We start from the raw sequence: 144,179 nt of genomic DNA, 5'->3' as shown, positions 1-144,179 counted from the left end.
AGTGTTTTTTGTAGATTTTTTGATGATGGCCATTCTGACTGGTGTGAGGTGATACCTCATTGTAGTTTTGGTTTGCATTTCTCTAATGATTAATGATGTTGAGCATCCTTTCATGTGTTTGTTGACAATCTGTATATCTTCTTTGGAGAAATGTCTATTTAGGTCTTCTACCCATTTCTGGACTGGGTTGTTTGTTTTTTGATATTGAGCTGCATGAGCTGCTTGTATATTTTGGACATTAATCCTTTGTCAGTTGCTTCATTTGCAAATATTTTCTCCCATTCTGAGGGTTGTCTTTTCATCTTGTTTATGGTTTCCTTTGTTATGCAAAAGCTTTTAAGTTTCATTAAGTCCCATTTGCTTATTTTTGCTTTTATTTCCATTTCTCTAGGAGGTGGTTGACACATACTTTTTTTTTTTTAACATCTTTATTGGGGTATAATTGCTTTACAATGGTGTGTTAGTTTCTGCTTTATAACAAAGTGAATCAGTTATACATATACATATGTTCCCATATCTCTTCCCTCTTGTGTCTCTCTCCCTCCCACCCTCCCTATCCCACCCCTCCAGGCGGTCACAAAGCACCGAGCCGATATCCCTGTGCCATGTGGCTGCTTCCCACTAGCTATCTACCTTACGTTTGTTAGTGTGTATATGTCCATGACTCTCTCTCGCCCTGTCACAGCTCACCCTTCCCCCTCTCCATATTCTCAAGTCCGTTCTCCAGTAGGTCTGCATCTTTATTCCTGTCTTACCCCTAGGTTCTTCATGACATTTTTTTTCTTCTTAAATTCCATATATATGTGTTAGCATACAGTATTTGTCTTTTTCTTTCTGACTTACTTCACTCTGTATGACAGACTCTAGGTCTATCTACCTCATTACAAATAGCTCAATTTCGTTTCTTTTTATGGCTGAGTAATATTCCATTGTATATATGTGCCACATCTTCTTTATCCATTCATCCGATGATGGACACTTAGCTTGTTTCCATCTCTGGGCTATTGTAAATAGAGCTGCAATGAACATTTTGGTACATGACTCTTTTTGAATTTTGGTTTTCTCAGGGTATATGCCCAGTAGTGGGATTGCTGGGTCATATGGTAGTTCTGTTTGTAGTTTTTTAAGGAACCTCCATACTGTTCTCCATAGTGGCTGAACCAATTCACATTCCCACCAGCAGTGCAAGAGTGTTCCCTTTTCTCCACACCCTCTCCAGCATTTATTGTTTCTAGATTTTTTGATGATGGCCATTCTGACTGGTGTGAGAGGATATCTCATTGTAGTTTTGATTTGCATTTCTCTAATGATTAATGATGTTGAGCATTCTTTCATGTGTTTGTTGGCAGTCTGTATATCTTCTTTGGAGAAATGTCTATTTAGGTCTTCTGCCCATTTTTGGATTGGGTTGTTTGTTTTTTTTGTTATTGAGCTGCATGAGCTGTTTGTAAATTTTGGAGATTAATCCTTTGTCAGTTGCTTCATTTGCAAATATATTATCCCATTCTGAGGGTTGTCTTTTGGTCTTCTTTATGCTTTCCTTTGCTGTGCAAAAGTTTTGAAGTTTCATTAGGTTCCATTTGTTTATTTTTGTTTTTATTTCCATTACTCTAGGAGGTGGGTCAGAAAGGATCTTGCTGTGATTTATGTCATAGAGTGTTCTGCCTATGTTTTCCTCTAAGAGTTTGATAGTTTCTGGCCTTACATTTAGGTCTTTAATCCATTTTGAGCTTATTTTTGTGTATGGTGTTAGGGAGTGATCTAATCTCATACTTTTACATGTATCTGTCCAGTTTTCCCAGCACCACTTATTGAAGAGGCTGTCCTTTCTCCACTGTACATTCCTGCCACCTGTATCAAAGATAAGGTGTCCATATGTGTGTGGGTTTATCTTTGGGCTTTCTATCCTGTTCCATTGATCTATCTTTCTGATTTTGTGCCAGTACCATACTGTCTTGATTACTGTAGCTTTGTAGTATAGTCTGGAGTCAGGAAGCCTGATTCCTCCAGCTCCGTTTTTCGTTCTCAAGATTGCTTTGGCTCTTTGGGATCTTTTGTGTTTCCATACAAATTGCGAAATTTTTTGTTCTAGTTCTATGAAAAATGCCAGTGGTAGTTTGATAGGGATTGCATTGAATCTATAGATTGCTTTGGGTAGTAGAGTCATTTACACAATGTTGATTCTTCCAACCCAAGAACATGGTATATCTCTCCATCTATTTGTATCATCTTTAATTTCTTTCATCAGTGTCTTATAATTTTCTGCATACAGGTCTTTTTTCTCCTTAGGTAGGTTTATTCCTAGATATTTTATTCTTTTTGTTGCAATGGTAAATGGGAGTGTTTTCTTCATTTCAATTTCAGATTTTTCATCATTAGTATATAGGAATGCCAGAGATTTCTGTGCATTAATTTTGTATCCTGCTACATTACCAAATTAATTGATTAGCTCTAGTAGTTTTCTGGTAGCATCTTTAGGATTCTCTATGTATAGTATCATGTCATCTGCAAACAGTGACAGCTTTACTTCTTCTTTTCCGATTTGGATTCCTTTTATTTCCTGATTTCCTTTTCTTCTCTGACTGCTGTGGCTAAAACTTCCAAAACTATGTTGAATAACAGTGGTGAGAGTGGGCAACCTTGTCTTGTTCCTGATCTTAGTGGAAATGCTTTCAGTTTTTCACCATTGAGGATGATGTTGGTTGTGGGCTTGTCATATATGGCCTTTATTATGTTGAGGAAAGTTCCCTCTATGCCTACTTTCTGCAGGGTTTTTATCATAAATGGATGTTGAATTTTGTCAAAAGCTTTCTCTGCATCTATTGAGATGGTCATATGGTTTTTCTCCTTCAATTTGTTAATATGGTTTACCACATTGATAGATTTGCATATACTGAAGAATCCTTGCATTCCTGGAATAAACCCCACTTGATCATGGTGTATGATCCTTTTAATGTGCTGTTGGATTCTGTTTGCTAGTATTTTGTTGAGGATTTTTGCATCTATGTTCATCAATGATATTGGCCTGTAGTTTTCTTTCTTTGTGACATCCTTGTCTGGTTTTGGTATCAAGGTGATGGTGGCCTCATAGAAGGAATTTGGGAGTGTTCCTCCCTCTGCTATATTTTGGAAGAGTTTGAGAAGGATAGGTGTTAGCTCTTCTCTAAATGTTTGATAGAATTCACCTGTGAAGCCATCTGGTCCTGGGCTTTTGTTTGCTGGAAGATTTTTAATCACAGTTTCAATCTCTTGTGATTGGTCTGTTCATATTTTCTATTTCTTCCTGATTCAGTCTTGGCAGGTTGTGCATTTCTAAGAATTTGTCCATTTCTTCCAGATTGTCCATTTTATTGGCATAGAGTTGCTTGTAGCAATCTCTCATGATCTTTTTTATTTCTGCAGTGTCAGTTGTTACTTCTCCTTTTTCATTTCTAATTCTATTGATTTGAGTCTTCTCCCTTTTTTTCTTGATGAGTCTGGCTAGTGGTTTATCTATTTTGTTTATCTTCTCAAAGAACCAGCTTTTAGTTTTATTGATCTTTGCTATTGTTTCCTTCATTTCTTTTTCATTTATTTCTGATCTGATTTTTATGATTTCTTTCCTTCTGCTAGCTTTGGGGTATTTTTGTTCTTCTTTCTCTAATTGCTTGAGGTGCAAGGTTAGCTTGTTTATTCGAGATGTTTCCTGCTTCTTAAGGTGGGCTTGTATTGCTATAAACTTCCCCCTTAGAACTGCTTTTGCTGCATCCCATAGGTTTTGGGTCGTTGTGTCTCCATTGTTATTTGTTTCTAGGTATTTTTTTATTTCCTCTTTGATTTCTTCAGTGATCACTTCATTATTAAGTAGTGTATTGTTTAGCCTCCATGTGTTTGTATTTTTTACAGATCTTTTCCTGTAATGATATCTAGTCTCATGGCGTTGTGGTCAGAAAAGATACTTGATACAATTTCAGTTTTCTTAAATTTACCAAGGCTTGATTTGTGATCCAAGATATGATCTATCCTGGAGAATGTTTCATGAGCACTTGAGAAAAATGTGTATTCTGTTGTTTTTGGATGGAGTGTCCTATAAATATCAATTAAGTCCATCTTGTTTAATGTATCATTTAAAGCTTGTGTTTCCTTATTTATTTTCATTTTGGATAATCTGTCCATGGGTGAAAGTGGGGTGTTAAAGTCCCCTACTATGAATGTGTTACTGTCGATTTCCCCTTTTATGGCTGTTAGTATCTGCCTTATGTATTGAGGTGCTCCTATGTTGGGTGCATAAATATTTACAATTGTTATATCTTCTTCTTGGATCAATCTCTTGATCATTATGTAGTGTCCTTCTTTGTCTCTTCTAATAGTCCTTATTTTAAAGTCTATTTTGTCTGATATGAGAATTGCTACTCCAGCTTTCTTTTGGTTTCCATTTGCATGGAATATCTTTTTCCATCCCCTTACTTTCAGTCTGTATGTGTCTCTAGGTCTGAAGTGGGTCTCTTGTAGACAGCATATATAAGGGTCTTGTTTTTGTATCCATTCAGCCAATCTGTGTCTTTTGGTGGGAGCATTTAGTCCATTTACATTTAAGGTAATTATCGATATGTATGTTCCTATTCCCGTTTTCTAAATTGTTTTGGGTTCGTTATTATAGGTCTTTTCCTTCTCTTGTGTTTCTTGTCTAGAGAAGTTCCTTTAGCATTTGTTGTAAAGCTGGTTTGGTGGTGCTGAACTCTCTCAGCTTTTGCTTGTCTGTAAAGTTTTTAATTTCTCCATCAAATCTGAATGAGATCCTTGCTGGGTAGAGTAGTCTTGGTTGCAGGTTTTTCTCCTTCATCACTTTCAGTATGTCCTGCCACTCCCTTCTGGTTTGTAGGGTTTCTGCTGAGAGATCAGCTGTTAACCTTATGGGGATTCCCTTGTGTGTTATTTGTTGTTTTTCCCTTGCTGCTTTTAATATGCTTTCTTTGTATTTAATTTTTGACAGTTTGATTAATATGTGTCTTGGCGTATTTCTCCTTGGATTTATCCTGTATGGGACTCTCTGTGCTTCCTGGACTTGATTAACTATTTCCTTTCCCATATTAGGGAAGTTTTCAACTATAATCTCTTCAAATATTTTCTCAGTCCCTTTCTTTTTCTCTTCTTCTTCTGGGACCCCTATAATTCGAATGTTGGTGCATTTAATGTTGTCCCAGAGGTCTCTGAGACTGTCCTCTGTTCTTTTCATTCTTTTTTCTTTATTCTGCTCTGCAGTAGTTATTTCCACTATTTTATCTTCCAGGTCACTTATCCGTTCTTCTGCCTCAGTTATTCTACTATTGATCCCATCTAGAGTATTTTTAATTTCATTTATTGTGTTGTTCATTGTTGCTTGTTTCATCTTTATTTCTTCTAGGTCCTTGTTAACTGTTTCTTGCATTTTGTCCATTCTATTTCCAAGATTTCAGATCATCCTTACTATCATTATTCTGAATTCTTTTCCAGGTAGACTGCCTATTTCCTCTTTATTTGTTAGGTCTGGTGCATTTTTATCTTGCTCCTTTATCTGCTGTGTGTTTTTCTGTCTTCTCATTTTGCTTATCTTACTGTGTTTGGGGTCTCCTTTTTGCAGGCTGCAGGTTCGTAGTTCCCACTGTTTTTGATGTCTGTCTCCAGTGGCTAAGGTTGGTTCAGTGGGTTGTGTAGGCTTCCTGGTGGAGGGGACTAGTGCCTGTGTTGTGGTGGATGAATCTGGATCTTGTCTCTCTAGTGGGCAGGTTCACATCTGGTGGTGTGTTTTGGGGTGTCTGTGGCCTTATTATGATTTTAGGCAGCCTCTCTGCTAATGGGTGGGGTTGTGTTCCTGTTTTGCTAGTTGTTTGGCATAGGTTGTCCAGCACTGTAGCTTGCTGGTCGTTGAGTGAAGCTGGGTGCTGGTGTTAAGATGGAGGTCTCTGGGAGATTTTTGCCGTTTGATATTATGTGGAGCTGGGAGGTCTCTTGTTGACCAGTGTCCTGAAGTTGGCTCTCCTACCTCAGAGGCAGAGCCCTGTCTCCTGGCTGGAGCACCAAGAGCTTTTCATCCACACGGCTCAGAATAAAAGGGAGAAAAAGTAGAGAGAATTAGTAGAAGTATGAAGAAAGAAAGAAGGAAAGGAGGGAGGGAAGGAAGGAAGGAAGGAAGAAAGAAAGAAAGAAGCAAAGAAGGAAAGAAGGCAAGAAGGAAAGAAAGGAGGGAGGGAGGGAGGAATGAAGGAAGGAGGGAAAGAAGGAAAAAAGACAGAAAGAAAGAAGATACAGTAAAATAAAATAAAGTATAATAAAGTTATTAAATTAAAAAATATTTAGAAAAAAAAGGGGGGGACGGATAGAACCTTAGGACAAATGTTGGAAGCAAAGCTATACAGACAAAATCTTACACAGAAGCATACACATACACCCTCACAAAAAGAGGTAAAGGGGAAAAAATCATAAATCTTGCTCTCAGAGACCACCTCCCCAATTTGGGATGATTCATTGTCTAAAGGAGGGAAGGAAAGAAAGAAAGAAAGAAAGAAAGAAAGAAAGAAAGAAAGAAAGAAAGAAAGAAAGAAAGAAAGAAAGAAAGAAAGAAAAGTATAATAAAGTTATTAAAATTAATTATTAAGAAAAAAATTTGAAAGAAAACATGGACGGATAGAACCCTAGGACAAATGGTGGAAGCAAAACTATACAGACAAGATCTCACACAGAGGCATACACATACACATTCACAAAAAGAGGAAAAGGGAAAAAAATCATAGATCTTGCTCTCGAAGCCCACCTCCTCAATTTGGGATGACTCGTTGTCTATTCATGTATTCCACAGATGCAGGGTACATCAAGTTGATTGTGGAGCTTTAATCCGCTGCTTCTGAGGCTGCTGGGAGAGATTTCCCTTTCTCTTCTTTGTTCTCACAGCTCCCAGGGCTCAGCTTTGGATTTGGCCCTGCCTCTGCGTGTAGGTCGCTGGAGAGCATCTGTTTTTTGCTCAGACAGGAAGGGGTTAAACAAGCCGCTGATTCGCGGGCTCTGGCGCACTCAGGCCGGGGTGGGGGAGGGAGGGGCACTGCGTGCGGGGCGGGCCTGCGGCGGTAGAGGCCGGCGTGACGTTGCACCAGCCTGAGGCCCGCCGTGCGTTCTCCCGGAGAAGTTGTCTCTGGATCCCGGGAACCTGGCAGTGGCGGGCTGCACAGGCTCCGCGGAAGAGGGGTGTGGAGAGTGACCTGTGCCCCTTGGTGCCAGCAGCAGCAGCCTTAGCGTCTCCCGCCCGTCCCTGGGGTCCGTGCTTTTAGCCGCGGCTCGCGCCCGTCTCTGGAGTTCCTTTAAGCAGCGCTCTTAAACCCCTCTCCTCGCCCACCAGGTAACAAAGAGGGAAGAAAAAGTCTCTTGCCTCTTCAGCAGGTGCAGACTTTTCCCCGGACTCCCTCCCGGCTAGCCGTGGTGCACTAACCCCTTCAGGATATGTTCAAGCCGCCAACCCAGTCCTCTCCCTGCGATCCGACCGGAACCGAAAGCCGAGCCCAGCTCGCAGCCCCACCCGCCCCGGCGGGTGAGCAGACAAGCCTCTCGGGCTGGTGAGTGCCGGTTGGCACCGATCCTCTGTGCGGGAATCTTCCCGCTTTGCCCTCCGCACCCCTGTTGCTGTGCTCTCCTCCGCGGCGCCGAAGCTTCCCCCTCCGCCTCCCGCAGTCTCCGCCCGCGAAGGGGCTTCCTAGTGTGTGGAAACTTTTCCTCCTTCACAGCTCCCTCCCACTGGTGCAGGTGCCGTCCCTATTCTTTTGTCTCTGTTTTTTCTTTTTTTCTTTTGCCCTACCCAGGTGCGTGGGGAGTTTCTTGCCTTTTGGGAGGTCTGAGGTCTTCTGCCAGCCTTCAGTAGGTGTTCTGTAGGAGTTGTTCCACGTGTAGATGTATTTCTGGTGTATCTGTGGGGAGGAAGGTGATCTCCGCGTCTTACTCTTCCGCCATCTTCAAGGTCCCCCCTCGACACATACTTTTAATGCATGCTTTAGATTTATTCATTTTTCCAGATGTTTAATATTTTACTTCTAGAATCAAATCTATATAGCCACATCTATCTGAGCTTTCCACGTAATTTGTTGGCAGTTACATTAAATATTTGCACTTGGATATTTGAAAATAAACAGTAAAGATTTCTTTACAAGGAGTGAATATCATATACGAGTTTTTAAATAAGTAGTGTGAGCCTGAAGTGGTAAGGGTAGTCAATTAAATCTAGTCCCTATCTTTAAAAAATTTTTTTCAGTTTCTTAGGAAGACCAACATGGCCATTGAGTATAATAGTATATACACTGACTGCCTTTGTTTTGGACTATCTCTTTTGAGCATGTTGGTATGGAGAACAGCCTTAAAAGAGAGTCTCCCTATGGGGCAGAAGCCTGGCTAGTTTACTGTCCAGTGTAATAAAGATAATGTCTCCCTCCACGGTGAAGTTCTGTCAGGTTTGATTTCATTTAATTATAAAAGATTCAGGTCCCCTGAACTCAGGGTTGTTCATGTGTGGGACATAATCCCACTGAGTACACAGCATCTACCTGGGTCTTTCACAGCACAAGGCGAACCAAGGCAAACATAAATCTCATGTTAATTTCTGTACTGTGAATAACAAAGTCCTTTGTCTCTGACCCAGGAGTCTTGCCTCTCTGTTTTGTCTCTCTATCTAGGAAACTGTAGCAGACTAACTTCCAAGTAGAGTTCTTGACAATCAACAGTTTGTTGCTTAAACAAATATTATACAATCAAAGGTAAGCTCCTGCTTCATTAAATTTTTCACTATTCTGTGGATCTCACCAATCTTTTAACTACTAGAAGCTTCTGTACATGCATCTCCTTCCCCTAGAATGCCCTGCTCCATGTAGTTGGTCAGGAATATTTATTGAGAGATTGCCATGGGCCAGTTGGTGTGCTAAAAGTTGACAAGACCTTATGGTTTTTACCCTCATGAAGAATGTAATCTGGAGGATCCACTGGTTTAGTAAACTCTGCTTTGCCCTTAAAGATGGAGCTCAAATCTTATGTCTTCAGAGGAACCCTTTCACTCATTTCTGCTCAGCTGTTCTCTCCTCTGTGCTTCCACGTTGTATTTGATCCACATCATGGCTTAACTCTCAGTCTCAAGGTAGTGACCATGTCTCATTTATTTTTTATCCTCATTACCTACCTCCATGCCTGAAACCTACTTGGCCCTACATAAGTGTTTAAGAAAGAAAGAAAGGGATGAACAATAAAGAAGCATACAGACTCTATACACTGCTTAGTCTGTTCTCATGCTAAGGACAAGATTAGGTTGAGGCTTTGACTCATTATTTTATTTCATTTGTTTGTACCCCGTGTCCTAAATGACTTAGGCACGATTCAAAGCCTAGAGGCAAGGTGCCATCTTGGCACAAGTCCTTACTTTTTACCCAGAGAGTTACAGATGACCTTTGATTAGGAGATACAAGCCTGGTATAATGGAAGGGGCATGTGCATTAACAGAAGCGGATTAAAGGCTGGGCCCTGGGACTCCAGAATAAGGGACACTAAGACATCAACGAAAGTGTAAGTGATGGAGAAAATTGTTTTCTCCCAGGATTTCTCTCTGGAAAAATACTCTAAAGTGTTGGGGAAGATTTTTTAATACATTGAGGGGACGGGGGAGTAACAAAGTAGCTGATAACAATTACTAGCTTTCTCAGAAAATGGAACATATGAAGTGCAGAGCTCTGGTTTCCATGAGGGGTATTAGGTTTGAAGCCAAAAGGAGAAAAGCTACTGCTATTACTAGTCTTTCTTCTCCACACCACTTCCTCCAATCCCTCAGCGTCTCTTCTAAATAAATGTTGAATAAACAGTTTAAATTTGTCAGCTGGTGGTGTAGTCGAAGAGGAATGAAGTGGGGATTTTACTCTGGTCTTACTATTTGGAGAGACACAGATGTGGCTTCAGATCTGAAGTTTGGGGAAAGAGCTTAACCTCTCCAGGCAGAACCAGCTACATGATTTATGGAGGCCAATGCAAGATTAAAATGTGGAGCCCCTTGTTCAAAATTATTAAGATTTTCAAAATGACAAGAGTAAAGCATTAAACCAAGCATAGGGCTCTTCTGCGCAGGAGAATCTGTCAACTGCAGAGTTCACATGCCCTGTCTCTGGGCTCCAGATACCTTGTGTGAAAAGTATTGATGAAAATGACTCCCTCACAGGGTTCTTGTAAGGATTACATGAGTTACCAGGTGAAAGTGCCTAGTCTATTGTAAACATTCAGTAATTATTTGTTCCCTTCTTTCCCCTCCCCTTTCCTCTCCTTCTCTCTCTTTTCCCCACACCCTTCATTATAACAAGGGTAATATATTAAATACACCTATGCTATTGGTTAAATTAACTGTCAAAGAAACAAATATAAGGTACTTGTAGATAATGTTAGGGATAATTTTCTATAATAACAAAGATAGTACAGGAAGATTGAAATCCATGAATTAAATCACTTCGTAAGTCATAACATAAAATTTCTCCCCATCAATTACTTTTAATGAGAATTAATAGGAATCAATTTTTCTAGTGCCATATTTTGCAATTATACAATACAGTGCTGGAATTAGACTAAAGATCTTTTCTTAGTTCAATTCCATATAGATTAGAGCACTCTGCTTTAATTATCTTAGAATTCACTGCACATTCACAAAAGAATGGTATCTCCTGTGTGTATATTTTTAACAAAGTATAAATCAAAAGAATTGGTTTTATTTTGTTTATTTTTGTATAGTCAGTCTGGACAGTAGCAGAGATATCCTGCATACCAAGTGTCCTGAATATGAAACTTAAGTATTTTATATGAAATTCCCTCATGAAAATATTGAAAAATGCCAAAGCATCTGTTATGTAAATTAAATATCAGCCTTGGGCAGCTATGAATTATGGGTCATTCACATTATACAGTAAAATGTTTTACTTTCTCTTAACTAGCACAAATTCCCTCTAGACCTAAGAGTCACTCACAATCACATATTTAAGTACAGAAAATGCAAATGGCAATGCTTCTGAAACCCAGTCATAATACCAAAGAATACATATTTTATAATCATTGAAAATTATATTTTCAAATAAATTTTCTAATGTTTTTGTTTTAATAATTGTCAAAAAATTTGATGCTTTCTTTTAAAATGCTCTGCCTGAAAAATATAAAGGATATAAAATTGAATTAAAGTTTAACAGAATAAGAAAATATCCAATGTATCTTATAAACATGACCATTATTTCAGTTTATAACATGGTTCATGGGGGAAGTATGAACTGGGAGTTTGGGGTTAGTAGATGCAAACTATTACAGATAGAATTGATGGACAACGAGATCCTACTGTATAGCACAGAGAACTATATTCAGTGTCCTGGGATAAACCATAATGGAAAAGAATATAAAAACAGAATGTATATATATATATGTGTGTAACTGAGTCACTTTGCTGTACAGCAGAAATTAACACAACACTGTAAATCAACTATACTTCAATAAAATAAAAATAACATGGTTCCTGTACAAAAAGATTCACTGTATCTTCATAAAACTTAAAAAATAATTGTATATATATTATAGAGAGGCATATTATGTATATACATATATATTTTTAAATAATGTGTGTGTATCCAAGAAGAAGAAAACATCCTTGATCTTTTCCTATCTATTGTTTATTGGAATTAAATAGCCCCAAAAGATAGGTAATCTTTTGTTCTCCTCTGGTGTTATATAATAAAGCCTTCTTTGCTAACTTCATCACAAGCAATAGCTGAGCGGCATAAAAGCTTCCCAAACCCTATAAATATAAGTGCAATCACATAAGTCTGTATAATTCATAATGAGTATAGTAGTTCCTATTCTGCCTACTTCTGAGGGTTGTGATGAGGATCAATGGAGATAAAATGTAAGAAAGCTTTCTGGAAGTTCTAAAGCTTTTTATAAATATGTGGGAATACAGTAAAAGGTTGACATTGTCATGTCTAAGTATTGTCAAACACCACGTATTAAATGGATGGTTTCTTGTAACACTGTGTTATGTATAAAGTGCTAAACTATTTAAAACACTGGCTCCAACACTGTGTTTTCAAGTTATGATGATATAGTTTATGTCAGAAACTGTGAACTCTCCATGGAATATGATCCTTTTCCTAAGTACCCAAAAGAATATTTGTTACTAATATTAATGGCTGAAAAAAATTTTGTTTTACTTGTAATGTGGCACTAGTAATGTAGCTTTCACCATGGACTAGTTAATTTAATATTTTTTTAATTCCAAAAAACTCACTGTTATGTAACAAATATCATAGACATTTTTCCCAAATGTTTCTAAATGTGTATGCTGTTCTTTTACAAAAATAATATACAAGTATATTTCATATCGTTTGTCTTTTGTTTTAAACTCTTTAATTAGATACATTAGAAATTTAAGAATTCTTAACTACATCCAAGGCGTGTACCAAAGTTTTTTTTGTTTGGTTTTTGTTTTTGTTTTTTGCGGTATGCGGGCCTCCCACTGCCGCGGCCCCTCCCGCCGCGGAACACAGGCTCTGGACGCGCAGGCCCAGCGGCCATGGCTCACGGGCCCAGCCGCTCTGCGGCACGCGGGATCCTCCTGGACCGGGGCACGAACCCGCATCCCCCACATCGGCAGGCGGACTCCCAACCACTGCGCCACCAGGGAAGCCCTGTACCAAAGTTTTAAGCCATATATCTTCAATGTTATATGTTGTAATACAGATTGCCAACAAACACGTGAAAGAAAGCTCAACGTCATTAATCATTAGAGAAATGCAAATCAAAACTACAGTGAGGTATCACCTCACACCAGTCAGAATGGCCATCATCAAAAAATCTACAAACAATAAGTGCTGGAGAGGGTGTGGAGGAAAGGGAACCCTCTTGCACTGTTGGTGGGAATGTAAATTGATACAGCCACTATGGAGAACAGTATGGAGGTTCCTTAAAAAACTAAAAATAGAACTACCATACGACCCAGAAGTCCCACTACTGGGCATATACCCTGAGAAAATCATAATTCAAAAGGAGTCATGTACCACAATGTTCACTGCAGCTCTATTTACAATAGCCAGGACATGGAAGGAGCTTAAGTGTCCATCGACAGACGAATGGATAAAGAAGATGTGGCACATATATACAATGGAATATTACTCAGCCATAAAAAGAAACGAAATTGAGTTATTTGTAGTGAGGTGGATGGACCTAGAGACTGTCATACAGAATGACGTAAGTCAGAAAGAGAAAAACAAATACCGTATGCTAACACATATATATGGAATTTAAAACAAAAAATGGTTCTGAAGAACCTAGGGGCAGGACAGGAATAAAGACATAGACATAGAGAATGGACTTGAGGACACAGGGAGGGGGAAGGGTAAGCTGGGACGAAGTGAGAGAGTGGCATGGACTTATATATACTACCAAACGTAAAATAGATAGCTAGTGGGAAGCAGCCGCATAGCACAGGGAGATCAGGTCGGTGCTTTGTGACCACCTAGAGAGGTGGGATAGGAAGGGTGGGAGGGAGACAGAAGAGGGAGGAGATATGGGGATATATGTATATGTATAGCTGATTCACTTTGTTATAAAGTGGAAACTAACACACCATTGTAAAGCAATTATACTCCAATAAATATGTTAAAAAAATTTTAATAAAAACTGTATTGTAATAAAAGTGCTTTAATATATATTATTATCTTGCTACTTAATTGTTTTCCAACTAATTTGTTTTATTACTTAAAATAGTAAAAACATTACATCTTAGAATATTTTCAGTTTTCTTCTCTTTTCTTGGCATGTCTGTGACCAAGGTCCAAATTTAAAGGAACACTACAGCCATTTTCTTGCTACTTCTGATTTTTATATTTTGCTTAGCATTTTTTCCATATAAATTTATATTTATCAGAAAGCATATTCTCAAAAATGTTCACCGTTAAATAGGGATCTAACTGCAATGACTAATTAGAAGGTATAGATGATTTATAGTGATATTCACTGTGTTATAATCATATACATAAATAATTATTTCTGAGTTTGGTAACAGATAAATATGGATATTCACGAAAATAAAAGTACATTCTGAAGTTAATATATCTGAAACAGCAAAAAAAGACACAAAATTACGAACTTTGTCTCCTCCTGAGTGCCACTCTCTCCTCTAGTATGAGTGGATTTCTGAAGGACATTCCAGTCTTGACATTCCCTAATGAGATGACTCTGCTTGGGCTTTGCCAGTGGATTTTGACAATTCAAACAGAAAATGCTGCTTTAAAAAATCACATCTCGGGGGCTTCCCTGGTGGCGCAGTGGTTGGGAGTCCGCCTGCCGGTGCGGGGGACACGGGTTCATGCCCCGGACCGGGAGGATCCCACATGCCGCGGAGCGGCTGGTCCCGTGAGCCATGGGCGCTGAGCCTGCGCGTCCGGAGCCTCTGCTCCGCGGTGGGAGACGCCACGACAGTGAGAGGCCCGCGTACCAAAAAAAAAAAAAAAATCATATCTGGACTTTCTGCTTTAAAACCTCAAGTTGGTCATCTGCTGACCACCATACTAATCACCATGAAACACTAACTTCTGAATAACAAGAAAGTGATATAGCAGGAGAAATAAAAGAGGACTTAATGTGTATGGAGTGTCCACTAGATATTCAGTATCATAGTAAATGACTTATATTGAGTATTTTATTTAAAGAGAATGAGATATCTCTTTAAATAAAATATCTGAGAGCTAGAACACACACTACTAATGACTTACTTCCTAGATAAAGATGAATACAGAAATATATGACAGTGCCGTCTAGTGATTTTTTATTTAAGAAATTACAAATAATAAAGAATTATGATGATAGTCAGCAAGACTGTGTAGTATTGAAGGTAGGATAAACATATAGATCAATGGAACAGAATAGAGAAACCAGTAGATCCATATATGTGTGTTCAGCTGATTTTTGACAAAGGTGCAGAAGCAATTCAATGGAAAAGGTAGTCTTTTCAGTAAATAGTGTTGGAACAATTGGGCAAAATAAGGGGGAAAAAAAGAAACTTGACCTAAACTTTACCTTTTATAAAACTATTAACTCAAAATGGATCATAGATTTAAATGTAAAATGAAAAACTATAAAACTTTTAGAAGAAAACATAGAAGAAAATATTTATGACCTGGGGTTAGACCACGAGTTCTGAGCTATGGTACCAAAAGCAAGGGGGAAAAAGTCAATAACCTAGACTTCATAAAAATTTAAAATTTGCTCTGTGAAAGGCCCTAAGAAGATGAAAGACAAATCACTGACTGGGTAAAAAATATTTGCAAATCACATCTCCAGCAAAGGACTTGTAAGCCAGATATATAAAGAACTCTCTAAACTCAACAGTAGGAAAACAAGCAATGCAATTAGGAAATGAACAAAAGACTTGAACAGACAACTCACCAGAGAGGATATGCAAATGGGAAATAAGAAGATGAAATGACATTTAATATCACTGGCCATTAGGGAAACGCAAATTAAAGCCACGATGAGCTACCATTACACACCTATCAGAATGACTCAAATGAAAAGTACTAACAATATCAAGTGCTAACAAGGATGTGGAGCTACTAGATCTCTCATACACTGCTAGGGGAAATGTAAAATGGTAGAATTACCCTGGAAAACAGCTGAGCAGTTTCTTATAAAGTTAAACAGTCACTTACCCATACAACTCAGCAATTGCATGTTTGGGTATTTAGCATAGAGAAATGAAAACTTATGTTCACACAAGAACCTGTATGTAAATATTCATAGCAGCTTTATTTATAATAGCCAAAAACTGGAAACAACCCAAATGTCCTTCTAGGAATAGACAAACTGTCTGTGCTGCGGAGTGAAAAGTAACAAACTATTGATAGATGCAACGACATAGGTAGAACTCAAAGGCATTATGCTAAGTGAAAAAAGCCAGATGCAAAATGTTACATACTGTAGAATTCCATTCCTGTAACACTCAGTGACAAAATGAGAGTGATGAAGGACAGATGAATGTTGGCCACCTTTTAGGACTGTGAAAAGGGTGTGAAAATAAAGGGTTAGTGTGAGGGACTTTGTGGCAACAGAACAGTATCCTTATTGTAAAAGTTGTTATACAAATCTGTACATGTAATAAAATTTCAAACACACAAAGAAAGAGTGCATGTAAAAGCTAGTGAAATCTGAACAAGTTCTGTACTTTATTTAATGGTATTACACCAATGACAATTACCTGGTTTGACGATTTAGTATGGTTACTTGAGATGTTATTAGAGAAAGCCGGATGAAGGATGCACAGGAAATTATCATACTATTTTTGCAACCTCTTGTGAGTCTTAAATTATTTCAAAATAAAAAGTTTTTAAAAAAGTAATGTATGATGTGATCAGAATATAAATTTACTTCCACCTGCAACTTCAAGTCTATATGAATATCTATACTGGTTTAAAAAAAATCTTGACATATCTAAGATGTTCAAATCCATACTACAACAGATACAGAAAGAACGAGATTTCAGAGTGATTTCTCTAGTAATCAAGACTTTTAAAAATAATGTTTACAAAAACAGGAAAAAAAAACAATTCATTGGCCTGGCAAGAGCTTTGGAAGAGAAGGAAGGAGAGAGTGAGGAGATTTGAACCTAGTACCAGAGGTTACCAGTGGAGATAAATTTAGGGAAAATAGACCCAAGATAATTACAGTTATCAGGTGAAGTGCAGTGATGAGCTAGATTAAGAAATGAGTTTCATTTAGTGAGATTAAAGCCAAAGATTACAATTTAAACTTCAAGTTGCTGTTTCTGTTATTTGCTGTCTTTTTAAGTTAATGATTGAACTACTTTGGAATTTAAAGTTCTGGTCTTTTTCTTTTTTAAAAACATGGAAAGTCTTATTTCAGGTGACAAGATTTATGATATACCATCATTCTTCTCTAAAAATTTCTCTCAAAATTCAAGGAGTCCCTTTGCAATTGGAAGTATCCTGTGATCATTATAGTGTTCATTCATGTAAAGTGGTTTACAAATTGTTTTAGCATCTTGGAAATATAATTGGCCTGGGCTCATGATTTCCAATGATTCTCCTATCTATAGAGAGTAAACGTCTCCAAAGTTACAATAGGGAAGAAACTTACAATCTCCCTAGATAACTTTTTTCTGAAGAGGATTTGCTAACATTCTATGTCCTTCCCCTAAATTAAAGATTGTAAGGCAATGACATCAGAAAATTGGGTATTTGTGATATGGAAGACAAGGATCAGTTCTTGGATGGATATTCAATGCACAGATTATAGACAGTGATGCAGCCACCGTTGCAGCAAATGGACTGCAACTACATATTTTGAATTATTGAAGCAGTGGCTTGAAACTATTCAGTAGATCAGATGTATTGCCTTCCTTCATGAGATTGATGAGAATTCAGCTCTGCTCACCACACTCCAGCGCAGAGGACTGGAGGGCATTTAGCATGCTGAGAAAGGTCAAAGTAAGCCTGTATCAGTTTCTGAAACTAAAAATTCCAAACTCCTTGCTACCCATTAAAATGAATGAAGAAAACTATGTTGTGATGTGTAGCATCCTGAAGACTTGCTAGAAGCATAAAAGGAAGGAAACTTCTGTGGCTCAGACCAGGAAATGCTTATTTGTCTCCTTCCAGAGCATATAAAGGATCACAGTGCTATGCACTGTCTCACTCCTGAAACATTATCAGATCAAAAGTTATATGCAGCTTAAATAATGGAAATTCCAACATAGAAAATCCATTACTATATTTGGCTCTTCTTTTTGGCAGATAGTACAGAAACAAAACAGTAAAGTAATTTTGCTATTCAAATTGATTGTGAAATGGATTTTTCATACAAAAGGCTGGAGTCAGATCTCACTGTAGGCAAAAGTATAAAAATTTAGGAAAAACACTAATTCTTCAGAATATTAGGTTTCTGAGAAAACATTTGCCACTAGTGATGAAATATATTTAACTCTCAAGTTGAGCTTTACTCTGGTCAAACCACCACAGTTCCAGATTGTACGACACAGTTTAGCATGCGTGGAATACCCTTTGTCACATGAAAATGGCTGTTCTTCAAGCTGAAATAGTGGGAATTTGCTAAGATGGAGATTTTTTTCTTTGCTTATGTGCTTCTTATTAGCATGTCAGGTTGATCAGGACTAGAATTCTACCACTCTCTTTCCTGCATTTTTTTTCTCCTTCTTCTGACTTCCTCTAGCATTAGAGATCACAAAGGGCTTGGCATAATTATTAAATAATTGGGCTTCTGGAAGAAGGAAATGTGACAAGTAATGTGCTATACACACACACACACGAACAATTTCTTTCCTTTTGTTTTCAATTTCTTTCCTTTGAGTTTATATCTGAAATTCTGTTTATTATCCTCAATCAAATTAAATAATAAGGATCAAAATAAAAATTTTCTTTGAGACCCCATAATTGTTCATCTCCCGGAGAAAGGAAGAACAGTATTTATTTATTTATTTATTTTTAATTTTTTTTATTTTTTTGCGGCACACGGGCCTCTCACTCTTGTGGTCTCTCCCATTGCGGAGCACAGGATCCGGACGCACAGGCTCAGCGGCCATGGCTCACGGGACCAGCCACTCCTGGGCATGTGGGACCTTCCCAGACCAGGGCATGAACCCATGTCCCCTGCATCAGCAGGCGGACTCTCAACCACTGCGCCACCAGGGAAGCCCCGAGTATCTATTATCAATAATTTAGAATGACCATGGTAATAAAAAGGGCTAAATTAGTCAATTAGGTTGTGTTGCATCCTTTTTTATTGATTAATATTTAATACATGTGAAGAATATATGTAACAAATTATTTATGAGACACAATGAATTGAACAGCTACTAACCTAGTCCCAACTTAAGAACACTGTGAATAATGTTACATCTACCTGTGTGTCCCTTCTGTGTACCATTTCTTTGCCTCTCTATTACCCAAAAGGTACCAGTATTCTGAAACTTGTGTTTATCCTTCCCTTGCCCCCCCCCCCACCCAGTAGTTTTATCACAAATGTATTTAGATCTAAACAATATACTGTTTGATTTCTTAGTTTGGAGATTGTAAAAATGGTAATCTAAAGTACACATTTTATGATTTCCTTTATTTAAGTAACATTTTGTTTCAATAATCCATTGATGTTGTTGCATATAATTGTAGATCATTCATTTTCATTGCTGCATGAAATCACATTGTATAAATTTACAATTTAATGATCCATGATCCTGTCAGACATTTGGGACATTCTGTCACCCAGTTAACCAGACCCTTATCATCACCCATTTAAGTTTGGGTAATCCTGACTACCAATTGGCTAAAAATTTTTTTCAGTTAGAACAGGATTAGCACCATGATAAATTACAGCCCTTTGTAACCCAAGAAAGCGCCTAAGATCCTTCTGGTCATGGGATGCTTAGCCTTTTAGTAAGCCATACTGGTTCTAATATTTATTCCTCTTCTTTTGTGTACAGAGGTTTTGTAACACTATATTGTGCTTCACATTTACTTTGAATGAACATGGTCTGAGTTTTGAAAGCTTGAATGGAGAAATAATTTCCATAATGGAAAGAACTTGTGCTTGGATCAGTCCCATCTGGATTTAAACTCTGGTTCTGCCACTTTCTAGCTATCAGATCTTGGATAATTTATTTAACTTCCCCAAATCTCACTTTCTTTCTCAATAAAATGGAACAATCATGCATATTCATAAGATTGATTTTTTTTAAATTTTCTTTGTTTTTGGCTGCATTGGGTCTTGCTTGCTGCACGAGGGCTTTCTCTAGTTGCGGTGAGTGGGGACTACTCTTCCTTGTGGTGCGCAGTCTTATTGCAGTGGCTTCTCTTGTTGCAGAGCACAGGCTCTAGTCACGCAGGCTTCACTAATTGTTGCATGCGGGCTCAGTAGTTGTGGCTCGTGGGCTCTAGAGCACAGGCTCAGCAGTCATGGCACACAGGCTTAGTTGCTCCATGGCATGTGGGATCTTCCCGGACCAGGGATCAAACCCGTGTCCCCTACATTGGCAGGCGGATTCTTAACCACTGCGCCATCAGGGAAGTCCCATAGATTGAAATATTTTTAAAAACATAATATGTTAATGCCTAGCCTAATGTCTGGCACACAGAAGGCATTTAATAAATGTTTAAGGAATAAAGGTTTGAAGAATGAATCGGCAAAGTGGTGAACAAGGAGGCAACATAAATGCCTATGGAGCAAAGAAGGTAACCTAAACGTGTGAATCAAGTGAAAGAAAATACTTAGTTGTGGGTCCTGTTAGAATAAGGGAACAAATGCCCAGTATTCACAGGGCTGCCACATTTACACACAAGGTTGTTCTCTGGAGGTGCACTATAAGACAGCCTGGTTTTCTTATATAACCATAAATTTAGAAGCAGGAAGTCTGCTACAGCTATTCTACAGTGCTGTCAAAAACTAATGTTCATTTAAGCTATCTTTCTTCTGTGTACTAAGCATGTAGTTTTTGTCCTCATAATTACAGAATGGCTACTGCACCTCCATATATCTGTGTTCCAAGAAGGAAGAAAGCAAAGGGTCATATGTTGTCATCACACAGTTCCTCCTCTGGGCTTCCCTTCCCAAAAAGGTCCTGTTTATATTATCTTTGACCAAAACTGTACCTTGTGGCCAATCCAGCCTACAACCATGACTAAAAAAATCAAGTGTTTTAACTTTCCAGCCCCTATAATAGAAGACAGAAATTTTACAAACATATTATCCCTTCCACTGAAGGTTAAAACAGAAAACGTTCTTTTAAGTTTAAGGAAATTGTGCTCATGAAACATATATCACTGTGTATATCTGTTACATTTTATTACAGTTTTGACTAGGTTGTTTAAGGCACTATATAAATAACTCAAATGGTAAACATTTTGCAAAATAACTGATTTCTTAAAGATTATACTGCAGGCCAAAGTATGTGAAACAAATAGGGGAAGAGAACAGGAGGGAACAATACAAAAAGAAACACACTAGGAAATCCAAGATATTAGAACATTCTCTAACACCATATACAAAAATAAACTCAAAATGGATTAAAAAACTTAATGGAAGACTAAAACTCCTAGATGAAAACAAGCAAAACGCTCCTTGACATAATTCACAGCAATATTTTTCTGTCTCCTAAAGTATGGGAAATAAAAGCAAAAATAAATAAATGGGACCTAATTAAACTTAAAAGTTCTTACACAGCAAAGTAAACCATTGATAAAACAAAAAGACAACCTACTGAATGGGAGAAAATATTTACAAATGATATGACTGATTAGGGGTTAATATCCAACATATATAAACAACTCAGACATCTGAACATTAAAAAGCAAACAACCCAATTAAAAAATGGGGAGAAAAACTGAATAGCCATTTTTCCAAAGAGGTAATGCAGATGGACAACAGGCATATGAAAATGTTCAACATCACTAATTGTCAGGGAAATGCAAATCAAAACCATGATGAGATATCACCTCACACCTGTCAGAATGGTTATCATCAAAAAAAACCACAACAAATGTTGCTGATGATGTGGAGAAAAGGGAACTCTTGTATGCTTGTTGGTAGGAATGTAAATTGGTGCAGGCACTGTGGAAAACGGTATGGAGGTTTTTCAAAAAACTGAAAATAGAACTACCATATGACCTAGGAATTCCACTCCTGGGTATAAATCCGAAAAAAACAAAAACACTAAATCAAAAAGATACATGCACCCAAATGTTCATTCAGCATTATTTACAATTGCCAAGATATAGAAACAATCTGGGCTTCCCTGGTGGTGCAGTGATTGAGAGTCCGCCTGCCGATGCAGGGGACAAGGGTTCGTGCCCCGGTCCGGGAAGATCCCACATGCCATGGAGCAGCTAGGCCCGTGAGCCATGCCTGCTGAGCCTGCACGTCCAGAGCCTGTGCTCCGCAACGGGAGAGGCCACAACAGTGAGAGGCCCATGTACCGTTAAAAAATATATATATATATGGAAACAATCTAAGCGTCTATCAACAGAGGAATGGATAAAGAAGATGTGGTATATATGTGTGTGTATATATATATATATATATATATATATATATGTATGTATGTATATACACACACAATGGAATGGAATACTACTCAGCCACAAAAATAAAATTTTGACATTGGCAGCAACATGGATGGACTTCGAGGACATTATGTTTAGGGAAATAAGTCGGACAGAGAAAGACAAATACTGTATGATATCACTTATATGTGGAATTTAAAAAATACAACAAACTAGTAAATATTGCAAAAAAGAAGCAGGCTCACAGATATAGAGAACAAACTAGTGGTTGCCAGTGGGGAGGGGAGGAGCAATATAGGGGTGGGAGAGTGGGAGGTACAAACTATTGGGTGTAAGATAGGCTCAAGGATGTACTGTATAACATGGGGAATATAGCCAATATTTTGTAATAACTGTAAATGGAAAAATTAATAAATATTGTATAACAAATAAAAATTAACGAATAGAATCAAAAAAAATTTTTAAGAGAACCAAGAAAAATAATAAATAAATAAATAAATATTTTTTTAAAAAAAGAAACAAGATAGAGGAGAGAAAATTGAATTAAATATGATGACAATAGTTAGCAACCATCTTAAGTGCTTGTTTCTCAAAATCAAAGTCAACTTGCACTCAATCTCATCCTCCCAGAGTGTTGATGAGGGTGCTGCAGAAGAGAAAAAAAACCTATAGATGCTTCAGCCTCCACAAAAGCCCATACATAATAATTTTCAAATATGAAAAAAAATATTTTATTATGCTATGTAAGAATGTTGACCACAGTCTAAAAAAACCAATGTTTTCTCTATCTGAGGAATTCAAAACAATTAATAGACATTAAAATGTATTCAGAAGAAATTTGCTAACAATATACCATGTATGGAAATTAAAGTGAATCAAGGATCCTTTGCTCATTCTCTCCCCTTTTTTCTCTCTATCACTTCTTTTTTATTCTCTCTCTTTCCCTTGCTCTCCTTTTCCCTAAATATGCATATATAAACACACACGTATTAATCCAAATAATATTATATTTCTCTGCAGTATTTTAATAACATACATGCACATTTTAATAACAAATATGCATTTGTAAATAAAATAAGGTATTAGAATATTAGAGCATATGGTTTAATCTGTAAGGGAACAAATGTTTTCAAATTATTCCTTTTCGTTCTTACATTTTTTTTAATGAGACAAGACAGGATGGCAATAACATGTTCCACTGTCTAGTCTTCCCTTTATCCTAACTTATAGCATTATGCATAAATAACAACAGATACAGTTTTCCACACACTTATAATGCAGACGTAAACAGTCACAAGGAATGTTATTTCCATTTAAGGTTTATGTCTCCAACATCTTAGTACTATAGTAATAGTTTGTATTTTCAACAACACATCAAAATCCACTTTTAAAATTGTACATATACTATGATTCTACAATTGTGAATATGTTTGTAATCATAATGTAATGAACACATTTAAGAGAAATCTCAAGAACCATATCTAATGTTTTATCACAGTAGTATAAATAGTCACATTTTAAATTCTTTAATTCATTTGACAATTTTTTTGAGCACATGCTATGTGCCAGATATTATGACTGCCTCTTTTCTTCTCATGTTAAGCCTGGGGTCTGTCTTAGTCTCCACTCAATTGCTGGCATCTAACTAGCGTCTGGCACATAGTAAGTGTCGAATAAGCATTTGTCAAATGCATGAATTGACATTCATCTTAAAAGTCTGTTTCTGTTTTCTGGTCTACTTCTTAGTCACTGTGAATCTAAACCTTTCTTTCCAAAAGAGTAATCCTTTTTCTTATAGCAGAATTTCAGGCTTGAATGGTGGTTGCCTTTGTTTTCCAGCTATCTACACGTGTGCCAAGCTGCCTGAGGCACTACTTGAGCGAATTCTGAAAGCAGCTCTCTTTTTCCTCCCACTCACAATTACCTGAATTCAGTTCACTAGCCCGAATCTTCTTGGATATCTTCTCAGAAGCACTCTGTTGTGCAAATCAAGCACTTTGAAATACAAGCATCATTGAATCACCCAAAAGACTGCTCAACCAAAATTATCCTCCCCACAGAGGGTAAAACTTCCATGAACGTCCTTTTTAGGCTCATTTTCTTACAAATACCACTGGTGAGTGTAACATTAAATTTCAATCATTTTATAATAAAGAAGTTTATCAGATTGCTTTCCTCTCTGAGAGAAAATATTCAGGGCATGTTGTGACTACCAAGAGGTGCCACATTTTTCTCAGGGATTCTAGATCTATCTTGTGCATTTAGCAGTAAACCATAATATTTTATGTAAACTGTTTTGTAAGGTTAAGGGTCATAAAATGAAGTTAGTGAATGTTTTCTTCCCAAGAAAACAAATGTTGTATGTGATAACATATTTACTAGATTACCAAGGTTACAATTGTGACATATCAAGACTCTGTGAGTTTCCTCTGCATATTATATACTTTATTAATGTCTTAGTGAATCATTGTATAATAAGAAGTATTATAAAGCAAAACGTTTAAAATATATCGGAAATGTCTAATTCTATGTTGGAACCCACTGCCAACCCACCATGAACTATGGCTTAATTTTATGCTTAATTATGAAGCAGCTACAGTATGAATTATCTCTCATCAAAAACCATTCCAGGTCAATGAAGTTCTAAATAGTTCCTGAAGCTATCTCCTCCCTCACACCGTTCATGGGAACCCATATTTTTAAATACCTATAAATGTTCTCAGAAGCTGTGAATCCCAATCCTGTTCTATCACTAACCTACTTTATAATTTTATGTTGCTTTCCTCCCTGCAAGTTTTCTTCCCAGTATAAAAACGAATTTTAACCCAATACTTTTCTCATGAGGACATTGTGAGATTTAATTAATTAATTAATGTACGTGGAACATTCTGGGAAACTCGGAGGCAAGATATTGTGTAAGTATAGAGTATTATACTAAAGTTTCTAAACTGGCTTAATTATACAACAATATACATTTTCAATATGAATATTTTGGCACTATATTCTCTGTGCCAATATTATAATCTAAAATAATTATAGTAGCTTTACTTTTCAAAAAAAGACATCTTTTTCTTAGAATACCAAATGCCACTAGTCTTTTAGCTGTGGTTAAAATGACAGTCTTAGTAATTTTCTATTAGGAACCAAAAGTCATATAAAACGAATTCAAAGAGAGTGAGGAAAAGGACTGCCACAGTTGGTCTTGGCTGTGGGTGTTTATCATGACACACTGACACCATTAGCGATGCACTAGTGTTCTAAGGGTGTGCTTACCATGGTTCTACACAGAGCCAAATTTGAGTTCAAAGCAAAACTTGATGAAATAGTGTTTATGTGGCAAGAAGCAACAAGTTTAAGGGGTGGGGAAAACTCTGAATGTCACAATAACCACCCTAAATTTTCTTTTGTTTGTTCCACCAAATTGAAAGCAATAGCAACCCATCATCCACCTAACATGCATTATCCCATAACATGTCAGCTGCAAAAATAATTGTCCAACCACTTGAATATTTTCAATATATTCCAGCAAGCGATGGCAGGGTCAAATTCCCACAAAGTATAGAATTTATGATCTTAGAATCCACTTCCTTTACCGGCTGAATCCCTCATGCATATATATTTAACACCCTACTTCTAATAACAGAATTATTTGAACTCATAGTGCCTGTCATCTGTTATTCTCAAAGTACCTTACTAATAATAAATAATCTGTGAAATTTGTCTCTGCTGGGTATTACTACTTCTGTTTAAGCAGCATGTCCCTGAGGTTGGTCCTGTCTATTACCACCAAGATGTCTGATTAGAGGAATGAGGAGTGGAACCGGGTACCAGGGCCAAATTGCAAGGTGGGTGGCTGGTGATTCTGCTGCTTTCTGTGCTGTCAAAACAAAAAACAGACAAACAAAAAACCCTTCTAGCTATGGCTCCACACAGGGACCAGTTTCCAAGTCTGAATCCCTCAGCAAAACAACAGTGCAGTGAAGCTCAGCACAACAGTGGCAGATCCAGGACCAAAACACTGCCCTAATCCACACCTGTTCATCGTTCCTTTAACCTGCACTTGACTCAGTGCTCCTAGCTTCAGTGTTTCAATTCCTCTCACCCAAGAAGTCAACAGAAGACCAGAATGACAACTCCCTTTTTCTGAGATGAGCAAGTGGAAATCATAATAATCTTAGAGCATTGGCAGGAGTAGTATGTCTTGTTTATTTGTTTTTCTACTTTGGGGATAGTAACGGAATATAAAAATAAAGTTTCATGGATAATAAATGTAAAAAGGGGAAGCATAAGATGGTCAGGTGATCTCCAAAAACAACTTAATAAAGATTTGTTATTTCAAATATTATGTAATACATACCCTCTTGACATTTTTGTTGTTGATTCTGAGCACCTCAAAATTACTATATATTCATTTCTATTTGTGGATAATGCCTGCGTAACACTATCAGCATTAAAGTTGTCTTAATTAATTTCTAAGCCGCTTGGTTCTTTCTTGCAAACTTTCCTTAACCACTTATGCACATAAGGAAATGTGATTCTCACATGAAGATGGAAATTCTTCAGATTTGTGAAGATACCAAGTGTCATAAGGATATTCAGAGTCTCCAAAATTTATATTAGTCTTAGAGTGCAGTCTTTCTTTTTTTAATCAAAATGTGAATGATCCTGGAGTAATTGATACTGTTCAATTATCAAGTAAAACTTCTGAGCTCACATTTTTATATCCTTTCTTTCCCAAATTCCACACAGTAAACATTTAAAGTGAAAAGATCCATATCAGCACTGAAAGTGGTTAAGAATGCTGTTTGCAGACCAGCCATTTTGTTAAATTTCAGGACAAAACATGGGTGAAGTCATATTCAAAGTGCTGACATAGCATCTTTGTGAAAATTAGGACAGGACACCTTTTGAGGAGATAGAGCTCTGAAAGCACATTCATGTCTCTCTAAATGTTGAAGAGCCCTAAGATTCCATTGTTGATTTCTCCTCTGTCTTACCCTACTCATTAGAAGTTCTCATGTCTTTAAATACCATCTTAACACTGACAGTGAAATTTGTATTTTCAGCTTCATCTGCCTGCCCTTGTTCTTGATTCATGTATCTATTGTCTACTCATCATATCCACCTCAACAGGTAACCAGCCTATCAAAGTTAACAGGGCAAAAAACAAACAAACAAAACTCTCTCAATTCCCCTACCTCACCCAAACCTGGTCTTTCCCTTTTCAATGAATGGCCCTACCTTTCACACATATATTTAGCCCCCAATTCTAGATGCCATCTTTAATTCTTTTCCCATCTCCTACTGCAACCCTAAAGCATGTTCTGTTGGTTGTTTGTTTATAGTAAATCTTCATTCAAACCATTCTCACACCCTCTGCTGTGACCAGCTAATAGAAGCCATTATCACTGTCATCATGACTTACACAGCAGCCTTCTAACACTTGTCTCGGCCTCTACTCTTGCTCCCTATACAGTCCATTCTTCACACAGCAGAGCCATCTTCTCAGATCATAAATCAGACCCCAGCGTTGCACAGTTCAGACCCCTCCAACAGGTCCCCAACAGAGAATAAAATTCAAATTTATCATCATGGTGAACGAGGTTCTGCGTATCTGGTCGCTCTGTAGTTCTCAGACCTCATCTAAAATACTCAGATCTCTGGTTCTCTGCCCTACTAACATTGGTCTTTTGGTTCTTTTCTCAAAAATACCAGGCTTGTTTCTGCCTTAGGGCCATTAGACTGCTCTCGGCATCCATGCCCTCATGCTATACATGTTTATTGAGCACCTATCATATGAGGCTGTTTTATGCAAAGGAGAAAACAACAGCGACTATGGAACCTACTTCCAAGGAGTTTACATTCTAGTGCCTAAAGGAATTCTCTATCATCTCTCATCAGGACTCCTAAATAGTCTCTTAACTCTTCTCTCTGCTTCTAGTCTTACTCCCTTTAAATCCCATGCTTCACACAGCAGTCAGAGGGTGCCAAGGTCCACAGAGAAACTTTCTCTGAAGACTCTATATAAAACAGTGCTCCTCTCTCCATCCCAGGTCCCTATGACTTTCTATTCTTCTTTATTTTTTTCATGGCCATTATAGTAATCTAAAATGGTATTATAAACTTAGTTGCTTACTTTTTTATTACCTGTCTCCCCCGCTATAGGCTTCATAATGGTGGGGATTTTGTTTTTTATCCCTAATTCCCCTTCTTAAACTGCACCTGACACATAATATAGATTTAATAAATACTTATAGAGTGAATACATTAAGAAGGATGTCAAAATACACAACATGTTCAGGAAAGAGCTTAAATCGAGTGGAGATCCTTTCTTCCGGAAGTGCATATAAAAAAGTTCCAAACTTGGAATTATCAAGTATGTGGAGTGGAAGGAGCCTGGGAAGGAAGCACAGTTATTTACTGAGAGACCATCTGTTAAAAAACCTGGTGGATCCCCACCTTTTAATTGCCTCATACAGAATAATTTGTACAGCATTTGTCTCCAAACTAAAATCAGAGTTGTGCTCTGAAGAAAGTGAAAACTTCTCTTGAAACTATCCAGAACCGTAAACGTAACTGGTGACACTGTAGAGAGAGTAGGGTGGAGACAGGAGTCAATGTGAACCTATAGGACAAAGGGGGAAAAGGAAGAGGGAAGAACTTGGCCTGAGGAAAATACCCTAAGTGAAGCATGCCTGTTCATTCCTGCACACACATCTCCAGCCTGCCTTCTCCTCTGTCCTTGTTCTCCTAAACTGAAGTTTGTTCATCTGTAGGGCATGATTGTTGACACAGAGCCAGAAATCAGCAATCCAATTTAGGGAAGAAAGTATTTAGATATAGATCTGCACAATTGTAATTAGAGTTTACATTTGCAATAGCATTTGCCATGTATAGGCACTGTTATATGTGATTTAAATACGTTAATTTGTTTAATTCTTACAAGTACTCCATGAGGTAGGTACAATTATTATTTTTCCCATTTTATAGATAATGTAAGAAATGGTGAAGTGACCAGCCCAGGCCCTCACAGCTTTTAAGTGACTCAGTAGCAACTCTAAACCAGGAAGTCTTGCTTCATGGTCAAAACACCTAACCTCTACTCTTTGTAGAAGAAACTCATGTCATTGCCCTGTTAACCAACTTCATTCTCCATTCATTAATAGAAATGGAAACTCAGGAAAACAAGACACATGAGCTAAATATACAACACCAAAAAGTAGAACCAAAGAAGCAAACAGAACAATTAGCACTATTGGAAACAAAATTAATGCAAGATGCTAGTAAAATTCTAATAGTATCCTTAAAAAATTTCAAGAAGCTCTTGTATCCACAAAATATGATCGGAATGTCTTGATAAAAGAGCGATCAGGAAAAAAAAATAGTTCTTGGAAATTTGAAATATTATTGCTGAAAAGATATTTAAATAGTATATCTAAAGACTAAAAGGAACACCATAAAAGACCAAACAATGATATAGAAGATAAAGATAAAGAAACTTCAAAGAACATAATGTAAAAAGACAAGTAAACTAAAAATATGATAAAAGTAGTTAATAAACATGAAAAATTGATCCAGGACCTCCAACATCCAACTATTAAGAGTTCAAGAAAGAAAGAGAGCAAGAGTGAAAGTGAGAGAAAGAGAGCGAGAGGGAGACAGAAAAGAAAGAAAGAAAGAGGGATAAAGGGGGAATGAAAGAAATAATGAAGGAGAATGGAAGAGAAGATATATTATTAATGGAAGACAATGGAATAAATGTCATAATTAAGCAGTAGTAGAATAAACAGAGGCATGAGCCTATAATGAAAGGGTGTGAGTTTTAGTAGGGGAAATTTTTTTAAAGACATCTGTGGAGGAAAACTCATGAAATATAAAAACTCCAAAGATTAAGAGAAAATTCTAGAATCTTAAAGACAGAAAGAGTAAGTATCCTACAAAGAAGTGGGAATCAGAATGGTGTCAGTAAGTCTGGATATTAGAAAACCATAGAGGAGGGCTTGACAAAATCTAAGATTGGAAACTAGAATTCAAAATCTAATCAGGGACTAGATGCATGCAAGAACTCAAAGAGTTTACCTCCCACATATGTTTTTGTAAAACTAATGAAAAATATATTCCACAAAACAAACAAGAAATCTTATGAAGAGTTAAAAATGCTTGTTGAGGAGTTATGAAATTAATACAAAATATAAAAGTAAGAAAATTACATCTATACACTAAGACTAGAAACTACAAGTCTAAATTAGTACAGAAGTCAAGAGGGCTCTGTGAAGCATCACTTTGAAAAGATAGTAGATTCCTTTCAAAAAAATATAAATATGAAATGGGAATTTCTTCTGTCAATAAGGAAAAGAAAAGGCAATTAAAACTCAGAAAAACACAAAAAGCTGTACAAGAAAGCTTTGTCCTAGAATGAGACTAAAAATGTGGCATGATTTTCAGTAACTAATTTATGTTCTGTAAGAACAACACTCATTTAACTTAATCTTAGAACATTCAATTTGAGCAACATGGTTTTTATCACCTATGGTTATTTTTTTTTTCTACAGTAAATTACACAATTTCAATATCAGTAAAAGATGTCTTATAATTATTATAAATGCTGTTTTTAGTTTATAACTTTTACATTTAACTTATTGTCAAAGGTCACAAAACTTTTGATTATAGTCATAGAATGATTTAAGTTAAATAACACCTTAGAATGTGAAATTATAAAATGCCTGCAATTGGAAGATGGCATGAGGAGACGTGGAGGAATATGTAAGGGACCTAACTTCTCATATCATATAAAGGGAATTCAAAAGATTCTGCCTAAATTTTATGAATTGAGATATAGAACTTTAAATACTTAAAATTATAATACTAACCACTAGAGTAATTAAATCATAAACTGAGTGGTGGAGGAACTGTAAGGGAGGAACAGAAAATAGTGTAACTGTGGTCACTTTCTACTTGCAACACTGATTCAGCCAATACTGCTTAAATCAAAAAGTATTGATTTAAGTATTTTACTATATTTAACTATTATACTGGTACATGCAGATCACTTAGAGATATAATAGTAGCCTCCAGAAGAAATAAATTTTATCATTTTTATAATAAGTAAATAGTCATATGAAAATTAAGAAATTCTTGGTATCAAGATGACACCCTGGCTGAAATGAAGTTAGTCTTCATGTCATCTGGCTGAAAAATGTTAAAGTTCTATTACAATGTTAAAATATATATTCCTAAAAGAATGAAGTATGTGAGATATGTAAATTAATTTTTGATGTGAATTATGACCATTCCTTAATTCAGCTAAAGAGCAAAGAATTTAAGATAAAAATGAATAAATAAAATGCAAAATGTAAACAAACACATTAGTGGTTTTTTTGAGATATATTTATTATTATTATTATTTTTTTGGCTGTGTTGGGTCTTCATTGCTGCATGCAGGCTTTCTCTACTTGCAGCGAGAGGGGGCTACTCTTCGTTGCAGTGCACAGGCTTCTCATTGTGGTGGCTTCTCTTGTTGCGGAGCATGGGCACTAGGCTCACAGGCTCCAGTAGCTGTAGCACGTGGGCTCAGTAGTTGTGGCTCTCAAGGCTCTAGAGCACAGGCTCAGCAGTTATGGCGCAAGGGCTTAGTTGTTCTGCAGCATGTGGGATCTTCCCGTGCCAGGCTCGAACCCATGTATTAGCAGGCGGATTCTTAACCACTGTGCCACCAGGGAAGTCCAAACACATTAGTTTTTGCTGCATAACAAACAACCAAAATATCTCACTGGCACTCAACAATAAGCTTTTATTACTATTATTATTATTATTACTACTACTATTATTATTATTTTGCTTACAAGTCTGCAGGTTGACTAGGACAACTTCAGCTTTTAGGTCCACTGCAGTGGCTCAGCTCCATACTCCTATTCAGGAACCCAGACTGATTGGGGCAGCAGCCATCTGAAAAATGCTTTTCTCATGGTAAAGGTTGGAAGTTCCTGCAGGGAAGAGTAAAAACATACTGCTTCTTAAGGCCTGCATTCAAAATTTACACATTCACTTCCACCTTCAGTCCACTGGCAAAGTGTATCACATGCCCAATCTCAACACTGATGGGACAGGGAATATGATTCCTGTGGTGGAAGGGAGAGGAACGCATTTGCTCAACAATAACCTAAGCTGCCATAGACACATAGGTGAAGTTATTTCTTTCTACTGAGCACTACTGATTTCACTCAGAAATACATTTTAGGAAATTATTATTCCAATTACTTTACCTATATTTGTTTCCCCAAAATAAAAAGGTCAGTAAAAGCCTTACAAGTCAAGTTACCAGTAACACTGAGATAATAGAGTAATATACAACCAAGTCATTATTTATCATCTCACTAAAGCAGACACTAAAGCAAACTGCATGGTAAATTATTCTCAAAAAGGAAAAGTATCATTTTTTCATTGTCTCAGCATACACATTTATGTATACATGATATTAATTCTAGAAACATAGCAGTCACCATTTATGTGCATGAGAATATGTATAGCATTTGATGGGAAATGCTCACTTTTTTCTGTTGAATAGCAATATCATTTAGAATATTGAAAATGAATTAGCACATTGGACACAGCGTAGTCTCATGAAGGTTAACTAAGAGTAACAGCATTTCTCAAAACAAAATTCTTAGTGTATATGTGAAAGCTCTTTAAATATAGGAAATATTACTTTTAACCAAACATATATATATATGTAGTTATATATATTATACAGTAACTTAACTTGTTTTCTTCCATCTCTACGAAAGAAGAACTATTATCATCTGTTAGATAAACGTTGATTTTTTTTTTTAAATTGGGGTATAGTTGCTTTACAATGTTGTGTTAATTTCTGCTGTACAACGAAGTGAATCAGCTATGTATAGATAAACATTGATTTGAATTTCACAAATCAAGTACGGCTAACCATTAAGATTTTTCTACATTATTTTGACATTGCTAAAAAGAACATTAAATTCGGGCTTAGAGACATATGGCAATATCACTTTGATTTGGTTGATTGGCCATCATGTTCAACAATTTGAATTCATTTTAGAAGCAATTTAAACAAGTTACTGGTAAAACTCCGAGCAGGGACAACAACAGACTGAACGAGAAGTAGGCCTTCTTTCTCTTCATGTATCTCTGTTTCTCTTTTTCGTCTTCTTTTTTCATTCCCAGCTCAGGAAATACAGTCCTCATGCAAACCTAGTGAAATAGCTATTGGGGTCTTATCCTGCTTTCTTGGACCTCCCAGCATCCCCCCCCACAAATTTCCAAACTGTAAAATTGATTAATGATTAATACAAATATACGTATCTGTACTGAATAGAATAAGAGCCCTACAAAAGTCTGCATAATCCTCAAACTGTGGAGAGCTTATTAAAGAAAAAAATCAACAAAATTTCAACTAAATTGAATAATTCAACAAAGCCTTTTGTTGGAAAAAAAATCTATATATATTATAGCTATATCTATCTATCTATCTACCTACCTATCTATATATATATAGACAGAGAGAGACATGCATACACATATATGAGTATCTTTGTACACATACATACACATACATGTATATGTGTAGGTATGTTTATGTGTTTATAGATATATACCCCAATAAACCTATGCAGATGCAGTACACTATTTTCATGATGTTCCTGAATAAAATACATCTAGCTAAACCTACCTTAAGTGTATTCCTGACTTACACTTTAATAACAAATCAATAATTTGGAGCAGAAGTGTCAGTGAGGCAAAAAGACTGTCCAAGAAATATATCTAAGGGTAACTTCATAAATTTTGTTTAATTTTTTTGAAGGACTTACATGCAGACATTTTTATCTTTCACTAAATGATCTTTCCAGTGTTTTTGAGTTAACCTTTTGCCTCTAATGGTCTTTCAGGTCTCTACCCATCAAATCTCTCATTCTCATACTTGCAAACTTTTAAGTAAGTAAACAAACAGAACTTTTTGCTGATTCAAATCGGCTCATATCTTCCTAAACCAGGCCAAATTTGTGATATTTCGTGGTACACAGATAGAGAAAGTGAAATGTTTAGTAAACAATGATGACACTTCGTAGGTACTCATTAGATATTTGTTGAATGATTCGATGTATGAATTCTATAAAACCAGAACTGAAAGACAAATGTGGCTTGTTTTTCTTTATTTCACAAAATTTCAACTCCAAAACATTCAGAAAGTCGCTTAGTGAAAGAGAAAATGGGTATGTGTATTTAATTCCTTCTACATGCATGCTTAAAAGATTTAAATATAGATTTACAAGACGAATTTGTCCTGGATGTATTTCTTGAATGATCTTTTTTTCTTTTCATTATCACCACTGCTTTAAATTATTGATTCGTCATTAGAATATCAGTCAGGAGTACATTTAAAGTAGGTTTAGTGAGAGACATTTATGCGAGAATACCATGAAATAAGATTCTCTATAAGCTGATGGGTATGTACATGGGTATGTTTATTCTTGAAATAGTCTGTGAGGGAGTTTTGCTGATGTGGTCATGATAATGTGCTGCTTATGTCTCCCTCTGTGGGGAGCAAAATTCACCGAAGGCCTCAGCAGCTAATGCTCCTTTAGATCCACCCCATTCCTGGGCTGATCATGTCAGGGCCATACTTCCAAAGAGTGAACATGGTGAAGGGGTGGTGCAAGACATGGTGCTCCTTTAACAAGGGGCTTTGGCTCAAAGACTATTAGACTGACCACAACTTTCTCAGAACTGAGCTTCAGTATGAGACTCTTTCCAGTGATCTGTCCTCTTGGCCCCCTTCTCTCAGGTGTCAAACATAACATGGCAGTCTGAGTGCTCTTTCCACTTTCTCTGGTGCTGTCCCTTTACCTTTTACAGATTTCCCCCAATAAAACTCTTGCACTTCCAATCCCCCATCAGTTTCTCAGACCACCCTAACAAACAGAGCTGAATAATTGAGTTGAGTTGCAATTGTATTGATTTTTCTCTTTAAAATCTTCTCTAGGGTTGGAGCATCATGCAGACATTTATAGAACTCTTACTCTACCCAGTACAGATCAAGTATTAGTATTACTTGACTTCAGCTTTCCCAGCATCATCAACCAGCCGGGGTGTCCCCTTGACCAGCCAACTTCATCACACCAGGGAAACAGCTGCTCTGGTCCATGGGCCAGATCATCGTGGGTCAGGACGGCCAGGTCCGCATGGTGCTGGGGGCCTCCGGGGGCACTCAGGTCACCACATCCACTGCGTTGGCCATCATCCACAGCCTGTGATTCGGCTACGATGTGAAGCAGGCTGTGGAGGAGCCCTGGCTGCACAACCAGCTTTTGCCCAACACCACGACACTGGAGGAGGACATTGACCAGGCAGTGGCTGCAGCCCTGAAGACCTGACACCACCACACCCAGGTCACTTCTACCTCCACTGCTGTGGTACAGACCATCGTCTGCACAGCCGGCATCTGGTCAGGACGCTTCAGACTACAGGAAAGAAGGGAACTCTGTGGGCTACAGAGTGCTCAGGCAGGCAAGGCAGGTGGACTGGCAGGCCAGGGATGTGATGCCCACGGGGCCCAGGGTGGGACTTTGGGGGATGTGCTTCCCCTGTGAACAGCAAAGCAGTGCAATAAATGGGGGTTACAGCACCAGGCTCTTATAGGTACTTATACTTGTAGGTACTTATAAGGTACTTATACTTATACTTATAAGTACCTACAAGCCAGGTCTTGCTGGCTGGCTCCCAATTCCCTGGGAAAACAAACAAACAAACAAAAATAATAATATTGATGAGAAAACGACCCAGAGCAGGAGGAAGAAGAGGAGGAACTGGAGGAGGAAGAAGAGGAGGACCTGTTCACCTTTTTGGAGCAAGTGAAGGATACCTGGGATGTGAAGGGACTGGAGACAGGAGCCATACACCCAGCTGTATCTTCTCCTGGTATCCAGGGTTTGATGCTATAAAAGACAGGCATAAAAGAGTTTTCCCAAAAAATGCTGCTCAGAAAATTTGAAAGCTGTCGCCTTGGAAATTTAAACATAACAGAAGACTGGGAATGTAAGCAGGCATGTCAAGGGTTGAAAGGACGTTATTATGGAAATAATCATATTGAGACAATTCCCATAATAGAAATATTACTGCCAAAAGAAATAAAAAATATAAATCGAATTGGGAAAAACTCCACTTTTAGCCAGTAACTTATGGCAGAAAAATACTTTTTTGTAAGTAAAGACCCACATCATTTTTCTATCATACACATTCTCTGAATGGACATTTGGAAAACCTGGAGAGTCATCGAGTCTACAGTGTAAATACTCATTCAGACAGTTATGAATATAGGCTAGGAGTAAACATCCATTCAAACAGTCTGAAAACAAGAGATTTAAAAATGAAGAAAAAAATCCCAATATGATCAATTTGGGAGATCCTTTAACAAGTGTTCTTTATTCCTTAACCAAAAAATATTTAAAAATATATGAATAGATCTCATTCAATATGAGAAATATGAATAGATCTCATTAAATCAAATACAAATAGATCTCAACAGTTTGGAACTTTGATTTACAGTGGAAATTGCAGAAGGGCAAGGCAAACCCAAAATAGCGATTCAACCAAGTCTGCATGGGTATGTTAAGCCCCTGGTTTGGAAATGGAGAAAAGAGATGAAACAGAGAAACATGGTCTACTTCTTACTAGCCCATGCTGTCCCTTTTAGAGTTTCAATCGCTAATTCATTTGAAATACTTCCAAAGTGAGGTCAGGTTGCTGAAAACAATAGCTGTTGAACACAATCAGATACAAGAGATATTGCCATTATATCTCTGAGCTCAAGAATTATTTTTTAGCAGAGTTTAAATGTCTTTTAAAAAAATTTTAATGGGTATCCAAGCTTCATTTGTGAAATTCCAAGCAGAATTTATCTTAAAAGATCTTACCAAACTACTCTGTTTTAGTAGAGCTCAAAAAAAGCAGATAACATTATTTTTTATCAAAAAAGTACAATTTTTTATGTCTAAGAAACTCTCAAGTATATGCTTGTATGTTAATTAACTTTTAAAACAACAGTTAACTCCAATTTAACCTTCACAAGGTTGGAAGCAATGCTTTGGATGTGCTTTGCCTATCCAATGTAACAATCCTTTTATTTTTTTCATTAATTTTATATCAGGTGTGTTTCATTGAATTTTTTATTATTATTTTCTTATTATAAACATGAAAATAATTTTGAAAGAATGCCTGGAAGAGGAGAGCAATAGGTTGTATAAGCTGTAAAAGCATTAGAACATAACATAAAAACTACGGTACATAAATACTTGAATTGGTTGACAAAACTGAGAAAACATAACTTGAAGTCATTACAATTGTACACCTGCAAAAAGAGTAAGACTACCAAAGAAAAATTATCCTAGTATGAAGTATGTAGGGACACTACTGAGACATCTGTAAGACATCTAGTAAAAGAATAAAGTGGTGCTGAGAATATTGAAAGTAAATGAGAATAAATGGAGAGGCTAGGTACTGTTGCTTGAAGTGGGTGTGGAGTTTGCTGCCCTGTAGAGGAAGCCATTACAAAGACCCTCCAAAGTAACAAGTTCCTTGGTCCCAGCCATATCACAGTTTCTACCTCACAAGCTGGTTTCCCTTGGTCCAACAAAGTGTCCTTTGGAGGATATGTAATCATGACCATATCATATTATGCCCACTCAGTGCCTCTGCTTGACCATGTATGAATGGAGATGGGTCATAATGGAACCACAGCAAGTGAGGGGGAATTCTGACACAGGCCAGCCATACCTGCCTCCAAAGACTACTGTCAAAGACAAATCCTGGGTTTGAATCAGAAGATTCATCATTTACTAATATATTTCCCAGACTAAATCATCTGTCTCCCCCAAAACCACTCCTGAGAGAATATAAACTCCTGAGGGGCAGGAGTCGTTGCAGATTTGTTCACTGCTTCATACCAAGCACCAAGAATAGTGACTGGTATAGAGTAGGCACTCAAAAAATAACTGTGTATTGAATGAGTAGCTCTCCCTCCCCCAGGAGACTGTAAGACCCTTGGGAGCAAGAACCATATTAAATTGGCCTTTGTACATCCAGCATCCAGTTCACTGACTGAGACCTCTTTGCATCAGTGAATACTTGTTGAATTAATTAATTGATTATTTGAAAGTAGAACCAGTAGAAAAATAAATTTTCTTTCCAATCTGGAGATAGGACATTGGAATCTATCTTTGGGCCACGCATGTGTCTTTTGTTTATCAGGTGTCCTGCAAACTCTTCCAGTCAGCTGTAGGATTCAAGGACAAGTATAACAATGTAATTCATTTTTCTATGGAATCCACACAGAAGCTGGTGCAATTCTCAGGACAGAACAGGAACTAAGGTGGCATTTCCCAGACCTCAAGCATTTAAATATCACTTACAGAGTTGCTGCTTCCCCTACACCTCAGCTGCACTGATATATTTTTCAATTATTTATTATAAAACAATTTTCAATTTACAGAAGAGTTTTAAAGGCAGTACGGAGAGTTCCCATGTACGCTTCACCCAATTTCCCCTAATGCTGACATCTTACACAACCATGAAACATTCGTCAACACTTGGAAATTAACATCGGTACAACACTATTAGATCAGCTGCAGACTGTATATTTGTATTTCACCAGTTTTTCTACTAATGCCCTTTTTCTATTCCAGGATCTAATCCAGAACACCACGTTGCCCTTAGTCATAATAACTCCTTAGTCCCCTTCTAACCTATTAAAATTTCTTGGTCTTTCCTTGTTTTTTCATGATCTCAACTAACAGACACTTATGAAGATTTGTGGCCAGGAATTCTATAGACTACCTCTTAATCTGAGTATGTGTACTGCGTTATGGTTAGACTAAGGTTGTAGATTTGGAGGAAGAACATCATAGAGATGAAGTGTAGTAGTCCATTAATTTTTATATCCCAAAGATGTTGCTATTTTACAAAGCAAAGTGAGTATTTCGTATCACGTGCAACACATGTCAAAACTGGGTTGTGCTAAGCCTAGAACTCCTGGTAGATAGTTCTTTTGTTTACCAGAACAATTGAATTCATAGTCTAGAGATACAAGGATAGGCTAGGAGCCTAGTCTGGAGTGGGGGTCAAGGCTTAAATTACATGTGTGGGTGAAAACACCTGCTCCTGTTTTGGTCCTTCTAGTGACTAATCCCATCAGCTTCTGGAGAAAAGAAAATGAGAAAGAGACAATTTGGTGGGCAAATACCCAAGTTTCTTACATTGATATCATGAGTGATGACACAGTATAATAAATGGCGCATTGTAAATGTAATAAATATTTGTTGATGAATAAGTAAATAAACAAATGGCAAGGCAACAGAGGCACATCTTCTGGTACAACTGACAGAATACTGGGCTCTGGGGACAGTGGACCTGACCCAAGATGTTTGGCAATTTTTCTTTTCAGATGTCATAATAACCTGCAAAATTAGCTTTATAATAGATAGTTGAAGAGAAACGGCTGGTAAAATCTCATCAAAGTTTACATTAAGTATAAAAGCTAGAAATTAAGTTGAGCCACACATAATAAGCTTCTTCTTGCCATTCTTTTGAACCAAAGGAAGATCCTAGAAAAAAATACTTTTGTTTCCTTATTTTAATTAAGTCAATATATCTAACAACCTTAAGTCAAGGCATTTACATTTTTTAACAACATTAAAATGAATGTTTTCTATATATTACAGACAAGAACTTACGTTCTCTTACCAAACTTAATGTAGTATAGATTATTGGTAGAATTTTATCTTTTGATTTTTAAAGGTTTCACCTGGAGGATTCTAAAAATGCACATATCACTGAAAAGGCAGTTTTTCTATTTTGGAAATAATTCCTCCTTAAAGAATGTCTCTGGCTTAAAGAAAATTTGGAAAAGGTTTTCTCTTTGAAAAAACTCATACGATTGAAGAGATTTCACCTTCAAAGAGTTTTACTCCAGAGAGAGTCCCCTTTGAGAATTATAAGCATTGCATAGGAAATGTATTCTTTGAAGATTTTCATGTTAAAAAACAGTTGCATGACTTGGGTATCCTCTTTGAAGTTTTTTTTTAAACAATATTAAAAGGATTTCCCCCTTTGAATGTTTTCATGTTACTGAGTACTGCTTTTCTGAAAAATCTTATTCTCTATTCAGGGGGTGTGCTTTTCTTTTCATTTTTTCCCCATTACTATCATACCTTTAATTATTTTGTTCTAATAAGAGAGATTGAAGATACTAATACAACAGGGCTCCTTCTAATTGCTGTAAAACTAGGATTTGATTTCTCAGCTTCACCCTGCGTCAGATCAGATTCAGAGGTACTATAAAAATTACTACCCCATATAAGGAACCAACATAGAAATATGACCTAGCATAGGAGGTTTTATAAGAATTGGCAGTGTCTGGATGAATTACTTAAGAACATCATTAAGTGATTACAGGTAACAGAGAACACCTCAATGAATAATTTCATCATTGTGTCCCTAAATCAGATACAGCTAAAGAAGAGACAAATCTTTTGGAGTAGATTAGATGAGGCATATCAAGATTAACATCAGGTTTCTCTCATTTGACTAACTTCCAGTGAGACTCCACTATATGTGCTAAATAGGACACAAAATAAACAAGGTATCAACCTTACTCTCAAGAAGTTTATAATCTTACAAGAAGGCATAAAATGCACACAAATGGCTATAATGTCAGATCTTGTGTTAATAAGTGCATCAGTAGTAAAAAACCCTTATCAGGTTACAGAGAAAGGAAAGGCTGTTTCTGATTAGGGGAATAAATGTCTTCATACAGGAGGGGACATTTTAGATAAGTTTTAAGGCAGAGTTTCCATTTGGAGACTAGTAACCCATAATTGGGTCAAGAAATCAATCTAGTGAGATGAGATTAGCATTTTCTTTTAATGAAATGGAATGGTAGAGAATAGAATAGAATACAATCAAAAAGAAAGTTTCTATGACTCAAAGTAAGGGAAAATGCACTTTCATGAAAATTTTACTCCATTTTATTTTTATGGACATATATGTGTGTGTTTTAGGTTGCAAGTTACTTCTTACAGTGGGTCTCAGTAAAACAAAACAAACAAAACAAAAACCATCTGAAAGCCACTATGTTAAAAATGGAAAAGATTTCAAGGAAGAAAATGAGCTAGGAGAATAGACACATTTTTGGCAGAGGTCAAAAACAGAAACATATTGAAGGACAAAATAATTCAGTACCTGGAAAATAGAGTTCACTAGAGGAGCGAGATAAAAACGGAGAAGTAAAATGAGGTGAGGAAATGACTGAATTTTGGAGGAACTTGAAATCCAAGCCAAAGACTTCAAGTATTGTTCTAAAGTAGAGGGGAACAATTGAAGATGTTGTGACAGGAAGTAACAACATCAGAATATGTACTAGGAAGATTAATCCATCAGGGATAGATTACAGGTAATAGAAATTATAAATGGGAGAGAGATTAGTGGTATATTGCAATACTGACTGAACAAGAGTGGAGTTTGTTATTTTTTAAATAAATATATATATACACTTCAAAAACACAAATTTTAAAATACTAAAATAGGATAAAGAAGAACTATTATAGTCTCAAATAGAGTTGTGTCATCTTATAAAGAAATAAAGTAAAAAAATGAAAAACTTTTCCCTTTAATTGTGTTCTTTTAAATAAGAAGAGTAAAAAAATTACACTACAGTAACACTGTGACAATGCTACATGTAAACACTGCAAAAACCGGGAATGAATTTGTAGGTCTTTTCTTCTTTTCTTTTTTTATTATTATTAGCATTAGGCTTTCTTTTTCCTAATCATTTAAAAATTAAAACTCCAAGACTTTTTTGAAGATATATCAGTTATATTTAGTAACTTTTATATAAAGATAGAATTCATATTGCTAATACGGCTAAGCATCACCATAACTTAAGAAAACTACTCAAAGGCCAGAATCACACCTTATGCCTCATATATTTCAGCTCCTGGCACAATGTCTGATGAATAGTAGGTAATTTTTCTATATTTGGCATATAAAACAACAGGATTCCCAGTGAAGTTTGAATTTCATGTAAACGATGAATTTTTTTGGTATAAATATGTCCCATTTCAGAAAACAAATACTTTTTTAAATATAAGTTAGGTCCCAAATATTCCAATATACATACTTACACTAAAGAAAACTATTCAGTGTTTTTCTGAAGTTCAAATCTCACGTGTACTGTATTTTATCTGGCAACCCTAATAGTAGGTGCTCGCTAATGTTAAATAAATAAGTGAATGCTTATATATGGGTTATTTTTATTGTGGTAAAATATACATAATATAAAATTTATCATTTGAACCACTTTAAATGTACAATTCAGTGGCATTTAGTATATTCATATTGTGCTACCATCACCATGATCCACCTCCAGACTTTTTCACTATCCCAAACTGAAACTCTGTACCCATTAAATAATAAATCTCCATTCCCCCCTTCCCTCAAGTCCTGGCAAGCACGATTCTACCTTCTGTCTCTATGAATTTGTCTATTTAAGGTCCCTCATATAATTGGAATCATACAATATTTGTCCTTTTGTGCCTGGCTTATTTCACTTAGCATAATGTTTTCAGGGTTCATCTATGTTGTATTATGTATCAGAATTTCCTTCTTTTTAAGGCTGAATATATGTTTGTTTGTTGTTGTTGTTGTTTTGCGGTACGCGGGCCTCTCACTGTTGTGGCCTCTCCCGTTGCGGAGCACAGACTCCGAACGTGCAGGCTCAGCGGCCATGGCTCACGGGCCCAGCTGCTCCGCGGCATGTGGGATCTTCCCGGACCGGGACACGAACCCGCGTCCCCTGCATTGGCAGGCGGACTCTCAACCACTGCGCCACCAGGGAAGCCCAATATATGTGTTTTTATTAGAATATTCACATAAAGACTACCCTGTAATGCTCATATAGCCTTTCAAGCTTTGCTCCAATTCCAGCACTTTGCAGGTTAGAGCTATGATTCTTGCTGTTGCCTATCTACAACCCAACATCTTTGCATTTTCTGCAAGAAGCATAAGGAGTGGGGGGGTGTCAGAGGACAGCATGACCTCCAAAGAAGCTTTCAAAAAACTCATTCCCTCCTTCTGTCCCTGAACGCTGCTGCTTCCAGCAATCATACCTTCTGCATTTTCTGGACTCTGGAGCTTATCACCCCAGTCCTTCCAGAGCCGGCCACTTGTGTCTTCTAGCTTGGCTGAATTTCCTGAACCCCTGACACATTGTCTGACCATAGATCCCTACCAAAGCCTTCTTCCCAACTGCTACTGTGTACCGGGGCAATAACCCACTACAATATGTTCAGTAAGCAATTATAGTAAATATTTGCTAGCATAAGTTGAATTCTTTTTTATTATTTTGAAAAATTTATAATCACTGATACATCATTGGTCATTTTGAAATAATGTGTGGTGACTATAAATTTAACTTTAAAATCTTTTAAATATGTTTATATAATAATATTTTTATATAGCTGACATTTGTTTAATTTTCAGCTCTATTAAAGCAATTTTGTACTATTCTCCATATATATGAGATGGTTGCTAAGGAACTATTCAGTGTAAATATCAGGTAATTCAGGTTTGGGCTTCAAAGGTCAAAGAGCTAAATTTGAGAGATCAGGGGAAGATAATAGCAGTTTCTCTTTTTTCCCCCACTTGAAAATGCAGAGAGATATTCTAAAGTCTCCTTTGTTTCTGTGCAAGATGAATCAACCATGGCACCTGTGCCTTGCCTATCATGACACTCATCCTATTTTATGGTGATTGTTTAGCAGCTCTCCTCTAGGCTAAGTGTTATGCTGTGTAAAGACTGCCTTGTGTACCCTCCTCAGTTTCCTGGCCCTGATAAATTCTTATTCATTTTTGCTTTAAATAGTCAATTATATTTTGAAGAAATGTTTTAAATGAAAAAAAAATTTAAATATAACACATATTTACCTTTTCCAGCACTTTTCATTCCCTTTTTAAGATCCAATTTCCTATCTAGAATAATTTTCCTTTTATCTGAGGAACATTTTTTTCATGGCACAGATATGCTGATAATTTGCTCAGCTTTGTTTGTCCAGAAAAGAGTTTCATCTTCCTTAACTTTTGAAAGATATTTTCTCTGGACATAGAATTCTAGTTTGAAAGGAAAATTTTTCAGCACTTTAAAGGTGTCATTGCAAATCATCTGGATTGCAATTTTTTCTGGTAAGAAGTCTGTAATCATTCTGTATTTCCTCTGGCTGGTTTTAAGATTTTTCTCTTTATCATTGATTTTCCACTACTTGATTATGATGTGGCTTCATGTGGGTTTTTTGTGTGTGTGTTTATCATGCTTGGTGTTTGAGTTCTTGAACCTGCGGTCTAATAGTTTTGATCAAATTTGGGAATTTTTCAGTCATTAATTTTTTCAAATATTTTCAGTCTTCCCTTCGAACTCAGAACTTCAATTACACATGTTTTAGACTATTTACTATCATACCATGGGTCATTGAAGCTCTGTTCATTTTTTTCAGTCTTTTATTCCTTCTTATATACCAGTTTGGATAGTTTCTGTCAATTTTTATGTCTTCAAGTTCATTGATCTTTTCTTCTGTAGTGTCTAAAAACTCCATTAAGCCCATCAACAAAAAGTTTTATTTCAACTATTATCTTTTTCAGCTCTAGAAGTTCCATGTGATTGTTTATTTCTTTGTCACATATGTTATATAAAAATAATTTTATATAAAATAATCCTTTTATATCTTTTATTTCCATTTCACTATATTTCTGTTTTTTCTTTAAATACTTGAGCATATTTATAATCACTGTCTAAGTAAATATCTGCTAAAACCCATCATATCTATAATTTTGAGGTATATTCCTACTGATTGACATCTCTCTTGGCTATGAGTCTCATTTTTCTGGCTGTTTTCATGTCTTGTAATTTTGTATTGAGTTTTGGACATAGCAAATTTTATGTTGTTGCATGTCTATGTTTTGTTGTCTTTTAAAGAGAGCTGAATTCTGTTTGGTAGACATTTAAGTTACTTTTGGATCAATTTGGCTCTTTCATGATCTTTTTTGTAGCTTGATCAGGGATGGTCAAGAGCAATCTTAACACTAAGGCTTGTCTAGCCCTACTACTAAAGGATGACATTTCTAGGGTCTCTATTGAACATCCAGGAAATTCAGTGAGGACTCTCTACTATGGCTTATTGGAACTCAAATATCTCCCAGCCCTGTGAGAGCAATGGTCATTACTCAGCTTACCGGTCTTCAGTTATTCCTTGACCAGCTTTATGGAGTTTTATTCTATGCATGTACAGCTCAGTATTCACCAGCAGACTCTAGGGTAACACTTGCAGACTTCTGGAGCTCTTTCTCTGCTCTCCTGCCTCTCCAGTTTCCCATCAGTTCAAATTTCAAGTTATTTAACCTCTCCTAAATTTGATATCTGTTACCTCAACTTAGTGAGACTGTCATATTGTGCTTTGCTTAACTCTCTCCTCACCATATTTCAGAAAGTGCCTTCAGACACAAGTTGGAGAGATCATAGGACTCACCTCATTTTTTCCCTTTTCTCAGTCCTGCACTGTTTGTTGTCCAGTGTATGAAAACAGTTATTTATTTCTATTTTTTCAAGTTTTCTAATTTTTTTTTTTTTAATTTTGATGGCAGGAGAGCAAGTCAGTTCCCAGTTACTCTTTATGGCTAAGGACACCAATGAGCTTAGCCCATATTCTTATCTGTGATTGACTTGTCTTGACTATTTACAAGTGAAGTTTCTGTTTTCCCCTGCTGTATTAGCCAAGAACCCTGATTTCACTATATAGAAGTATGGTCAGTTTGATTACTCCTGAGAGCTAGAGAAAGAACATAGCAATCTTAGAAGAAAAAGTATAAAGAGTGGCCTACTCCCTGTGGACATTAATTCTGCTGTAGCTCAAGTACCTTGTCCATATTACAGCTGGGACAGATGTCCAGACTGGTGAACTTTATTGCTACCAGGGACTCAGGATCTTGACCATTATTTCTTAACTCAGGTGGTATTGATTTCATTAATGTTCTTTAAACTATTTACGAACATTTGTGTATGGTATGGATGAAATATTTCACAATAAAAAATCAGAGTTTCATATTGCAGTACAGTAAAAGACTTGGTAGATCAAGGTGAAAAAAAAATGTAGTTTCTATCCTCAAGGACCTATAAGGTATGTGTGGTGGTGTAGTTGGGACACCCAGGCTTACAGAGATATTTAGAAAATAATAGGTAAAAATGGGTGATGGAGAGCTATGGGATATTATTACAGAAAAAAGGGAAAGATTTTTTTTAGTGTAAGTGACATATTAAATGACTCTAATAAAGTAAACAGAAATTAATTAGGCAAAGGACATGTGTGAGGTAGTGTGGTGTAATGTGGGAAAGTTGGGAAGGTCATAAACAGGTGTAAACAAGGGCTCTGAGGCAAGAATGGCACGCTAGGTGCAGGAACTGTTGGTGTCCTATTTGTCTGGAGCATAAAGTGGGAGACTGGGAGTGTCTGAAAATGAGATTCGACACCATGAAGAGTTTGCATACCATGTGAATAAGCCTGGACTTTACCTACAATGAAAGGGAGCCATTAAAGAATTTTAAGAAGATTGGTTCCATATCCAGATCTGTTTTTACAAAGATCCTGTGGAGTGTAGAGTTAATATGAATAAGAACAGTGGTTAGAAGAGTCAAAAGGTTATTATAGTAATTGAGTTAAGAGAAGATGCCTTCCCCTGAACAAAATTTAGTGATAGAGGAGGAGGGAGTCATTGAGAAATCAAGGACCTGGATGGTATAGCAACAAGGAACTGCAAGAGGCACCCTTCATCCTCAAAACTAGAGGAAAGGAGTAAGTGTGAGTGGTTTATCTAAATTATTTCATAGGTGAGAGACCTGCAAGTTAAGAGAGATTGTATATTATGGCCTCAGTTTTCTCAGTAAAAGTGGTCTGAGAGTGAGTGGAGAATTTGATAAGATTTGTGCCAATCTGGAGTAGTAATTGAGGGAGAGGAGGCTAGGTATGACTCAAGGGATTAATAGGAGAAGCTGAGGATCCAATTGTTTTGAAAATATGATTTTATGGTGGCAACATCTATAAGACTGGGAGATTTTTTTCACTTGTGACACTCAACTGTTCAGGTGTAGGAAAGAGAAGATGATAGTCTGAAGCCTTGATTGGGGTTTTGTTGGGCTGAGTTGGGAGGATAGGGCTTCAGAGTTTTTTGAGTAGCGATTAAAAACTTTCTTTAAATAATCAAAATCTACCTTTTAAAACTTCTCTCTCATACTCCTATAATGAAGAGGAGAAAAATGTATTCATCAGAATTCCTCTTGGGAAGAACAAAATATAATATTATTGGAAGAATTATTTCTTGGCATTTCAAATGAGACCCCCCCCAAAGGCATGTTGAAGCAATAAATGGTGCTCACTAAAACTACACTCCTGAAAGAGGAAGGACACTTTGTTTTGCTTCAACAGAGAGAAGAGAGAATACAAAATCAAGAAGAAAGAGAGAAGAAAAAGAAAGTTGTTGCAGAAGTCTAGCCCCTGCACAATATAACTCTTCATTGTCACCTCCAAACATTCAGGATCAATCTCATGAACACTTGGTGGAAACTGATTTATTATGTTAACTAAACAAGGGACTGAATTTCACATGTATGTTAGTGCAAGGTGTACCGATGAAGGAAATATAGACAGAGGAACTGGAGGCAGAGTAGATCATGAGAATCTAAGCCCCCAGGAGTGGACATTGGTGATTCACACCAACTTTACCTTTAGTGGTAGGAAAGACCCCAATAGCTTCTCAAGGGCAGAATTCAAACTGATCCCTCTGTATCTCCTGACTGTCTTGGCATACGCCTTACACATGAGGAGCATTCAATAGCTAAACTCTGAGTCATCTGTCTCAAGGATGCACACTACCTTTTATAAGAGGAACAGGAGAGAAAAGAGTGACTGGATCTCTGACCTTTCACTGCCTTCAAATAAACAACTCAAAGCACAGCTCAGCGCTGTCATTTTCATATAACAAGGGCATGACATTTTCAAACATCAGAGTACTAGGCTAGCACGGGTAAATTTTCTAAGAGAGACTGGATAACCAGAAACATACTTGCATTCAGTATCTAGTGTAAATTTTTGTGGCTGGGCTGCAGGTAAAGCCACCCTTATAACAACCCTGCACCAAAAGCCTTAGGCATCTATTCCTAAAGGTTAAGTGCTGGCTCTCTGTTCTCCTTTGGCTGGTCCAGGACATTATCTGCAAAAAGCTTGTCAGGTTGGTTACTATAGTGGCTAGTACTGGATTGACCAATAATCAGGCTAACTTCATGCCTCGGATAAAAGCAAGGTAGGAGCACCACGGGTTTTTTCAGTGGAAGGCTTCCAAATAGTCACTGGAGGAAAATGTATTGGACAAGGTTTAGGTGCGTTTTTTCCCCTAAATTTTGGATTAAATTGGGAGCTGGAAAGATGTGGGGGGAAGGAAAAAGTTTTCCTCAGCCCTGTTAGGGTCTCTGGATGGGTCTGAAAATCAAACTGACAAAGACAGATCAACAGCAGAAAAGCATACAAATTCTACTGAATTTTTACATGTACGGGGAGCCTTCATAAGAGAACGTAGACTTGAAGAAGTGACTAGAGCGGGAAGCTGTTATTCCTTTTAGACAAAGAAACAGTAAGTTTGTGAAGAATTGACCAAAGCGGTTTGGGCTAGAGGTAGTAAGTGGTGAAGAAATAACTAGGAAGGTAAGGGTGAGTTTAACAAAATTTGTACAGATTTCTCGACCCCAAATTCCCCATCTCTGATAACAAGAAGTTGTCCTTCTTACTGGTACAAAGAAAGTACCTTTCAGGTGGGAGTTTCAGAGACAGGTGAGGGGGTGGTGGGACTTCAGAGTGACCTACCTGCTTCTGCCCTTTTCTTGAAATCCTTCAGCTTAAGATATTCGATATGCCAAGGTCGCATATTTTGAGTTAGTGTACCTTGAACCCCATGAAATGGAAACCATAATTTTGTAAGTAATTATGCCTTCAAAAAATCACTCTGTGGCCTATTTAGTGGATATTTTCAGCAGACATAATGTTGTTGGGTCCTAAGCAAAAAGGTACTAAACAAGAAGGGATAGTCACTGAAGAAAGGGGGCATGTCCAAGTTCATTTGACAAAGATGAAAGGTAGAAAATATTTCACTATTTCCCCCTATTCATTCAGCTGTCAAGTCTTAAGCAACTCAAACTCTTCCAGCTAACAACATGTTAGCTAATAAAAATCCTTAGGGGACTGATTGAATGAATAGATAAGAATTATTCATAAATCAACCATGATTAGCATATCAATTGTATGTAAATTAACTACTTGTGAAGTACTTGAGGGTGTCGAAGAAATAGTTTAGAAAACTGTAAACTTAGAAATAGTTTACAGTTAATGTTACTTTAAACATTCTGCTTACACTTAGACAGTTAAGTTGTACTGTTTGTAAGTAAGGAATTCTTTCAGGGAAGAGGAATGTTATTCAAGTCTGGCTCAACCTCAGAAGTTCTAAAATCCACAAAATCTGAATATTGTGGAGTTTTTTAAAAAAATGTTTTATTGTAGCTTTTAAATCCTCTCTTTTTTCTTTTTTTAGTGATTTTGGGAAGGAGATCCAGAAGATATGCCTACACTTGGTGAGTATAAAAAAAGGTCCAAAGATATATTTCATAAATTGTTAAAACCTTAGCTTAAAATATACCCTAATTGGTCACTTTGCATTCCAAAGCACATATAACATCAGAGTGGCCAGGCTGGCATCTTCTATTTAACTATATCCATGTGTCCGATGGAATGTAGGGAAGGAATAATCTCTTCCTCTGCCTATTTTAGGTTTTCCAACTAGGGCCTGTAAATTCGACTGACAGAAGATAGATGAACAAGAGAAAAACAAACAGAAGTTTATTAACGTGTATATCCCACATATGCACAGGGAAACTCGGGGATTAGGAGCTCCAAGGGGTGGCTAGACCTTGGGTTTATGCAGTACTTTACAAAAGAATAATAAATTTTTAGAGAAGTAACAAGACAAAGGAAAAGCACTTCGAGTCTCTAGGTCTCAAATTGCTAGACGGTAAATATCTGGGTAACTAATGGTAAATAAAGGCTAGTCAGTAAACTTTGTTATGCTTATTCCTCACGTGCTGCCTCCAGACTGATAAGGGTCTAAATTTGTCTCCAGTGGGGACATCTTTGTAAACTGTTGTCTTGCTTTTAAACAAACAGGGAAAGAACAAAGAACTTTTCTTGATTCTGCTTCTTCTCAGTTGCCTTCAAATCAAAATCATCCTTATGCCAAAGTGACATATTTCGGGTGGCAAAATCTTTTACTCTTCAGGGACAAGATTTTGTTTGCTGCTGAAACCTCTCTGTATTGGTAGAAAATATGAAAAAGGGATAGCTTTCGATGAGATATAAATAAGCTATGCTTCTTGTTAATATCAAAAGAAAGTATTCCTCCATTGCATTAACCAAGGTAAAATCAAAATAATATCATATTATTAGCATTAATATTGTTACCAAACTCAGGTTAAGCTGCTCACCACTCAAAAGTCAATAATTCGAGAGGCAAGTGTCAGTAGAAAGGAAAGTTGCTTTAATCAGAAAGGCCTGCAATCTGGGGAGATGGTGGACTGGCATCCAGAGACCAACTCGGAAGGTTCTGCTCAGCCATGACAGTTTTTAAATGGGAAAAAGGGGGAAGAATCTCAGTTATGTTAAATAACTTAATTTTCATCAAGGCAGGAGGTTGGGTTCTGATCATTCTCCATTGAGTGCAGACTGGGTGACTCTCTCTTCAGATGTTATCTTGTCTGAGTTATCTGCCTGCAGGATTCCTTAGGGAGCTGTTGGGAGTAGATAGCTTATCATTCTTTAACTACTTCATTCTTCATTCTTCTTTTTATCTAGGGAAAGAATCAACAGGTTAGACGAGGCATGGTGTGCATCAGGAGAGCGTAAGTCAGGAGTTAGTTTCAACTGCTTAGTGATCTCATTCCTATAATTAGGTTATTTTAAGGTCAGAGAGGAATAGAAATGGGCAAACAGGACCTACAGGAAAGGGGCAAAGGAGCTGCTTTCAATATCATGGGAAAATATCCAATTGGCCGATTATAGAAGCTTCAAATCGAAGACAGTTTCCAGGCTATACCAAGTGTCATGAAAGAGCTACTGACATAAATATCTTGAAGCTTTATGTATTTCAGTATTAAAGAGAAATGATAAATTCATTATATTGGCTTTTCCCCCTCTTCTGACATATCAAGAGTCTCAAGGGGGCAACAGTTTTATGAAACAGTCTTGCAACTTCCAAAAAGTTAAAATTGTAAATGTCTACCCTGAGTTTCTGCCCAAACATCTTGTAGGAACCTCATGTCCTCTGCTGCTTAAAACCTTCCAACAGTTTCCTGTTGCATTGCCTTTGGGATAAAGGTTCAAACTCCTTAGCTTGGCATATACAGACATTTCAGTAACAGGTTCCCTCTTTACTTTCCATTCCTTACAACAAAATGTTCAACACCATTGTTACCTCTCTGTGTACAGGTTCCAAGCACTTCATGCTCTCTCCTGACGCCCTGTTTTGCACATGCTGTTTCCTCCATCTGTAATGCCCTTCCCTGTCTCATCTATTGGCAAACTGAGGATCGAAGCTTCAACCACCCAGAGACCCTGATCACCAACGTCTCCTACTCACATTCCCCCCAGAAATGTGTAGGGGGCCTCCTTTATGTTTCTGGTTATACTAGAGGTGCACTGAATTTTATTTTATTTTTTTGCACTGAATTTTAGTAATTGATTTTCCCATCTCTTCTCTCTACCAGAAGTCAAATTACTTGAGGTTGAGGACAGTTAGGTTGTGTTGTTTCTTTGCTTGCTTTCATTCTTATGGCTTCAATACTTCACACAGAGATTGAGACATGGTAAATTTTCAATAAGTTATATGTTAAATAACTTAATTTTCAAAAATTTTGAAAAGCCACAGTCAACATATTTCAATATATTTACATATGGAGTATTATACCTGCAGTCTCATACTGTTTTATCTTCTTTTAAGTCTCTGCTTAAACCTTACTTTATCAGAATGGCCTTCCCTAACCTCCCTTTTGAAATATATCAGTCAATTCTCATTTGTTACCCTTTGTACCCTGCTTTGCTATTTTTCTATATAGCAGTTATCATCTCCTGACATATATATGTATGTATACATGTGTATGCATACATGTATATATGTGTATGTGTATATATATATGTATATATATATATATTTTTTACTATCACTTCCTCTGGAATGTAAGTTCCTTGAGAGTAGTCTTTGTTTTGTTCTCTACTATGTTCCCAGTCCCTAAAACAGTGTCTGAAACACAGAAAGTGTAAATTCATTCATTTAACAAATATTTATTGTTAATAAGATTAATATTTTATAGAGCCAGGTACTGTCCTAAATGCTTGGGATATATTGATGAACAAAGTAAGAGCTTCACCTTGTGAGTGTCCAGGGTGAGAGACTGTTGAGGGAGGAAGAAAGACAATAAAAAATAAACATAATACATAAGGAAATCGTTTACTATATTGGAAGATGTTATGAAAAATGAAAGTAGGGTGAAGAGGATCAGGTGTGCTTAGGGGGCAATTTACAATAGTAAATAGGATGTTCAAACAAATGTTTATGAATAAATAAATATGTATTGTGTGAATACATACTTGTTTAATGAATGAATGAATATCTCTTATTCCATGTGGTCAGCTATTTTATTTATATTTAAACTTCCATTAGTTAAATAACTTTGGCTCACCATCAGCAACATGAATGGTAACTTCTAGAATGGAAACTTATTTTTGTTTGAGCTGGATATTTCACCTCATGCAAAAATGAACTGAAAATCGATATTCTTAAATAAGATAACCTGATTAGAATCTTTGAGTTGGATCATAGAATCTGTACACCTCTAGTTATGTCATTTCGCAACATTTCTTTTAGTGAAAAGAAGTTAAGTGATACGTCCCACCCAGTTTAGGCAACTGACACAAGAGCCAGCTCTCCTGAATTACAGATCCAGTATTCTTTCCATTATCTCAGCCTGGTTCAAATCCAAATGTTCATTCTGAATAGAACTACTAGCCTGTAAAAATGCAACACACTTTATATCGGTGGGTAAAGTCAAATTGTTTTTCTGTATTTCAGTCTTCTAAACTATGAAACAGGATAAGGAAGAAAAGATTTGTCATCTGTTGTGCAGGCAGATCACTAGAAATAATAATGTTCCTAAGTAAACTTTCTTCTAAGTTCCCACTTCAGCTCATTTGTCTTATATATCTAATCACTTATTCATATATTCAAACATTTTTATTGAGTGTCAATTCTGGTCCAGGCACTGTGCTAAGCACGTACAATAGAGAGATGATTACCACTTGATTTAACAAAATCTATTCATTAATTCATTCCATAATGATTTATTGACTATTTGCTTTGTGCCAGGTATTGCTCTAAGTGTTGGAAGAGCAGCAAAGGACAAAAAAAATGCAAATTTATTACACTCATGTTGTTTGCATTTTGAGAGATGAGACAAATAATAATCAATTAAACATTTAGATATACAATATAATGTTACACTGTTAATCCCTAGGAAGAAAAAAAGAAGTAAGAAAGGGAATAGAGTGATGGGAGAGAGTTGCTATTTTGCCTTTCTGAGGGAGGGGGGCACTTCTGAGCAAGACTTGAAGGGAGAAAACCATGCAAAGGTGCAAGAGAAGCATGTTCAAAGCAGCGAGCCCAGCCCGAGGTTGATGTGCTTGGCAGTGTATTCTAGATACAGCAAGGTGGGCTGTATCAGTGGTGTGTTAGAGACACTTGTACACACCCTCAAGAGCCAACTCTGCTCACCTCTTCCCAAATCCATGTTTAGTCATGCTTGTAGCTTGAAATCAGCCATGGAGGAAGAATTTAAGTCATGCAAATCAACAAACATGACCAATGAGAGCTTTTCTCCCAGTATTCTGCCTCTGTTCCCATGCACTGAGGCAGGGGAGAGTAGTAGTGGTGAGATCATCTCAGGGGGCAGATCTGACTTCTAGGAGACTGGTTCACATGGCGGAGACCTGGCAAAAATGTTATGCTTGTTTTCTTATGTAGCCCTACAATCTCCCCCAACCTCAGCCCCTGAGGTGGAGAGAGTATCACTTGTAGTTACTGCTCCTTGTAATTGGCAGGTGGTGTCAGTGAAAATTCCCTTTGTCCCACCCTTGCACTTAGGTGCACTTATGTGCCACTCCTACTTTTTAAAAATGTTTAGTCTTTAACACCTATATTATCATTTTCACAGTACCACCAACAACTAAATCTGAAAGAATAAAAAAGCTAAGTTGAGGACAGGAACAGAAAATGCTATTGATAATACCACCCGAAGTAAGTATGACATAAGAATGGCTTTAAGGTTCCCAAACTGAAATACATAGTACATTTGTAAAGTTCCAAAATACTCATTCTAGATCCGTTATCACATTTTTAAGAACATTATGTCAAGCACTAATATGATGGTGATAAAGGTAAAGCAACTAATGCATTGCAAAAAATGTCATACAACTTTTTTTTTATTGACAGTGTATGTAGTTCCAATTAATGTGTAGAAAGAATATTATCTTTACCCTTTACCCTTTACCCATATAAATGGTAGATTTCCTTTATTACCCCAGAACCTATAAATGCAGATAAACAGTGGTTAAAAGAAAAATAAATGTTTATTTGGTATAAGTAACAGGAAGAACTTGACTAGCTTACTAGCTTAAAGAGGGAGAGAGAGAGGGAGGGAGGCTCAAGGGTAGGAAAACCACTGGGCCTTAGGAATGACTGGAATAGAAACTGGAAAGTCTGATAGCCAGGCAGTATAGACTCTCATTAAGTTTTGCTCTCTTTTTGCATCAGCTTCATTCTTTTATTCCCTCTACAGACCAGTTATCTCCGCTCGTTAGCTCATATGGTAGAATATGGTTGTCCATTACTTCTGGGTTCAGATGTTACCTTTCTAATCACGTAAGAAGACCAGCTGAGAGTCTTTTCTCCTATCTCTAAATTTCTAGGTGGAAGGATCCAATTGATACAGTTTGCTAAGCTGCCCATTCCTAGTCTAATCAGCTATGGCCAAAGGGACTGGGCTCTCACAATACAAATGTGGCACATCAGAATACTTCAGACCCGATTCTAGAGTAGAAAAGAACTCAAAAAATCACTGAATTCAATCCATTGCCAAATGCAGTGATCTCTTCTGTCTGCTCTCTGACCGATGGCTATATTCAGCCTCTGCTTAAACACTCATAATAACAGAGAGCTGACTAAAGCATGAGGCAGCTCATTCATGGGTGAGGCAGTTTTATTGTTAGAAGGTCCATTCTTACATTGAGCTAAAATCTCTGTAACTTCAATCCATTATACTTTGTGGAACAATAAATAAGATGCCTAATTCCTCTTTTTACTTGGAAGCCCTTTATTTATTAGAAGATAGCTAAAATGTTCTTCACTGGTTTTCCCCAGTGTAAACAACTCCAACTCCTTCAAACTTTCTTTCTCTGGTAAGAATCCCCCATCCTTCACTATTTTAATAATTAGTTTGCTTTCAGATGTCTAAAAATGATATTTTTACTCCAAAGCATAAAGCAGTAAAGGAACCACCTTTGCTCACATCACTGGCAAGTCCAAAGTCAGTCTTCAGCAAGTGGGTGGTCCAGCAGCTCAGTTACACATTCAACCCTCAACAAACGCTTAGGGAGCACCTACTATGTGCCAGACATTTGTACTAGGCATTTGAGGTATGTCAGGACCCAAACAAACTGCCATTCTAGAGCTTATATTCCAATGGAGAGAGACAGATGGTAAACAATAAATGTAAAAAAAAATAAACAAATCATATAGAAGGTTAGTGGTAAGTGTTTTGAATAAAAAAAAGTAGAACAAGGAAAGGGGGCTGAGATTGGGGGTGAGGTAGCAGGTGGCTGTATCAGGGTAACTTTCATTGAGATTTCAATCAAGACTTAAAGATGAAGACTTTATTGGGGGTGTACATAGGAAGTGGCAAAGGGGATATTTGAGGGAAGAGCCAAGAAACAGCTAAAGAGAAGACCCTAAGGCGAGAAAGTGCCTGGAATATTCTAGGAACAGCAAAGGCCAGTATGTCGGCAAGAAATGAATATAAAGAAAAGAGTTATCTCGGCTGAGGACAGAGAGAGGGCAGGGGACCAGATCATGTAGGATTTATAAACCTTTGTAAGGACCTTGCCTTTTACTCAAAATGAAATCAAGCTCCATTTCAGGTTTCTGAGCAGAGGCGTGACATGGTTTTGCTTACATTTTAAAGGAATCTCCCTGGCTCCTATTAAAAATAGATTGTTGGGAGGCAAGAGATTCTTTCTGTCTTTCTGTAGGCTTTATGCTTAGGTAGGCTCCTGTTGTGATTTTAGTGTGGTTGCAAGCAATGACCAGAAGTACATGCTTCCATGTTTGCGTCCATCAAGAGAGAGATGATGATTATTACCATCATCAAATGATGGTAAATTTCATGCTGACAGACCCACCCTTGAACCAACCCCTGGTTTCAAGGGCGTGCCATGCTCTGATTGGCCTTAGGTCTGGATCACCTGAAATTATCACTGTGGAAGGGGGGGATGATTACTTTGATTGGTTTACCCCTGACCAAATTGCACGGCTACCCCACAATAGAGCTGCTAACGATATTGCTCTCCACAATTATCCTGTTATAACTGGTATTTTTTTTTAACATATTCTAACTAAATATAATCTGTGGGGAAAATTTGAGTAGGACACAATGGAACTATTATATGGTTAATTGAATACTTTTATTTCATTAACAAATCCTAATACTGTAATTGCTTTGGGTCAATGCTTCATGATTTCTTTATAAGTTGTACCATCAAACCCTGTATCCCTTAATATGTAGAGCATTTTGCAGCTGATCTTTAAAAACTTAAATAGGAGACTTTACATTTATATTCCTGTTGCAATCCTTTCGGTATCATTTTGAATGCTGATTCTATCTTCCTAATATATCTGTCATTTGCAAATTTGGTAAAAATACTTCATCATAAGTATTAAATAAGGGCAAAATCATATTCATTTCCCCTTTCTTAAAAAGATACTTTATTTCTCTAGTAGAAAATGGGTATAGGGGGTGAGGGAATTATAGACTGAAGTGATGATCCTCCAACAGAAATATCTATTTGCAAAATAATTAAGAGATTTAACCGAACCTGAACGATTTTCAGCTCTCATTTCTCAGTTTTTCATTGCCGGTGTTAAGAAGCAAATGTATTCAAATTACTTTGAATACTCTAGAAATATTAAAATATATTTTGAAAATGCTGATGGGTTCCATTTTTTATTTGGTTCCTTTCTGTGTGAAGTTATCAAAGAAGAATTTAGTTTGGAAGAGTTACTTATTCCAGGAATGAGCTTAAAAGCTGTATTTTTATTTGCAGAACACTTGTCAGTTATCATTTGTGTGGTTATTTGCATAAAGTCAAATAAATTATAATGTGGATTTTATAATACATTTATAGCATTTCATAATTTATGATATTATAAAGCAAAATGATGTTGTTTCTTTTGTATTTAGCATATTTTTCATCTTTTACTTTTTTCTTTACTTTTCTCCATTCATTATCCTAGTTTAGTTCTTTATGCATGATCATTCTAAAAACTGCTGATCCACTCAAACTATTGTGTTCTCTTCCAAGAATAATCTTTATTAAATGCACAGTATAGGAAGGACAGCCAGCTATGCTGAACTTTTTTCAGTGAACAAGTAGATAAGCAGTCGCTTTTGCAGAATACAAAAGAGCAATATTTGTGCTAAAACAGTCGTTTGTTCGCTGCCATCTAATCCTTTCTTTTTTAATGTAAAATTTATTTTTACCAAAGTAACACATGCACAAAGCTTAAAAAATAAATAGTTCTGGAAGATTTATCATGAAATAAACAAACCCAAACTACACTCTTCTGTCTCACCTTTTTCTTTTCCCTAAGTATTATATCCCAGAAACAACAACTTTAAACTCTTCTTCCTGATTTTCCTGGTATTTACCTCCATGCTTCTGATTAATATGTTCATATGCCATTTTCTCACCTATCAATTCTAGACATTATCTGTTGGCTTCCTACTTAGGAATATGAGAATTTGTATTCCCATCACACAGACATATGCACACATCCCTGCTTTTTTTCCATCCTCCCATGAAATTGTTTTACATCTTAATTTTATTAATATTCACTGCTTACATTTTTATGAAGATGTAACTATTTTTATAACTGATCCACAGAGTGTACATGATTATACCTCCTTAAAACTTTATCTTGAAGTTAATTTTTTAAAAGTTTCCATGTATCTTTTATTATTTTTTTCCCCTAAGTTTGCCAACAGTACTATAAAACTCTGCTCAATATATTCAGACATTTTTGGTCTATATGTTCCATGTTTTTCCTTGGAGTCATGTTTCCTGGAGCCCTCTGGTCTCATATTGCATTGGAACCCAAGGACTGATATATGGCTATATAGTTGTTGGCCTAGGCCTTAATTCATTGATATCTAATTTACTTCTCTTATATGTTTGATCTCTGGTTTCCTGGGTACCACATCTTCTTTACTGATGTATTCCTTCATTGGGACATACATCTTCCAGAAGATTTCAAAGAAAAAGTACATAGGGAACAAACTTTTCTACATTTAGTGTATCTAGAAGTATCTTTATTCTATTTTTGCACATAGATAATTTGGAAAGGAATCCTTCTTCTCAGTACTCAGGAAGATTTGTGCAATGTTTGCCTAAGGTGGAGGGAGGAGGTGGGCATTGACAGGTGAAAAAGAGAATCTTAGTACAGTTTTACTTTGGATGTCTCTTATTATAAGTGAGGCTGAACATTTTTGTTTTTACTTTTCTATAATGTTCATATTTTATTCATATGTTTTACCCATTTTTTAAAATTTGGTTGTTGGCCTTTGACTTTTATTTTTAGGAACTCCTTGTATATTAAAGAAATCAGCGCTTTTTTATGATAAGAATTGGTAATATTTTCCTGCAAGGACTCAAGGACCTGGAGGGTAATTTGATAGCATCTTTTAAAATAAAAAATGCATTCTACCCAGAAATTTAATTTATAGTATCTATCCAGCAGATATATTCACACATGTGAAAAATGACTTAGAAACAGGGATATTCAACAAAGATTTGTTTGTAAATAGCAAGATTGGAGGCAACCTAAGTGTCCATCAATAAGATCTAGTTAAATAAATCATGACTCTTATTTGGTGGAATATTTTGCAGCTATATATAAAGAATAAGATATTTCTAAATGTACTTACTGATAAGGACAGATCTCTAAGATATATTTTTAAGTTAAAAAAATAAGTTACAGGACAGTGTATACTGTGGTTACTACTTTGTAATAAAAACTATGTATGTATGTAATCAATTTATGCATTAGAATATATGTGGAAAAATATACAGTAAACTGGTCCTCAGCAGCTGGAGAGGAGGTGTTAAAAATATGTGCTGCTTCTTTTTGAAACAGCTTTATTGATATACAAGTTACATACTATGAAAATCACCAGTATTAAGTGTATAATTCAATGAATTTATCATATTTAGCATATTTACAACTATCACCACAATTTAGTTTTAGAACATTTCCATTAGCCTAAAAAGAAAATTATGTCCATTTAGTTATTCCCCATCCCCACTCCCAGCCCTAGGCAAACACTAATCTACTTTCTGTCTCTCTCTGTTTGCCATTTCCAGGCATACTGTATATGCTTTTATACTTTTTGAGTTTATATTTTCCATTGTGAATTTATACCTATTATTCAAAAATACATACCCCTCAGAATTATCTAATTGATCCTATGATTATTTCCTCTTCTCATAAGAAGAAAATGCAGCATAAAAAAGTTAAAGGAAGTCTTTAGTAATATAAACAGACAAGAAGTGAGGCTAGGAATAAAATCAGAACATTATGAAAATGATCCTATCTCCAATTTTTTGTTGTTGTTGTTGTTTTTGTTTTTTTGCGGTACGCAGACCTCTCACTGTTGTGGCCTCTCCCGTGGCGGAGCGCAGGCTCCGGATGCGCAGGCTCAGCAGCCATGGCTCACGGGCCCAGCCGCTCCGCAGCATGTGGGATCGTCCCAGACCGGGGCACGAAGCCGTGTCGCCTGCATCGGCAGGCAGACTCTCAACCACTGCGCCACCAGCGAAGCCCCTATCTCCTATTTTTATTGCATCAGTATTAGACCTCATTTTGGCTTAGCATACACTGAAATTTAGGTTTAATCATTGTTCACATAAGTGTAAATCTCTGTAAAAGGTCAAAACATTTACCACTCAGAAGGGAAAGAACAAATCATTATACTGAAAAAAGATATGGGTATGAAAATAATGCTGTACAGGCACTTCACTTTTTATTGCCTTATTTTGTTAGAAAGCCATAAATACTAATATAATCTTGTCATATATTACAAAGGTTGACCATCTGCTAATGTTGAGATTAATAATCTACCCCATGGTTAACTCATAAAATCATACAAATTTAGATTTGGATGAGGTTTTAGAAATTTATCTATGACATTTTCCCAGATTTATTCCACTAGATACCAGCCAATCTAATTATGTTAGTGGTGACATGTTTAACCTTTGTGAAAGTCTCTGTATAGATTTATTTATATGAATATTGTTGCTGTTAAAAAATCCAAGGGCCAAATTTGTGACCTGTTCCTTCTCAAGTGAATAATAATACTTAATAACAAAAATAATAAGGATGATGATAGCAGCCTTTATTGAGTATTTACTGTAACCCATCACTGAGCTAGAGCAGTGCTTTATGTACATTATGTCTTTTAGGTTTCACAATCACCTAGGATGAAGGCCCTATTTTTAATCCCATTTTCATTTTCAGGAAAGGAAATCCCATTATTTTCAGTAAATGAAATTTATTCCTGGAGGTTAACGAACATGTCTAGTGTCACACAGCTACTAAATGAAAAGAGCTCAAATTTGAACCCAGTCTTTAATCAGCATGCTTTTGTGATATACATTGTTGTATTAGCCTCACTCCTGACTCCATGTTGTATTTTGTCCTTGGTTTTATTTCTTATTTCACTTTTTATATTTCATTTTTTGTGTCTTGACTTGTAAAGAACCTTAAATCTTTTCTAGAAAGTGGTGGGGTTTAAATAAGCAAGCATATTGACTATTGTTTGTTTGTAGTCTTGTGCTTTATTAGGAGAAAAAAAAAGAAAAATGTGTTTTTGTGTGTATTATATTTTCTTTTGCCTCCTAAGGCCAGGTTTGCCCCCATGCAACAGTTTGTTTTTGCCAGGATAAAGCAAGAGCTAATCAATCAACATTGGTTGAGTCAATGTGGGGAATACAAAGAATTATGCTAGAGTTCCTGCCCTTTGGGAGCTTACATATTTAATTGTTGAGTGAAAATACACGTACAAAACCACAAACGGGCTTCCCTGGTGGCACAGTGGTTGAGCGTCTGCCTGCCGATGCAGGGGACACGGGTTCGTGCCCCGGTCCGGGAAGATCCCACATGCTGCGGAGCGGCTGGGCCCGTGAGCCATGGCTGCTGAGCCTGCGCGTCCGGAGCCTGTGCTCCGCAACAGGAGAGGCCACAACAATGAGAGTCCCGCGTACCGCAAAAAAAAAAAAAAAAGCCACAAGCACGTGAAAAGTGATTATTAATGGCACTGATAATGGGCGCTTTATGTATCATAAGTCAATGATTAAGGCAAAGAAGCCACTGTAGGAAATAGGTGTTTTTGTTTTTAAGGAATCCCAATCCCTGAACCAAATCAAGAATTTTTAACATTTGAGTGCTTTGAAGAGTTCTATTTGGACAAGATGCTCTATAAGGTTTGCCCAAGTTAAAAATAATATAATTTTATGAATCATACAGAAAGTACCATTTAGTACAGTGAAATTCCAAATAGTAAAAGGATAAGAGGTTTGCATGCAGAAGATACAGGAAAGCCCATAATAGGCATTGAGAGTAACTGGAGAGACAAGGGATATTTGTGTGTGTGTGCACGCGTGTGTGTGTGTGTGTGTGTGTGTGTGTGTGTGTGTGTGTGTTGTGGTTGTGGGGGGAAAGGTGGAGGAGAGAGAAAATTGCTGGCAAAGCAGTTACCCACTGAGCAAATTTTTCAAAAATGGATGCCTTTTCAAACGTTGTAGAGCCTCTGATAAAAACATTTTAAAGGAAATTTCCAATATGCTATTAAAAATAAAACAGAGACCGTGAGCGATACTGTATAGAAAAGGGAGTCAATTTGAGTAGCCTTTCTTAATGCTTCTTCCATCTCTAATCAGTGGTGAAGATGGAGCTACCGCTCCCATCCCCACTTGCTCTTTCAAGCCCCAAAATGGTAGATCCTACCCTTGGTACCAGTTTTTGTACCGACTCTTTAATACATCGCTCAACCTGTGTTCTTTTCCATCCAGGTATTGTGAATATTTCCTAGGGGTCCCCACTAATCATCAACTGAGTAAGGTGAGAATCACATCCTTCTCCACTTGGAACTTCAAGCGTCTGGAAGCAAAAGCGTATGTTTCAATATGATGATGTGTACTTGCTTTGGAAATATTGTTTTTACTAAGCAGTGGTCTTGGTTAACGGGGTAAAGTGTTGTTTGTTTTTTAAGAGGATGGAGAGGTCTGCAAATAAAAGATGGCATAGAAAAAAAAGCTATAAAATAGTTTTTCCTTGGCCCGCCTAGGTCGAGGGGGGAGCCAACTTGGAGCCTGATTTGGAGGGAAAAGTGGAGGCTGCCTGGGGGCAGTCCTGCGGTCCAGTGACCACGCTCCCGAGGTCTAAGGCAGTGGGTGTGGAGGGTTGGGCGGTGTCGCACCCACAGCGCCCTAGGAGGGCAACAGGGACTTCGGAGAGGAACGTACAAAAGAAACGGAGCACGCCACGCTGCACAGCAGCAGGCCCCGGCCCACAGCGCTGAGAGCGGAGGGCGGAGGGCCTCACGCGCGCGGCGGCGCGTAGGAGGCGACGGCGGCTGCGCCCACTCCCCCTCGTTCCCGCGCCCCGCCGCTCGCCGCCCGCAGCCGGGCGCCGGCGCGCTCGGCTCTTTCCGCCGCCGCCGCTGCCGCGCGCTGCCCCGTGCGCTCCGGCACCTTCGGCAATTTCCGTCGGGACCTGGCCGCCATTTTCTCTCCGCTTGTGTGTCTCGCCGGCTGCGTGGCTCGGTTCTTGTGAGCGAAGCTTTGTCCGGTTCGGCAATGGACGGGTAGGTAACGAGGCCGGCGAGGAGGTGTGCGAGAGGGGAGTGGGGCCCGCCTTCGGCCTGATCCGGGGTCGGGCCGAAACCCCCCGGCGGTCCCTCCCCAGGGCTGGGCTGCCGTTACCCAACCCCCGCCCCATCGCACACACCCCTCCTTGGGCTTCCCCCTGGCGGGCTCTGGTCGAGAAAACGGGAAGAAAGCGGGCTTGTGGACTCGGCAGGCGTTGGGGAGACGGCGGGGCGACGACCCCGGGGAGACAGCGGGCCCCGGCGGGGCAGCGGGGGATGGGCTCTGGGGGGTCCCAGGACATCTCGCCCGGCCCTGCCCCCTCTAGGAGCCATTTCGATCCGTAACCTGGGACCCGGACCGCGGGCGAGCGGCGCGGCTGGGAGCGGGTGTAGCGGCGGGAGAGCGAGGCCTGCGTGGGAGGCTCCCTGCGGAGAGAGAGGCCGCCCCCACCTAGGCCCCCCCAAGCCGTCCCAAGCCTCCCCGGTTTCGCCCGGCCCGGCCCGCCCCGGCTGGGGGAGATGCCGGTGGCGGGAGCTCCCGGGAAGGCTGAGTGGGAGCCGCGGGGGAAGGGGGGGCGGGGAGGCGTGCGGTGGCGGGAGGAAGGGGGAGGGCAGATGTCACACTCCTTTGTTTTCACTGGAGTCCGCTAGTGGGGGCGGGAGGCTGAAAAAACGCCTTTCTGTGTGGCCTAAGATCGTTCCAAGCTTGGCAGAAGGGCCCAGCAATTAAATCATCTCAAAAACGAAGTGTTTGTGGTCGACATCAGTCACATGGGCAAAGGCCAAGAGCCATGGCAGAAACAAGAGTAGATAGTCAACACAGGGCCATCTTTTCAGCTACTTTGACCAGTTTCTGGAAAAACAAAAACAACTCCAAAAAGCCAGAGCCGTGCTGCATCTTTGAGGCTGGCGATAGTGCTAAGTGAGGTGAGGCAAGGGCTTCGGGAAATGATACGGACCAGGGTCTCCCTGGTACTTAACGCTCCCCATCTGAAAAGATTCTTTAATAATTTAACTCATTGTTAGAAAGGAGGCACCCTTTAGGGTGAAAATATAGCCGTATTCATCCCGTTTGGGGGCATAGGAAAACAGTATCACTTAAAAAGTACGTTTATTGGAATCATTGACAGTATTTGAAGGGTCAGAAGTAAAATGTGAGTTTATTTTAATCATCTGGAGTTCGGTATTTTGTGAAGAAACTAAGTGCAGGTCACATAAAAGTTAACAGATTAACAAAATTTGAATCTTCCTAGAGGTTCTCTGGAGATTATTTTCCAGATGAAACAAATCCAGAGAAGTTCGCTCTTTCCCCCAGATCAATATGGAAATAGATGGCAAAACTTGCCCTGGAATTCATGTTTCCTGTTTCTATCAAGATTACTAAAGAGTTAAGTTTTAAATCAAAGGGTAAAGGGGTATTAATAGGCTTTGGGGGTTTGTTCAGTTTGCTATTTGAAGTGTTAAAAAATACCAAAAGTGTGGTGAGTTTTATCACACCTTTGAAAGTCATTTCTAGAAAGCCAAGTTGATTATGTGCCACTGACCATCTTTGTTTTCTGTCTGCGTTGTGAGTGGAAAATTCATGAATGATGAAGTACCCTAAAAAGTTTCAAACAGTGACCATTTGAAGAACAAGAGGTTGAAACTTGTTTTTTTCATTACAGAATTGTCACTGAAGTTGCAGTTGGCGTGAAGGTAGGAAAAAAGTTTAAAACTAATGAAACCTGGATTCCTCAGTCAACTGAGCATATTATCATCATTAGTGGAAACTTTCTGTTGGCTTTTGAAAACTATAATACAGCTTACAAAATTCAAGTGTAAAGTGTTTTGTTCAATTTTTAAAGTTGGTTTATATAAATAGTTTTAATCTAAATAGACAACAACCATAAATTTTTTTAGAAAGGCAGCCTATGAGAATAACATTTTAAAATAGTTATGAATGGTGTTCAAGGAATTTAAAAAGCTTTCAGACATGGCTTCTTGTGAATAGAAAATAACCCAATTTTCTGAGAGGATATGATGGTTTTAAATGGACAGATAAGTGATTTGACCTAAATCATATAATTTTAGTAATCTAAGATTTTTTTAGCTCTGCTTTTGTCTTACGAAGACTAAAATATTTTCACCAATAATAAGCCTCATTAGAAATCAGTTACTCTGATCTTTAAAGAGAAAAGAAACTTGTTTAGGCAGTTAGCTTCAAATTTGAGTCAGAAGTTTTAAAGCTGGTTTGTGTGTCTGTTAAAGAAAGATAGGCCTTATGGTAGAGATTGTTTGGAATCTTTCCTCACTCACTATGGCCAGGAAAACTACTCATACTTTAAACGTTAGTTCTAGTGCTTAGGCGTTTCATTTCCTTGAATCCTTGCATATTTTAACATCGTGATTTATTATAAATTTTGTTTGTAAGCCTTTCTGCCCTCTTAGGGCATGGTTCTTGTCTTAAATCTTCAGTTTTCCAAGCCTGACACCATCTTCCAAGCCTAGTACTAAGATACTTGTTGGATGCAATGACATTGAATGCAGTGACATTTCCCCCCTTCAAGTGTGAGTAGTCTTGAGAGGCTGTGTGCTTAGTCCAGTTATGCTGATTGTTCCAAATAATTTTTGGAATTCTTAAAATTTCATCCATAACAGTGTGATATTAATCAGAACGCTTTTGGAGATATTTTGCGTTTTGCTTATTTTCTGTCCTCTGTATCTAGTAAACTAAGTACTTGTCCATGCTTTAATATTTAGGCTTGTCAAGTTCATATTATGTAGATTGGGGGAAAAATGATGAGTGGGAAGGTGTATTTATTTTTATTTGGCAATGCTGTTTTCTAAGTTGAGAGTGCAAGATGTAGATATTATAGTTACCATCCAAACAGCCTCTGGAAGTGAATTTTTTAAAAGAATAAATGATTCAAGTCTGAGTTGTCAGCTGTTACTGGATGAGGAGAAAAGGAACTCACAGGACCCCGAACAAGCAGAGAGAAATGAGGATGCCTGGAAGAGGATGTACATATTGGGTTTATTGGCAGTTTTCTGTATTAGTAGTTTGAAGAGAAAACATTAGAAAATGATATAAAAGTAATTGCTAGCCAATTTTTTTGTCCAGTGTTTAATATAAAAGTTTTGATAACTAAAGTTACGTTTTAAATAATTTTCTAGGATAATGGTTAAGAATTTTTGCTTTGGCGTCAGACTTAGGTACAAGTAATTAAGCTTTTATGAAATAAAAAAAAAAAATAATGTGCATGGTTAAAAAAAATTTAAAGTGAAAAGTATTTCTCCCTGATATCAAGTCCTGTTTCTTAGGTGTAGATAATTATGTTAACATTATTTTTGGTGCATTTTTTCCTGAAATTATTAGTTTATATATTAGCACACATATAAACATCCTTGTTTAGCGACACATATGGATTCATGCCGTGTGTACTGGTCCATATCTTGTCGTTAAAAAAAGCTTTATTGAGATACAATTTGACATAAACTGCATATATTTAAGGTATACTAGTGTTTTGACATGTATATCCCTATGGAACTATCACCACAATCAAGATAATGAACCCCAGAAGTATCATTTTGCCCTTTTGTAATCTCTCCCATCTGCCTTTCTTTCCCCAAGCAACCACTGATCTGCTTTCTGTCACTATAGATGAGTTTGCAATTTTTAGAATTTTAAACAAATAGTCATACAGTATGCACCTTCTTTTTGCCTGGATTATTCCACTCAGCATAATTATTTTGGGATTTCACCCATGTTGTGTATCAGTAGTTCATTTCTTTTTATTGCTTTGTAGTATTGCATTGTATGGATATACAGCGATTTGTTTATCCACTCAACTCTTGATGGACATTTGGATTGTTTCCAGTTTTGGGCTATAATAAGTAAAGCTTCTGTGAACATTCCTGTGCAGGTCTTTTTGTGAATGTAAGCTTTCATTTCTCTTGGGGAAATACCTATGATTGGAATGGCTAGACCATATGGTTAGGCATATGTTTAACTTTTTAAGAAACTGCAAACTATTTTCTAAAGTGGTTATACTATTTTACATTGCCACCAGCAGGGTATGAGATTTCCAGTCCATCTACATCCTCTCCAGTGCCTGTTGTCTGGTTTTTTTTGATTATAGAGATTCTAGTGGATGTGAAGTCGTAATCTTTGTGGTTTTCATTTGCATTTCTCTAATGTCTTTGGTGCTGAACATCTTTTCATGGGCTGTTTTCAAGCTGTGTATCATCTTTGGTACAGTGTCTTTTTAAATTTCTTGTCCACTTTTTAAATTGATTTATTTCTTTGAGTTTTGAGAAGTCTACATTTCTGGTTACAAGTTCTTTATCAGATATATGGTTTAAAATATTTTCTGCCACTTGTGTTTTCATTCTCTCCACAGTGTTTTGAAGAGCAGTAGTGCAGCAGTTTTTAATTCCGATGAATTTCAGTTTACCAGGTGTTCTGTGGTGTGTATTTTTTTTTGGTTTGGTGTGGCTCCTGCTTTTGGTCATATCTAAGCCATCTTGGTGTAACCCAAGGTCACGATGATTTTCTTCTCTTTTTTCTAATAGAGGTTTTACAGTTTTTAGTTTTGCATTTAAGTCTTTTTGAATTAATTTTTTTAATATGGTGCAATGTATGAATCAAGGTTTTTTGGGTTTCCATATGGACACTTTTTCTAGCAACACTCATTGAAAAGACTATTTTTTTCATTGAACTGGCTTTGCACCTGTGTCAAAAATCAGTTATGTATGTACGTATGATTCTGTTTCTGTACTGTATTCTCGTCCATTGACCCATTTTTGTCTACCTAGTAGACAAAAGCGTACTGTTTTAATTACTGTAGTTTTATATTAAATCTTGAAATCAAGTAGAACTTTGTTCTTTTTCAAAGTTGTTTTGGCTCTTCTGGGTCCTTCACATTTTCCTGTGAGTCAGTTTCTACAAAAAGGCCTGCTGGGATTTAATTGAAATTAACTTGAATCAGTAGAGCAATTTGGGGAAAATTAACATCTTAATGTTGAGTTTTCTCATCCACGAACACAATTTATCTTTCCATTTACTTAGGTCTTTCATTTCTTTCAGCATTGTTTTAGTTTTCACTGTATAGATTTTGTATTTTTTTGGTCAGATTTAGCCTTATTTTGTGTTTTTTGGTGCTATTTTAAAGTAATTTAAAAAATCAGGGCTTCCCTGGTGGCGCAGTGGTTGAGAGTCCGCCTGTCGATGCAGGGGACACGGGTTCGTGTCCTGGTCCGGGAAGATCCCACATGCTGCGGAGCGGCTGGGTCCGTGAGCCATGGCCGCTGAGCCTGCGCATCTGGAACCTGTGCTCCGCAGCGGGAGAGGCCACAGCAGTGAGAGAGAGGCCTGCGTACCGCAAAAAAAAAAATCAAATGTGTATTTGTTATTACTATATAGAAATACAGATTATTTATGTCCATTGCTCTTGTATTCAGCACCTTTGCCAAACTCATTTATTAGATCGAACAGCTATTTGGTAGATGCTGTCAGATTTTATATATACACTGTTCATCATATTTATTATCTGGATGCCTTTTGTTTTTCTTGCCTGTGGCATCTAGTACAATATTTAAATGATGAGAGCAGGCCGCCTTACTTTTTTCCTGATATTAGGGTAAATTACTTAAATGATATATTTTTTTCTTAAAAGTTTGGTACAGTTCACTAGTGAAGCTGTGTGGGCCTGGCGTTTTCTTTGTGGGAAGGTTTTAAACCACATTCAATTTATTGAATAGATATAGGACTATTCACATTATTCTGGAGTGAGCTTTGGTAATTTTGTTTTAATAGAATTAGTCTGTTTCATCAGAGTTGCTGAACTTATTTGCATAGGGTTGTTTGTTGTATTACATTTTAATATTTTTATTATCTGTAGAATCTATAGTGATGTTGCCTCTCTTGTTCCTGGTATTGATAGTGTCTTTTCCCTATCAGTCTGGCTAAAGATTTATTTATTTCATTAATATAAAACAGAAATCAGCTTTTGGTTTCATGGAGTTTTCTCTTTCCCATTTTATTGATTTCTTCTGTTTTAATGTTTTTCTGCTTTGTATTTAGTTTGCTCTCTTCTTAGTTAACATTTAAGTTGATGTAGTTGACATATCTTTTCTAATATAGAGAGGTTTAATGCCATGTATTTTCATACAAGTGTTGCTTTCATGGCATCCCTCAAATTTTGACATTTATACTTCTTTTCATTCAGTTCAAAATACATTCCAATATGCTGCTTTATTTCTTTGACCCATGGGTTATTGAGAAGTATTTGATTTCCAAGTATTTGGAATTTTCCATGTATTTTTCTGTTATTTATTTCTAATTTAATTCCATTGTGCTTAGAGAACATTTTGTAAGACTTGAATCTTTGTAATTATTTTATTGTTTTATGGTTCAAATATATATCCTGTTTTAAGTGCATTTGATAGGGATGTGCATTCTGTTATTGTTGTGTTCTATGCATGTCAATTAGGTCATGTTTATTGGTAGTGTTGCTCAAGTGAGCTGCCTTTCCTGATTTTTTATTGTTCTGTCACTTATTGAGAAAACAATATTGAAATCTCCTATATTGTGTATTTGTTTGTTTTTCCTTGCAGTTCTACCAGTTTTTGCTTTATGTTTTTGAAGTTATAATTAGCACATAAACGTTCAGGATTACTATGTCCTCTTGATTCATTGACCCCTTTATTATTATGCAGTGACCTTTTTTATCCCTGGTAATCTATTTTGCTTTAAAATTTAAAATTTTTAAAAATTTCTTTGCTTTCTTTTTTTAAAATTTCTTTGCTTACTTTTTCTGATATTAATACAGCCATCTTGGCTTTCTTTTGAATACAGTTTACATGGTATATCTTTTTCCATTATCTTACTTTCACACTATTTGTATCCTTAGATTTTAAAGTGTATTTCCTGTAGACAGCATAAAATAGAGACTTGATTTTTAAATCCTATCTTACACCCTCTTCTTTTGGTTGTTGAGACCCTTCACAGTCACTATTGTTATATTAATATGGTTAGTTTTAAAAGTACCACTTTGTTGTTTTGTCTCTTATGTTCTTCATTCCCTTTTTTTTTCCTGCTTTCTTTTGGATTGAGTAATTTTTTTAATTCCATTTTAATCTCTTTAGCTGATTAGCTTATAGCTGTTTTGTTATGTTGATAGCTGTTTTAGGATTTATAGCATACATCTTTAATTTATCACAGTCTTAACTCAAGTAGTATTTATGCTACTTTACATATACTATGTGAATATTAGAATACTTCTCCCCCTTTGGCCTCTGTACTATTATTATAACATTTTACTTCTATGTGTTATAAATTCTATACGGCATTCTTTTTATTTGTTTAAACAGCCATTTATCTTTTTAAAAGATTTAAACAACAAGACAAATAATCTTCTACTTTACCCTTAACATAGTTATGCACATGCATTGGATACTTAGGGAGGATTTTCTGCAGATTTCCAGAGTTCTCTCCGTGCAACTCTCTTTGGAACTCTGCCATACAAACTCTAGTTGCTTTGGTCCCCCTGGATTCTTGCCTCTTTCTTAACTCTCAGGGAGTTTTCCAAGTTCGACTTGGTTTCCTTATCTGAGCTGTGCCTTGACCTGGACTTTTTCTCAAGTAAGCTGGGACGATGATGGCCTTACCCCATGGTTGTTTTCTGACTCTGGGGGATCATTGTTCATCATTGTCTGATGTCCAGTGGTCTTGAAGAACATCGTTCTATATATTATGTGTGATTTTCTTTTTCTTTTATTTTTTTTCTCAGTTGGGCAAACTGGCTCATGTTATACCTTCTTGGCCAAAATTAGAAGTTCATTTTTTTTAAAAAAAATTATGTAATATTTCTGCAGTAATAGATTTATCTTATTCTTTGTTCTGTGGATGCACCACAGTGTAGTTGCTTGACATACCACAATTTAGATCCACATTGATGAACATTTTGGTTTGATTCCCTTTGCAGTTAAAAATAGAAGCATACTAAAAATAGAAGTAAAAATGCAGTGTCAAATGAAATTTACAATTAAAAAGTTTGTTAAAACCACAATGCCACAAGTTTCTTTACTCATTTGTTTTCTACAGTTGTGTATGGGAGTGCCTGTTCTTCTACACCCTTACCAATCCTGGGTTTTAATAAAAATTTAGAATACTAGCTAATTTCACGGAAAAAAAAAAAAGTTTTGTAATTTGAAATGGGTGAGATTTTTAAAATTTGACTTTCTGTTTCTGTGAACTGCCTCTTTGTATATGTGATCTATTTCAATGATTATCTTGTTTGTTACAACTCTATATAAAAAGAAAATTGATTCATATACATCATAGGTACTTTTTCTTACAGTTTATTACTTTTTTACCTCATACAGTTTTGGGCATCTAGGCGTGTTTGAATTATGAAGTAGTATAATTTATTTTTTTTGTCTCTGATACGTAAACATTTTTAATTTCAGTTTCCTTAAAATTGAGATTATAAATTCTGAAGATTAAAAGTGATTATGCATAAAAAGTATTTTCCGTGAATTAGGTCCTTTGTTAATGTTAACCAATTTATACTACATAAAGAACAAACAATTTTTATAGCTTTAGGGTATGTTGAAATCTCATTTTTCATTATCCTTATAAATGTGCTGTAGATTTTACTCAGTTCTCAATGATTTTAGACTCCTTTCTATTTGGTCAGGTCAGTGAGACTGTAAAACAAGAAAGGAAATTTGTGAATTTTTAATATGAAGTTTGTTGCATTTGTTTAAAATGTTTTTTTATGTTCTTTGTAATTTGTTTCAGAGGTTTCATTTCTGTACTCTTAACCATTTTTGCCTTTGAAATTTTTGCAGAATAATGGGCCCAAGTAGTTAGCTTTTTTCAAGTTAAATTTCACTAGAATTTTGAAAGCACTGGTTGTAAATTGCTGAATGCACAGTTTTAAGTTGTGATATGACTATTTTATTCATCATCATTGGCTTTCCTAGACAATTACAGTAAAATAATGCTAAAGAAAACTTTTAATAGTTGAACATAACTGATTTATAATAGGTAGGTTAAGAAAAACTGTGTTGTTTGGGTTTTTAGATTTTGAGTTTTCTTAAAATGTTACATAATGCTTGCTAGGGTATTTGTATTAGAATTTCAAATTAGAGACATTAGTGTGTCTGCTGAATGTCAGCACTGTGTTAAAGACTGGTGATTCAGAGACATTAAGAATAGAATATATGTGTCTTGAGGGCAGAGACCTTTTTTGTTTTATTGTTTCTGTGTCATCAGTAGTGCCTGTTAAATAGTACATACTCAGTATATATTTAATGACTATTGAAGGGTCTCTGGCTTCAACATGCTCATAATCTCATGAGCCACTTATCAGTAAAAAGGTAAATATCAATTTTATTGCACAACATTCTTCCTTTTTGCTGGAGATCCAAAAGAGCTGTATCTCTAGAACCTCATCTAGTTGAAGAAACAAATATACAAGGTTTAAGCAAATGCCCTATGGCTACGTTTAGGGAAGATTGGTTGGTAGAATCAGAGTAGATTTCATGAAATCAGTGGATTGTGACCTGTGTATTGTAAATGTTTGGGAGCAGAAGTGAGCAGTATATGCTGAGGGGAAGACATGGCCAAAGTTTTGTCAATAGGCTGGCACAAATTCATAGCCCTTGAACAAGTTAGCTGAATGATGGATTTTACAGCGAAGGGTTTGTGTAATATATGGGAGGGAGAGTAAAAATAGAATGGCCGATAGGTTGGAGAAAATTTCAAGTATTTCATGTGGTAGGCAGTATTCCATATATCTGTAAGCTTCCATACATGAAAGTAGCTCATTATTCTGCTATCTTTAGAATGTGGAGACTGAGCTGCAAAATAGTTGGCTTTGGTACTGTATGGAGCACCATGAATTAGAATATAGTCGTTAACTATTCTAATCTCTTACTTGGTCCATTTGTGTTCCTGAACTGTAATAGCTTTCTTAATTTAGTTTTGGAGATACTTCATTAAGGGCTAAGGTGGTTAGGTAATATTTTTACTTTAAAAGTAATAAAATACAACAGTTATGAAAGGTATGTGTTTTTGAGCAATGATTCGTCTTATAACTGTTATGGTGAATTTTAAACATTAAAAAAAGACACAGTAGTATCACGAAGCGTTATTTATATGTCACTCAGCCCCAACAATCATCAACGAACAACCCATTGCTAAAACTTAGGAGATCCACACTCTACTTTTCTCCTCCTGTATTATTTTGAGAAAAATTCCAGATTATTTGTTTCATCCATAAATGTTTTGGTGTGTCTCTTTAAAAGATAGGGTCAGTCCTCCCTCTCTTTCTGTTTTAAAGAAATACAATCACAGTACTGTTAGTGCACCCCCCCCCCAAAAAAAATAGCAACAATTGCTTAATGTTCTTAAGTGCCAGATTTGTAAGATTTCTATTTGTCTCATGAAAGTCATAATATTTTTACAGAGTTCATTTTTCGTGGTGGGGAGGGATCAGGATCAAATAAGAACACATTCAGTAAATTGACATGCCTTTTAAATTTCTTTCACTTTACGAATTCTCCTTTTATCACTGTGAGGTTTTTCATAATTACATTTTATTGTTGAAGAAAACTGGTTGTTGGTCTTACAGAGTTGTCCATAGTCTGCATATACTGATTGTATTCTGATGTTGTAATTGTTATGTTGTCCATATAGTCAGTTGGTAGATGGATCTACAGACCATCAGGTTCTCTTTCTGTTTTTAGTAATATTTTATAAGTGGTGATATGTTTTTCCATTAGAAGATATGATATCTGATTTTTTTTTGCATATGTCTGTGTGATGTTTTTTCCAAGAACATTTTGTAATAACTTTTTCTTCAATTTGTTTATGCTCAGCATAGTTTGCTCAATAGACATCTGTTTGTCAGTATTCTGAAAGGATATATACAAAGAAGTATATCTTGAAAGTCCAATTAAATTTTCTATAATAGAAATATATTAAAATTAAACATAAATTGGCATTACTGATGGTGGACAAGAAATTTTTTTCAATGAAGGGCTTGTCAAATTAAAAGCACGTGATGTAGAATTAACAGACTAGAGTTGGCCTCTAACATTGAACAAGGTAACCTCTGAGTTTCAGTTTTACAACTTTTAAGATGGGTTTAACAGGACCTACCTCAGAAATTATGTTGAAGATTGAATAATATGTAAAAGATTTAGCACAGAATGGCTGTAAGTGCTCAAATGATGGTGATGCTTGGTATTGTAGTTCTTTAATTTGTCAATCCTATTTAGAAGGAGCCCTTTATTAGAAGTCAACTTTGAAGTTTTTATTTTTTGTTACTGATTTCTAGGAGTTTTTGTATATTGTGGGTACTAAAGCTTTGTTAGTTATATATGGTACAGATAAATTCCTTCCTGTCTGTGGCTTGATTTTTTTGCATTGATGAATAGAATAGGAAATTTTAACATTAAATTTACGTTTTAGTTTTAAGAAATCTTTCTTAAACTCAAGGTTTGATACTATATAGTCTTCTGGATTTTATTTTGAAAATTTTTAAATTTTGATTTTCACATTTAGGGCCTCAGTTTACATGTAATTTAATTTTTGTGTAATGTGTTGTAAATGGCTAACAAATCTGGTACAAACTCAGTTGAATGGTTCATATTTTCCTACTGATCTGCAGTGTTAGTTGTCAGGTTTCCATATATGTGTGAAACTTTCCCTGGGGTATCTCTTGTTTCATTGTCTATTACTGTCTTACTACCCAAATGTCTTAATTTAACGTGGCATCACAGTAAGTTTTGGAATCTTGGAGAGTGAATTTTGCAACTTCAAAATTGTCTTGGCATTTTCTTCACTGTATATATATTTTTAAGATCAGTTGGCTAAGTTCCATGAAGACTTTTCAGGTTTTGATTATAGTTGTACTAAATTTATAAGTTAATTGGAGAGTATTGTATTTGTATTATCAAAAAAATAAGATGGCAGAGCTGGAGAGAACAGTGATATTTTTCTTTGAAGAATTTTTCCTTTACTTCTCCGTACTATTTTGTTTAATGCTTAATGCAGAAACTTAATGCTTTAGGCAAAAAGGAAAATTCACTGATAATTAATTAATTCACTGATAATTTTACCAAAGCTAATCAGCACTGTATGTACTTCCCATCATTTTCCCTACATGTTAGAAGGATTTTTAAAAGCTTATGTGTAGGCATGAGGAAAGAGAGATGCTTCTTTGCCAGTTTGATTTTTTTCCAAAGTTATTGATTTACTTTTCTATTCTATTTACTTTTCTATTGATTTACTTTTCTATTATTGATGTACTTTTCTATTTCCCAGAATTTTATAGCATTTTTAAATTCTCCCTTTTTAAATTTTTATTAACAGTACACATTCATATTTTATCTTTTTTCTTTTTTTTTTTCCTTATCAGAGACCTTATTTTACTGGTCTTTTCAAAGTACCAGCTTTTGTTAATTTTTTTTGTTTGTTTCATGATTCACTAATTTATGTTTTTGTCTTTTTTTGCCCACACTAGATCTATTTTACTGTATTATTATTTTTTGTCCACTTTAAATTCCATCCCAAACATGTTTATTTTCTTGTTTAAAAATGCATTCAAGGTGAAGAAAGATCAGTTGATAGTTTGGGCAGTAAGCTTTGACTTTTAAGAGTTCCCTTTTTTCTTTTTTCTTTTTTTTTTTTTTAAGATTGAGGTGTAATTGATGTAGAAACATTGTGTTATTTTCAGGTGCACAACATGAATTGATGTATGTATATATTGTGAAATGATTACCAGAATAAGTTTAGTTAACATCCATCACCACACATAGTTAAATTATTTTCCTTGTGATGGGGATTTCTAAGACTTATTCTCTGCAACTTTCAAATATACAGTATTATTAACTATTATCAGCATGCGGTACATTATATCGTCAGGAGTCATTTATGTCATAACTCCGAGTTTGTACCTTTTGACCACCACCTTCACTAATTCCTATCCCCCCTCCGTCCCTCCCTAAAAGGCCTGGCTGTGCTTCTGGATACCACTGTTTTCTGTATCTGTGAGTTCAGTGTTTTGGGTTTTTGTTTGTTTTTTTAAGAATCTACATATAAATGAGATCATATGGTGTTTGTCTTTCTCTGACTTGTTTCACTTAGCCTAATGACCTCATTTGCATGTTGTTGCAAATGGTAGGATTTTCTTCTGTTTATAGCTGAATAGTATTTCATTGTATAGATTAACCACATTTTCTTCATGCGTTGATGGAGACCTAGGTTGTTCCCATGTCTTGACTGTTGTAAATAGTGCTACAATGAATACAGGGTGCAGATACCTTTTATAGATAGTGATTTTATTTCTTTCCGGTAAATACTTAGGTGGTATTGTTGGATCATACAGTTGTACTTTTTAAAATTTTTTGAGGAACCTGTTTTCCTTTTCCTTAGTGGGTACACCAATTTACATTCCCATCATCAGTGCACAAGTCTTCCTTTTTCTCCACATCCTCGACAGTGCTTGTTATTTCTTATTTTTTTGGTAATATCCATTCTAACAGGTGTGAGGTGATATCTCATTGTGGTTTTGATTGGCATTTCCCTGATTAGTGATGTTGAGCACCTTTTCATGTTCCTGTTGGTTGGTTGTGTGTCTTTGGAAGAATGTCTATTGTGTCTTCTTTGATCATACTGTTCATTTTTTCTGAGTAGTATGAGTTCTTTATTTTTGATACTAACTTTCTATCTATGATTTGTAAATATTTTTTCCCATTCAGTAGGTTGCCTTTTCATCTTGTTGGTGGGTTCCTTTGCTCTGCAGCAGCTAAAAGTTTGATATAGTCTAAATTTATTTTTGCTTTTGTTGTCTTTGCTTTTGGTGTCAAAGCCAAAAAGTCATTGCTAAGACTGATGCCAAGGGGCTTAGTTATACTAAATCTTTAGTTTGATAAGGATTGCATTGAATCTGTAGATTGTTTTGGGTAGTGTGAACATTTTAACAGTATTCTTCCAGTCCATGAGCATGGAATATCTTTCCACTTATTTGTGTCTTCTTCAATGTGTTTCATCAACGTCTTACAGCTTTTTCACTTTTTTAAGCTTTGTGAAAGCTTCAAGGTATACAAAAGTAGGGTGAATGGTATAATAATATACTTCCTTTGCCTTCCTGTGGGAGAATATTAAAGCAGATCTCGGTGATTATTTTATATCATTCCTAAATACTTCAATGTGTATTTCTAATAGATATAATCTCTTAAAGATGACATTTATATCATCATACCTAATAAAATTTTAAATAAGTTTTTCCTTTTTTATTGAAGTATATTTGACATACAATATTATGTTACTTTTAGGTGTATAACATAATGATTCAAAATTTACATACATTACAGATTGATCACCATAACCATCTGTCACTGTAAAAAATTATTAATTATATTCCCCAAGCTGTACATTACATCCCAGTAACTTATTTATTTTATAACTGGAAGTTGGTATCACTTAATCCCCTTCACTTATTTTGCCCAATCCCACCCCATCACTAAAATAATTTCTTAATATCATCTAATGTCTAACAGTAGTCAGTTTCCCAGTCACTTTAAAGAAGTCTTTCATATTTTCTCTTTGAATCAGGGATCAAGGAAAGTCAACATGTTGATTTGGTTCTTTTAAGTCTATTTATGTCAGTTTTCCTTCTCCCTCCCCCTTTCTTGATTTTCTTTTTTAGAGAAACTGGGTCATCTATTCTGTACAATTTTCTGAAAATTATAATTTTGCTGATTATACCTTCATGTTGTCATTTTGTGTGTTTCCCATGTCTTGTATTTCCTGTGTACTTGTAGTTAGATGAGGCTTGATCGGATTCAGGTTTAATTTTTAGCAAGAATATTTTATAAATGTACTCTGTAATTTCTAATGTATCACACCAGGAGGAACATGTCTAGTTACCTCTTTGTGATGTTTTATCAGTAGGTTCAGTACTGACATTTATCAGTAGGTTCAAGTGTCCTCAGCTTGATGCATCCAGTGTAGAGTGCTCTATCATCCTTTCACCTAGTGGGCTTTAGTAGCTGATAATTGAGTAATTTCATTGGGTATTGCAAAAATGGTGATATTATTTTTTTCTCCTGCATATATTTTAAAATATTTTTCTGTTGGAAGAACTTTTTTCATCAAACATTTGGTCATACTGAAACACCCTTATCAAAAGAAAAGCAGGGTAGATTTTCAGTTAAAAAATTTTTCCTCATGAGCTCGTAACTCCAGTAACTCCAGTGTAATGTGAGTTCTTTAGCATTGATGTTAGGTCGCTGTGAAGGCAAGGATTTTTACGTTTATTCCAGTCTTATTGCAATGATCATTCCTTTAAAAATGTTTAAATTTTCTCATCTTGGGCCAGCAGCAGCTCATAATACCGGTAATTTTGATACTTACCTAAAGTATCATTTCTTCCTCCAAAACTTCAATTAGCCATTTCTTTAAAAAGAATGGTCCTTTGGTGAGACCTGGTCCTTAGAGACCACAGTAATGTGGGTGCAAAGGTGCCAATTGCTTTTAGGTTGTTGTTGTTTTAAGGTTTTTTTCAATTCACAAAGCTAACAAAATTTTTTTGAGACAAATATATTTGAACTCATTTATTTCCAGTTTGTATGTAATTTTACAATTTTTCCTCTTCCAGTTTTTTGTTTGTATCTCTTGTATGTTGTAAACTCTTGCTTGCTAGTGTTAACATAATTGCATATATACTAGTTTCTTTAAAAAGCAACATCAGTGTTAACATTAACGTTGTAATACAGTTTTAAGACGTTTGCAGTTATTTTTGTCCTTAAAGTGTATTTTGCAAAGAATGTATAGTAGTAAAATCACAGAATTTTTAAATCTATTGAGATAATTCTGTGTGCGGTTCTACCACCAAGCCAATAGTTAGGTTTATTTGTTACATTTTGGTTTTCATTTTTAGGGAATTTTTTTCATGTTGAACAAATTTTCCAAAGTCAAAACTGCAAAACAAGATACATTCATGGATGTCTAGTCTTTCACTCCTGTCCACTCTACTTTGCTTTTTCTATCCCCTTATGGGTATCTATTTTCACTAGTTTTTGGCTTATTCTTTTATTTAGTAGAAGTAAATGTGAATTTCTTTTTACGTGCTAGCTCCCACCATCTTAGGGAAAAGGTAGCACAGAATACACAGGGTTTAATATCTTACCTTTTTTACTTAATGAGAAATACACTCTGGAAATCACTCCATGGGTATATATGGAAAATCTCATTTCTTTATACCACTGTATAGAAAGTATGCAAGTGCCTCAGTTCCCCCTAGCCATAGTATAGTATATTGTCAAATGCTTGGGGTTTTGTCAGTCTGAGAGGTGAAATGGCATCTAAATCTAGTATTAATTTGAATTTGTTTTTACTGTGAGCAAGATGAAACAACTTTTCTGTTTAAGGATAATTTCCATTTCGTGTGTGCTGAAAACTAATCTTATCTCTTGCCTATTTTTTTATGAGTAACTGGTCTAAATTTTCATAGGAATCTGTATTTGAAGGTTTGATTCTATTTTTGGCTCAGGTTGTTAGGAACAGTTTCAAAATTTTATCTGAATAAACTACAACAATTAGATTTTGTTCTATTTTTCTTTTTTCTCTTATTTTCATTAAAATATGTTTATTGTGTTTGACCAGATATTATGATCTGTATGATTTCTTCTCTATGGAACTTACTGAGGTATTCATTACATAGTATGTGATCCACTTTTGTGACTTACATACTCATGTATAAACATAAAATATTTTCTTCTGAAAAATTTTAAAGTCTTATCTGTTGCGTTTGTCTCTTAATTCATCAGAAAAAAATTTAATTCATTTATTGTACGAGGTGGGGATCCAATTTCATTTTTTCTTCTGTCTTTTTTACTCTTATAGAGATAGCCAGTTAAAATATGCAGTGCTGGTTTTTTTCACATTACAGATATATATATTTTAGGGTAAAGGCTAAACCACTATAACAAAATGGTAATGCAGAACATAGTGGTGTAAATAACCTAGAAGTTGATTTTTCATAAGTGAAAGTCCTGCAGTTGTAAGAAAATGGTATCAGTATGCTCCATGAGGTTATTCACTGGGCTAAGTTTTTTTCATCTGTTTATTTCCATGACCTAATGATATATAATTACGTTTTTTTGGTTTTGCTTACCTAATTCTCACCCAAAGTTTGTCTATTGTTGTCTTGTTTTCAAAAAATCAAATTTTGGTTTTATTGATCCTCTTCGGTATGTCATTATATGTATTTTATATTTTTATTGGTTGTATGAGTTTGTGCTTTCACAGCTTTTAGCAGGTATGTAGCGCTCAGTCCACCTCCTTTGTAGCACCTTTGTGTTCGTGGAGGCCAGAAATACATGAGTGAGAACCTTCCTTTCTCTCTGAGAATCTCATTTTCCTCAGGAACTTGATATTCACATCCTTGTCCCATGTCTTTCTGTCATGGTTCTCTTTTCTCCAGAGGAGAAAGTTGTTGGGCTAGTCTCAGTCCTGAAACCTGTCAGAGCCCAAGGACTGTGATAAGATGTTATCTCTGTTTTTCAAATGAGTAAGTTAAGGTTTAGAACAGGTAAGTAATTTACCAGTGACATAGTAGGTGAAAGCTGAACTACGGAATCCTTTTTCTTAAATGCCATATGGCATAATTGTCATAGAAACAAAGAAAACTAGGTTAATTCATCACATCAATCGACTAAAGAAGAAAAATCATATGATCATATCACTAGATGAGGATAAAACATTTGACAGAATTCAGCACCCATTCATGATAAAAATTCTCACTAAACTAGAACAGAGGGGAACTTCAACTTGACAAAGAACCCTACAGCTAACATCATATTAATGGTGAGAAACTCCACACTTTCTCATGAAGATCAAGTACAAGGCAAGGATGTCCTTCCTCACCACTTCTTTTCAACATCCTCCTGGAATTCCTTGCTGATGCAGTAAGGCAAGAAAAGGAAATTAAAGGTATACAGATTGAGAAGGAAGGTATAAAACTTGTTTGCAGATGACATGATAGTCTATGTACAACATCCAAAAGAATTGACAAAAAATTTCATGGAACTGATAAGTAGTTATTGCAGGATTGCAGGGTACAATGTTAATATATTAATAGGAAAGTAAATTGCTTTCCTGTATACCAATGGTGAGCAAGTGCAATTTGAAATTAAAAACAAAATACAGTTTACATTAGCACCCCCAAATTTGAAAATCTTAGGTATAAATCTAACAAAATACATATAAGATCTACATGAGGACAACTACAAAACTTTGATAAATGAAACCAAAGAACCAAATAAATGTGGATAGATATTCCACGTTCATGGATAGGAAGACTCAGTATTGTTAAGATGTCAGTTCTTCTGAAATTGATATATAAATTCAGTGCAATCCCAATCAGAATTCCAGCGAGTAGTTATATGGATGTCAACAAGCTGATTCTGAAATTTATATGGAAAAGCAAAAGACCCAGAAAGCCAACACAGTATTGAAGGAGAATAACAAAGTTGGAGGACTGATGCCACTCAACTTCCAAGATTTAATATGAAGATACAGTGATCATGACAGTGTGGTTTTGGTGAAAGAACAGACAGGTTGATCAGTGAAACAGAATGGAGAGCCCAGAATAGAGCCCCCCCCCCATAAATATAGTCAACTTATTTTTGACAAAGGAGCAAAGGTCTCCCCAACAAGTGCTACTGGAACAGCTGAACATACATGTACAGAAGAATGAATTGAGACACAGATATTACACTCTTCACAAAAATTAACTCAAAATGGATCATAGACCTAAATATAGAATGCAGAACTATAAAACTTTTAGAAGATAAGGTAAGAGAAGATCTAGATGAGTTGGGTATAAAGATGTCTTTTTAGTACCACACCAAAGACATAATCCATGAAAAAAATAATTTATAAGCTGGACTTTTGCAAAAGATACATGTGATAAAGGGCTGTTATCCAAAATATACAAAAAACTTTTAAACTCAGCAATAAGAAAACAACCCGATTAGGAAATAGACCAAAGAACTTAACAGACATCTCACCAAAGAAGATATACAGATGGAAAATAAGCATTTGAAAAGATGCTTCACATCATATGTCATTAAGGAAATGCAAACTGAAATAACAATGAGATACTGCTACACTGTCAGAATAGCCAAAGTCTGGAACACTGGAAACCATAAATGCTGGCAAGGATGTGGAGTGTCAGGAATTCGCATATATTGGGAATGCAAAACTATATAGCCACTTTGGAAAACAGTTTGGCTCTTCTTACAAAACTGACCATACTCGTACTGTACGATCCAGCAACTCGTTGGTATTTATCCAAAGGAGTTGAAAACTTACGTATACACGGAAACCTGCACGTGGATCTTAATAGCAGCTTTATTCATAATAGGCAAAACATGGAAGCAACCAAGATGTCTTTCAGTAGGTGAATGGATTAATAAACCGTGGTACGTCCCAACAATGGGGTAATTATCAGCAGTAAAACAAAATGAGTTATCAAGCCATGAAAAGGCATGAGGGGTACGTGGTACCATAAATGCAAATTACTAAATGAAAGAAGCCAACTGAGAACGCTACATACTATGTGATTCCAGCTATATTCTGAAAAAGGCAAAACTGAGGAGACAACAAAAAGGTCAGGGGTTGGGAAGAGTTTGGATGAATAGGCAGAGCACAGAGGATTTTTAAGGTAGTGAAGATACTGTGTATGATGTTATAATGACGGATATGTCATTACACATTTGTCCAAACCCTTAGGTATTAAAATGTACAGTATTAAACCCTTAGTTAAACAGAACTTTGGGTGATTATGATGTGTCAAAATAGGTTCATCCTTGGTGATAAATGTACCAGCCTGGTGGAGGATGTTGATAATGGGGGAGGCGACGCATCTTTGGTGGCAGCGGGTATATGGGAAATCTGTTCCTTTTTCTCAATTTTATTTTAAACCTAAAAGTGTTCTAAAAATTTTTTAAAAATACTAGGAAATTTTTTGTTGTTGATAGTGAACCAATAATGGATGTCAGCAGTTCTTAAACTTCAGCATGCATCAGAAGCATCTGAAAGGCTTGTTAAAACTCAGGTTGTTGGATCCTGTCTCCATTGTTTTGTTCAGTATATCTAGGATGGATCTGAGAACATATGTTGCTAAGGAAATTTCCAGGTCTAATGCCGCTCTAGGGACCACACTTTAAGGATCTCTAAAGTATCTAATTCTGTATATCATATCATGTCTTTATAAAACAATGCCATGCTGAATCTTCCATACTTTGATTAAAAAATTAAATATGATGTAAATATGGTATTAACGTGACTTGATACTATGTTTTTATTTTTCTCATGCTTGTATTTCTGTGAACTTGATGCTAGCAAGTAGAAAGCTTTTTAAAAAGGGGATGACGTATAAATATTTTTTCATCACTGTGATACTTATTATAATACAGCTTATTAAAGTATGAGTTTAACACAAATTAACATAAATTTTATGGTTAATTTGGATTGTTTTGGACTTTGTAAAATGCTTTGGTAAATTATCTCTTGTACATTTTTTTCTACTTTGGTGGTTGCATTCAACTTTGTCCTGATTGTCTAAATCAGCCAGTGTTGATTTAGTTATTTTAAATATTAATTACCCATGTATGTAAGTATACACATACTTAAAATATGCAAAACAGTTGATTTAGCTATTTTAAATATTAGTCTGCTCACACATACTTTTATATGTACACACATTTTTAAAATAGTTGAAACAACATTGGTTGGTTTGAACAACTGTGCAGTTCTGAGAACATACGATTTTTAACCTTTTCTTTAAAGGATTTAAAGACATGATTCAATCTCTTTATATTGGTAGAAGGAAATTTCTCATTCCATAGATTTTTGCCTTTGTTTACAGTGTTCTAGCCATTGGAATATATACCTAATTGTTTAATTTTAATGATTATGAAAATGAATTGTCCAGCTCATGTAAATGAGTTGTCCAACTCACCATTGTGAAGTTCTCATTTTCTAAAGACCTGAGTTATCTGGATGAGTAAAGGGCTATGAGGCTGAAGGATTCACAGTGTCTGTGAGAAAGTCCAGGTGCTGTGGCATTAGTTTGTTTATTTAAAAAAATGATGTAGTTCTCCAAGGCTTCTGATTATGAAACCTAATCAGTTTTCCTATTTATTGTCTGTTGGACTTGGGTGAATGGAAGGAAGGAAACACTGTTGGCTTTGTGGAAAAGGAAGAGATGGATAGGAGAGTGGAGTTAACTTTTTATTCTGGGATTAAATTTTTTATTCCCAGTAGTGTAACACCTGACATTTGTTTTGACATTTGTTTTTCAGTGTCTGTTTTTCAGACACTGTTTGAAAAGTTACCAGATAAGTGACAGACTTTCAGATTAATATTTTTAAATGTAAAGGGGTCTTATGCTAATTTGTTCTTGTTTTAACAGAGAGGATCTGACGAACTACTCTCAGGCAGTGTTCTCAGTAGTCCAAACTCTAACATGAGCAGCATGGTGGTTACAGGTAAGTGTTAACTCTCTTAACAGTCTCATAATTTGCCATTTTGCAGAGCAGAATGTTAAAAGTTTAGTGTGTTTTACCAGAATAGCCTTTATTTTTAAATACTCTGTGTTGAAACAGTTTAGAGAAATTTTACTATAGTATGTATGTGTCAAGTGAAAAAACCTTGAAGTGGGTGATTTGTGGGCAAGTAACTAAATCTGATTGCTTTTAATCACAAAAATGTAACCTTTTTTTCTTTCATGTTACAAGTTCCCTCACTCTCACTCCTTTTGTACTTTTGTGCTTAGCTTCTGTTGTGTGTCATAAAATATTTTTAAGTATTTCTTCTCTATCCCATAAATCCTAAAGCCCAAACTGTAAAAAAAAAATACCATAAGATTCAGTTGCATAGCTGTTTTTTTAATGTGCTTTAAATCTTTTTTCTGTGTGGTAACAGTATTTTTAACTCTTTGGATTGGTTTCCTTTATTTATTTACTTGGAAATATAAAATGATTTATTTAATCTTCATAGTTAGGGTGTTTAAGCTTTATATGTTTGAAACATTACTGTTGGTTGGTTGTAATGTCTGTCTATAAATAAATACAGACTAATTTTTAGAGCTTAGTTTTATGGCCAATGGACCAAATTTGAATCTGATGATGACTGAATTAGTTTGCCTTATAACCCTACATTTTATATTATTACCTAAAGCCAAAGTTTCTTTTTTCTAAACCCTTTTCTGAATTACTTGTTTTAGGAATCGTATTGGGCAATATAAAGATTGTAAAAGAATGGAAGCATTTTGATTTCCTTCAGGTAGCCATGCTTGTGTATATGTACACCTCAGTGCACATGTACACATCCCTGACAATTAAGCAAAAATTATAATGAAGTATTTTTCAAATATAGTTATAATGATGTTAAGATGAATTTTTCTGCACATCATCATTACTGAGTTTTCCATGTCATGATTACAAAGCAAAGTCACTAGGCCATGATTTTGATAGTTAAGGTACCATGTACAAATAATTGAACAAACAGGCTCAAATATCTGTATCTCTGCTTTGCCAGTTTCATGTTTTTTGAAATAGTACATTTAATGATTGATAATGGAAATGTTTTCTAAATTAATATGTAGGGCTATGACAGAGTACTGGTAGCAGCCTTTCCTTCTTTCCATCTTTCCCCAAAATCAAAAACTACAAAACTGAATAAAATATATGGGACAGCTGTTGTCTGGAATTGATGAGTAAATAGTACAAGATAATGAAACCTGAGATAAGGGAAACATATGAAGTGAGTCTCATGAATACTTTGGCTTTTCTGCTTTGGGGTACCCTACTGTTGTAGCACATGGAGGTGGAGCTGAAGTAAAGCATGGAGGTCTCACTGTGCTGAAGAGACTAAGATTGGAATTCAAAGCTGCTGAGACATGTGGGATTTATGGAGAAGGATCCTGAAAAAGGAACTTGTCCAGGGGTTTGGGCATTGGTTGGAGGGCCGAATTTGGTGTGGGGATTCTTACTTAATTCAGAGTTTTGAATAATGGCTGGGCTGCATATGTGTAGGTTGAGACTCTCCTGGTCTATCAGAAATGACCAGCTGTGGGTCAGAGCTAGAATGGTGATTCCATAGGTTGTGCAGTGCTCTGAGACATTGGAGTTCTGGGTAGTTAGAATGCATATGTCTTGCAGATAGACATTCTGTTTAGACTGCAAAAAGCTCAGGTCTTAAGAGAAAGGATCATACACTATAGTAAGTGACAGCCATAAGACTAAGTTAATAAACTCTGATAGTCCAGCCTGACAAGACATGAAGGATTCACCAGTAATTGAATTGCCTGCCTAAATAAAACAATGTGCCCTAAGGAAGACAACATGATTCAGTCTTCCCACAACTATCATCCACAATATCCTGCATACCATCAAATTTTACGAATCCTGTGAAGAAGCATTCAATAAGAATAGACCTCAAAATGACCTTGATATTGGAATTAGCAGACAAGGACTATAAATATTTTTAAAGCTATAAAAGAAAATATTGAAATAATGAACATGGAAGAATGTGTTGAGAAAAGAACTATAAAGAAAGCATATAGAAATGCTCTAATTGAAAAATACAGAATTTGGAATGAAAAATTCACTGGTTGGGAGTAACAGCAGTTTGAAGACAACTGAAGAAAGGTTAATGAACTTGAATACAGATTGATAGAAATTACTCAGTTTTCCAGAGAGAGTAAAAGTATATCTTTGGGGAGATCAAGTAGTCTAACATACATGTAATTGCAGTTTCAGAGAGGGAGTAAAGAGAATGGTGCCAAATATATGTAATTGAAGCAGTAATAGTTGAAAACTTCTAAAATTTGAAGAAAACTGTCAGGTAGGATAAGTAAAAAGAAACATACCAAGGCACACAATAATCAAAATATTGAAATCTAATAATAAAGAGAAAATCTTACAAGCAAGCAAGAAAAAGATATCTCACAGGAGACTAACACCTTGCATTAAAAGAAAAAAAAGTTCTTTAGGCTGAATGGAATAGCACTAGACAAAACCTTGGATCTACAGGAAATAACAAGGAGTACCAGGAATGGTAAATAAATGTGTGAAAATTTTAAAAAGCTATCTCTTTTACTCCTTTAAACTTCTTTGAAAGACTGTTTAGGTATACAGAAAACCTTTGAATTATGTGGTTCATTCTGTACATAGATGTTTATATGACAGTGATTAGCACAAAGTGAAGATAAATGGAATTTTACAGCCTAAGGTTTTTATATTACATGAAATGATAGAGTATTAACTCTTACATAAGAATATTCTGGTAAATTAAAGTTGCATATTGAAACAATGTCTTTAAAAAGGTACAAAGACTTACATTCAAAAGCAAATAGAAAGTTGGAAGGCTGACTCCTGCTTTTAAAAGTTATTGTAAACCATACAGTAATCAAAACAAAGTCATATTAGCATAAAGAAAGATAAATAGATTAATGGAACAGAATAGAGAGTCCAGAAATAAAGCCACACAGTTATGGACAACTGGTTTTTGACAGAGGCACAAAGGCAATTCAGTGGAGGAAAAAAATAGATTTTTCAGCAAAGGATTCTGTAACAATAGGCTATCCATATGCTGCCAACAACAGCAGCAACAAGCTATCGATACTTGGGTCTATACTTCATACAAAAATGAGCTCCAAATGGACTTTGATGTAAATGTAGAACCTAAAAATTATAAAACTTCTAGAAGAAAGCATAGTAGAAAATCTTTGTGACCTTGGGTTATGCAGAGATTTCTTTAACGTGACCCCAAAAGCACAATCTATGAAAGAACAAATGGGGACTTCATTAGTTTTAAAAACTTACATTATTCAAAAGACATTGTTAAGAGAATGAAAAGATAAGCCATGGAGTGGCAGATCTTTACAAAGATGTCTGATACATATACATATGTATATATATAGCTGATAAAGGATTTTTATCCAGAATATACATAAATTCAGACTACATATATAAACTCTAAAACTCAACAATAAGGCAGCAAACAACCCAATTTGATAAATTGGCAAAAGTAATTGAATTGGTCAGCAAAAAAGATATACAGATGACAAGTAAGCACATGAAAAAGATGTTCAACATCATTTGTCGTTAGAGAAATGCAAAGTGAGATAACATTACACATCTCTACAACAGCTAAAATTTGAAAGACTGATCATACTAAGTGTTGGAAAGGATGTGGGGGAACTGTAACACTCATATACTGTTGATGGGAAAGTAAAATTGTAGAACTACTTTGGAAAACAATTTGGCAGTTTCTTAAAAAGCTAAACATTTACTGTATGATCCAGCTATTTGTTTCCTAGGTGCTTACCCAAGGAATATGAAGGCATATACTCATTAAAACACTCATATGAATGTTCATAGTAGCTTTATTCGTAATATCTAAAATCCAGAACAACCCAAGTGTCCATCAGCAGATGAATATATAAAAAGATAGCTCTTTTGGTATTGAATTCCATTGCATACAGTAAAATACTGTTTGGCCATATAGAGTGACCTATGTTACATGCAGCAGCAGGGATAAATCTCTTAAATAATTATGCTCTGTGAAAGACGGGAAAAAAAAGAGTATGTCCGGTATGAGTCTATTTATATAAAACTCTAGGAGATTGCATATTAAAGCAAATTGGTGGTTGCTTGGAATTTAGAGGTGGGTAGAGCAAGGGAGAGGGTTGTAAAGGGCATAAGGAAATTTGGGGGTGATGGATATATATATTCCCTTATGCTGAAGGTTTCACAGATGTAAATATATGTCAAAACTTGTCAGATTGTAACTTCATAGACATCTTATTTTATGTGAATTGTACCTCAAAAAGACTATTTAAAAAGAAAAGCCCATAGAGGAATTAAAATGGAATACTATCAAATATAACAAGAGAAGAACAACAAAACACTGGACAGTTAGAAAATAAAGAGCTAGGTGTTAAGCCCAGTCATAAACGTAAATGTAAATTGGTTAAACTAACATAGTTTAGTGCAGTAACCACTAGTTTTGTGAGACTGTGGAGCATGTGGAATGTGACTACTCCTAACTGAGATGTAAATGGGTTTGTGTGTTGTTCAAAGACGTAGTACCAAAAAAATAACACAAAATCTCATTTTTTAAAATACTGATTTATATGTTGATATGGTAATATTTCAGATATATTGGGTTAAAATATATTATTAAAATTAATTTATTTGCAACTATATGCCAGTAATATGGACAACCTGGAAGAAATGGACAAATTCTTAGAAAAGCACAACCTTCTGAGACTGAACCAGGAAGAAATAGAAAATATAAACAGACTAGTCATAAGCACTGAAATTGAAACTGTGATTAAAAATCTTCCAACACACAAAAGTCCAGGACCAGATGGCTTCACAGGTGAATTCTATCAAACATTTACAGAAGAGCTAACACCCATCCTTCTCAAACTCTTCCAAAAAATTGCAGAGGAAGGAACACTCCCAAACTCATTCTGTGAGGCCACCATCACCCTGATACCAAAACCAGACAAAGATACTACAAAAAAAGATTACAGACCAATGTAACTGATGAACACAGATGCAAAAATCCTCAACAAAATACTAGCAAATAGAATCCAACAACACATTAAAAGGATCATACACCATGATCAAGTGGGATTTATGCCAGGGATGCAGGGATTCTTCAATATATGCAAATCAGTCAATGTGATACACCATATTAGCAAATTGAAGAATGAAAACCATATGATCATCTCAATAGATGCAGAAAAAGCTTTTGACAAAATTCAACACCATTTATGGTAAAAACTCTCCAGAAAGTGGGCATAGAAGGAATCTAATATAATAAAGGCCATATACAACAAACCCACAGCAAACATCATTCTCAATGGTGAAAAACTGAAAGCGTTTCCTCTAAGATCAGGAACAAGACAAGGATGTCTACTCTCGCCACTATTATTCAACATAGTTTTGGAAGTCCTAGCCACAACAATCAAAGAAGAAAAAGAAATAAAAGGAATCCAAATTAGAAAAGAAGAAGTTAAACTGTCACTGTTTGCAGATGACTTGATACTATACATGGATAATCCTAAAGATGCCACCAGAAAACTAGTAGAGCTAATCAATGAATTTGGTAAAGTTGCAGGATACAAAATTAAAGCACAGAAATCTTGTATTCCTATGCACTAACAAAGAAAGATCAGAAAGAGAAATGAAGGAAACAATCCCGTTCACCATTGTAATAAAAAGAATAAAATACCTAGGAATAAACCTATCTAAGGAGGTAAAAGACCTGTACTCAGAAAACTGTAAGATGCTGATGAAAGAAATCAAAGATGACACAAACAGATGGAGATATATACCATGTTCTTGGATTGGAAAAATCAATATTGTGAAAATGACTATACTACCCAAAGCAATCTACAGATTCAGTACAATCCCTATCAAATTACCAATGGCATTTTTTATAGAACTAGAACAAAAAATCTTAAAATTTCTATGGCGACACAGAAGACCCTGAATAGCCAAAGGAGTCTTGAGGGGAAAAAGGGAGCTGGAGGAATCAGACTCGCTGACTTCAGACTAGACTACAAAGCTACAGTAATCAAGACAATATGGTACTGGCACAAAAACAGAAGTATAAATCAATGGAACAGGATAGAAAGCCCAGAGATAAACCCACGCACCTCTGGTCAACTAATCTGTGACAAAGGAGGCAAGGATATACAGTGGAGAAAGGTAGTCTCTTCAATAAGTGGTGCTGGGAAAACTGGACAGCTACATGTAAATGAATGAAATTAGAACATTCCCTAACACCATACACAAAAATAAATTCAAAATGGATTAGAGACCTAAATGTAAGGCCAGGCACTATAAAACTCGTAGAGGAAAACGTAGGAACAACACTCTTTGACATAAATCAAAGCAAGATCTTCTTTGATCCACCTCCTAGAGAAATGGAAATAAAAATCAGAATAAACAAATGGGACCTAATGAAACTTAAAAGCTTTTGCAAAGCAAAGGAAACTACAAACAAGATGAAAAGACAACCCTCAGAATGGAAGAAAATATTTGCAAATGAATCAGTGGACAAAGGATTAATCTCCAAAATATGTAAACAGCTTAAGCAGCTCAATATTAGAAAAATAAACAACCCAATCAAAAAATGGGCAGAAGACCTAAATAGACATTTCTCCAAAGAAGACATACAGATGGCCAAGAAGCACATGAAAACCTACTCAACATCACTAATTATTAGAGAAATGCAAATCAAAGCTACAGTGAGGTATCACCTCATACTAGTTAGAAGGGGCATCATCAGAAAATCTACAAACAACAAATGCTGGAGAGGGTGTGGAGAAAAGGGAACCCCTTTGCACTGTTGGTGGAAATGTAGATTGATACAGCCACTATGGAGAACAGTATGGAGGTTCCTTAAAAAACTAAAAGCAGAATTACCATATGACCCAGCAGTCCCACTACTGGGCGTATATCCAGAGAAACCATAATTCAGAAAGACACATGTACTTCAGTGTTGACTGCAGCACTATTTTACAATAGCCAGGTCATGGAAGCAACCTAAATGCCCATCGACAGACAAATGGGTAAAGAAGATGTGGTACATATATAGAATGAAATATTACTCAGCCATAAAAAGGAACAAAATTGAGTCGTTTGTAGAGATGTGGATGGATCTAGAGACTGTCATACAGAGTGAAGTAAATCAGAAAGTGAAAAACAGATATCGTATAAACGCATTTGCAGGGCAGAAATAGAGACACAGATGTAGAGAACAAACGTATGGACAACAAGGGAGAAAGTGGTGGAGTGGTGCTGGTAGGATGAATTGGGAGATTGGGATTGACATGTATACACTAATATGTATAAAATGGATAACTAATAAGAACCTGTTCAAAAAAAATTAAGTTCACTCCCTTTTACTTTTTGATGTGGTTACTAGAATACTTAAAATTTATGTGGCTTTTGGTACGTTTCTTTTGGACATTTGTAGTCTAAGAAGTCCAATTAAAAGGCAAAGAATATCATACTGGATTAAAAAGTAAGACCTAATTACGGTGTCTACTGCTGTCGTCAGGTTGAAGTACAGAGACACAAGTTGAAAGTAAAAGGGATGGAAAATAATATTTCACGCAAACAGTAAGCACAAGAAAGTTGATGTGATTGTATTAACATCAGATGAAGTAGAATTCAAGACAAGGAGTATTACCGGGTATAAAAAGGCATATTTCTTAGGGTCGAAAAAGTCAATATATTGGAAAATATAACATTCCTTTATTTGTATATTAGTAATAACAGTTTCAAAGTACATATTAAAAAATGACAAAATTAAAAGAGAAGCAGAGAAATCTACAATTTTAAATTTACAATTGGCTGTGGCTGTTTTAACATTCCTCATAGTAATCGATAGGACGAATTGATCTTAAAAAAACAGTACATAGAGGATTTGAACAATGCTGTCAGCTTGGCTTAAGTCACATTTACAAGACATCCAGTAACTGCACAATAGCCTTTTAAATGTACATAGGATATTCAACATGATGTTAACATAGCTTACAATAAATTTCAAATGATTGAAGCTCATATAGTACCTGATTGTAGTGGGATTTACAGAAATCTAGGAAATTACCAAATATTTAGAAATTTACACAATTCTGAAAAGCACATGAATCACAGAAGATATAAAGGGCATATTTTTGACTGAAAGAAAATACATCATATTTTAATCATACACCAAATGAAAATACATCTATATTTTCTTGGAATATAGAAGAAAATATAGAAATATTTTCCCCACAAGAAGTGCATGGGGGGAAAATAGTTCTATATTAGTACTTATCTACCTACACTGGAAAATATCTGTAGCAGAAAAAAAGAAAGGTTTAAAATTTCTGTCAAGAAAGAAAAAGAAAACATAAATTACCAGAATCAGGAATGAAAGTGGAGATATCACTACAGATCCTACACAGTGTAATAGGACAGAAAGACAGTATCACAAGCGTCGGTAATGCTGATAAATTCAGCAACTTAGGTGAAATAGACAAACTCTTTTATAAATCTAGTGAACCAAAATTGATATAATAGATTACCTCTATATTATAATATTATAGATATAGATTACCTTTATCTCTATTATCAAAATTGAATTTTTAATAATAAAAAACATCTTTTCATGGAGATTACTCAGGCATAGGTGATTTCACTCGTAGGTGGTTTTCACTTGTAGGTGGTTTTACTCAGGCATGGGCGGTTTCACTGTTGAATTTTATGAAACTTCAAAGTAAGAAATAATAGCCATTTTTTCTTTTAACCTTTTTTAGAAAAAGAGAAGGGGAATACTCCCTAATTCACTTTATGAAGCTACCAAAACCAAAATCTAACAAAGATAATATAAGAAATCAGGATTTCACACTAACATTTTTCATTAACATAAATGCAGACATTCTTAACAAGATATTAGCAGATCACTTTCAGCAGTATGTAAAAGGTAATTCATGATGACTAATTCAGGCTTACCTCTTGATTGTAAGGTTTAACAGTCGAAAAGGAATTCAGTGTAATTTATCACAATAGAATAACGGAGGAAAAAGAATCATCATGTTAATAGAAGCAGAAAAGGCATTTGACAAAAATACAGCATCCATTCATGATAAAAAGTTCTCAGAAAACTAATAAGAAAGGGGAACTTCTACAGGGTAGACAAGGGGCATCTACTAAGAACCTACAATAAATTTCATTCATAATGGTGAAATATTGAATGTTTTTTTTTCCACTTTAAATTCAGTTTTATTGAGGTATAATTTCCATACAATAAATTGCATCCATTTAAATTGTACAGTCAGATAAGTATTGAAAGATGTATACACCCATGAAATCACTGACAGTCAAAATATATATCCATCACACATACTAGATTCCTCATAGCCCTTTGTAGCCATCCCTTCCTGTTTTATCCCCTTCTCAATCACTGATCTGCTTTTTGTCACTATTAATTAGTTTGAATTCTCTAGAATTTTGTATAAACAGAATCATGTACCATGTACTCTTCTGTGTTGTACTGCTTTCACTTTCCTCTTTACTGCTGAGTAGTGTTTGCATTTTGTTTATTCATTCAGCCATTGATGGACACTTAAGTCATTTCCCTTTGGGGACTATTATGAGTAAAACTGTTAGGAGCAATCATGTTCAAGTCTTTACGTGAACATCCACTGTTATTCCTCTTGAGTAAATGCTAAGGAGTGGAATGCCTGTTTTGTGTGGTAGGTGTATGTTTAATTCTTATGTACATTTAATGCCAAACAGTTTTCAAAAGTGCTTATACCATTTTACATTCCCACCAGCAGTATATGAAAGTTCCAGTTGTTCAGCATCCTCACCTTGGTATTATCTTTTTATCTCTTCTAATGGGTGTGTAAGTAGTTTCTCAAGGTTTTAATTTTAGTTTTTATGACTAATGAGGTTGAGGAACTTTGCTCTTTTTTTCTGATTGATTAATCTAGAGCTTTTGTGTTTCCAGGTAAATTTAAGTAATCAATTTCTTTAAAACAACAGTAACAACAACAAAACCTGCAGGGGTGAATGTTTTCTTCTTAAAATGAGGAATGAAGTAAGGATGTCTGTTTCCACAATTTTTCTAGCTTTTGCTTACATTAAGACGAGTAAAATAAATAAAAAGCATAAAGATCAGAAGGGAAGAAGTAAAACTGTATTATTCACAGTCAACATGATTTTTAAAATAGAAAACCCAAAGGAATCTAAATGATTTTAGAATGGTTTACAGGATACAGTTCACCATACAAAGATAATTTTTTTCTGATATTATTAGCAAAGTTTTGGAAAATGAAATTTAAAAAAATCCGTTTATAGAAACATCAGAAAGACAAAATATCAAAGAATAAATTTAACAAAAAATGTGCATGATAACTACATCAATAACTGCAAGGCATGGCAAAGAGAAATTAAAGACCTAAATAAATAGATACACCATGTTCATGAGTAGAAGGCTCAATGTGTTAAAGATGTCATTTTTCCCCTAATTGGGATGGAATTTATAAATCAGTCAAGCTGAACAGGCATTTACATTGAAAGTGATGAATTGGTCTACACTTTATATGGAAATAAAAAGACCTAGAATAACTAAAGCCATTTGAAAAAGAAAAAAAAGAGTTGGAATACTATTTCATTTCAAGAGTAAAGTAATCACAGCAGTTTAGTATAGCATGATTAGTGTCACAGAACAGTATTTATAAATAAACTCCTACATTTAGGGTCAGTTGATTATTTACAAAGGTCCCTTGGTCATTTAATGGTGAAAGGGAAGTATTTTTAACAAGTGGTGCTAGAACAGTTGGATACACAAATGAAAACAAAAAAAAAAATTAGAAACTCAAACCTTACTTCATGCCGTATGGAAAAAGATGAATTACATACCTAAACCTAAAATCTAAATATGCAAAGCTTTTAAGAAAAAAAATCCTAGAATGTATCCTCAGCCTTGGGGTAAATGAAGATTTCTTAGAAAAGGTACAAAAATACACTAACCATAAAGGAATACTTTACAAACTAGAGTCCATCTAAATGAAAACCTTCTCATCAAACGACATTATTAAGAGAATGAAAAGGCACGGCACAGGCTGAGAGAAAATATTAATATTCATTCAGATATCAATACATGTCTGACGTACATAAATACTTATATCCAGAGTATGTAAAGAATTCTTGCATGTCAAATACAAAGAGACTAATTTTTTAAATGGACAGAAGAAGGTACACGAATGGCTAATAAGCACATGAAAAGATTTATTAGTCATAAGGAAATCACAATTTATAACTAATATGAGATACCACTTCAGACCAACTAGAATCTAGGCTAAAGTTAAACAAATCGGTAATGCCAAATGTTGATGAGGATGTGGAGCAGCTGAAACTATATGCCATTGTTGGTGAGTGTAAAATAGTTGGAACACAGTTTGACAGTTTCTTTTTTTTCAGCTTCACAACAAAATGAATCAGTTATATATATACATATGTTCCCATATCTCTTCCCGCTTGCGTCTCCCTCCCTCCCACCCTCCCTATGCCACCCCTCCAGGCGGTCACAAAGCACCGAGCTGATCTCCCTGTGCTATGCGGCTGATGTTTCTGATGCAGCCGCATAGCACAGGCAGTTTCTTATAAAGTTAAACATAAGCATGTCCTATGACCCAGTACTTCCATTTCTAGTTGTACAAATGTGTGTATAAAAAACTATTTATAATGGTCCCAAACTTGAAACAATCTAAATGTCTATCAACAGGAAAATGGATCAAGAAATTAGTCATACAGTGGATTACTACTTATTAAGAGCAAAAGAATTACTATTAATACATGTAGCAACACAAGTGAATATTAAGAAACGTTATATGAAGCAAGAGAAGCCAGACGCAAAAGAGTATATACTATGTGATTCCCTTTCTGTAAAGAGCAGATAATTAATTTTCAGTATAGAAACCAAAATAATCGTTGCTTGTGGGTGTTGGGGATTAATAAGTATTAGGACATTTTCTGGGGTGATGGACATGTTCTTTGTCAATGAACAAAGCTGTAAAATAAATAACAATTTATTTGAAATAGTAGGCTACCTGTGGAAACCCATCAGCTACTTGTAGAGTTCTGTCTTTCTGCAATGTAAAATGTGAGAAGGGGAATGAGTAAAAATGTCCTGGTGGGCAGGGGTCTGGATATAGGATTTGACTTGTTGTAATAAGGAGATTGGACTTCACGATATTTACACTTAGAAAGGATTTTTGTTCCATTTGCATTTTTTAGGGGGCAGAGGGGGGTTACTACTGTACATAGGACAGTTTAAAACTTTACAATAATCTGCTTTAGAGACACCGAGGTCCTGAATTTTAGAGTCTCAGGAGTAGAATATGGAGAGAATGATATATGAAGCAATTAGACAATTTCTGAGTTATTTAGAAGTAGACTTTGGTAGAAGTATTAAGAGTTTCGGCCTAGAATCACTGGGTTGATGGATAGTAGTTCCATTAACAAAGGGAGCAAAGTAGAGAAAGTGATTTGTTTTTGTTGAAAAGAAAGAACAATCTGTTACTGTTTTCCTTTTTTTTAAAGTATGTTTAGGAATGATAATGTACTTTGTGACTAAAGAATGAATCAAGTGTTTTTGTAGTGATGGAGTAAAATTTCTTAAAGCCTGTTTCAACCTAAGAAGTTTATATAGATTCAATTTATTTTACCTTTTTGAACAAAGGAAACATTGAGTTTTAAAATTGTTCTGTGTTTTTCCTAACATAGAAAGATGAGAGTCTGTGTATGTTCAAACAGACCCCAATTTGAATAATAAGACCTTTAAAAACCAGTGACTATACTTACCTGGACAAATATGCAGTTGTCATCCAGATGGCTCAAAAAGGGACTTTTACAGACAGTATTACAAGGACATTTTTATCATTATCAGATACAAAACAGAATTTCATTCTTACATTCCAGCTTTTCCCAAAATGTTTCTTCTGACTTCACTAGAATTCTTTTTCCAACAGCATCTATCTCAACAGCCTTTCCCTGTCCAGACTTTCTTTCTCTACACGTATATTTGTGTCAAAGAGAAAAAGAATTTTAGAAGTGAGAAAAGTTAATGTTATTAGAAACTTAGTCTTGGGGAAATAATCTTATTCAAAACTATTTTGTAATAAACTAATTCCTTCTTTAGAAGCGTAACATTTCAAAGACACAGCTCTAACTAGTATTGGAATTGGATTTTATTGGAAGGAATTTTTAACTCTTTGGAAGTGGGGAGGAGGCTTGACAATTTTAAGATATGGTCTCTCTTGAGTCCATTTTTTTATAGGTGTGGAAATGGAATACCTCTTTAAGTTAGGTATACATGTTTCTGCCAGTGCTACTGCTTTTCTTTAATATCAGTATTATTGCTGAAAGTATGACTTTTTCTCTATGTAAAAGAACTGAAATCATTTTATAGATTCTGTTACATGTTATTCAGAATTCTCTGAGATTTCCAATTAATTTTTACATACAGACATTTTTGATAAGTTGTTTCATTTTTTTGTAATACTTTGAGACTATTCCAGCATGTTGTTTCAGTTTGAATGTTTATGAGGGTCCTAACAGCATGTCCTCTTGCATAGAGGTGTAGAGGTAATGTGAGCCTTCCTCTAATTTAGTGTAACCTTCTATATTTTTCCAGCTCATGCATAAGTTACTTTTGACAACTAGGCTATGCAGCTACTCAGAAATGCAAAGTTATAGGCAGCTTTTACAGTAAACCTAGTAAGATTTTTTGTGTGTGTGCGGTGACTGTTGGAGTTAACTAAAGCTAGTAGAATAACACAAGTATTCTCTACCTGTATATACCTACGTTTCTGGTTTAACTGTTCTTTGAAATTTCTGTTTTCCCATATAGAATGCAAAGAGTATGAGCATTCATTTTTCTTAGCTCAGATTAACTTTATTTTATTTTTTTGTTTTTCTAAAGCCAGCAGCTTGTATAACACTGTGCTTTGCCCAGAAGTCTAACTAAAACTGCTTGAGAGTAAAACTGCTTTGCCTCTCAGTTATATTTTGATAAAGGAAGTTACGAGTGCTTTTTATAAATGTTTGAGTCTGGAAGAATTGGAGAATGAGAATGTACTTATATTTTGTTAAAATAGTTTTCACTGGACAGATGAAGTAAAAAGTTTTGAGATGTTGCACTTCAAGTTGGTATATACAGTTGAAAGTATAGAACTAGAAATATTGGTGAATGAGTGGGACTAAAATAATAGACATAAAATAGAAGTTGATTTTTGAAACCCCTTACTGGAGTGTCTATATGAGCAAGTAAAAATGGGAACGACTTGAGACCAGAACACGTTGGGACAGTCCAACCATTTTGGGAAGTGAATGAGTTAGCAGAGGGGTCAGAGCAGGTATCAAATGAGTCAGGGAAGTAAGGAAACTAGAAGTAAGTTATTAAGGATGCTGTGAGAACAGAGAGATTTGGTAAGGTTGAGAGGGCTCACAGCTCTTCCGCCACAGGTGGATTTAACAAATTACCCAGGATCTTGGTGAGACCCTTTTGTGTGAAAACTACAGTTAAAAAGCCAGTAGAAGACAAAAGTCAGTCAAAGAGAAAAGAGATGGACTGGGACTGTTCAAAAGTGAAGATGTTCACTTTAGAACTGAGGTAGAAAACTTTTAAGTTTGTATTGGAATGTTCACTTAGAAACAGTTTCTGTGTCTTGTTTTGAATTTGTGAGTAGAAGAGCTCCATTAAGCCAAAGGCTTTTTTAAGAAGGCATATATGGAAGACAGTATAAAGATTTCTACAATTTATATGCAGCTTACATGCATGAGTAAAAGCATTACTACATCTGTTGTTGAAAAACAGTTTTTAAAATTCTTTAGTTTTACATACCTAAACCAAAGTTTCTGTCTGGAATTACCTGGGAAGTGTAAGGGAAAGGATTGTGGAAAGAAGTCCAAATTATAGTACTTTGTCTTCTGAAGAATCATAGATCTGTAACCCAGAGAGACCCCATCTTCCTTACTTCTCTAATAGGGTCATAAATGGCCTACATGTTTCATAAGTTGAGGCCACACTTTGTTTTATTTATTTATTTTTGGCTGCGTTGGGTCTTCATTGCTGCACGCGGGCTTTCTCTAGTTGCGGCGAGCAGGGGGCTACTCTTCGTTGCAGTACACAGGCTTCTCATTGGACGGCTTCTCTTATTGCAGAGCATGGGCTCTAGGTACGCAGGCTTCAGTAGCTGTGGCATGCAGGCTCAGTAGTTGTGGCTCGCGAGCTCTAGCGTGCAGGTTCAGTAGCTGTGGTGTAAGGCTTAGCTGCTCCGCGGCATGTGGGATCTCCCGGACCAGGGCTCGAACCCATGTCCCCTGTATTGGCAGGCGGATTCTAAACCACTGCGCCACCAGGGAAGCCCCAAGGCCACACATTCAGTGCCCTTTCTCTTTTCCAGGGTTGGGGTACTTTTATATATGAAAGTCAACTTAATTTTATTTAAAGAAATCATCATTTCTCAATTTTACATTCTCATAGTATCATTATTTAAAATTGAGACTTTCATAATATTTAGCACTAAAATATGAATATTTAATAGCCACCCTTTCTGAAGCTATTAACTGAGAGGAGTATCAAGTAGTGTAAAGACAGAGTGTAAATGTTGTTAGTTACATGGCATTTGGAAGAAAAGAACAGATCTTCTCTAGGCCATTATATATTACCTGAAGTTTGTCTTTATAAGGGTCCTCCTGTAGTAGTGGGTTGAGACTACAGACTATGGAGTCATACTCCTGAGTTTTAATCCTTTTCCTGCCATTTTCTGTCTTTACCACTTAGTAACTCTGACCTTGGGCAGCTTAAGTACCTCTCATTTATAAATGGGATTGATGGGTTATAATAGCAGTCTTAAGAGTTGTAAAGTGCCTGGCATGTAGGTTACTTTCAGTGAATGTTAAATATCAACGCAAAAGAAAAGTACCTTCTTTTCTACAAGTTATTTATCATCTTCTTTAACTGTGAAAACTGTCCCATCTACCTTTTTTACTCAGTTGTTTTACTCACCATCCACTGACAAGAAATCATCCAACACAAATTCAAAACAATAAACTCTTGTATTCTTTTAATAATAGGTTTAGGCAGGTTTTTGCCTTTTGGGAATCATATTCTAAGAATCATTTGAAAAGGGAAGCATTTTTTTCGCCCTATATGTGTAGTGATGGGTAGTATCTTTATTGTGATTTTTTTTTTTCTTGCCTTTTTCCCTAAAGGAAAAACAGAAGTTTGCTGTTTGAGTTTCCTGATATCATAACCTATAATTCATGGGACTATACGTTGGACTGAATTATTTGTTCTTGTTATTCAAACAAATGAATGAACAAGAACACAGTCTATCAGATTGCTTTGCTAAGAAAAGGCCTTAGAAGAATATGCATTTGTATGTCAGTTATATGTTTTAAGGTATATGTGTATTTTTTGATTCCCTGCAGTATCATTTAACAGACCCAGTGATGATTTTGTTAAAATAAGATGCCACAAAATAGGAAATTCAGCCTGTTTCTGGTAGGTTCAGGTGCCTGTGCAGATAGATGTTTTCCTTACTTACGAAAGGAAGTGTGGAGAGCTTTTTGTAGTTCTTCTTATTTTTGGAATGATGAAGAGCTAACCAGCAAGATTTTTCTGGTAATATATTCAGAAGCCATAGCTTACTACTCTTCTGTACAGAGTCAACTTAAGGGAATTTTTAAATGCATTGGCTGTTCGTTCATGTATATAAACTTGAGTGAAACTGTTAAAATATGACTTAATTGACACTTTAAGTTATACTTATCAGGTGAATTCACATATTATCTCTGATCATCCAGTAAAATCACTACCACATCACCCTCTTCCAGTCCTCTGCTAAGTCACTTTTAATCACATTACTGTGCTTTACTTTCTTCATAGCACTTAGTACAACAGAAAGAAATAAGAAATAACCAAGTGGAAAAAAGTATTACTTGTTTCATTATCATAGTCTTGCTAACAGCTGGGTTTCTGGCATGCATAAATGCATTCATTCAACAAGCATTCATTGAATAAGCCTCAAGCCAGGCACTGTGCTAGGTGTGGTGGACATAAAGAGAAATAAGACACTACCTCCTCAGCTCTGTAAACAACTAATTTTAATACAGTGAACCTTAAATGTAGGAATAAAATGCCATAGGAGCTACAAAAAAGTGCTATGGGAAGAAATAGTTCTCCCCAGAGGTACTAGAGAAGTCTTGACTATAGAGATGATTTTTGAGCCGGTTGTGAAGGAAAGGCGTTCAGCAGGTAGAGAAAGTGGGGAAAATCACTATAAGAAATAATCTGGTTCATGTACTGGGTAGCCCATCTCTCCCACTAGACTACAGGACAGCATCAGGGATCTTACTGCTTACTGTTCACCGCTGTACCCCCAGAACCTAAAGAAGTGCCAGACATATTCTTGATAACTCAGTAATGTTTAAAGAATTAATGTTTGAATAAATTTTGAAGGCACTTAGAAGATCCCGATGGTCTTAGAATTTTATAGATAGTATTGAATGTTTTCTGGGGGTGTACTGTAAAGTACCAAAAATCATATCAAAATGGAGTATACATGCATATTTCTCACTGTGTAAGGATTCTTCAAGTTAGTTAGATTCTCAGAAATATCCTTGAGTTCTTAGAAGATTAAGAACCACCAAAACATCACATATTTTATTGATTCTTTAGTAAGTTCGGATTTTGGTTTTTTGTTTATTTTGTGTGTTTTGGTAAAGCTTTGGAATAAAAGCAGGCAACTAATCAAGTCCATGAGTGATTTATAGTAGATTTTGATAGTGACAAAACATTTTAGGTAGAGGAATGTGACCCATAGTGTGGAGCGACTGCATAATAATTTTTACAGCATTGCCTTCTTTGATTCCATTTTTTAGCACATTTTTCAAATTGAACAATTTAGAATTTCTCAGGTAAAATTATAATTAATTTTTGCTAAGTCAAAATTTTCACTTTTTTGTATTTTCCTTAGTCTTAGACTAAGTCTTAGACTCCTTATTAGTCTCTAATAAGACGATTGAATTGTAAGATAATTGTGTTCTATGGCCATTGACCATTTCTTTATGAAATTGCATTTTAATGTTTTTGATTATCACTTGCTACTCTTTACATATGCTATCCAGAAATATATTTACCCAATAGTAATCTTAATTGATGATTTCATTTAGTAGTAATTGGTGGATATGATTTTCTCTGTTACTTTGCAAACCTGGTTTTTGAATTTTTAGGAAGTATCCCAAGTATGCTCAGCTCTGTTTTTAAGTTCTTTATTAAAGTTTGTTTTGTGATTTTTTATGCAAATAAGGAAAATCAATATACTAAAGACTGTTTCTTTAATGTCTTTCAGCCAATGGTAATGATAGTAAAAAATTTAAAGGAGAAGATAAAATGGATGGTGCTCCTTCTCGTGTACTTCATATTCGGAAATTACCTGGTGAAGTGACAGAAACTGAAGTTATTGCTTTAGGCTTACCTTTTGGTAAGGTGACCAACATCCTTATGCTGAAAGGAAAAAATCAGGTATATTTCTTTCAGGACTTATAAAATGTTAAGCCTCAACTATCTAGCAGGTGTGAATTAGCTGTTGCCTGATGAAAGGATAGTATATAGTAGGTTACTTTTCTTAAAGAACATGACAGAAGTCTTACTCTGACTTCTCCTTGTAGCTGTGTTTGGGAAACTAATGGTAGGGAGCTAAAATGAATAAGTCACCGTAGTTTTAAAATTTTGCCTTTTAAATTCCCTTTAGGACTCTAATTGAACTACTGGTCAATGAGATTGTAGGAAATACAGATGAAATACTTCTTTTATTGTGGCTTTGCTCTTTGTAATATCGGAAATCAGTAAGGACACTAGCAGCATCTTATCCTTTAAGCTTATCCCAGGGAAATATTTATCTGATAGCATTAGAAAAAGATAGTCATTAGTCCCAGATATTCTATATTGAATAGTTATACCTGTAGCAGTAGGGTCCAGGTATATTAAAAATCAAATTTTGTTTTAAAGTTTCTAATGATACCATTTAGAAGAATTTAGAGAAATTTAATGTTCTCTTAAATATAGTTAATATCACTAATAATATGACATTTAATTTTTTTCTTTGTTAAATTGTAAATGCTTTAAAAATGACTTGGTGTTCTCTTATGTTTTCTAGGTTAGGAGTGGTAAAATTCTGGTGCTGGAAAATGTTTAGATTTTATTTTCTCTAGCCTTTGTTGAAATGGGTACATTTGTAGTGTATGGAAAATCAGAGGTGGAAGTACTTTGTATTCTAAGAGCTTCTGAGTTTAGCTTTAATTGTATCTCTAAACTTCAGAGAGATTTCTAAGAGATTTCTAATTCTACCTACTAGAGCATCTAAATGTAACTTGAAAGGTTATATTCTAGATACTGATTTTTCTAATGAACCAAATAGATTACACAGATATTGAAGTTTATTTGAATTTGATTCATAATATTAAGATTTTTGCTATTTAAATTTTCAGGCATTTTTGGAACTAGCAACAGAGGAAGCAGCTATTACTATGGTTAATTACTATTCTGCTGTGACACCTCACCTTCGTAACCAACCGATTTATATTCAGTACTCCAATCACAAAGAACTAAAAACAGATAATACATTGAACCAAGTGAGTATGTGTAGGTACATAAATAAAATGGCCTAGAACGTATTAAGAATCTCATAAACATATTAGCAGAAAAAATTTTTTTTAACCATTCAGAAGATTTTTCTATGAGCATTTTCTTGTTTTTTGTTTTCTGGTTTTTTTGTGGCATTTTCTTGTAGCATGTTAAGTATTAACCATTATGTTAATTTACAGAAAGTATGTGTGGTCTCTTATTTTCATATTTTAAGTTAATACTGGATAAATTAGTTAAATAGCATTTTTTTCAGTGCTTTTAAGGTTCTGGTCAAAGTGTTCTTTTTCTTTGTGCAAATTAAAGTTTTTGTATAGATACTGTCTGAGGTAGGACTTAAGTATAAACTGTTTATGCAACTCTGCTGCTTAGACTTCAGTGTACGAAGTTCAGTCCCTTTGGTTATTTGACTTTTTATAGGTCTTAACTTCTTATGGAAAAACTCCTACTGAGGATGTGTTAATGGTTTTCCTGGGGGGAAAAATGTAAGAATTGAGAATATATGTTGAGAATATGTGTTGATCTTTTAAAAATGTGATGTAGAAGATATTAATTATCTAAAATTATTTTTTTAGAAAAAGTATAAGAATGGTTTTAGATCTAAATACATAGGATTGCAATAAAAACTGGTCTAAAAGCTCTTCAAATGTAGTTTTTAGCTAATTATATCTGTTTTAGTAAAATCTAAACTGTGGCTCTTATCAAAAATTAAATGGAAAATAATTTCTCATAGATTTTAACCTTTGTAAAAAATAATTTAAGGTCATTTTGATAGTTCATGAAAAATAAGCTTGTAAAACTTTTTGCCTAAAAGATAAGGCTAAAATTTCAGTTGTTTTTTTTAATTTGATAATTTTCATTTCTTTTGAACCAGAAGTTGTACTTCTCAGAATATATCATGAGGAAATATACCAAAAGAAAATATGTATTCTCTGTTCTTTTTATTTAGAGTTTAAAATGGCATTTAATATCCCAATTTTATTTTACATGTTAGTATTTTCAGTAATTAGTGAATGCATTCTCATTTAAAAAGATTCAAATGAAAATGATGTGGAAAGAATAAAGATAAGGCATCTATAGATAGATAGATATATGTAGGGGGAGGGGGATTTGTAATTTCAAATAGGATAACCAGTGGAAGCCCAACCAACAAGTGACATTTGAGTAACAAACTTCAAAGTGATTAGAGAAATAAGGCACTTACTGAAGTCTTGGGTATGTTCCAAACATAGGGAGCAGTCAGTGCAGTGTTCTTATGTTGAAAAAAATTTTTTTGACAGCCATATTTTTGATTTCAAAAGTTCTTCTTTTCTTTGATACCCTTTTTACCTCGTAGTTGGTCATTCTTTACAGTTACTAATTAATGGTATTTTAAAATACTTGACTGTATCTTTTACTTTCTTTAGAATTAGCTGTTACGTTTATCTTGTTCCCTCTATTCTTCTCTTCCTCCCACCCACCCTCATTGTCTGTTTATATTTCAGAATGGACAATTAGGTTTTATTGGACTTGCATGCTTTCCTCTAGAGTAAGGTAATGAGGACTTGGATACTAACCTGGGATCCCCCCCAAATGCCAGAGGTCTTTATTCTTGGCCTTCAAAACTCCTTTTAGAGTTTCTGTTCTTTTAAGGGAGTGTTTAGTTGTTGTTGCTTTTGTTTTTATTGTTTAATAATAAGTTGGTTGATGGTGAGGAGGAAGAGGATGTTTGTTAGCCATACTTTCTGTTAACCCTTTTATTTTCATTCTCCTTCCTCCTGTGTACCTACCAATTTCTAATTTGATTCCTATGGATGCTACCAGTGCAAACCCTGTTTTGCTACGTGTTCACTGTGTCTTCTGTCCATGCATTTTCTGAGTTTTGGGAATTTGATAAAATTATTCTGAGCTAGTGATAACCTTTTCTCTTCAGTATCTGCATTTATTCCATTTTGTACTTATTTATAGTCATTTTAATAGTGTTTTATAATAGAAGAGAGAAATGAATGTGTGTGTCAATCATGAATTCTTCCAGAACCTTTCATCAAATCAGTAGGTTCTGTGAATTCACTCTTTCCAATATCTGCCCAGTTTTCTTCTTTCTTGCTACTTCATTTGCTCAGACACAGTCATCTGCAGCAAATCCTTTTCATGCTCAGGGTAAAAGCCCTTTGAGATGAGTACTGTTTCTGTCTTATGGCTACTCCCACCCTATTTTCCTGTGCTTCTATCCCAGTAGTAATTGTAGCGCCTATAACCTGGCATGCTTTCTCTTATTTTGTCTTTGGAGGCCATTGTGCTTCTGTGCTGTCACTTTGACCTGGAATATTGTGGCCTGCCTGCCTTTGTACCACCTTTCCATCCCTTACTTCACATGGCCACTTGTTAGACATCTTCAGGTTTCCCATTAGTTAGTTTCCTTGAAAGCCATCCTCTGATCCACAGAGTGGATAAGGTTTGGATTAAGAACCCTTAATACAAATGAAAATCACAGTGAGATACTGCCATGTATACCATACTGGATAAAATTAAGACCAGTAATACCAAGTATTGGAACAATGTAGAGAAGCTTGAACTTCGTAAATAAGTGATGAGAATGTAAATTGGTAGAATCATTTTTAAAACCTTGAAATATCTACTAAAGCTGAGCATATACATATTCTTTGACTTAGTAATTTTTACTAGTCACGTATCTGAGAAAATACATACATATGTGCATGAAAAGATATGTATAAGAAAGTTCATGGCACACTGTATGTAATAGCCCAGAGCTGGAAATGATCCACATGTTCAGCAGCTGTAGAATGTGTTATGGTATATTTATTCGTTGGAATACTGACTGGCAAAAAGAATGAACAAGCTACTGGTGTCTCTAGAACTTGGATGAACATCATAAAAATTATGTTTATTGGAAGAAGCCAGATCAAAGTAGAACACATACTATATGGTTCCATTTATATAACTGGGAGAAAGCATGTGTGTGGCTTCTGGAGTGTTGGTAATGTTCTATTTTTTTATCTAGATAGTCCTTTTACAGATATGTTCTATTTGTGAAATTTTATTGAGCTGTATATACTTATGATTTGTGTCCTTTTATGTGTATATGATTGTTTCAATATGAAGTTTAATTAAAATCTAGGTTGGCAAGCCAACTCTGCTCCATGAATTTTTTTTTTTAAATGTATGAAGAGGCTTCTCTGGTAGCACAGTGGTTAAGAATCCACCTGCCAATACAGGAGACACGGGTTCGAGGCCTTGTCCAGGAAGATACCACATGCCGCAGAGCAACTAAGCCCATGCACCACAACTACTGAGCCTGCTCTCTAGAGCCTGCAAACCACAATTACTGAGCCCACATGCCACAACTACTGAAACCCACGCGCTTAAGAGCCCGTGCTCTGCAACAAGAGAAGCCACTGCAATGAGAAGCCCATGCACCGCGATGGAGAGTAGCCCCTACTCGCCACAACTAGAGAAAGCCCGCGCACAGCAACGAAGACGCGATGCAGCCAAAAATAAATAAATAAATGTGTTTATTTATTTAAAAAAAAATGGGGGAGGGAGATGCAAGAGGGAGGAGATATGGTGATATATGTATAGCTGATCCACTTTGTTATAAAGTAGAAACTAACACACCATTGTAAAGCAATTATATGCCAATAAAGATGTTAAACAAAAAAGCTACACATAAATGAGTCCAAAAAATGTATGAAGTTACTTGTTAGTGATAATAGAGAACATAATTGTTAAGGTAAAAAAGGAAGATGGAGAACAGTGAATAGTATTGGAAAGAAAAGTATGCAGTAGATAAGTACTTAACATGTTTGTATGGAGTACATATATACATATGCTTGTGTATGTAGGGAAAGCAGACAGGGTGACTGAGTTGCAGAGGAAACTTAACTTTTTATACTGTTTGGATAGTACACCATGATCAAGTGATTACTATTTTAAGAAGACGTTCCATTATTTAAAGTAGCAGATGTTAGAGTTGTTCTAAGTTGTGATATTTCCATGCTTATTATAATAAATGTATATAAAGACATGTTCACTAATGAAGAAAGTGAACAGTGAGCTACTTGCAATGAGCTACTTAAAATACTTTATTTAAATATGTATTGGGTTAAATATGTTCAGATGTTTAACAAACATTGCTCTAGAAATCTTTTTATCCCTCTTTTTTTATAACTATATTCTTTATAGTAGTGTAAATGTGCCCATTGTATTAAATATTTATTGTATGTTTCAAAATGTTGGATTTGAATTAACAAGTCACTTTAACATAAATTTATAGGTCATATTTTATTAGCATTTAGATGATGAAGTTTGACTAGATGAGTGTGTGATCTCTTTGAGTACCAAGCTATATGATTTCCTGGTTATATAATATTTCAGTGAAATGACCATCCTCCCACCTTTTTTGAGATATAATTCACATATACATTGTGTGGGTTTTAAGGTGATTTGATATATTTATATTTCGCAAAATGATAACCACCACCACATTAGTTAATAGGTCCAGAAAAAATGTGACACTTCATGATTTTGGGGTCATATTTGCATAGGGCCATGCTAATCTCTGTGTTGTTCCAGTTTCAGTATATGTGCTGCTGAAGGAAACACTGATCATTCCTTATTATCATAAATGTTCTCATTCTTTTGTATCCGCCTTCCTTTTCATTCATCACTATGCTCTGTTTATATTCCTGTTCATCTGCCAATACAACTTTTTCAAACTATAAAGCAGTGTAGAGGTATTTGTCATTATTATATCTAACAGTTATTTGCCTTTATATAGGTTTTCTGACCCCAGATAAGGTAGAAAGAAATTATTCCTTATCAGTGAATCTGTCAGTAATAATAGGAAAGGCATAATAGTAATAAAGGCAGTCTTTTTGGAACATTTAACATATGATTTAGTTGACAGATTTCCCAAAAATACTGTATTTTTTCAGTTCCATATATATATTTTTTCACATTTTAAAATCTCAGAAATCAAGATGTGTCTTATAATAGTTGATCTGTCATAGTTCAATTATAAATATCTTCCTAGTCCTACGTAAAATTATAGTGTATTAGATACCATAACATGTATGGAAAATATTCTTCATATTTTATTTTGAAGTATTCCTGAAAATTTTATGGCTTTGTAGTATGGTATACATCAATTTCTGTTCTAAAAATTTTGGTTTCAGAAGTTATGCTAGTATGAAAAAAAGACTTAATTTGTATCTGAATATTCTTCTAGGATTTATTGGAAATAATGTTTATGGGAGTTCTTTTGGATAATCTAGTAATCCCCTTAAGGTTTACTATGTGCCTTTTTTATGGAATGAATAATGTTAAAGTTTCATTGTTCTCTAAAAGTTTCTGTTTAAAACATTTTCTGAATCTGTCAGACTACATCTTGTTGTTTTGACTGTCTTTCTTGTTCCACATTGGTCCCAAACCCTAGATAATTGTTTTAAAGTAAAATAAATACTAGTATAATACTTGAATTATAATCCTTGGCTCATGGCAGGTGCTCAGAAGTATTTATTGAGTGTTAAATTTTATTTAATCTATGTGTTTTAGAAAAGAATTTAATATTGTAACGTTTAGCAAAGTATAGGTGAAAATACCAGGAATGTTCCTAAAGTGCTTATCTTTCATTTTTTAGCGTGCTCAAGCAGTTCTTCAAGCAGTGACAGCTGTCCAGACAGCAAATACTCCTCTTAGTGGCACCACAGTTAGTGAGAGTGCAGTGACTCCAGCCCAGAGTCCAGTGCTTAGAATAATTATTGACAATATGTATTACCCTGTAACACTTGATGTTCTTCACCAAGTAAGTTTAGTTTAATTTGCATGTTTATCTATAAAATTGAGAAATAATAATACAGTAGATAAAATTTGTTTTGATTTTAATGTTTTAACAGATATTTTCTAAGTTTGGTGCTGTATTGAAGATAATCACATTTACAAAAAATAACCAGTTTCAAGCTCTTCTCCAGTATGGTGATCCAGTAAATGCTCAGCAAGCAAAACTAGTAAGTCGTTTTTTTTGAGATAGCGATAATTTTTCAGTGGTAGATATGTATATACACATACATATGTGTAGCTAATGTTATTAATACTGACATAACTTAGCGATACCACATAGCATTTTAGATGGCACACATTATTGTCATTAAGGTAATATTGGAAAAGCTTAGTATTTATGATAAAAAAGAAATGTTTATTTTTAACATTAGTCATATTTATAGTTATATGTAATACAGGCTTCTATTTTGCATTTTTGTTTGATTTAGGTCCAGAAGTTTTGTGCTCTTGAGGATATAGCAGGATTGTATTGTGCATGCATACCTGTATAAGATTTTACATTTTCCAGTGGGAGTTTCAAAGTAATATATCTATAAGATAGTTTGGCTGAAATACATCAATAGACATGTGGCTCAATTCTATGATAGGCTCTCAGCTATTTCCAGTATTCTTTTTAAGTATTTTTTTAAAAGATAGGTTTTTTGAATAAGTTCTTAGTCTCCCTTTTATTCACATTACTTACTTTTTTGTTGTTGTTGTTGTTAAATATGGAGGGTAAGAAACTGTTCAAAGCAGTAAAATCTACCCGTCATAGCTACCACTGAAAACTGCATACCACATCTTTGTTTCTAAATGCCTAATCTTCTGTTTGTGTATCTTATTTAAATCTACCTTTGTCTGTCTCTTTAACTTCTTGTGCTGTAGTATCTCATTTTTATTCCATTATTAAAACATTAAATATTTATTATTAAACCATTAAATCAACTGTCTGTACTTATATTTGTCTTACCTTTTTTCTCCCTTTCACACTTTCACTTTCAGACTAATTATGGTCTATTCAATACTTCCTCCAGATCAAGATAGCCTGTATGGAACCAGGCCATTTTTAATTATTGTTTCATTGCATTCCATCCTTAGAATCTCATTTGGGGAGCAAAAATAGCTTCAGGTAGCAGAAAGGCTTTACTAGTAATAATAACATAATTGAAATGGTTTACCAAGTGCTGTTACCTCATTTTTTTCTGACTACTCCATTTATAAACAGAACAGGAATTTTTCCTGTGTTACAAGGAGATGCTAAGATGTAAAGAGGTAAATTACTTATAATGTACACTATCTGTAAAGTTGACATTTTTTTAGTCTACTTTTCTCCAGTGTGTTGCTACTCATTGGTTCCCAATTGCATGATCTAATCCTATTATGTTTCCCTTTTCAGCAATTAGAGTTCTTCTTTAAAAAAATAATTGTCTTTCCTAACATGCCCCAGCCCTCCAACTTTGGAGATATTTTATATTTAAAGAGTTACTGAAATCATTGTGGTATGAGGTTTGATCAATAGCAGACAATCTAGAAGCCGTGTTCTCGATGGCACTTTTCACAACTTCAAACAAATTTAAATATAGTGCACATTTTTCTTAATATGGAATATTTTCTTTGTCATTCCCTTCCGATCCAGAGGAAGAGTATTTGGTAAAGGACCAGTGAAATGGAATTTGATTCAGAATTATACTGCATTTGGGCTATACAATTCAGTGGTTAAAGTAGTTTATATATATCTTTCAGTATTTGATAGGTTTTCTTTTTTTTTTTTTTTTTGTGCGGTACGCGGGCCTCTCACTGTTGTGGCCTCTCCCATTGCGCAGCACAGGCTCCAGACGCGCAGGCTCAGCGGCCATGGCTCATGGGCCCAGCCACTCTGTGGCATGTGGGATCTTCCCAGACCGGGGCACGAACCCATGTCCTCTGCATCGGCAGGCGGACTCTTAACCACTGCGCCACCAGGGAAGCCCTAAACATATACTTTTGATGACTCCAGTCATTTTTCTTCATGCCTTTATCTGGACTGTGGACTGTACCTAGAGAATATCGCATAATCTAGCCAGTACTAATTTAAATTCTTCAGCATCAACTACAAATAGACTCTGCTTGCAAAATTTTACCACATTTCTTCGGTCTGTTCTCCCATTTTCCACAGTGACTATATCGGATAGAAATTTCTCTTTCCACCAAGTCTGTCTTCACTCTTTCTTACGACCTTGCCTGCTGCTTCTCAGAAAAAATAGAAACTATCAGATGGAAACTCCATCAGTATTTCTCACAAAATCTACTTACACCCACACATATCTGTCTCTTCTAAATAAAAGGCATAGATATTTCTAAGACCAGTAAACACCAGATACCATCCTGTTCTGCCTCATAAGAGCCTTTGCATTTTCATCCCCTCTTTCTCTTGTATTTTTCTTTGTTGGTTATTTCTCACCAGTGTTTCAAGTGTGCTTAAGTGTTCTCTCATTTTTTAAATGAATTTACCCTTAATTCTGTATTCCATATATCTGTCCATCTAACACCTTGTCTCTCTTCCCTTTCTTCATTTATAACTAGAATTCTTAAATAAGCTGTCTTTATTTGCTGTTTATACTTATTATCCTCTTCTTATTTCTCTACTTAGAGTAATTTGGTTTCAGCCCCTATTTATCCATATTTTTCTCCCTCGTGTCACCAGTGATCACTAGAGTAGCTAAATCTCAACAGAATTATTCAGTCCTTACCTTAACTAACCTTGGTAACATTTGACATTGAACCTTTCTTTCCCTTTCTTAAAATCCTCTTTTCTCCTGGTCTCTGACACTTCTCACCTAGATATATCCCACCTCTCTGTCCCTTCCTTGTTATATCCCTCCCCTTCCACCACGGGGACCTCAGCTGTTACACACAGCTCAATTACACCTTTGTGATTCTGACTACTCACATCACTTTTTCTAGCTCAGACCTCTTCTAAGAGACCCAGATTAGGAACCCATGGACCATGGCGCACCTTCAAACTTAGCATGTTCAATTAACTCCTGTCACCACCACCCCCCACCACCAAAAATACGAAAGCCTGTATTTTCTGTGTCAATAAAGGTCAAGGTACTATGAATCTAAGAAACAAGCCAGAAAACATTGAATCTTCCTTTATTCCTCTTCCTTTCAGCTTATCACCAAATAGAACTCATTCTAGACCCTAAATTTCTGTTGAATCTATCCTTTTGTCTCCAACTCTCTTGCCATCACCATAGTCTAAGCTAGTGTCATTCAAAGTGCTAGTCTTAGATGCTACAAGGCACTTGTGCAAAAATACAAATCAGCATACTTCTAGCTATAGTTTGTTTAGTGTCAGTGTTGATAATAAATTTGGACACAAAGTTCTCTTCATGCAGAGTGACTTGGGTTGCTAGTCCATGAACCACAGTTTGAGTAGCACTGATCTAAGCCATCATCTCTTAAATCTGTGTTTCATTGGTCTTCTGACAAAACTCACCACTTTGAGTTTTAAGAATGATCTCAAAGTCATATTTCTTCCTTTCTCAGTGCCCTTCAGTGACTGATTTTTGTCCTAAATATAAAATCCTCCTTCCTTAACATAGCTTATAAAAGTAAATCTTGCCTCTCCAGTATCATCTTCCACCTTTAACCATATTGGACTTCTTTAAATGCTTGCATATTCTATATATTCTCTGATCTCATGGGCTTACAACTTCCTGTTCTGTTTGCTAAAACTGTTCTCTCCATCTCTTATGCCCAACTCCTACCTCTCTTTCAAGTATCAGTTTAGAAGTCTCTTCTCAGAGAGGTCTTTCATAACCTTTCAACTAGATTGGATCCCTTCCTTTCTTAGTTCTCATCACTGCACATCAAACTTATAATTACTTGTTAAGTGTCTGTATTATCTGTTGGACTATAAGTTATATATGAGTGGGTATCATGTCTACTTTGTTCCCTGCTACATTTTTAGAACCTAGCACAGTGTATGGTGTATTACAGGTATTAGGGCTTTTTCAACCCATGTCACAACTTTCCCAGCATCTAGAGTGCTGTAGATCCTTCCGACCTTTCAACCATCCATGTACGTCTAAGTGTATTATAAAATGAGTTGATTCTAAACTTTGTAATTCAGTTGCTGTATTTTTATGCTTGTTAAAACAGTAGAGATCGTATAAAATTTATAGGTAAGGAATAAGAATTTGGGAAGGGAATCTCAAGCCTGCTTCTCCACTTCTATAGTGATTGTTGTTCAAATGAATGAGAGAATGACAAAATATTGCTTACGCCCTGGGAATTCATTTAGCAGGCATAGTGTACCTTTAGGTTTGGGGGAAGAGAATTACAGTATTCTTTAAAGTATGGTCCAGAGCCCATTCTTATCAGACTGTGGTCCAGATACATTCTTATCATATAGATTGCTTACACAGAATGGGACTCTTAGGCCATTCTGAACTAACAGTTCTAATCTTTGGGGTTGGGAGCCCACTACTCTGTCTTTGTTTTGAATGCCCTGGGAATCACTGCCATGTAAAGGCAGCTTGAGTGACAGAGCCAACCAAACTTTCCATATATTAGTTATGATCTTTGGCAATTATCTTCATTTAATTGGAATTCTTTCCCCCTAGCATTTTGCTTTATAAGAAAAGAGCAACTCGGAAAAAAACATTAACAGTGGAGTTTTATTAGTGAGGGTTGGAGGGGAAAAATGTAACTATCTCCTGAATTTGTCCTGAGGTTGGCTTTAAAAACCTCTTAAGTCAACAGAAAAGGTAATGTATATTGAGGGTTGACATTTAGGGTGGTAATCACAAGTCATTTTAACAATTATAATTGTCAAGTAAAAAGTAAATTGTTTTAAATGATCTTCACATTTATTAAAGAAAATGCCCTAATGCCTTTTTCAAAAATCTTGTTTATTGGCAAGCAGTGTATTGGGCAAAGATAATCACTTAACTGTGGCTTTCTATCTAGTTCAGTTTCTATATTTTCAAGAAATAGAAGTAATCTTTTTACCTTGACTTTTAAAAATTATTTGTTTTATATAACCCTGAAATTATAACACACATGGTAGATAGTAGCTGTTTTTGTTTTTGTTATTAGAGACAGCTTTTCAGGTGTGTTATCTCTCTCTATTAGGAATGTGTACAGTTGACACTGGACAGTGACACTGTGTCTTTTGGAAATCCTTTAATATGGTCACTCTGTTTTAATATGCAAGTGGATTGTTTCTCATTAATGATTCCTTCCAGGAGAGAGTGTATTTCATTAGTTTCATTGTTGGCTTTTCCTGTTTTTAATCCATATGCAGTGTTTTTTGTGTTGTTAACTATACATTCTGTATTTAACATCTTTACTGAGTTTATCATGTTTTTGCCATAAATCTTATACTTAGTATGAAAATACTTTTTCCTGATTGTTTTTGAGTACTCCAAACCTTCCCTTTGCATAGACACATTTGAGAGGCCTTTCTGCAAATTAACTTGAGCTTTTACTGTCAGAAATCTTTGCTCTAGCAAGATCACTGCAATCCCGATTGCTGAACACAGACTGACTTGTGTGCTGCCATTATTTCCTGGAATTTTGCAAACACACGAGCTTGAAGTGAGCTTGCATATCTAGTTTACTCATTTGTAGTCATCTTCCCTCAGCCAGCTATTGAAAGTGCCTGGATTTCTATTCTTGTGTATCCTCAGCTCTTGTTCCGCTTGTATGTTGCTAACAGGTGATTTTAATTTACATATTGTTTCCTGATTTCTCTAGCTTTTGTATCTTAGGTATACTTGTGTATCTTCCATCTACATAAAGATACTATTTTTTAATTAAAGGAAGAATGTCAAAGGCTTCTAGAGGGCTTTCTAGCAGTTAGCATATTCATAGTAGATATTTAGCAGTCAACCTCATTGAAAGAACTCAGCCCCAAAGAAACTCTGCTTATTGTGAAGTTAGTGTTTTTGTGTCAGTAATTGCTTTTTGCATTAATTTAGATAATATGACCCAGAGCCAGGTCTTTTCTTACAAGATATCAGATTTTTTTGTATGATGTTATTGAAATCTAAGAGTGAATTTTGCTACTCATCTTTTGACGTTCATATATTGGGGAGAGATATAGATTCTATTACTTGGCTCAACATTTCCCGTATAGGAATGAGTAAAAGAAGACCTATTTTCAATGCTTTGTTTGTCTTTACAGAAGAGTATTGAATTAATTAACTCTCTGGCTGAGAGAGTTGATACTTGGTTTTCATTCTCATATGATGATAGGTACATTGCCTAATTCAAATATAATTCAAATCCTGATGTGTATGTAGTCCCTTTAAGTGAGTTTTCATCAGTAATTATTGAAATTGGTGAACTTGGGTTGAATTGTGTTTTTAGGTTAGTTTTTAGCTTGGTAAATATATTCACATAAATCTTACCTTTTTTTGAATTTTATTTTATTTAGTTTTTTATACAGCAGGTTCTTATTATCTGTTTTATACATATTAGTGTATACATGTCAATCCCAATCTCCCAATTCATCCCACCACCACCACCACCCCCAACACTTTCCCTCTTGGATAAATCTTAATTTTGTATATTAAAGGAACGGGTTTTCTTTTTTTAGAGTGGGAATATTTTAATTATAAGCTTTATATACATAAGGAGCTATTATAGAGGTTTACTTTTTCCATAACAGGGCACTCTTGATTATATTTTAGTCTGTTTCAGTTACTTTCCTTCTTCAACAGTGTGACAATTAAAATAGTCATACTGAGGTAATACAAAAATTCTCTTTCAAACACCAAATGTGAAAAATATGTTGGTCTACTATTAATATAGTTCTGGTTTTACACACTTAATAGATCTTGGTCTGCATAGATATCAGGCTTGATCTATTTATGTATTGTTATCAGAAGAATTGTTTTCATTTTTGAGGTGAATTATAGAGCTAAACATGTTCTTCATTTCTGGACTGTTACTTTATATAGTAAATGTTTATTCTTCTAATGAAAAATTAACAGTGTGTTCCCCTGTTCTCTAGTTCGTTCCAGGTTTCTATCCAGCTGGAGTAGCATTGGTGATTATATAGGAACAGAAAAAAACATAATAATCATAACAGCAGCACAGTCCTTTTATAATTCATATATTTTACATATGTGTAAAATATATATATGTGCTTTTACGTATGTGATCTTTTATCTAATCCTCATAATAACCCAGCAAGGAAACATGGCAGCCATTGTCATATCTGTTTTCCAGGTTCAGAAAGATTCTGAGATTCAGAAAGGTTAAATAACTTGTTCAAGATGACCTTTCAACTCTAGAGGTGTACTCCTTCTATTCCAGAACTTTCCTGGGATGACATTTAATTTGCTTATTCAGCAAGTTATTCTGATTCAGGTTGAACAACCTAGGTTAAGGAAGATAATATTGGGTTGGCCAAAATGTTTGTTGGGATTTTCCTTAAGATGTTATGGAAAACCCAAATGAACTTATTGGCCAACCCAAGAGTTTTTGCTCATTTCATGGTAGTTGCTATTATGCATCATAGTGATATTTAGTTGTCTTGAGGCACCTCATTTAATGTGGCATCAAACAGAAGTTACCTTATACCTATACCAATTTTTATAAGTGTTACCATACAGCAAAAGATATGTGTATAATAAAATTAACTTTAAAGTATTGTGCAGACTATTATGGTACTACTTTGGCAGCACTGACTATATTTGTGACCCTTGTTAATTTTTTTAAATTAAAATATTTGCAGATTTTTAAAATTAAAAGTATTAGCACATATGTTTAACTGGTTACATTTTAGATTTAGATAACACTTTTCTATTTAAAGAAGGTAGTATTTGTGGAAACCAGTATATATTGGTTGGAATAGTAAAGAACAGGGTATGGAATTTGATCCTTTTCCTGGTGACTTATGTGCAGTTTTTCATCGTTGAGTTTCATTGTCAAAGTCATACTTTTTCTAATTTTTATTTCTTAAGATTGCTGATATATTTTGTTCACTTTTACAGGCCCTAGATGGTCAGAATATTTATAATGCTTGCTGTACCCTAAGGATTGATTTTTCCAAACTTGTGAATTTGAATGTAAAATACAACAATGATAAAAGTAGGGATTATACTCGACCTGATCTTCCATCTGGGGATGGACAACCTGCATTGGACCCAGCTATTGCTGCAGCATTTGCCAAGGAGACATCTCTCTTAGGTATGATTTTTATTGTCTGTACCACTTTTCTCCCATTTTGCCAAATGGGAAAGTGCCTGTTAAACTCCAGTAAGTATAATGAATCTCCCATTTTCGAATTTAAGAAATTATGTTAGGTTTCTCCCCGCATCAGGTAAGAAAGCATATGTATGCTGTTGGAAGAAAACCCTAAGTTCATAAGTATAATGAAAATTATATGTTATATTCTTTTTCACCACTCTCATCTTCTCTCCCAGAATAGAAGAGGAAAAGCTCTAATGAAGAAATACTGTTGAGTTCTTAATAAAATATTTACACTTTAAATTGAAGTCATGCTGTCTAGGGCCCCTTGTGCATATTCTTTAGGGCCAATCTAATTGTTTCAATTTAGCACTGCACAGACAATGAAAAGTTAACAGATGCAGCATATAATGGGAGTAGGTGTATAGAATTTTTTCAAAGCATATTATATTCTCTCTTTTAAACAATTTTAACTAGAAAGAATTTTATATAAAATTTATTTTGGTATTTATCAGTATTTGCATTTTGTCTTAATCATTGTATTTCACCTCATTCTACAATGGATTTGACCCACCTAATCAAAAACAAAACAAAACAAAAATTTGCAACTAATAGTTGACAGAGTCAAGATGAAGAAAAAATAAAGGAAAATGTTATTTTGTAAGTAAAATAAGTGATTTATAATTTAAGATGAAATTTTACAGTTTTATTTGATGTATTCAGGAAATTCTTGGTTTCTGAAGTTTGTAAGATTATCATTAAATGAGTTGTTTCTGTACATATGGAACCCAAGATTGATGAGTCACAAACTAGTTCTTACAGTTTATGTTTATCAATTAAAAAAGAAAAAGCATTATAATGAAGTAATTTTTGGAAATAGATATTTACTTACTGTGAATATATAGCATGTGTTATCCATTTATAAATATGTAATATAAGTGATACATCTATGAACTGAGACACACTAATGCACAAGAGAAGCATTTGATATGTGAAATTAATTCTGGTAATTTTAGACAAAACTGACCCTTTATTCTAGTTGTCTAATACATCTAGCACAAGTCATAGCAGTTTATCATGACCATAATAGATTCTTTAGGTTGGTAACATTCTTTCTTGAGAGAATCTCTATCACTGTGTGAGGCTAATTTAAGGCTTTATTCCCTCAACTTGGCTTGTAAGTAGATAATATTGACTATGGTGTACCATTTTTTAAAGTCAAGAGTGAGACAGTAATGAGTGATACATGGCCTTTGCTTGTAATTGTTACTGTGAATTCTTAAATTTTTTTAACTGATAGAAATTATTTTATAGAAAAGACAAAAATCAGCATTTACTGAATAGTTTCTATGTCATAGGCATTCTGCAAGTCACTTAGCAGATACATTATTTAATCCTTAAAATAACCAAAGTAGAAGATGACAACAAGATTTTTTATAGTAGTTTCTAAGAAGTTTAAAACATTACATGCAACTCATTAAAGAAACAAGGGTAAAATACCAAGAAACTTCAGCTAGCGTCAAACATATGACCGTAGTAATCACTTTCTTGGACCCTGAGAGCTATGTGTGTTTGCTCATTTGGGTGTAGTTAGATGAGTTTGTATGTGTTTTTGATTCTGGGTGGAGTCATGGTTAGAGGGAATTCATCATCGTTTTCCTTGTAATCTCATGGCTTTGATGGAATTTTTTTAAAGTAATAGTAAGTCTCATAAAAGATTATAAAGTTACACCATAACTAACTTCTGTCTTATTCAGTGCTTTTATCATTTTTCAAGTGTTCTACATTTTTGCATTAAAAGATTATGAGTAAAGTTGCTCAGTTCTTAGTAAATAAATTTGGTGTCTTCTTCCAGCTCTGTCTTGAATATTTTAATATAATATGCTGGCATACCTCGTTTCATTGTGCTTCACAGATACTGTTTTGTTTTTGTTTTTAAAAAACAAATTGAAGGTTTGTGGCAACCCTGCATTGTCAGATGATGGTTAGCATTTTTTAGCAATAAAGTATTTTGTAATTAAGGTATATACATTTTTTTTAGACATAATGATGTTTACACACTTAATAGACTACAGTATACTGTAAACATAGCTTTTGTATGCACAGGAAAACGATAAAATTTGTGTGACTCACTTTATTGCAATACTTGCTTTATTGTGGTGGTCTGGAACCAAAGCTGCAATATCTCCAAGGTATGTCTGTATTTTTGTTTCTGTGCTCTGCCTGATAAGAACAAGGAAAATATTTTGTGGTGAAACTGTGTGAATTCACCTTCCTTTACTAAATGACTTCATCATTTACCTGTTTTAATGGTTTTACATCTTACAACTGGGTTTTTTTATTTTAAATGTCTGCAGATAGTTTTTGAAAATGGGTGAGTTATAAGTTTTAAAAATCAAATAATGGAATTTATAGTTTATGAGATAACTTATATTTTGATTTTTTTCTTATTTTCTATGTAAATACATATTTGTACAAAATTAAAATCACACTATTTTATTTGAATTATTCTACTGAGAATTTTTTTGAAAATTGATAATTATAATAGCTTCATAACATTCTAGTGGATATATAATACTTTTGGAAGTATGTTGGACATTTAGTCTACTTTCATACTTTTCATCAGTATAAATGGTGCTGTGACAAACACCTGTACATAACTTTTTTGTCTCTTATTTACTTAGACTAGATTCCTGGAACTAGAATCATTGGGTCAAAGAAAATGTTAAAGCCTTCTGAATCTTGTTGCAGATTTCTTTCTAGAATGGTGATATTTAAACTAACATGAATTGTATATGAGGCTGGCTATTGTACTTTTTCCTCTACCAGCTTATTATAATTGTTATTATTTTATGAACTAGTTTATAATTTTTCATTGCTTATTAGGTACTTACAAGTCTCTGAATTGGTTGTCTGGATTCTTTCTATTAGGATGTACAAAACATAAAATGTATATTAAGGATATTATGTTCATATTTGGTATGAACTAAGCATTCAACTTTATACTTACATTTTAGACTGGCTAGTTACGGAAAAATATTTTAAAATAATTCATCACAATCCAAACCTTTCCATTTACAGGACATTAAGGTAACTTTTTTTTACCCCCCACACCTTTGGTGGGTACCGTTATCTTTATGAGGAACCACTGACTGTTTTGCTTTTTAAAGTAGTCATCAAACACTCTTAATAGTGACATACACTGTTATGTTAGTGAGGTCATGCCTTCTGGAATGGTGACTAAATTTTTTTCTCTGTTTATTTGCTTCTAGTGATATTTAGTAAGTCAGGTGACTTCAGAGTACAACAAACTAATATTGATAGGATCCATTTCCTGCTTGAGTCTTCCTCAAACAGTACTTGTGCAAAATGAAATAATTGCTCGGTATCCTTTTATTTCAAAGATTCTGTAAGAACACAGATACTAGGTGATAATTCTTTTCTGCTAAATATTTAGGGGGATTCACTTTACTTTGTATGATTTTTATATTATATCTAAGCACTTGACTAAATTTAATTAATTTGGAATCAGTATTATAAATTTTAATTGGTTCATTTTACACAGTAATTTTTTAAGACTAGCATTCTCGGCTTCATTTTTTTAGTGCTAGGGACCACAGTGTCTCCAAAAATGTAATTTATTCAAGAATGGAGACTGAGGGCTTTTTAATTAGTTAGAAATCTGACATTTAAATACATAATCACAAACTTGGCAGACTATTAGTTATTCACGTATTCTACATCAGAGAACAAGGTGATCAAAAATTCTTGAGATTATAAATTGAGATGTCATTATAATGATCATTTTATCATGTTTAAGAAGTGTAGTTAATTTATTAAGGGGTGGTCACTTTTAGAAAAACTGCTAGAAGTAATTAATTTTTCATGATCATGTTGTCTACATTTTTAAAATTAATGCAGATAATATGTACAAAGAATACTTACTTTAGAGCCTTTTGTGTATTTTGAGTTAATAAGTAGCAGCCGTTCTCATCATACGGTTTTAACAGAAAAGCAAAACAAACTTTGTATAGGATATCTTTTGAGGTGAAAATAGTTGATAATTGAGAACAGATATAACAACCATTTATTCATAAGGGTAAATATGTAGTTCTTATAGATCAGTTTTTCTCAAACTTTCCTGCACATCAGAATTACCAGGTCTTACCCTAGACTGAGAATCCCTAATGATTAGTGGGTTTCTAATTTTTTAAGATTCCAGGATTCCAAGATGTAGTGGGAGTTGAGAATTACTACTATAGAGGAAAGTTTGTAATTTTTTAGGTGCTTTATTTTAGTTTTTTAGCAAAATTATTAGTGTTCTCATAAAAGCATACTTTATACCTATTGAGCCAGTATTCTAATACTTTTCTTTATTCAAGCCATGTAAATCTGTCTTGGTATCGGTACAATTCCAGTGTTTAGCTGTTAAATTGAATTTGGTTTTCTTTTCTATGTGTTTATGATGCATAAAATTAACAAGTAAACTTGTTTTTAAAATATTTTTTAAAACTTACTTTAAACTTAATATTTTAAAATTTATTTTTAAATGACTTCTGAAAGCTTTTGTTTTTGTTACTTTTGAATGAGTTATTTACATGGTTTTTTTTTTTAAGTTTTTATTATCAAAGACTTCAGTTATCATATCCATTATCTCAATTCACTAGTTCCCACACTTGTTTTATCTGTTCATTTTTTCTGTTGTATTTTGAGGCAAATCCTTAACATCAAGTCATCTCAAACATAACCATAATTTCTCTAAAGTAATGACATTTTCTTACCAAGCATACCTGATCAAAATTGATTAAAACCTGATTATCATACCTATCAAAATTGATGATGATTTCTTAATGTTGCTGAATACCCAGTCAATCTTGCATTTCCCCAGTTGTCTCAAAAAATGTTTTTTAAGCATTGATTTGTTCAGGATAGGATCTTCTCAGGGGCCACACATGGCATTTGGTAGTTATGTCTCCTGAATGTCTATTACTCTGTTAAAGTCCTCTCCCTCTGCCCCAACCCTCAGTTCCATTGACTTATTGTGGAAACCTAGTTATATTCTTTAAGAAAATGCCACAATCTGGATTGGTCTGGCTATTTATTTCCTTATAGTGTCATCTTTTTTTTTTTTTAAGATCACGTGTTCTTGTGTATTCATATTTATTTATTCATTTTTAAAAAATATTTATTTGGCTGTGTCGAGTATTAGTTGCGGCCTGCGGGCTCTAAGTTCCCTGACCAGGGATCAAACCCAGGCCCCCTGCATTGGGAGCACAGAGTCTTAACCACTTTCTGTCTTTAAAATGTCTCTTTTAAAGAGGAAGTTGCAAGAGCTGGGATAGAATTGTTCATTTTAAAATTTGGATAACATTTTTACTTGTGAATCATGAATTAACTTGAAGCAATAAGCTTTAAAGAATTTATTTAACTCCAAGTACATTTTATATAATATTTGAATTAATATGTTTTAAATCTGAAAATTTTTTTGTCTTCTCAGCAAAGGAAATAGTTGGTGGTAATTGTATACTTCATACTTTGGAGGTATAATGGGCCATAAACATTAGGAGAAATACATTATTACATCAGTTCATATTTACTTATTTACCCGCCTTCTCAAATGGAATAAGCTTATAACTGTAGGACTAAAATGTTATTCATAGGCTGCTTTTTAACTATCCAGGGTACACATTTTCATTCAGAGTTCTTAATGGTTGATTTTATAGTCCTAAACTGATTTGTTATGGTCATCCATTCTATTGTTCTCAGCTATAGCTTTAAGAAATTTCTTTTATTAATCCTACGTTTACCTCCTCCTTTTCCATGATACCCTGTCACACATTTGAAAACCTTATATTTATCCTGGTGTTCATATTTTTAAAGCTAAACAGCTAAACAACAGAAATTGATTCAGTGGTAATCAACTTCAGCCTTTGGATGTAGAAGACAGATTTAAATTAAATCATACTGTAGATTTAATCTTGAAAAATTTTTAAGAGTTGACAGTTATGTATGTGGTATGGCTAAGACAAAGTAAAGCCTTCTAAAGTATATTACTGCTACCTCTGCAATTAGTAGAAGAAACACTATGCATTTGTGACCATAGTATAAAATGTGCCTCTATCTGAAGGAGGTAAAAGTTATGCAGGAAGTTTTCAGTCTCTAAAGATGGAAAGCAGTAGATACATACAGGAAATTTTAGTGTTTTTTTTTTTTTTCTGAGTTCCTCCTAACTTCATATTTCTCTTCCTTTTAATTTCTATATTTTTTCTTTTTCCTGTTGATTTTAATTTAAAAATGGTATTCTGTCTCTGAATCTACCTCTCCTTTTTGCCCCACTTTCTGAATTTTTCTTACCTGCCTTAATTGCTGTGAGCTTTTCACATTCCTAGAAGGATTCTACCTCACCTCAGTGGCATCCTGCTTTATTCATTAATTGCATTTTTCAGCAGTCATTTTAGCACTGTGCTGGGTACTGTAGGGGCTCAGAAGAATTACAAGGTTTCTGTGCTTGTAATCTTGTTTATACTCTGGTGGAGGCAGCATACGCCTGAATATCTCTAATGTGAGGCAAACTGAAATATATAATAGAGTTTAATGTACTATTAGAGCATAATGAAGTGAGTAATTTATCATCCAAAGGAGAAAGTGGAAGGGCTTTATGGGCCAAAGGCATTTGATTTGGATAAGAATAAAGGATTTAAAAAACACAGCATGAGAAATGTGATGAAGAATATATCATGCATGTTTAGGAAGTGACAAGTATTCAGTTGTGAATGAGGCATAGGGTAATTGGGAAAACATGAAAGGCAGTGATGTCAGAAAGAACTAGTTTGAGAGAAGATCTTAGAACTGATGCTATCCCAAGGAGTATACTGGAGACTGTTAGTCTAAGTAAGGTAAAATTGTGAATCTAAACTAGGGACAGAAATGAGAATGGAAAGAAAGAAACATGGGAAAAATTAAATGTAAAAGTAATAGGACTTGGCACCTTACAATATGATGACTCATGAAGAATTAAACTTGTGGAGGAGTCCACCTAGACAGTAGGAAATTCAGCCTAGGACTTAGGCAAGAGTTCTGTGGGGTTGAGAATTTGAAAGGCCAGAGGAATGTTGTTTTGGTTTAGAGAGATCAGATTTGTAGTTGCCAGACACAGGGCTTGGGGGTGGGGAGAAATTGGATAAAGGTGGTCAACAGGTACAAACTTCCAGTTATAAGATAAATAAGTACTAGGGATGTAATGTAACATGGTACATATAACGAACACTGCTCTGTTATATAAGAAGGTTGTTAGGAGAGTAAATCCTAAGAGTTCTCATCACAAGGAGAAAAAATTTTTTTCCTATTTCTTTAATGTTGTATCTGTATGAGATGATGGATGTTCACTAAACTTATTGTGATAATCATCTCATGGTGTATGTAAGTCAAATCATTATTCTGTACACCTTAAATTTATAAGGTGTATGTCCATTATATCTCAGTAAAACTGAAAGAAAAAAAAAACTTTGGTTTAAGATTCTCAGGTATAAGAGAGCAAGAGGGCTAAAGACTTGAAATTGAAACTTTAAGCACTACACATTTATGTTGTGGGAAAGTAAAGAAGTAAGGGATTGAGGGATGAAATAAATAGGGTTAAATTAGAAGTGCCTATTCAGTTTAGTAGTTACCATAAAGTTTATTCTTATTCGTAAGAATGGGTATAAATCAAATTATAATGGATTAGGAATGTAAATTTGATAAAGTACTTACTATTCTTTGAATAAGTGCTGTAGGAAGGAAGGAGAAATGGGATGGTAGTTGAGGAGCAAATCAGGGCCCAAGAGGAAATGTTTACAGTAAAGGAGTATGCATAATCATTAAGAGTATGTGGTCCAAATCCAGACATCCTCAGTTCAAAAGCTGGCTCAACTTCACTGTCTCAGCTTTCACATTTGTCATGGATATAATGATAGTAATCCCCATGTTTTAAGGCTAGTGTGAGGATTAAATGTTTTAATACATACAGAGAACTTTTCACAGTGTCTGGCATAGAATGAATGCTAATTTCATATTAGCTAGTATTTGTTTTGAAGGCTAGCTTAAGTCCTAGAATTGATTGTAGTAGATTGGATCAAGAATATAGTGGAAATGTTGGGGCCTACGAAATATAGAGATACTTTTCAGGACCATTGTGAGAACTGGAAGGAATTTTTATCAAGCTCACAGAGAGATTTAGGGGTAGAGCTGGAGCCGGAACTGAAGTCATCAGCTTTTGATAGTCCATATTCTTTCTTCTCACCATTTGTATCTTTATGAAGAAAGGGGAACAGATAGAGAGAGAGGACTTTTGAAGTTGATTGAAAATTTTGGGGGAATTCTGATCTCAGTCTTACAAGATACTTGCTGAACATAACAAGGACTTAAGTCTAGTGGATTTTTAGGGAATTCTTGAAAATAGAATAGGAAATGCGGCTAACATCAAATAACAAAATGTTCGTGGAATCAGTTTGGGGTTGTAGGGTGTGTGTGTATGTGTGTGTGTTTTCACTCTAATATTTTACGAACCTAGATGAAAGCATATCCAAAATGTAGGATTTGATTTATCCAAGTCTGGCATTGTAGAGCATTAATGGATTAGGAACAAGCAAGCCAAAATGCTCTAGACATAGTATAGTCTAGCCAAGGGAGAACAGAAAGGGAAGTGGTTGTCATATAGGCTAAAAATGGGTTGGTTCAGTGGCTGGTATGGGAGTAGGAGGATCTATAAGATGGAAGAACGAAGTCAGGAAAGGGGATGTAATGTTAGAAATGAATGGCAAAAAAAGAAAAAAAATCAAAGATGTAGCAAAAGAAGTTGGTAAAACAGACTGATACAGTAAAAATCATCAAAGTAGAAGTTTTTAAGAAATCGTGAGACCAGTGTGTCAGACAGATCACAGGATGAGGACAAGAGCTGAGATAGAAGGAAGAAATAAAGCCAGGTGCCAAAGTCTTAATGTAATGAGAGAAAATGTCCCAGTGACCTAATGGCTGTTTTGATGAGAAATGATTGCATGGTACGACCTCAAAGACATTCTAATTGGTGACGGCAGAACAGCAGTCTGAAAGTAACATTGGGTGGTGAGATAGTGGGATGAATAATGCACCCTTTACTTTCCTTTGGGGAAGGGTTTAGGGAGGTAAAAATGACTTTTTGAGAGGGTTATAAGATAAGTTTCATTAGGACCAAGCAAGCTTTTAATTAAAAATTTTCTCTAAGGAACACATTGAATAAAATGCAATTGTTAATGATAGAAAAGAAAAATGGGTTCTAGAGGGTAAAATAAAAATTGAAGGGAAGCTTGGTGGAAGAGGAAGAATGGATTGTTTGAGGAAAAAATAGCAGCTGTCATTCTTGTCAAAGGTAAAATTTTTATTTTCAAGTCAGGAAATAAAATATTGTAAAAACTGCCCCCCTCACCCAGGACCCTATACTACATGAATTATAACAGGCCTCAAAGTCCCACCACCAATCCTCTGTTCAGTCGTGTGTGAGAATAACAACCACCAGATGTCTTGAACAGGGAAAAGAAGTGTAAGACCAAAAACAGGGGAAAGAACTTTAAGACCAAAAGATATGATGTAATTGACTTTGGATAGATGTTTCAGAATAGAAATGAAAGGATAGAACAAATTCTGCATCTCTAAAAAGCATGGATAAAACTGTCGTAGTCAAGAGGAGCCTAAGGAGGTATGACTAAATCTAATAACGGCATCCTGAAACAAAAAAAGGACATTAGATGCAAATTAAGGAAATCTGAATACTTTATGGACCTTAATTAATAATAACATTAATACTGGCTGATTAGTTGGAACATATATCATACTATTGTATGATAGTACAATATATCTATTTATAATATATATGATATATAACTATATCATGCTATAGTAAGATATTAATAATGGGGGAAAAGGGGTGCCCAAGGTTATAAGAACTGTGGAGAATTTTTAATTTTTCTGTAAATCTAAAACTGTTCTAAAGTAAAAGTTTATTAAAAATTATAGATAAAATTGGCAAATGATTTAAGATGTTATCAAGAACAGTTTAATTCTTCAGTTGTAATGGACAAGGTTAGGGATGTCTGTGTACCTCAGCAAAATATGACCTGAGGGATAGAGGGATAGACAGATGCATAATTTGTAATCACTTCATCCCTGTGGACTTTGAATCTCTATCAGATAGGTACATGGCAGTGTGGCCATCAGTCTCAGGGAGAAGGGGGCTAGTAATGTGTCAGAACTAATATAAGAAATTTATAAAATTGCTGAATCACTCAAAATTCTGGGTGGCCCAGCCGATGAAGATCATTTCACATAGAAGGGGGATCCCTGTGACACCTTCCTTTTCATGTGGCAGTTTATGAAGCTCTTTGACATTATTTGATTCTTACAACAATACTGAAAGTAAAACACATTGTTATCCCCCATCTCAATATGCATAAATAGTGTTTTTTACAGCATACCTGCTGCCTTGAAGACGTAAATCATTAAAATTAAAATAATTTCTACAGCTAAAAGTAATCCATTAGAGCCAGTGTGCATAACGTGTTTTATATGTTTTTTTACAAAGGGAAGATAGTAAATGTATTTTCTCTCACAGCTAGGAGTTAACATTAATATGAAAAGTACAGTGCACAATTCCTTTTCAGAATTCATTATAATAGTACATCATGAAATACTTCGTAGGTTTTTATATTTTTGTGTAGCAGACAACACTGAGATTAAACCTAAAAAAAAAAATTACCTTATTGACAAAATAATTTTTTAGAGAAGAGTATACTGAAGGAAATGGTGGAAACTATCCTTAGAGGCTTTAAAAGTCCAATAAAAACGTCAAGACTATTTTAGTGATTTGGAACTGTGAAAGGTGACTGAAATAGTTTTTCTAAGTTACCAGACTAGGAGAAGAAATAGTGGAAGAGAAATACATGCTAGTGGTGCTAAGGACAGTGACTGCCCTCATCTCTTGAAGTACTTTTGCATCATGCTCTGGGCTGCCTCAAATGAAGAAAGAACATTTGGCAAGAGGATAGATCATCTGACTTTAGTAGCAAGTGACCCAGAATGGTGAGAATAAATGGAGAAGTAGGGAGATTATGAAGTAGCATTTGGATAGTAGCAAGAACAGTGGGGACCTCATAGCTTACATTCCACATTTTGCTGAGCTTTCCATTATCTCCTTACTAGAAGGAGATAAATTGTATCTACTTGGAGCCACAAAATTTCACGAATATTTTCACAAGAAAATTAAGTCTTATTTTTACTAAAATGTAATGTTGTTTATTAAAACGTGGCATTCTTTTTTTTTAAGTCTCTCACACTTCAAAAAGGGCTTTAGCCTAGTCTCTTAATTCTTAATTACCATTTTTTAATTAATGTTAATTATTTTAATTCTCAGTGATTATTTTTCCATGATGTCTTGATGTTTTAAATAATATTGTGCTACCACGGTATCTCCATTACAAATCCCAGACTTAAAGTTTCTTTGAATAAATTTTTCATCATTGAATATTTGGGTGAAGTATTATGATGTTTAATTGTATATTGGCATGGTAGAGATGTATTTTAGAAGAAACCATTTTCTGCAAAAATGAAGTGTTTAGACTGTTGTGTTTAGACTGATATATCAAATGTATTGATGTTTTATATGTGTTTCATGAATTAGTAATTTTTCTTGAAATATCAACAGAGAAAGACAAATGATAAGTAACTTAGAACTATAAGTTTTGGAATCTAACTACGTGTCTAATAAGAGTATGCAAGATCAAAATGACTGTGAGTACATACCTAGGAAGTAGGAATGTATCTTACAGTGGCAGCATTTTAAGATATCCATTGAATGTTAAATGGAAACAGCCTATCAAATGTAATGAGAGCTATTATATTTAACATTGAGAAGTTAGTAATACCATAGAATAGTTAAAGTGGTGGATCCTAAAAGGCACTAAAGTCTATTATGCATGAGTAATTATTAGACGTGAGAAGTTTCTATTTTAAAATTAGATCCTTATTTCTGGATTTACTTTAAAAATGAAATTTGCGAGTAGATACAACACGATTGGCCATGAGTTAATAATTGGTAAACAATTGTGGATACATGGGGCTCATTATTCTAGTCTCTCTACTTTTGTATATGTTGGAAAATTTCCAAAACAAAAAGTAAAATCTAAAAAATAAAAGAGGAGAAATAAGAAAAAAAGATGGGGGGGAGGGAATCCGCAAAAATGGTATGTGGAGTGGTGGTGTGGGGGACTGTAAAATAAACTCATACAGAGCAAGAATGTAAGTGAGAAACACCGTTCTACTGATGGGGGAGGTACTCAGAAAAGATAAAAGGAGATTGGGAGGGAAAAATTTTGTAAGTCAAAAACTAAAGAAGTTAAGAATTGTCAGTCTTCAAGAGCTGTTCACCCTGCCAATGAAAGGTCATAGTTTCTGTAAAGTAAAAAGATAAACAAACTTGGCTAAAAGAGTAACGTCTGAAACCAGAGGTAACAGCACATCCTTATGACATGTACAAGAAAGCTGGAAAGAGAAAAGAAGAAATAAAACATGAACTTATGGGACAACAGTACTAAGGGCCAGTTCTACCCAGGTACGTCATGAATTAACTTCATGTAGGTTGAATGTTTGTCGCCTTTATCATGAGAAGGAAAAAAAAGAACATATAACTCATTTCTTTAGTGAACTAATATTTATTGAGAAATAAGCTGGTATGTAAGAATTTAAGGGATGAAAGGAATCCAAGTTTATTGATAATTGAAATACGGATAAAGATGCTGAGACAAAGGGAATTCCATGGAATAAATGAAGAATCCTGAAGATGACAGAACAACAGTAAGACTGGAAAGTAGAACAGTAGAAATAAGAAGGAAATGTTAAAACTGGTAGGTAAAGGATAGGAAAATATTGAAAGAGAAAGCTTGTGTGATAATAGAGACTTTTTCTCATTCTTTCTACGGGGGAAGTGTTATAATTGAGAAACTTGTGTTATACCTATTTGAGTGTGGAATTAAGGAAAACAGATTATGGTAAGATTTTCTTTAGGTCACTTGAATTAATTAAATAATGATGTTCAGGGTGATTTTGTCTCTAAAAGTGAAGGACTTACTATATATGTTTTGTAAGCTGTAATTATTTGTCTAATTTCAAGCACGTTTATAAAGAAGGTAGCACTTGTATAAAAAAGTGAGTTACTGTTATGTTGAAGATGATTTTTTTTTAGATTTGGCTCCTCACTATGAACCATGGAAGTGAATTTTTCAAGTCTCTGACTTGGAGGTATATTCTTTATGCTGTGTTTGCTTTTCCATAGGAAATGGAATGTTGTATATTTAATTTTTTTTAACATAATACAGGTATGTACCTTAGTTCTAATATTTAATGATTTCATTGAAACCAATTAATTTTATCTACTACTTATCAGCAACTAATTTTTCTAAATGTTATAAAAATTAACTTTCAGGAACCATTTGGAACGGTCAGCCCTAAGCCGTGCAGCCATCGTGCTTAAATTGGTTTTTGTAAACGACTTGTGTGTGTTTCGTAAAATATGCTTTATTTTAAAATTAGGGCTTCCTGTTGCAGCTGTTCCAGGAGCTCTGAGTCCTTTGGCTATTCCAAATGCTGCTGCAGCAGCTGCTGCAGCTGCTGCTGGCCGAGTGGGTATGCCTGGAGTCTCAGCTGGTGGCAATACAGTCCTGTTGGTTAGCAATTTAAATGAAGAGGTTAGTAAAATAATTTTCTAGTGTTTATTTTTTACCTCCATTTCATTTGTGAAAGTTTTTCATGTTTATTTCATTTTGCACTTGCCTTTCTTTTTATGTACATTCATTAGTCAAAGTATTTTCTGTGTGTTTCTACTTCCGAATAAAATCTATGTACTTGTTTAGGTAATACTTTATTTCCGTAGACAGTCATATCTCTTTTTTTATATATATATATATATATATTTTAACCTAACTACCTATTTTTCCTAAGAAAAATATGGTGAAGTACTGTAGTTTGGCTTTTTATCTTTTTGTTGTTCTCAAAAGGCAAATGTGATCTAATTTGCAGATGTAACTGTAAAACAATTTTGCTCTTTGCCTTTTCTAATTATTTGCTTGTTCATTTCATGCTTATGTGTCATTGCATTTTTTTAAATCTTATTTTATGTGAACTACTCTAATACATTTTTCTTTGAAGGTTCTTCCAAAGATCTTGACGAGGCACTCTTCCAGTCTTTCTTAGTAATTTTTTCTTTGCAGTTATTAGTCATTGTCTTCTAAAAATATTTTTCAACTTTACCCCTCCCTGAACCCCTCCCACCCCCTTAAATAAAGTTTATTGCTGAGTTATTTTCTTTAGTTGTACATTTTATGTCTGGTATATTTTATTTTGATTGCTATGGAAGCTGGTATGAAATGTGGGAAGCTCAATGTATCAGTTTATGATGTCTAATTTGAATATTTCATTTTTAATTGGCCTCTGTTAATATGAACATTAAGCTATTTTATCATTTAGTACTATTGTCATCCATAGTTCTGCATGCTAAAATGTTTGAATCAGAGTGCCTTTGTTTTTCTCTTAAGAATTTTGCCTGCATTTCATAACCAGCCATGCTTATGCAGTTAAAGTTCAAAGTTTAAAATTCCTGTGCATGCTTTCCTTCCCTATGTTGAGATGAAATGCTGTAATTTACTCTTTGATATAGATGTACTTTACCCATATTTGTCTTGGATGACTACATTTTACTCAGTTTTTCTTGTACAGTACATAAACCAACCATTTTCTGACCAAATCCTGCATTTCCTATGTACTGACCTATATTTTATTTTTTTTTTGTTCCCCAATTCCTTATTTTTTTCTTCTGCATTGCTGTTTCCCTTCCCCATTTCATCCTTTTCCCTGTGTGTTCACCTTCCCTTTCCTTGTCTTTTCCCAAATGCCCATTCCCTTCCCTGTCTTATCCTTTATTTTCCTTGTCCTTGTCTTCATCCCCTGTCTCCATTCCCTGTGTTCATGCTTCTGTGCTTGAACAAATGTTCCTCGGACCAACTTGCCCCAATTAACCGCCTTGAACCATGATCCATGACCACCTCACCATTCTGCGGGAACCACCCTTCGTTATGGATGATCTGTTCATCTCCGCTCTTCCTCGACTCTTCTCTCTTCTTGTCTTACGCTGCTTGCTCTTCTCTCCTTCTAAAGATGGTTACGCCCCAAAGTCTGTTTACCCTCTTCGGTATGTTATTGTTAGCACTATACTTTTATTATTGATTTGATTTTTGTTTCACCTTAATTCTTATTTGTAGCTAGCACTTTGGCTTAAAGTTGAATAGTAAATCTTTTGCTATTTTTCTTTGCTATTTAAAACTCTCCATAGACACAAAATTTGTTTTAATGCATGCTGATTTATTTTGCATGATCTTTAATTTAATATCATTCACATAGCTTTGAGGGTTTATCAGAGATTATTCTTTTCAAAATTCACTGTTCAAAATCTTGATCTTCTTTATTCATTTGTGAGAATGATGAGTTTGAATGAGTGATCATGTTGATGTCTGAATGTTTCATTAATATGTCAGAAAGATAATATTTAGCTGACTTGCACGTAAAATTAATTCCATTTTTGGATTACCTCTCTGTGGCTCTAAAATAAGGTGTTTATGGAGATGTGCAGCGTGTGAAGATTTTGTACAACAAGAAAGACAGTGCTCTAATACAGATGGCTGATGGAAACCAATCACAACTGGGTAAGATTAAATTATATGTTATCTATACATCTTCAAATCTGATTTCAAATATATAATCTAAACCTGTGAATATAAACAAACTCTTTATGTTAGTAAGAAGCCATTTATTAATAGCCAGGGTTCAAAATGTCATGTTAATTTTCATATTTTAACATGAATAGTTGTACATGATGAACATATTTGTATTTTTCTGCTGTCCTCTTAACCATTTCTTGTGTGGAGTCTAAGGAAGAAATGTTTTGGCTTCAAAATTACAATAACAATTTCACATAAGAATTATGACATACATATTAAAGATCCTTAGTGTTTTTCATTCCTGGATACTCCTTGTAATCAAAGTTAACAGTTCATATAGTCCACGGAATCCTGATTAACGCTGTGTTATTTTAATTCTTCTAAAGTCATTTGCAAGTATTTAACTAAACTTAGTAAAGAGTCACATGGGAAATGTATTTTAGAGATACCAGGTTCTTACAAAATGAAAAATTTACACCAAATATCCCACTGTTAATCCTTTTTGAAATCTTAAAATGTACTTCAGACAAGTTACACTTATACTATTAGATAAATAATTGATGACTTAATTAACATCTCGTTTGAATTCATGCACAAAGCCAAATCACATAAATCTAGAATGTAGCTGCATATTCATGGTGTGATTGACTGTAAAGTCAATATGTTCTTAGCTTATAATTCTGTTAGTTGAGATTTGGCGATGATGGTACTTTAGATTGGGTGTACTCACGTTATTAATTTTGAAATTTGCCATTTTTGGGGTAAAAACTAGTGTATTTTTGCTATTATATCCAGTGAGACTCACAAACTAAGAACATGATGAACTAGACCTTTTAGCCTTTGGAGTCAGAAGTAAGTTTGAAATTCTGTGTTTCTTACCAGCTATTATCCATCTTTAGTGGAAGTTATATAAAAGTGCTGATGATGTCATAGATGCTAATTAAATCTTTTCTTCTTCCTCTGCTTGTGTACACTTCTGTACTCTGGTGGGTGTAGTCATTGCCGTTGTTTTTATAAACTTTGCAAGTAGCATTTTACAGTTTTTGTTTCATAGTTGACAAAGCATTCTTAAATGTTTGATTTTCTTCCTCATTGTGTGAGCTGTGGGTGGCATTACCCTCATGTAAATAAAGGATACGCAATCATTACGGTTGAGAAGTACCTGAGGTAGAATTTAACCAAATGTTTCACGATATTTTTAGTTTTGTTTTATGTAAGGACTAGATAACTGATAATTTAATTTTTGCTATACTTGTATTAGTCTGTTTGGGCTGCCATAACAAAGTACCACAGACTGAGTGGCTAAAACGACAGAAATTTATTTTCTTATAGTTCTGGAGGCCAGTAGTTAGGTGCCAATAGATTTGGTTTCTGGTGAGGACTTTCTTCCTGGCTTTCAGACAGCTCCATTCTCCATATGTCCTCACATGGCCTTTCCTCTGAGCCTTTTCTCAGCCTCTGAGGCTCTGATTTCTCTTCCTGTACTTATAAGGACACCAGTCTTATTGGATTAGGGCCTCACCCATGTGACCTCATTTAACCTAAATTACCTCCTTAAAGGCCCTGCCTCCAGGTAGTCACATTGAGGGATTAAAGCTTCCATATATCACTTCTGGGAGAATACAGTTCAGTGCCTAACAATACTTAACATTGATAAATCTTTTACCCCTAATTTTTATAAAATTTTTTTACTAAAGCTTTGACTTACTAATAGCATGATTTATAGGTTTCAAACTATATGTAGTGGCAAATAATTTATTATTTCTCATTGCTGCCAGGTTAGATTTTGCTTTCTTGAAGTATATGTCCATAAAAATATGTACTTGCACCTTTAATGCCTTTATAGCACACACACAAACACACAAATCCTATACAAAACTAGGGTGCGCTATTGAAAAAAATAAGTGAAATTTTTTTAAATGTAGTATGCTTTCTTTATGGGCTCTGTTCTCATTCTTTTTGGTTTTCATGGGACTCTGTTTGGAAATACTCATTGTTTTATAATATAGGCAGATGTTTTTATGCTCAGGAAGTAGTATGGGAGAAATAAACGGCAAGGTATAGTCAGTAGTATACAAGTGTGAATGGGATTGTTGCAAATCTTAGAGGCCATGTTAAATCATTTTAGACTAGAGTTTTAAAATTTGCAAACATTAAGATGTTTCAATTTCTACCATAACCTATTTAATTGATACTGGAATTTTCTTAAATTGGATATTTTAGGAATAATATAATTTGTAAATTATGTTTTGAAGTAGTGTACTGATCTTCAGCGATTAAAGTAAATGAGTTCTAAGGAAATGTCAAAGAGTAGTTCCTTGTTAAAATAATTATCTTGTTTCTCCAATTCATATTTTCAAGAACTACTTATAAGAAAGCCTCAACTGTTCTTATTTAATATGTAGCTGCCATCTCAAAAGTAAACTTACTTCTTCTTTAACTACTGAATTATATCTAGCGAAGTGTGCTGTAAAGGGAGTAGGAATCATGTAACTCTGGTGTTGTGATATTTGAGCAGTTTTTAAGTATGTGTATATATTGGCTTTCACTTCTTCATTACTGTGAGTAATGGAGAACTCTAAGTCGCACTTTGAGGTATTGCTGGTCTCATAGAAGGGAGCTCTCAACAGACCTTCCCCCAAAAAAACAGTCAAAAGAAAGGAGGGAAAAATAGCAAATGATATGGAGAAAATGGGGGAAAATAGAAATTTGAAAGTAATGATAGAATCAAGTCCAGATGTATCAACAGTAACAACAGATGTAAAGGAGTAAATTCATCAATTAAAAGACAGATTTGATTTTTTAAAAGCCACCTATTTACAAGAGATGTGAGGTGCAAAGATGTAGAAAGATTGAAAGTAAAGGGATATAAAAAGGATAATTGACAGGTAATAAGCAAAAGAAAACTTATGTACCTATATTCATTCAAGATAAAGATTATTGATAAAAGATTTATTAGTTCACCAAGAAGATGACAAGTTTTATGTGTATGTGTGCCTAATGAAATAGCTTCAAAATGTGTAAATTATAAATGGATAGAACTGCAGGGAGAATTGAGCAAATTCACCACGATAATGGAGGTTTTTATACACCTTGCTGAATTATGTCAGGCAGAAACCCCCCCAAAAAAATCAGCAAGACGCAAATGATACAGCACAATTAGATTAACAGAATTACACATATATAGAATTAGGCATCTAATAGTTATACATCCAACACATTCTTTTTAAGTACACAAGGAATGCTTACAGAAAGTGATCACAAACTAAACTATAAAGCAAGCTTCAGTAAATTTCAGAGAGTAAGTATCATACAGACCAAATTCTCTGACTACTGCGCAGTTAAGTTAAAGAGTTAATAACAGAAAGATACATTTAAAATCTCCAGGTATCTGGAAATTGAAAAATAATTCCAATATCTCATGTCTCAAAGAAGTTATTTTAATGGGAATTTTAAAATATGTAAAATTAAATGGTAATAAAAGTACTGTACATATTAGTATGTGTGGTACAGTGAAAGTGATGTTTTACAGAATGTTTTAACTGTTAAGAATAATGGTATAGGGACTTCCCTGCTGGCACAGTGGTTAAGAATCCACCTTCCTGGGCTTTCCTGGTGGCACAGTGGTTAAAAATCTGCCTGCCAATTCAGGAGACACAGATTCAAGCCCTGGTCCAGGAAGATCCCACGTGCTGAGGAGCAACTAAGCCCGTTCGCCCTAGAGCCCGTGCTCTGCAACAAGAGAAGCCACCACAATGAGAAGCCTGTGCACTGCAGCGAAGATACTGCCCCCACTCGCTCCAACTAGAGAAAGCCCGCATGCAGCAACAAAGACCCAATGCAGCCAAAAATAAATAAATAAATTTATAAGAAAAAAGAACCCGCCTGCCAATGCAGGGGACGCGGGTTTGAGCCCTGGTCTGGGAAGATCCCACATGCCGGGGAACAACTGAGCCCATGCGCCACAACTATTGAGCCTGCGCTCTAGAGCCTGTGAGCCACAACTACTGAGCCCACATACCACAACTACTGAAGCCTGCATGCCTAGAGTCCATGCTCTGCAACAAGACACTGCAATGAGAAGCCTGCGCACCGCAACAAAGAGTAGCGCCCTGCTCGCCGCAACTTGAGAAAGCCCGCACACGGCAACGAAGACCCAACACAGCCAATAAGTAAATAAATAATTTAGAAAAAAAAAGAATAATGGCATAAACCCAAGGAAAAGAGATAATAAAGACAAGACTAGAAATCAATGGTATAGAAGACAGTTGAGAGAAAAAAAAAATAAAGCTAAAAGTTGGGTCCTTTGACAAGACTAATAAACAAGTGGATATCAAGATTCATTTTTTTTTTAAATGGGAGAGGCAACACTATTTTTAATTATAAAGGGGATAATTATTGATATAGTTCTAGTTCCACATTATGTAAACTACGTATTTTTTTACCATCTTTTAATTTCTCGTTATTCATTACTATTTTCAGAGATAAAGGGAGAGGTAGAAAATAATACTCAACCAAAAATGACGTTTCCACTATGCAGCATTGACTTTTTTCTTCTTGATCATTGATTGCTTTGTTCATTGATGCCATATTTCTTGGAACAGATTTCAAGATATTAGAGTCCTGTTATTTAAACTTGATTCATTTAAAATTTTTCTAATCATTTCCTTCTGCTTTGTTTAATCAATATATATACCTCCATTTTTGATGAGCTTTTTATTGTTTAATACCCTTAAAAGCCCCAGTATTCTATTTACCCCTTTCCTTAACCCCCATCCAGTTTAAATTTACTCACATCCTTTTATCAGCAATCAGCTGACTAGAATCTCCCGTATTACGTGGTTACTTTCTGAGTTAGCTGTTTGGTTATTTTGCTTTATTTTTGACCCCATTTCTCTATCATCCATCTCCTCTTGGTGCAGTTACTTACTATGCCTAGGACCTCTTGTTATTTGTGCCCTTCAGTATCTCAAAGCTCAACTGTTTGTGTAGTATTTTTATAACTTCTCAAAAGCTGCACTAATACACCTTTTCTTATGACAACCTTAGTCTACTTCTTTATGCCACTTTATTCCCAAAACTCATTCCTTATAACACATTTTGTATGAGGTAATAGCTAATAGCACTTTATCATAAGCAAAGTTCTGTTCACTTAAAACAACAAAATTAATAGAACCTTAAAAATATTTTATAATTCAAGTAAGCTTTATTATAAAAGGAGTTTACATACCATCACTATGGATAATTGAGTTGATTTTATACGTATACGCGAAATACAGTATAAGGAAGTTAAGGCCTGACAGCTTATTTTTTTTATTAGCCTCAGTTGAAAATCTAAGAAAAAACTATTACAAATGTATAACACTGCAGTAAATCAGGAAGAGTAAACTTTTTTTTCCTTCCAGTTTTACAGTTATACAGCACTGTGTAAGAGGTACAGCATTAATGATTTGATTTGTATACATCATGAGTTGATTATCACAGTAAATTTAGTGAACATCCATCATCTCATATAGTTATAAAAGAAATAGAAAAATTTTTTGTGTTATGAGAACTCCTAGGGTTTAGTCTCTTAACTTTCATGTATAACATACAGCAGTGTTAAAATTATGTTTATCATGTTGTACACTACATCCTTAGTATTTATCTTATAACTGGAATAGTAAACTTATTTTTACAAATTAGGGAAGCTATAAATGAAAAAGATTTTTTGGAATGGTACCTTATACTTCTATAGCATTTTCCTTTTCAGACCTGTTTTATATTTAACTGGTTTATTCTATACAAGTAAGTATGACAAGATGCATGGATTTAACAAATTCCGGGTATCTCCTGTGTCAGACTGTGTACTGTAGTATACTAATCAAATTAAAACATTTGAGAGTAGGGATTTTATTCTCAATTTCCTGCTCTTCCATATTGCCTTTACCTCTCTGTTTAATACTCTAATACTTTGATTTGAGTAGTCAAATAGACCTTCAATATGACTTATGACGTGGTTTTCTTCAGTTGTGACTAGTGAATAAAACATAAAACGTATAACTGTTCTCTAATCTCAGACCAGTTCTTTTAGTTGAAAAGTAACCCAACTGCTGCCTCAAGAAGTAGCTATGTGATGTTCTGTGTTTAGGCACTGTGCTGTGTGCTGTGGGGAGAGACACTGGTTCCTGCTTTCATGTATCTTACAGTATGAAGGAGGATATAAATAATTAAAATGTAATGAATTTATGAAAATAAATAAAGGGTACTGCATGGGGGAGTATCTAGTGAGGTTCTGAACCTTTTCTAGATGATGAAGAAAAGGCCCTCTTGAGGAAGTAATACTAAAGGATAAATAGATTAGGAGGGATAGTGAAGGAGATAGGAAATTGTTATAAATAGAAAAGCATGCACACGGGGCTAAAGGTAAAAAAACTAGTGTTTAAGAAAATACGTTTTGTACACCTGGAACATTAAGTACAAGGAATACAGTACTAAGATACTGTAGGTTCCATGAGGAGGGCTAGGATGGTTCTTGTCTTACCACTTGATTCTCAGCATTAACAAAGTGGTTAGTATTGTATATCATCAATAAATGTTTTTTCAGGGATGCTTGATAGAGATGTTAGGGTCAGACTGAGAAAGGCACATAAGCCATGTTAAAGAGTAAGTTTAGACTTTATCCCTAAGGGTTTTAAGCAGGTAGTGACATAGATTTGTATAGAATGGATTGGAGAAAAGTAGAGAAAAATCCAACAAGACAAATTAGGAGACTGACTGAGTTATCCAGATAAAAAAAATAATGGCAGTGAAAAGTGTAGAAATGGAAGATGAATTTGAGAGTAATTAAGAGGATGGGTATGGTAGGACTTGGCAATTAGGACATAGATCAGCAGGGAGAAAATGTTACAGATGAGTACTAAGTTTCTTTCTTGGGCATTTAGCAGGACTGTCAAGGAAGAGAGAGACTCACATTTTGGATTTTCGTTCTATAAAAGAAGCTGGCTTTTTTGCCTCAGTGCCTTGTCTAGTGCAAATGAACTTGTTTTGTCACCAGTGGCTGTTGTAAATTCATGATTTATTTTAAAATCATAACAGAATTCAGATATTTCAACTTTTCTAAAATGAGAATTATTTTTGCTTTGAACCTTGATACTGTTTTTTAATAGGCATTCTTCCCCTTTATAGCCATGAATCATCTTAATGGACAGAAGATGTATGGGAAAATTATTCGTGTTACTCTGTCTAAACATCAGACTGTACAACTACCTCGAGAGGGACTTGATGATCAAGGGCTAACAAAAGATTTTGGTAATTCCCCACTGCATCGTTTCAAGAAACCTGGATCCAAAAATTTTCAGAACATTTTTCCTCCTTCTGCAACCCTTCACCTATCCAATATCCCGTAAGTATTAAAGCTGGAGTAGTTTATTAAGGATATACATTTTAGGAAGAAAATATAAACATTTTTTATTAATTGTTACTCTTTTTCTCTAATTTTCCCAGTCCTTCAGTAGCAGAAGAGGATCTACGAACACTGTTTGCTAACACTGGGGGCACTGTGAAAGCATTTAAGTTTTTTCAGTAAGCAAGCTTTCTTGTCTTTAAATTAGTGACTTGATAGAAGTAAAAGTTTTCTTCAAGTAGTTCTTTTTGTTTCTAGACGTCTTTGATTCTGGAATGGGCAAAAGTTAAGTATTTAAGCCCTTCCTAATTTTTATGAAGTATCTAATTTCATACTTTTGTTTCAGAAGAGATCACAAAATGGCTCTTCTTCAGATGGCAACAGTGGAAGAAGCTATTCAGGCCTTGATTGATCTTCATAATTATAACCTTGGTGAAAACCATCATCTGAGAGTGTCTTTCTCCAAGTCAACAATTTAAAAAAGGGGAGATGAAGATTGGCGATGAATCACATTGTTTGGTGTCAACACCTATTGACTGTTCAGAAAAGTGGGGACCAGAGTTTGATTTTTTTTGTTGTTTTCTTTTTTCTTTTCTTTTTTCCCATGCTGTTATCATTCCTTGGTTATAAAAAGAAATGGCATATGTAAAGGCAGAGTTATTAACTGCTCTTTTTCATCTGTTCTGTAGAGAAGCCATTTTTATTGTCTGTTTAAAATTTTAATTTTACTTTCCTTTTTCAACTTAGTTGACATACGTGCCTTAAAAAGGAAAACTAGTGTTGCTATTGTGCATTTACTAGAAGAAAGGAATTGGTTGTCTAGGGCACATTGTTAAATGGGAATTAACAATATGTTTAGGCAGGGGTGTGTAAAAAGGGTTAAGTTTTTGTTTCTCCTGCTTGGAACTTATTTTGAATTATTGGCTTGTCACATTTCTTTCTATTTAATCAAATAAGATACATAATACTGAAAGAATAAAGCAGCATTTTTTTAGTTTTTACTACCTTAGGCTTTATTGCTTTAAAAAAAAACATTGGCCTTTTGTATCTCACAATTCTGGTCTAGATTCAGTTATGAATGTAGGCATTAGTTAAAATTAACAAGATGCAGAGTATTAATTTCTTAAGACAACAAAGTGATTTCTGTAAGTTTGAGCCCTACGTGGAAAGCATTGTGGAATCTTAACCTTTTTGTACACACTCTTGTGGGACGTATCATATAAATGTCAGCACTAAGTAACGTCTTGTTTGTGGCTGAATATTTTTCGTAGATGTTTTTGAAGTTGACATGATTTATGTGCATTTAAATATATATTGCCATCCTTAGTTTGTAATTAAGATTTGGAATACGGTTGTGGATTTCTGAGCATGTGCAGACTGGTCTAGCTAGTTCAGGAACTGGTGCATGTATTTTTCAAAGATAAAAGAAAGTGTACTGCGAAAATTTGCAGGAAGATTAATTTTGTGGCAGTTTTCTAAAACTGACAACCAGGTGGGACCAAAGTTTATGTGCCTTTAGTCTTAATTTACCTTGCATTGTAATATTCAGTTTTAATAAATCTTCAAAATATTTTGTATTTAGGAATAGATCTGACTTTGACTTTAATAAAAACATGGCTCAGAATCTACAGGTCAAATTAATTTGAACAGTTCTTGTCAATCTGAATTGTTGATTCTGTTTAAATGACCAATACTTTTTCAAATTGATGTACTTAGTTTCAAGGTTCATAGATTCTGTTATCTATGTAGACAGAATGGTCATGTATATTTTCTATTAGTTGAGTTTTTACATCTTTAGAAATGTAAAATTCAGTATAGTTTGAAAGCGGCACAATTAAAAATTAATTTTCTAACAAAGTTGGGAGGTTTGATGGTTGTTTAATTTCCTTTTGTGTGTACTCTGCTTACCTCTGTAGCATGCTCAATAAACACTTCTGTAGCTCTGTATTCACCTTTTCTGTCTTTCTCTGCTGCCTTTTCTCTCTCTTCTTCTTTGTTTTCACTCCACTGTGCTTCTGAATTCATGTTTATTCTCTGCCAGGGTGGGAAAGGAATAATAATATTACAATTCTATGGCTTTATACCATAAATAAATCTAGATGCTGTGAAAATATACCAGCTGGTTTTTTTTTAATTTGAAAGATGGTAACTGCTTTTCAGGAGGACACATATTAAACATTTCCCACCCTGTTATAATCTACTGCTTTAAAGACATAACTTTTATTGTATCTTGTTAATT

At 35.1% G+C, this 144,179-nt stretch overlaps 1 protein-coding gene across 2 annotated transcripts; it reads left to right on the top strand.

The window, feature by feature from the left end:
* The first annotated feature begins 63,397 nt into the window (after positions 1-63,397).
* On the top strand, positions 63,398-143,903 carry PTBP2 (polypyrimidine tract binding protein 2). Of its 2 annotated transcripts, none has more exons than XM_082653610.1 (14): positions 63,398-63,483; positions 65,151-65,181; positions 84,963-85,038; positions 103,488-103,660; positions 104,626-104,769; positions 110,418-110,582; positions 110,674-110,784; positions 118,588-118,783; positions 132,392-132,531; positions 133,997-134,030; positions 134,449-134,541; positions 141,724-141,940; positions 142,042-142,119; positions 142,290-143,903. In XM_082653610.1, the coding sequence occupies exons 1-14, from the start codon at positions 63,476-63,478 to the stop codon at positions 142,417-142,419; spliced, it is 1,596 nt and encodes a 531-aa protein (XP_082509736.1). In that variant the 5' UTR covers positions 63,398-63,475; the 3' UTR covers positions 142,420-143,903. The 2 variants fall into 2 exon arrangements, with proteins under 2 accessions (XP_082509736.1, XP_082509735.1); XM_082653609.1 differs by having other exon boundaries at positions 142,287-143,903.
* Positions 143,904-144,179: the final 276 nt, after the last annotated feature.

Source organism: Grampus griseus (assembly GCF_964374135.1).
Source record: "Grampus griseus genome assembly, chromosome: 1".
Taxonomy (NCBI): Eukaryota; Metazoa; Chordata; class Mammalia; order Artiodactyla; family Delphinidae; genus Grampus; species Grampus griseus.
Note: the sequence above shows the minus strand (reverse complement) of the source record. Positions and strands in the feature narration are given on the sequence as shown.

Coding starts and splice junctions, on each gene's coding strand:
- PTBP2 (XM_082653609.1), top strand. Junction 110,785..118,587: donor ATGCTCAGCAAGCAAAACTA/GTAAGTCGTTTT, acceptor TCACTTTTACAG/GCCCTAGATGGTCAGAATAT. Junction 141,941..142,041: donor CTTCACCTATCCAATATCCC/GTAAGTATTAAA, acceptor TAATTTTCCCAG/TCCTTCAGTAGCAGAAGAGG.